The sequence below is a fragment of the Lichenostomus cassidix genome, chromosome 1Aa (assembly GCF_008360975.1).
Source record: "Lichenostomus cassidix isolate B80296 chromosome 1Aa, HeHo_3.0, whole genome shotgun sequence".
NCBI lineage: Eukaryota > Metazoa > Chordata > Aves > Passeriformes > Meliphagidae > Lichenostomus > Lichenostomus cassidix.
The window spans coordinates 39942910-40064379 of record NC_139480.1 but is presented as its reverse complement, the minus strand read 5'-3'; the positions used below and the strand labels follow the sequence as shown (position 1 = coordinate 40064379).

General features: G+C 34.3%; 1 protein-coding gene and 1 long non-coding RNA gene across 8 annotated transcripts; one reads left to right on the top strand and one right to left on the bottom strand.

Annotated features, from left to right (window-relative positions):
• Nucleotides 1-2302: 2302 nt before the first annotated feature.
• LRRIQ1 (leucine rich repeats and IQ motif containing 1) lies at nt 2303-104774 on the bottom strand. 7 transcript variants are annotated; one of them, XM_085045998.1, is made up of 27 exons: nt 104635-104774; nt 104259-104409; nt 102989-103091; nt 101968-102038; nt 100770-100872; nt 99889-100094; nt 97946-98020; nt 96575-97768; nt 95590-95742; nt 94256-94406; nt 90216-90409; nt 89188-89315; nt 83059-83132; nt 82666-82759; nt 79754-79930; nt 72455-72931; nt 70519-70654; nt 67984-68103; nt 52536-52625; nt 51696-51820; nt 51003-51092; nt 50573-50658; nt 42566-42667; nt 22362-22485; nt 20734-20794; nt 15862-15982; nt 2303-3661 (listed from the first exon to the last, which is right to left on the bottom strand). In XM_085045998.1, exons 2-27 carry the CDS (start codon nt 104385-104387, stop codon nt 3522-3524), a joined length of 4524 nt encoding a protein of 1507 aa, XP_084902124.1. In that variant the 5' UTR covers nt 104388-104409; nt 104635-104774; the 3' UTR covers nt 2303-3521. The 7 variants fall into 7 exon arrangements, with proteins under 7 accessions (XP_084902124.1, XP_084902115.1, XP_084902129.1 ...); XM_085045989.1 differs by having other exon boundaries at nt 104259-104421; nt 104635-104773; XM_085046003.1 differs by lacking the exon at nt 52536-52625 and having other exon boundaries at nt 104259-104421; nt 104635-104773.
• Nucleotides 104591-107417, top strand: LOC146443502 (uncharacterized). Its single transcript, XR_014848055.1, has 3 exons — nt 104591-104886; nt 106303-106411; nt 106506-107417. It is a non-coding gene; the product is annotated as an uncharacterized LOC146443502 (long non-coding RNA).
• Nucleotides 107418-121470: the final 14053 nt, after the last annotated feature.

Here is a 121470-nt window from a genome sequence, read left to right as displayed (position 1 = left end):
ATGCCACCTGTGGCAAGTTTTTGGAAAATGTAAACAGTATGGGCAGTGGACACACATTTAATGATTACATGTTTGAATAATAGGATTATTAATAATTAATGATTTCCTAAGTCAAAATGTAACACCAACTTACCCTGCACCGAATCAATGTCTGTGCTATATACATTGGCTATTTACATACCTGTTAAAACACGAAATGCATTTGAGCAACAATCTTTTGAATCAGCATGGTTACCGTGAGAGTAGTAGGTAAGTAGGTAAATCTGCCCGTTATTCAGTGAGAAACATTTCCTCAGTCTTTTGTCATTCAGGTGTTGGTGATTTGACAACCATTAGCACCTCGTTAACATACACATTATGCATTTTGGGAAGGATTTTTTTTCCCTCTGTTGCTGCAGGTGTTTTTCCTGATGCCCCAGTTCCAGCAACAGAGGGTTTAAAGAACTACTGTGCATACCTTCAGGTAAGTTGCACAGGAAAAGACAGTCCAGGGATCTGTTCAGGAGAGCTCCTAGAAAGCTCATCAACTTTCTTTGGTGAGTGGCATCCATCAAAGGCTCAGTGCATAAATGCACCTTGTTATTTACTTCTTTATTTCAAATGAATGTTTTTCTACATTTCTGCATCTCAAACTTCATACATACAAGGAAGGTTTTTTAAAAGAGCTTATTCATATGAAGTTCCTCCTCCTTCATATTCTTCCATGAACAGAAAAAGGATGGAGGGGATGATGCTAGTGAGCCTGGAAGAAGTCTGAAGCACTGCAAAGGCAGTACTGCATCTAGGAATGCAGGTTCAGGGTTCTGTGATGTAAGATTTGCTGGACTGTCACTGACTCACAGCCACTCCAACATCAGAACAGATTGCCAGAGAAACTTACTTTTAAGAATATGTTCTTGTCCTAAATGGGAAGTACTGCATCAGGGAGTGGGTGTGGAAGGGACAAAGAAAAGTGGGGGGAAAAAAGGAAAAAAACCCGGAAAATGAAAAAGAGAGAACTAAAAGAAAATCCCCAAAAGTCACAAAAGAAGTGTGAAACTGCTTGCAGAAAAGGGTTTGAAAAATTCATGTCATAAATATCCACCACGTGCATCATTGGTGTTATGTGACCTTATGTACTATAAGATGCGACTATGACCACCAAGGCATGTTGGTGGCTTCACCTTATTCCTGAATGTAATGAAGTCTTTCTGCTTGCTTGAACAGAAGTTGCGCCTTGCACATTTACCTGTATTTGGTCAGACACACTGTACTTTAAACATTGCAATTCTGAGGAAAAATAGATTGCATACAATAAAAAGACCTCATCCTATTAAAAACTGCAATGTTATGAAAACAGCAACATGTTTTGGCATAATTTGTACCTTAATTTCTACTGGCTACATTACTTAATTTATGCATGACAATATCAACAAATTGAATAGTAGACTAAGCATATTATGAACCCCAAAAGGCTTGTCAGTGAATATTGTCACTCCAATTTGTAATTTAGTACACTGTATATTAAAAATCTACCATTTAACTTTGCAGAATAAAATGCCTTAAAAAATGTTGCCAAAGCATTTTATTTAGGCTGGGAGGTATTTCTCATTCAGAAACACCTTGAAAGCAAAAGAGACTAAGTATGATAACTTTTATATAGCAGATTTTTTTTTAATATAAATGTAGATACAGATGATACAGATATAGAAAGAAGCATAAAATCATAAAATCTGAAATATCCCTTGTTTACAGCTCTGGTGATGTGCAGTATATTTACTCTACACAAACAGAGGGGACAATCTGCTTGAAGTGTTGAACTATGAACTGCTTGGTTTTCTATTTTGATTTCCAGTTAACACCTGTAACAGTGGCTACACACACTGCCAGGTGTAGTGGCAGACATTTTGAAATAACTAAGTTCTTCCTATAAAACTTATAATCTCAATATTAAAAGCAAAATCACAAAAGCTCCAGTATTTGTTGGTGACATTTAAAAGCTATTATATTGCAGATCCTGAAATCAAGCTGAACACTAATTTCATCCACTGGGAAACCAACTAGGTAAGATTAACATCTACTGACATTTTTATACTCTGTTGGCATCTCCAGCATTTCTATAGTCAGGTCAAGCTACCTTCACTGAGCATAATTCCCCAGAAAAACAAAGAAATCTTTTCTGAAATAGATTGCACTGACTTTTCAAAAGCAAAGTGATAATACAAACAGGACAGTGGTTCAAACAAGCAAAATTATTTACTGGAGGTTCTCCATGAGATCAGCCATCTTTTTATCTGAAAATGAATGTGAGTATTCACAAAAATGGAGATAAATAATTTTAATCCATAGTTAGATGTGTGTGTTGGCATAGAAAGCATGTTACAAAATAACATCACATGTTAATTTAAGTACATCTTAAGAACAGCCACAATGCAAGAATTTATGTTCTCTACTGACTGAAGTTTCAAGCCCCATTACTCTCTCCATCTCTTTCCCCATCTATAGGGGACTGAGGCTTACAAAAACAGACATGGGAATACTAAAGACAGCCTTCTCCAGATCCAATTAACAACTTGCACCCTCAAAGTAGAAAACATTAAAATAATGTTACACTTTGAAACCAAGGAACATTTTCTGTCCTGTATACTAATGGACAAAACATTGACTAGAAGCAATGAGTTAGGTATCCATGAACAGCTGAAGTAGTATTCCTTCTCTTTCTCTAGATCTCCTTGCACCACAAAACATTTACACATGGGTCTGAAGGAGCCTGTCTATGTGAAAAAATTAAGTTGGGCTAACAGTGACATGTAGATCTAATTTTATATTGTCCCAGATCAAAATGGGAATAATTTAATTTTTTTAATCCGCTAGGAAACAATTAGAAGTATTTGAAAGTATGTAAGAGGTTGCTTTATCATATTTTGATAATAATTTATGATGAAAGATCTAGGACTACTATACTTTGAGTAGGAGGACTGCTCATATTCCTAAAAAAAGAAAAGTTAATGTCCAACAGTTGCAGGTTGTTGAGAACTTTTACTGCTTCAGTAAAATGTTTTAAACAGACTTCTCTAAGAATGGCATTGCTGGCTGTTAAAGCTCACAACACCATTTGTAAGCATGTATTTTATTTTGTGAGAAAATGAGAATTCAGTGTTTCAATATGTGACATAGATCACGCGAACCCTTATTACATTTGGACTTCTCATCCAGTTCTTACATGCAAGCCTAAACTTAGTCACTGTACAACAAACCTTGTAGAGTTAATCAGTTCTGCATTCTATACCACATGAACATATAAGCAATTGAAAATACAAACAGTGATAACTTACTGACAGGTATAAAATACTTTGACCAGAAAATCCCACAAAACTCAAACCACTGTAACCTTATACAATAAAAGAAGTCAAAAGCAGTTAACTGGAACTGGTTTATTTGTAATAAATGAAAATCCAACAATGGATATTCAGAAGTTTAAAAAGAAACAGCTCTCCATATGCTCTCCATATTTGATTAAATTAACTATTTATCTCCAATATTCAGCTACTATTTTTAAGCTTTTGTCTTTTTTTGCCTGCTCCCCATCCTCCACTTAGCTGCACTGGATGGTCTCGAAATGATATCCGTTCTCTATGAGATGGACCCAAACGTGATTTTTCTGGAGTAGAAATATTCTTTTCTAAACAATAAAACAGATGTGAAATTAAAAACCAGCCAACGAAAACTCCCTAAATTTCATTGTACCATAATCTATTTAAGAAAATAATATTTTTATGTCTAATTTGACAGCACACTATTCTTACAGTTATGTATTGCTCACCTTTTAAAAATAATACAAGTATTTTTACAAGGTAGTACTTTCAAAAACAACCCAAAAAACTAAACAACTCCTTATCCAATAGGACAGTAAAATTACTACACAAAATTATTGTATTTTGAAAGTGCCATTATCTGTTCACTCTGAACTTAAACACTTATAGAGATACTCAATGTTTTTGACACAGAAACTCATCCTTCAAGTGGATGAAGAACTAGTTCAGAAGATATATCTAATTAACAAGTTGTTGTGTTACTATATTAGACCAAATAAAAGGGAGATTTCTTTTGTTCAAAGCTCAGGAATACTAAGACTCTGTATGGTGCCACAGAAAAATTTAAGAACACATAGGAATATGTGAAAGAATCACTTTCATTGTCATGCATACAGATGCTTGAGTAATTTAGACAACAGTTTCTACAAAACTCTTAAGACAATTATTTAAATAAAATAACAAGTAGGCATGAACAAAGGTATGATATTTATTTAACATAAATGAACACCTTACACCTGGAAATATCTTTCTTTGGGATCTGTAAGAAAGAAAGCATCTATGGAAGACAACACAAACTTTGCAAGAGAATGGTATGATGTTCACAAAACAGCAGTTTATATGTGTGTATATATGTGTGTGTGTATATGTATAATTAATGTGCCAGCTTATCAAATACATATTTTATGAACAACTTTTTGCTGCTTATGAAAAGAAAATATTATTAACTACGTGGTTTTGGTATTTTTGATATTTTAAATTTTTAGTACTTCTCAATAGCAAAATTAAATTTCTCACGATACATAGTGCCAAAAAAGCAGAAAAAAGTTTAAATCATATGACTGAATATCATTCTATGTACCAATATATACAACACAGCCAGAAATTTTAAAGAGTAAGAGTTTCCATGTTTTCTCATGGATGCTTTTCTGTAGCCTGCTCGATCTAAATGTCAGGAGGTTTTCCCAACCTGCAGTTCCCTTTCTTATGAATTCTTAAATTATTGCTGATGTATCTTACTAAATAGTTCTCTCTTTCGGCAGTCAAGAACTTTGAAGTATTTTTTAAAGTTATCTCCATTCATGTTCTTATAGCTCTACAGATACAGTAAATAGTTTTTTTATTAAAATATATAATTTACTCTAGATGTATCTCCTAAAGATTTAAAATTCTGATGTCTTGCCTTGACAGCATTCCCAGTTTCCTTGGCTTTAGATTATTTTATATAACACCTCAAATGGTAGCAGATCTCTCTGGTATAGAAAGGCTCTTGTTAAAGAGCAAAGAAAATATTTAATCAAGCAGTAAACTTTCCATTTATTATTTTGCCTGGGAACCATAACATATTCACTGAAGGCTGAAACCCTCAAATTAGTAAATTAAGTGGTTAATTAGTGAAACTTCAAAATAAATCTAACATGGTAATAATATTTTTTAAATTGCATGCCTTTAATTCAAAGAAATATTTTCTGAAATTGAAAACATTGTTAAACAACAAAAATAATTAAGACTGGAGTATGTTCTTTGTTAAAAACAAAAAGGAAATAGCCATTGCAGATTTAAAGTGGAAAACAAAACTGGAGCTAACTTATGCTTTTCCTATGCACTCTTCTTCAAGATGATATCAATAATATAGATAAGACATACCAGCTATTTTTTCCTATATTTTGACAAAAATGACATTTTATTACATTATTTTTAAAACAGAATAAAACCAAATGCCAGAAAGAGACTATCATTAATTAATTTGAAAACTAGTCTTGCAGCGACAGAGTCAATATAGCGAGACAGTCAATCAACCTCATCCTAACTGCCTGATCTGGATTATTTCTGGACTAACCACCTCACTTGTTTATGAACATATATGCACTGCTAAATATTATTTTCATGATGGACTTTAGAAATCTGTACATGCAGGGTTTTTGGCTCTCCACTTACAACTATATGCAATGCATTGAAAGGGATATATTGTCCTGGCATGAGTATGAAATACGTATTATTATTCCATTAAAAATTCCTAAAGACCTACTGTAATTTGCTGCAAAAAACTTGTGAAAAGTCTTTATAAATTACTAACACATCCTTTTACTTTGGCAGAATAACAGCTGCATCTATCATAGCATGAATTCTGCTTGTCTAAACATCAGAGTCAAAAGTTCACAAATTAATTTTTTTAACTAATTTGCACATTGTTTAGAGGGTAGAACAGTCAAATACCTTGATCAAGGAATGTAATAAATTATTAATTGTGAGTGCATACAGGCTGTCTGTCAAAACAACATTTTAGATGTTTGTGAGAACCATTGCTCAGGATTTGCAGTAATAGTGCAAGATAACTTCATCAGCCAGAAGGTATTTTCACTAAATCCCAGATACTCTAAAGGTGTCGATTCTCTACTCACTTGAATGCAGGTTTAACAAATCAGAGGGTCTCCCAAAGTCTGACAGTCTTGTGTCTCTTTGTCTAGTCTCATTAAACTTTGTAGGATCTGTTTTAAATTTATTTTACAATTGTGACCTAGAAAAACTGAATTGAAGCACAGACTAACTCTATTCTTTCTTTCCATCCTTTACACAGTTCTCAGCACTTTCAGCCAAAGAAAATAAAACCATTGTAGAGACTGATCAACTAATTTGCAATGAAATATCTACAGACAGGTTGGTTGTAAGTCACTGTAAATCATTCCTTTTGTATGTCCCACCTTTCCATCTTTGAAATGGGCATAATTATGTTTGCAGTTCTGATAAAGCTCTTTTGATATCTACTAACCAGTACTAAGAGATGGATATTATTATCAATGCTGCTGTTCCAGTTATTGGTCTAAGTGGAGCAATGAAAGACAGAGCTGGCATGCAGAACCAGCAGCCTAATCTGTGAAGAAGAATTCTCAAGCTCTGTTAAGTCATACCAGCACAGTGCAGTTTGCTTACTCCTATTCATATCACAGCTACTTCTCAGATGTTACACTTACAGACTGCTAGTGGCTTAAATATTATTTATTATTTAGAAATTGTGTCATAAAGCAAAGAAACCTCATTTACAATGAAGGAAATAGTCAAATATGAGAGGTTTTTGCTGCAGCTCTTTCTCCTAGAGTTTAATGCAAGACAAAGCAGAAAGAAAAATTAAAACATAAGAATCGAATCATAAAAGGTTGGAAAGGACCTCTAAGGTCATGGAGTCCAACCATTAACTCAGCAGTGCCAAGTCCACCACTAAACCATTTCTCTCAGCACCACGTTCACATGTTTATTGAACATTTTCAGGGACAGTGATTCCACCGCTTCTCTGGTCAGCCTGTTCTAATGATTGACCACCTCTTCAGTGAAAAAATTTCTCCTAATATCTAATCCAATAATGATAATCCAATAACGAATGGAATGCGTTACAAATCTAGAACTCACCTGAATGATCATACATATGCCCACAAATTACTATGCTGACTTTTACTTCACGTCTTTTGCCATTCCAGTGAAAATCTAGGTATGACTATTTCACATGTGCTCAAGTAAGAGCAGCTTTGCACTTAAGTGTAAAGTAAGCATCTAGATAGAATCTTGCAAGAAGTAAAAAAAAAAATCATATAAATAAAAAACCTCAATGACTTTGTTGTCAATAACAGTGTTTACAACAGATCTTCTGATTCTAATTTTCAAACTGGCAAATTTCTTTTTCCTTCAGAGATATTCAATAAGGACACCTCCATTAGCAAACAGTTAGAATTTTGTCAAGATCAAGGGGATGAGAGAAGACAAGAGAGTCTGGTAAGGGATGACAATGGCAATTTCAATTAGTAGACTGAACCTAGAAACATTCCTTAAAAACACAGTCTTGTTTCTCAAAAAAACCCCAAAAAACCAACAAAACCCCCCAACTTTCCAAAACCCTCCAAAACATATCAAAATTAATAGGCAGCTTAATCGTTACCATATTTGTTTCACTTATATTTGTTGTTTTGGGGTTTTTTTGAGGCACATGACAGATATCTTTTACAGCATTTCCAATGATGTGAATGGTTTTTACAGCAAGCTTGGGTTTGCAATATCTCCATTTTCCCTTAAATTGCAGTGTCCTGCAAATTATTGGCTCATATGCTAGAATACAAGTGAATCAAATTATTACTATCATGATTTTTAAACTGGTAAAATAAAAGTGACATTTACTGTCATATTTTGCTATAAAGAGATCTGTAAGGCTTGTGTTTCGTTAATATGCATACAAACACATACGTATGCACATGTGCATTTGTGATTCATGAATAATTGTAAGCATAATCACAATACTTTTATTTCATGTTATGTTCCTTAAGTGTATTTGTAGTTGGCCTTACCCAAGGGCATCAACAGAAAGATTCACATTGTTTCAAGTTCTATCTTTAATATCTTTACTAAATAGAAATGAGATATATATTAAATATAAACTAATATGTTTATGAAACATAAATTAGAACAATTACATTTGGTGTGGTATATACAGTACTGATATTTTTGACAACAAAAATAACTATTATTATTATTAACATTACTTGTACTAGAATTAAATAGAACCTGGCAAGTATATTAAGTATAATTTAACACGGTACATGGTTATTCTAATGCCCACTGATGTGGGAACAAATCTTAGCCAAGAAAAGCAATTTAATTTCTCCTATCCCAAAGCAGGCTTTGGAAGGCAGGCTGTAGCAGTTATTTACTGTACATTCATTTACTTGTAACAATTTACTATATGAAGCTCCAGTATGGTCTGAGACACTGTCAGATGCCTGTATATGTCAGAAAGCTATTTCTTTTGAATATGTGATAAAAGCTTGTCTTGGGGTAACTTCACATGCTTCTATTTCTAAGCAGTCACTTTTTGGTTGTTTAATCTGTTTTCTGCTATTGATTTGTTCTGGTCTTTTTTTTGTTAAAGCCTGGGTCTTTTAACAAATGTCAAGGTTTACATATCCTCTGTTTTGATAAGTAATGCAATATGTAAAATGCTTTGAATCAAATTCCTAGTGTCCAAGAAGAAAAGCTTTGTTAAAAAGGTTATGATAGAAATTTTATGATGCCTAGTAGACGTCATAGGACATTTATCGATCTACCTAAAATGGTGTGTCTGGAGATATAATTTATTTCAAAGTCCTTACCATACTGTATTACTTAAAAGCAAATACAGCATAAGAAGGCATGGAGAAAAAAACCTCAACATTTTAATGAAAGTGACCAGAACGAATCCTTAGCAGCAAAGCATTAACATCAATTTAAGCTCTGGAAAGAAGGTAGGTTCAGCAGGTCTGTGAAAAAGGTAAATGCTGCAATATCACAAAAATTAACTTTTTAATAATGTTGAAGTTGGATTTTTTTTTTTTAAGTTGCATTGTTTGAATTAAAAGTATTTACTGTGTTGAGATTTTACATTATATTTTTAATTTCAAAATTATAGATAAATAGCATTGAATATGGTGAGCATATAATGTGGTGAGCAACTTATATGAAATCCCACGTGATATGTAATGACATATCTCCTTTTTGTATGGAGATTTGAAGAAAGAATATACTAATGATTAATATTTTTTGTAAGTAAATGGTCAATTTTATTTGTAAATATGCTTGACTTCATGTTGGTAGGACAAGAGACAAGCTGTAAAATTTCATAGAAACAAGCAACTTAAATTTCTTTGTTTGTCAGACATTAACGTTCTTCTGACTAGATCATGCTGATAATGACATACTTTAACAATCCGAACTCTAAAATGTGACAGTCACATGGAGTTGAGAGAGATAACCATTTACAAAAATAATTTTTAAACATTTGTTAACTGTCATTCCACACAGTTAAAATTAACAATATAAACATAGTGTTGCAAATACATTCCTGTAAAATACAACTCTTTTCTAACTACAGATAAGACTTTCAGCACCACTGATTCTTAAAGCTCAGTATTTATTTTGTGTTTCAGCTCCTTATCTATTTCCCCAATTTTGACCATTTACGATGAATTTGAGTGTCTCCCTGAAGCTTTCTGAAAGGTTGGTCACTTCTGAGAAAAGACGTTAAATACTTATGTTGTCCTTTGCAGAGGAGACCTGAAATCCACCAAATAACAGAGCCTTCCTTTTAGGATATGTCCAGATTTGGATCAAGTATATACAAATTGAAGTTTTCCCATGTTTGGAAAATTCTGGATCTTTTGGGCTATATGCACTAATTCACCAGTCAGTATGGAAACATGCTTCACCATGATATTACATGGAGCTAAGCAAGACTATTCCTAAAGATAATGTTGAAGATCATGCTAAGTCAGGGAACTTAAAAGCCTGCTTTTTTCTTGCTGTCTGTGGCAAATGGAGAATAACTATAGGAACCACAAAGAGGGTAAGAATCAAAGTTCCTACAGGAATAAGACAGAGAAGAGGCAAAGAGCCAGAACCAAAATCCAAGAGAGAAATGAGACTGACTTGGAATTGAGGTGAGAGACACTAAAGCTTACTTGGTATACTGTGCCCTGGCACAGCCGGCACAAGAGACTAGAATAGCTTGACAAAAAGACTGACACAGAGCAGAGACAAAAACATGGGGAAGAAGAAAATTGTGAATTGGAAAAGGGGAAGTGAGTAAGAAAAAAAACCAGATTGATTACAGGGCACTAGATGGTTCCTAACTCTCAGAATTTATATAATTAAAGAAGTGAAAATACAGGTAATGATAAGAAATAGAGTAAGATACACAAAGAATAAGTACATTAAGAGACTGGACTCAAGATCTGCCTAAACAGTACACCAAACCCAGTCAGATTTGGAGGAGGTATAAACTAGAAGATTTGGATCTGTAGAATCAAACAGATGAGTTGATGGAGTATTTGCGAAGGAAGAGTGGATAGGAGAGGAAGCTTATGCCACAATAAATTAGAGGACAGTAACAAGAATTGTTCATAGTAAAATAAAGGATTACAGAACGCAGGTATAGAAAAAACAGCAACTAAAAAGAGACAAATTGAAGGAAAAAAATAAGGAAAGAAAGACTGCCTTGGGCAAGAAGATCTTATAGACACATCTTTACCATTCAGTGCAACAATCTGAAGTAGCCCAACATAAATTACTGGACCTTTCAGTGCACTGACTTGAGAAATATTTTTGAACGTACTTAACACCCATCCCACAGCAAAGAAAACATAGATTTGTTATTATTTACTCAAATCATAAGAAGGAAATCCTTATCGTTGGTCTAGTGGTTCCATGGTTCTAAGTGAATATCTCAGTGTACTATAAGCCAATGTCTCAAAATGGATTTTTGTCTCTTTTTTTTTTTTTTTTTTTTTTTAAATCTAGTTTCTCTTTTAAAAAACCCAAAACACTGCCACAGTGAGGAACTCCCAAACTCTCGTAGAAGACTATCAGGCTGTAAAATTAGGCACTTAGAATTTAGAAAATGCCTCTGCGTATCTGTTCTTGAATTATTTTCATAATTGAAAACACAGATGATGAAATGACATGAGATCATGTATCATTTTTTTCTCCCCAGCCTGTTAAACTCAATGAAAGCAAGTTCTACATGCCTTTAAAAATCTGCATTTAGGTAATCTTTTAATATGCAACCTCAAAGTGAATTAAGCAGCATCTTGTAAAATGTCATTCTGTAGTCTGTTCAAAAAGCTTAGGTATATGTTGTTTGATAGTTACACATTTTTCTAAGTATTAGTTATCTCCACCAAAAAAAAAAAAAAAAAGAAAAAAAGAAAGGAGAAAAGAAATATGCACAAGAAACCCCTTGGTAAAACATAAGTAAATTCATAGAGAGCTCAAAAATGAGATGCTTGCTACACAGAAAGAGTTTACAAATCCTAAATGAAAGACAGCAGTTCTTGAACAAGAATATATGGACAATAGTGATACTAAGAAGAAAGGCAAAGGAAAGCAGGACCTTTTTAAAGTGAAGGTGTACCATACACTGCTTATAAAAAAAGTTGAAGACTTTCTAAGAACTCTCCTTATGAAAGAAAGGAAGACAAAAATAATTAAGGTGGGGGTTCTGTCAAGAGCAAAAAGAACTAAGTAAGATCTAAAAAGAAAGAGAAATAAAGTTACTGTGGTTTTTGTGCTGAGTTGGAAGACTTTTCACTGTAAGAACAGCACAACTAAACTTCATTACTTTAATTTCACTGACTAAAAGAATAGTAACGTTTGAATTTATTTGAGAAATAGAACTGATAAATGTTTTTTAGTGGAGATATACATGTATCCATTTTTTGAAATAAGGGTGATAAAGGACTTACAAGGTTCAGGTCCTAATTTATTTAATTTTTTTTTTTCCTGGAAAGCAGTGTTTTACTGATATCAGAGGTTCCCTGAAAAGCTAGAATTAAGGGAGGAGAAGAATTAAGAATTCCGGGCAGTATTTTAAATAACAGCTAGAGGCACAGCTCCAATTGCATTTCACTTTCAAATTCTGGACAGAAGATTGCAGTTCCCAAGGCAAATATAATGAAAATAAAGTTTAAATTTGCAGAGAAAAGAAAACCATGGAATTGTAATGACAGTTAGACAATGTAAATATGTAGGAGACTCATCTAAAAGTCCAACACTGGTTGGCCAGGTAGGTACACATTAGGATGATAGAAGGTAGGTGATGATTGTCATAGCCTACTCACAAATTTTAGGATATACAAAATATCAGGATATCAGGATATTTAAAAGTCCATACTGTCTAGCTAGGTATTAAAAAATGCTTAACTTCTCGTTCTTCCAAATTATTTCTATGCTCATCTTGCAACTTAATCCTGACTACAGAACCAGAGTTCAGGCAAGTATTAAAACAAAAAATACAACCAGAAATTCACACCAATGTTTATGGAGTTAATAAAAATGATAAAGAATGGTCAGATAAGAACAGAAACACACCACACCACAGCCCCAGTGCTCCCCCACCACCAGCCCCACCCAAAAAAATAACCTCAAGAGATAGAAAAGAAAAAATAGTAACTAGGGAGCATAAAACACTAACTATTGATTTCTAGAACATAACGTACTGGCCATTAACAGAAGCAAGGTCCTAAATTAGACAGACAACTAATTAGTCCAACTGAACAATGGCTACTCTATCTTTAGGTTATATGTATTTTTTAAGCTTTATTTTTTTAATATTGGGTCAATTTAATGAACAGTTAGTTTTCCCTTTGAACATGTAACAGGGAACCAAATCAAATACTTTCTGTAAACAAATGTTTTCCTTAAACTGAGATATACTATGTAAAAAGCATTTCTTTTATGACTTAATTAATTTTGCTTTGTCAAGGAACAGAATTAATTTAGTTTAGGATTAATCTATCCCATCCCAGTTTTTCAGAAAAAATAATAAATTTGGCTTATAAAAAACTTAAAATTGTTTAATCCAGAATTCAAAGAACCTGCCTTTGGAAAAAAAGATCTATAGAAAGAACATAGAAGTTGGGAAGTCCTCAAAAATATTTCTTAAAATCTCAGCCTTTCTAAAATCCCCTGTGAATTACAGGATAATAACTTTGAAGTGTTGCATGTTTTGTCTTTACAAAGACATGATCATTCACACATTTCCCTGTAGTTTATGTAAAAGGCATTTTATTTCAGTATCACATAAATTTGAGAGGGGTTTTTAGTAAATATACTTAAGAATCCATTGTCTTGCACTTCAAGACTTTTCAGCTTGTAAAATCTCAACAATTTATTGATACAACTTCTAAATTACAATTCATATACAAGGAACATGTATGATACTACCAAATAATAGCTCTTGATTCCTAACAATAACTGAATTCCATGCAACAATCAAAACAATGGATGCTGGATAGTGAACTCAGTACCATTTTATTAATAAAAGCTCATCAAACCATTGAGGTGGAATCTCCTGAAAAAATGGTACAAGAACTTGATTTAATAATTTATTGAAATGAAAGCACCTCTAAGGTCACAGCATCTTTATAATAACCTGTAGTACAATTGCAGGTTAACTCAAAGGGAACATACCTACTGAATCACTGAAAAACTTCCTAGGCATCTTCATTTAATATTTCAGAAGGCAAAACCAAGAGATACTATACAACAGGAAAGCATTTTATAACAAATACATTCTCAGTAAAGCAAATTTATAATGTCTTCAGATTAAGGATACCATGAGGCTAATAATATATTTTTCATCAATGAAAAGCAACAGTCTTTGGCAAACAGAACTAATGTAATAACCATGTTTCTGTACAGCACACGAAAAGGTGACAGTAATGTCTGGTTTGATATATCATAAGCGATACATTTGAATGTATTATCACTGTTTAATTTCTTAAATCCATTATGATAAAAATTTATATAGACCTGGGCTTTTTTTTTTTTTCCCCTTAGTTCCTGGACTACTTAAAGGAGAATGAATTTGTAGGTATGGTGTAATAGAAGTATATTTTATGAAAGTATATCTATATTAGCAGACACTGTAAACTCGCTCCACCACCGCCCCCCCCCATTTATGACTCTGCTAGTTAGTTGTTCTTTCCTGCTCCTTTCCTAATCTCTCCTTATTGAAGGTATAATGCAATGACACTTTTTTTCTTTTCAAAAGGAAAAAACCTGTTCCCAAGCTCCACGCAGGCAAGTTCTACATGTTGAAAGAGATCACTTTAATTTATTTTTTGATGGAGTTATAATCTAGGTTACAGTCTAAACAGCAGTTATACACTAATATGAATGCGATGTATACTATTGAACTCAATTATTCAAGATATGCACACATTCTATTCTGGATATATGAATATAATGAAAATTTTGCCATTGACATCAGCAGTTTAGAGTTATCTCACCCAGATTCAGGATTTTAGCAGTTAGGAATCTCATCTAATTTAAATGATGTGGCTTCATTGCTAACCAATGGAGAGAAACAAGAAAACTAAGGAGACTATTTGTTCTTTTCTAAGATGGCACGCACAAAGGCAGAATTATGTTCTTTCTCCATTGGTACAATTAACTTAGACTATGATGATAGATTTTATCTAATCTAATTTTAGGAATGTAAATCAAATGAATAAGCACAAACATATTGAATCACTATTATTTTTTGCTTGCGGTGAACGGATATAAATAAATCTGTATCCTAAAGCCTTTACAAAGTATGTCAGAAAAATAGAGACTTCAAGTATTTTTACATGTTTTGCTAGAATTTTTATTTATTTCTCATTGAAAGTGAAAATTCAGCATATATAAAAACATAATCAAAAACTAAATCCAGCAATTTATATATATAAATTATATAAAATACCTGATTTCTATTTTGACAACATTTCAAGAAACTTCACTACTTGAAAAGTTTTAGGAATTTTGATAATTTCGCCAAAGTTATTTAATACAGTTTATATTTTCTGTAATGTGCTTTTTAGGGGTTTATAGCTTTATTTAGTTGAAAAAGACATTTTACATAAATAGGAAAATATAGTATGCCATATTGTCAGAACTATATTAACATTTCTTCATTTATATTACACAAAATAAGACATGAAATTTAAAATTCTATAATTTTATGACATTCAATAATTATTTTTTCGTTTTTTATATACATAGATTTTTTTGGTTGCCTTTTATGGTATTAGAGAGGTAAAAATACAAGGCTTTAAAAGGATCCTCTACTATTGAGCTATAATAAGTTCAGTGGGATCATATACGATAGCATAACTGGTAATCAACATGACAGAAATCTGTGCCTTGATTTGTGATATGTGTTCTGGTATTCAGGTAACAAAACATGCGTTTTTCAAATCTCTCTTGGAAAAAAAAATTAAGAGGAAGATTAAAAAAAAAAATTCATAATTTAGGGAAAAGAAAATCTTCTAAGGACTCAGAGTTGAGAAGACCTAGAATACATCACAGGGAACTTCTCATTAAAATCACAAGGGGAAAGTCTCTTGATGTTAAAGTATTTAAACAGACCTGTAGTAAATGTATGGAAAGGCTTTAGATAAAAAAGAAAGAGAAAGATAAGCAGCATGGGTTACTAAGGATTTGAAGCATGCTCAGTTGTACGTAGAGTTTTAAAGTGATCTTTAATACTGATATTGAAAAAAACATTACTTACTTGAGGATCTTGCTGGGTGTCTGTGTGGCGGCTTATTTTTTTCTCTGTTCTCAGTCAAAGCACTTCCACTGGTCATGGAAACAAGGTCTAAATCCATGTCTTCTCTGCTTACAGGGCTTGCCTGGAAGCAGTGGGAGAGAATGTACACAATCATGAAACAAAATATAACATTTTCTGAATGTAGCTCACATTACTCCAAATAAACAAACAGGGTCTGTCAAACAACCTTCTTTAAAATGATACCACAATCCTTTTTTGTTGCCTAGGCTGAACAAATGCACTATGTCAAAGCATTTTTGTAAATAAGAGCCGATCTTAAAATTGTGGTTTGTGATCTGAGTCAATGCAACAACAAAAGAAAACATTTTAGTACAGTAATTTTGAAGAAAATCAATCTTGCAGAGGGCTGATGAAACCTTAAACAGCTTAAGATCATTTACTGACCAGTCTATAATTTCAGTTATAGTTGAATGTCAGAGATGTCATATTGGATTATTTCCTGCAATATTTATGCTTTATCCAGGACATGTATCACTTCAATCAGTCACGGGCCCACTAAGTAATTTAATCTTTTAGTTGTTTGCTAATTAACCATAACCATCAGACAGCATTTTAATTATACGTTAGGTAGGGGTATTATATTAATTATAAACTTCTAACTTCCAGTCATGGTATGTTTTGGCATGAGGCATGTTACCTGCACACAAATATGAAAAAATAAAAATAACAATCATATTTCATTCTATCAGTGCTGTTTTGGGAACATGTAGGGAAAAGGTAAAAAACAGATGTGGAAGATACCACCCATTGTAAATAGCATATTGTTATTTTTGCAGAAACAACTTTACATTTACCAAAGAAGGTAAGGAAAAACTATTGTGCACCAAAAGCAGCCTCTACCAATAACTAGATACTGAGGGCTAGTAACAAAGACGGGGAAAACCCAGACACTGCTGATGAAGAGTCTACAAAATCCCCCAGTGCAGTCATACTTTTCTAGTCTCTGCTCCTTCAGAAGTGAAGTGGAGAAAAGCAGATGAAGTCTTTCCTCTCTCTGGGCTGAAGAGCTAGGTATCTTTCAGAAGCTAGGTGTCTAACTGAGTAGAAGTTTTTGGGTTTTTTTAATATAAAGACAAACAAGCTACAGAAAAGGAAAGACTCTGCTAGTGGTAACGTCACTAAACTTTTAACATTGTAGTAGCAAGAGTGCTCAACCAGGTATCGAGAGACTGGGTCTCAACTCCTTCCTCAGGGGGCTAAAGCCCACAGCTCCCTTTTTCTCAGGAAAGTGCCATTACCATGAAGTTGTGGGCTATTCTGGAGGAGACGATTTCCAGACTTCCTGTTCAAACTAGCTCACTGTACCAAAAGCAGCACTGCACCAATGCAGACAGGCTTTGTAGTCCAGTCTAACTTAGAGAACTCAGATGAAATGGAGACCTGTTTCATTTCCTTGTCTTTACTCAGTCACTGTTTAATGTAAAATTCATTAAAAAGTCCATGCATTTTCAAACCAACAACTCCTAAGATACAGAGATTTTACACTCTTCCTTAGTGATTGAATACCCTTTGTGTCCCCACAGAAAGTTTATCCCTTATTTTCTGATGATTGCCTTTTGTAAGTTTAATGACCAGGAATTTAAAGTTTTGCTTTGTTATTATTGCTGTTAACTTGAACATTTTATTTTCTCTTGCGTAGCAGTGTCAAGAAACTTTGAAAAAAATAACGTTTTACCCTGCCAATTATTTATATTTTTTTCCTTAATATTTACAGATGCTTAAAGCTTGTGAGAGCTTCCTATGCTCAAAATCTTTAAATTGAAAGCTTTTAGTCTTTCATTATTAGATATAATGCAATGACTGAGATGTGCAAAGAGATTCAAACCAATGGAACTAATCATTCTTATTTCTATCTCACCTATTTCAACACACAGCAGAAGTTTTCTAATGTTCCAATTGGCAAAGACCCAGGAGACCACAGAATTTTATACAGCTAACCTTTCCATAGTATTATTATCCAGCCCCTACCATCTTAGAAACTAAGGCTTCATCATCTTGTAGACAACAATATTCTGAGTTATATGCTAGATTTTAATAGGGCTGTCTTGATCTCTGATGTAAAATATTTGTTATTTTATTTCAAATAAAGATAATTGTTTTCACCCAATTACAGTCAGAGTAATATTTAAGCTTGTATTAATCACTGGAGCAAACCTAATTTTGGCTTTTAAATGAAACTGATTAAAAGTCCTCTGAAGCTAATTAAAACCTTCCCTTTTTCATTTACGGCTTAGAACCAAAATTTGGAAGAAATTTAAGATACTGGTACAGCATTTTGCAGACTGCAGTATTGGACTTTCATCTGTAGTGATCATCATAGTTAACTCTTCAGATTTTATGCTGTTGGTTTAATTACCACAAACCCTTTTTTACTAATTAATTGGAAATTAATTTAAATCTGGAGGCATCTTTGCCTTGAACACAGCTCTGCATCTGTATATTTGTGTATTTCTATGTAAAATTATCAAGATATTCTGTAACCTTCAGAGACAAAAGGTGCTTTTAAATTCGAGTTACTTCTACATGATTTGGAGATAATGATAATAGTGAAGTGCTTAACCCTGTAGGCAACTTACACTTCATACAAAAAGAATCAGGAAGTCTACTCTACTTGCTAGTCCACAAAATCATATTAACTTAAAACAGTTTAACCTGCAAGCTAGCATGCCTTCCTAAGCACTTCTATGGCACTACTAGTGAGAAAAACCATCAAAATGACCAAGACTGACATAATAAGGTCTTAGATTTACTGCAGGTTACTACATGGCAATAATCCCCGGTGAGAAGACTTTATTGTTAACATGCAACCATTGAAATGCCATTTTGTATCCACAAAAAAGCAAGTCTTAAATTACTGGAATGTGCACAAATATCATTTAGAAAACTATATGAATCCAGTACTTTCAGAATGCAGGCTTATGAAACACATAAAAAGCAGGAATTGTCTAAGACATCAGAAATTTCACGATTGAGCATATGACATAGCTATAAACTACTGGAAATGCCCAGGAATGCTTTCCTCTTCTAATGCCTTCTCTCTCTCTTTTGTTTTATTTTAATACATATTTTCCACTTTCTATCAGTTTACAAATTTTTTTTTATAATAATTGCAGCTGTTAACTTGATTTTTATCATGATTTCATACCTTTTAACTAAACTAATATGCAAAAGCAGTAGGAGTGTGTTCACATTTCAACCTTTAAAAGAGAACCTATATGTATTTTAAAACCAAAATTCTCCAGCCATCTGTGTGTACAAACCACATAATTATTTCACTGCCTATATAATGCTTTCTGCTTTAGAGATACATTTTATTGCATTTTCTATTTTTTGAACCCTGTATTGCATTTTTCGCTGTATTTCATTCATGTGGAACAGCTATGTTGTTATGTGGCACAGGCTGTGACAATTCCATAACTTTACCAGTTATGTGGGCACACCACATAATACTATTGTGGGATTGCAGCAGTATTTTGTGGACAGAACCGCTTAGTGTAAATAACATACAATCTACCTATGTGCACATATGCTTACCAATAACTACATAATATGTAATTTAGATAACATTATTAAATTATGATTTGCTCAAATTAGATAAATTACTGTTTTAGACACGATCTAACAAATAACTATTGGTACTGCTGCAATGAAACCTCACCACAGTCATTTGGTTCATTATTTCATCCCCTTTAAATTTTAGAAGAACCTAAGAATTGGACACACTTGCCAGAGAAAAATGTTTGACAAAATCTGTCTAAAAAGCACTTTTTTTAAAAGAGGAATTTATGGAATCATTTCCAAGACATGAAAATTGCATGGGTTGTGAAGCTAGAGAAGAAAGAGGCGAGAAAGGAGCAAGGTTGCTCAAAGAAGAAAATGAGGCATATGACACATCATCTAACTGGGAAATACTTTTTATGCAACGTATTACATCATGTATATGAGTATAAAACACTAATTCTGTATAGCTTCTAAATTTTTGCCCCATTTTTTTAAACGGTACAAAATTATATCAAGAACAACATTGCTAATTTGGCATTAAAATATAAAGTGTGAAATGGAGCAAGTATAAATTGTTCTGTAGGCATCAGAACTGCTTGCTACTAAAGGAACTTTTGGGTATCTCTGACATAGTCTTTCAATTGTGTAAATCTTTAAATTGTTACATTTCTCATATTTCCATTCCTGCCAACTAACATAACTACTTATTTCAGAAAATACAATTTTTTAAAAAATGCTGCAAAATGAGTGAATAATGAAAAGAGCGGAGAGCATTTTAAGATGTAAAAAAATAGAAAAATGAAATTGTAGGAATAAGTCTGATTTCATGCAATGTTTTTAATAATGTCACCATATTAATATACAATTCCAATTTACTGTATTTCAATAAGTGATATTGAAGGCATATCAGAATGATTTAGGTATGTGATATACAGAATTAGAGAATATGTAAAGTTGTTCAGTTGACAAGAGTACATGATTTCAGTAAATAACACAGTTGGCACTGAACCATATTTATTTTTTTTTCATTTTTTTTTGAATGAGGATTTAGAAGCTTTGAAAAAACACACAGTGGCATTTGATGTCTTAAAAACAAACTCAGTGTCAGATCATGAAGCTAGAATCCTATGTACACACATGGGGTTTTGTACTAAAATATTTTCTTCTGATCTCCATCAGGGGATGACTTGGCTGCCAAATAGGAATAACACTACAGAATTATATTAATCGAAAAATTCCCCTGTTTTCTCACCAGGTATGGATGGAAAATACCTGAATTCTGCACAATTCCGCAAAGAAACAAGTTCTTACCTCAAGTTGTCCTTGTCTATTGTCACATATCGCAGGAACTAACTCAGGCAAAGAATGACAGCTGGGAAAAATGTAGAATAGAAATTTCAGTAACTCCCACTGTATTAGGCTCACCAAAATACCTGCACAGAATCTTTTCAGGAAACAATCCTGCTTAATTATTTAAAATAATTCCATCATTAAGATGCATCAGAGAAATTAATATTAACTGATAAAGTATTGGAGCAATTAGTATTAAACTTTTTGTATGTAACGTAAAAAACAATTGTTTATTCAAATGATAGAATATTAAGTTAAAATATAAATTTCAAGAAATATAACCATGCATGACTTTTTGTATGTGTTGACATAAATTGTTGAAAAGCCATTTTTCATATTACTTTCTGTAGGAATAAAATTATTTTCAGCTGAATAAATATATCAGCTGTTCTAAACTGTCTACCAGAGTTCGAGTGGAGATCAGTTGGACTTTTGGCACATTAAAAAATGATATCATGATCTTCAAAAAAGTCTGTACAAATACTACGGCATAGCATACAACTGCGGAGGCAGCACAATAATATTTAAGAAAATTCTTTTATAAGTGTCTCTGTCTTCTTACTTTCAAACATCATTACATGTTTTATTGCAGTGTTTTCATTCAAATTAAAAGTCATGGAAGTTATCTTAAACAAACACTTTGAGTATTTCTCTATTATGGATCATGACTGAAAGATAAATATTTCTGCAAAGCCAGATAAATATATCCTAAGGAACATGTTTTTCATGTAGTTTCTACAATAATTGATACAAGCCAGATTTGTGGCGTATTTTTCTACACAAGGCAGAACTATTTGCAGCCCATTTAATTATAAATTAAATAAATTTTTAACTTCAATAATGGTAAAATTAATGTACTAAACCCACTTCTTGCCTACTGACACTTTGTTTGGTTTTATTAGAGGTGCTTGGCATTGTGTCTACTAATGACTTCATTAAGATTCAAATGCCTTATACTGAATTTATGATCAAAATATACTTACTATGTCTTCATGTTAGTTTAGGGAATATTAACCTTTCCCTTAATTGTATTGACATTTTACCTGTTTAATAACCATAATTGAATATAAAAGGAAGATATTTACAACATTTTAGTACAGGGTAGTATAAAGATGTAAATGTTGGATTTATGTTTTGAAGACAAAATATAAATACATACTATCTAGTTAAAAAACGGGGTTTTTTTTAACTTCCTTAATCAAATCTAACAATATAGCTAATGTTACAGTTGATTTAATTATATAAAACCATAATGTCTAAAAATAATTTTTAAAATATATGATGAATAAGGACTTCTTTCCTACACTCTTCACAGTCTAAAAACCCTGGCATTGCTAAAGTAAAACTATGTAGTCATTTATGATGAGATTTTGAACATTTTTCAATTCCACTTTCAATGTGGAAGAAGTATCTGTGCAATGACTACTCAACCAGTTCTAAAGGGTGCCATATTTGGGACCTGGATATATGGTGTACTGCCAGCTAGCTGCAAAGTCATGTTTGTTTTAGAACTATTAACTTAGGTTTCACTTTACAAGACAAATGTAAAACAAACAAACAAAAAAAGTAATTAAAGGCGAGGATCTCACCCCTTCGTACTTCTGGAAGTGGCTGCTTCCTGATCCAAAACCTGTGCACGAACCCATTGGTATGTGAAGTCTTTTCTCTGTAATTTCTCATCTAAAGTAGTATCCAGCTGAGAAAAGTTTTTACCTGAGGAGGAAGAGAGATACTCCTGTCTTTCATCATTATTTTAAAATATATTTTCTTTAAGATTCCCTAGATAAATTTGGATCCTATAGCTTTTTGGAAAAGAAAAAAGGCAATTCATTTTCATGCAAACAGTCCAACTATTTTAAAGTTCTTCAGATATATTTAAGAAATATTTTTATACTAGTACTAATTTTATGGTTTATTTTCTCTTTTGGGATGCAATACTGGCCTTCTGAATGAATTCATTTTACTGGGAAATAAATCTATCCTTTATTATGAAATTCATATAGAAGTATATATTATACATAATTTGCTTGTCATAGGTGGCATGAATATTGCTTATTGTGCTATTTACATAATTTAAAATATACAATCATTTCTACCTAAAATTCTACTCAGCAATCTGTAAGGTTAAAAAAAATCACCATTATATGCAAGAGTGGACACACGGCAATCTTATTACTCTGATCTCTCTTTTACTGATGCGATCTATTAAGATGTTTAAGACATTTCATGGCAATTTCTGATTTGGATTCCAAAGCAATTGCATCTATGATATTATTTTTCAGAAACTACTACCTACTTTTGGATCGCAAAAGACATCTAAAGATAGAGAATAAAATAGTGACACTATGAAAAAACAAGTACAATTCTTGAGATCCTTCAGTTTTTGGACCATTCTGCTGAATAACAGACACGTTTAGAGGCATAAGGAAGTGGAGGCCTGAACTGGAAGGTCCTGCAGAGGTGGCATCACTGTTGCATGGTGACATTCATGGACTAGAATAATTTTTTATTCTCTATCCTGACACATCAACTTCATAGATTATATCTTTATAGCACCTTCAACTCAGGGCTTTAATGAGACATTTGAATATTTTTTTTAAACAAGTTTTTTGTTTTTCTCTTTGATGTAATTTCAGATTACACTGAGTTATCATCCCTGCTGCTAATTCTTCCTTTTTTCTTTTTCTTTCAAAGGTTCTTCTTTCCTCACTAATAGGTGAATTCAACAGCTACTAGAATATTTTTAGTAAACTGTAGGAGCACTTGAACCAGCAAAGACCACTCATTTAACATCAAGTCCATTTGCTCACTATGGGTGATTTAACTTTCAATAACTGCAAAGGGGAGGTGGGGTGGCAGGGAAGGGAAATATCAGAAGTGCCATAGTTAACATTCATGTTTTGACAACATAAACTAAAGTTATAGGGTATTTACCAATTCACCTTTTAAGAGGTTTGGTATATTACCAGTAGTATTTTTTAACTTATAATTTGCTTTGCATAGGCTGCAAAATATAGTTCCTCACTAGTATTTTACCTGGCTTTGCAGTGAGCTCATTGCTTTCCACTTTTAGCTCTAAGTTAAAGTATCATAGCTGCTTACTTCACTGTCTGAAATACAAACCTCTTTTGCTTATTTGTTGTAGTATAAAGAATCTCTATTCCAACCAAATCCATTCCTTAGGCTGAATGTGCTCAAGGCAAGGTCCTGGTCCAGAATATGAAGTCATATAGGTCTTGCTACTATGTCATTCACAGACTAGAACTTTGGCAGAGGAATTCAGCCTTAATTGACGTAAAGAACTCTGATTTACTTCCTTAGGAAGACAGAAGATGAGTATCTTGCACAGACAGACAGTCACTGTATCTGTGCAAATGAGGATGAGGTCTGACTAAAAATGTCAAGCAGTGAATTACTTAATCAGTGCCAAATATTAAAAGACTCATAATTACACTGTTTATCAGTTTCCTTTATTAAAGTGGGAATTACTTCTTTTTTTTTCTAAATTTATGATACAGCCTTCCTTGTTAAGGAGTACAGCTTTCTAACCTTTACATTTTGAAAGTTTATACACTGGTATTCTTACAGCTCTTCATTTGAAGACAGATGCTGATTTGTAACAAGAGTAAGACACATTGTGAGTGACTTCAAAAGAGCACTTAATCTGGAGATTAAGCCTTCTACACATCCTCTACAATGAGGAATAGTCACCCAAGAAATTATATTTAATCTTTTTCTCATCTGTTTTTACAGAAAATTTGGCCCAGTGGTGCCATCTTTCTCAGAATAAATACTTCTTGCTATTAGAATGATTGGCACTATTTATGCATTGACTAAAGTGTTTTTATCTTTTTCTTGATTGAAAAGGAAATCAACAGCAGGGATAAACCAGTATTAGAAGTTCATGTCTGAGTCTGTGTGTCAGCAGCGGTTGAAAGAAGATGAATGTACAATAAGCTATAATAAAGCTTGCGAAAAAAATGAGTACTTTTAACTTGGGAATTTATTTTCCAAAATTATTTTTAATAATTTTCCTTAGTTGTAGTTTCAGTTTTTGATTGAATTATGTTTGAAACACAACTGGGTTTATTTAATACTATTTTATTTTAATTTATTTTTATTTTTGCATGTTAATTATTGAAACATGATTGAAACAATAATGACCAAGAAAAAAGTGCATGCAATAGGGGCTTCTTCCTTAAAATTTTATATGCTGTTAGACAGAGTATTCTTGTTCCATGTTAGTGTTAATAGTGGCTTTTTTTCTCAAATGGGCAGATGCTCTTCAATTTGTTTATGATGTTGCAGAAAACTGTATTCTATTTTCTTATTTGGAACCCACCCACATTCTTACTTTTTAAAAGTAGTATCTCGCTTTTTAATTTTTACAAATATATCTATGTTATTAATTAAAACACGGCAGTATTACTTTTCTATTCCACTTATGAACATCATGTGTTCAAGAATCTGGTGTATCAGTATCATTAACATGTTTTTGCTTGATAGCTTTCTTAAATTAGGGCTATGTGTTTTTTAAAAACCTGGACCTGATTTTGTAGAAGTATTAACACTCATAGAAGTTCCAAAGAGCTGTAAGCTTTCTACATCTTTGAAATGGATCAGACCCATAATCTTTAATTGTTAAACGCGGAGAACTCTAAGGCCATCAAAGAAAATAGAAATACATCAAAGAAAGCATCAAAACCAAATTAATTTCAGAGGTATTTAAAGTATCATATCCTCATTAGATTATTGCTTCTAAGACTTCAATCTTCTTGACCTTTTTTTTTTTTTACATGACACACAATAAATTAACATTGGAATTGTCTTACACTTGGCATTAATACAGTAATGGTTTTTAGGCATTGCCAAATAATCATCCGCACAGATACTGTGCACTTAGGCCAGATACAATGCAGCAGTCAGGGCCAGCTACTGGCAATTTCCTACAGAATTTGAGCATCTAAATAGAGAGAACTTAGAAAGCCAGGGCAACTGAAATATCTTTGGAACTGAGTTATTACAGGAAAGTAACAAATTCTTTTCTGGGTCACCAAATCCACATGCAAACCTGTAAGAACCTGAACTTTGGGATTCAGAAAAATGTCATCCTTCATCTATCAGATCTCTTTGCTAGGCATGCTCTGAGACAGTATGACCCGCATACGCTGTCAAATATGGCTGCTATTTATGTACTTTAAATTAGAATATCTCTTTATAATCTGTTAAGTGAGCTAAAAGAGAAGGGCAAAGAATCTACTTCATGTGAAGTGTCCCAAGTTCTACATGTAGTCTGTTTTATTCTTACAGGTTTTCCTTCAAGATAGATACATCTTGTGCCCTCAGCTGTAGCTGTTACTGTTAAAGGGGACTAAAACGCAACCAAAGGAATAGCTTGGCATGTGGAAGCTGGAGATTCAAATCTCATCAGGATAAGGGGTACCTGAAACCCATGCTCCCCAGTGCTAGGACAAGTGTTGCTAACAATCCAGCATACAAAAGGAAGGAGGATGGTTACACAATGTCTACAGTCAGGGTGAACTCAAGCTCTGTGCCCGGAAAACACCAATCCTAGTTGTTGTAAAAGACAGTTAGTTTCTCCTCATCAATTTATATGCAAGGGGATGCTAAAGAACCTGATTCAACAAAGAATTTTTTTTTCAACTCTCCTTGTTGATGACGGGAAGATAAAAGGTCTAACTTTAATATATCATGCTTCTTGATAAAGAAATTTATGGGTAAGTCTGTACTGTATTGAACCTTTCAGATCTTATGTTTGGAAGGTGATTTAAATCACTTCAAACCTTGCGTTATACAGAGTACAATACAAATAAAAGCCTAAGAAACCTAAGACCTACAGTGTGAAAGAAGAGCTTGGAAATTCTTCAGCATTCTAAGTTTTCCTCCCTTAATAAAAAAAACCTGTGAGCAGAGTTAATTTTCTCAATATGTATTCTGGAAATGGTGCTCTTAATACAGGAATTAAGTAGCAGAGCTTGGGTATAAAACTAATGTCTACACTATTAATATATTCAATTTTTCTTCTCTGTCAGTATTCTGGCATAAATTACTGATCAGCAATATATATTATGAGGATATGTGTGTAAGTATGTGTATGAATGCACAAAATCTAAAAAAAAAATCTTATGGAAAATTAAAATTATATATACTCTGTGAGGATTTATAATTTCTACTGTCTTCTATACAATTATGTTATGTGCATAATATACATTTACAAATTACCTTGAAATCTCAAATCTAAAATCCAACTGTTTATCTCATTTTTCCATGTTTCAACAACAAAAAGCCTTATTTCTGTCACAGTTCATATAATACATACAGAACACAAAGTAAGAATGACATATGTTGTTCTTGTTACAAAGGAAAAAAGTGAAGTATTTGGAAACAGGAAAACAACAATAATTAAAAAACTGCAACCACCATTGCCCTTTACCCCAGAGCCCACCCTTATTCTAGAATGTAAGAGAAATGACACTAATTTCTTTTCTTCCCCAGAAAGTTTAACACATTTGTCAGCAGAGTACTTAGTCAGGAGTCACTAAATACTCCCATCCATTACATAGCAATCACATCAGGCCCAAAACATTTTGGAAAAAGAATGGTATTTAGAGTGGTCTTTAGCATGCTTACAGGTATTCTGCGAATACATTTATAATAGCAGTATATATATGACTTCCAGAATGTTGGCACATAATATGTCAATAATGGATACAGAGTTCTTAGGGAAAATTAAAGCACCTCCAGAAAACATCTATCTAAAATTCAGGTCTGGAATTTTCATATAATGGGGTACATTCATTTCAACGTTAAAGATTTTTTTTTTGGTGGCATATTAGTTAGTTTTAGAAGGTTTTCTTTTTTATCTGTGTGACTTTTGACTAAATCAACTTCCATCTTTAGGATCAAAATGAGTGAAATAGAAGTACTTACAGTAGTGTCTGTGTGAGTTCATAGTTGAATAAAGTATGAAATAGAATTTCATCGCAAGAATACCACATCAGGTCATGACCTACAACACTTCTTGATGCTTAAAAATCAATTCATCAATTATCAATCAATAAGGAGCTTTGAACATGGGAGCACTGATCAAAGTACAAGAGAATGTCTTTCAAAAATTATAAAAGTAGCTAGTGAAAGGGAAAAAAAAGTTTTTTTCCCAAAACGTATGCCCTTTTTCTCTTCTTACCAGGTATTTTGTATTTTTTCAAACTACAAATAAGGTCTACTATATTATTATTCCATTGACAAACCTCCTTTTCTTCTCTAATGTCTTCACCAACCAGTTAATTCTGTTTCAGCGGTTATCATATTTCAGACTGTGCTTTCTGTGTTCTCTCTTTGATGTCTTATTATTAGATTATACAAAAACTGAATCCTTTAGTTGAGATTCCTAAACAGCTGAAAAATACAAATTTCACCTCAGAATTCAAGGGAAACAGGATTTCATACTTGTACCTTCTCATTATTTTCTATTTTGCTACTTGCTCCTGCCCCTGTAGAATACACCACTATTATTCATCAGTCCCTAGCTTAGTGTTTATACTCAATTTGTTCCTTTTCCCCCACTGACGCAAACCTAAGTCTTATTTAATCCTTAGTGGTATACTTAAAAAAACTACATTTAAAGTTATTTCTCTCTATTCATATCACAATAGTGTCAAAGAAGTTCTTCCAATATCTCCTGATTACTTAACCTCTTCTATTACAACCCTCTGATCACAGAAATACATTGCAAAATACCACTCCATATTGAAACGCTCATGTCTTTTACTCTTCTTGTAACATGGTACGTTTCCATTTGAATTGTTTCATAAGGTTCATCTTTCTAGCACTGACATCAAGACATCATTAAACACTGTTCCTTCCAATTTGACCAACTTTTGCAACTTTCATGGGTTGTTATCACTTCCTGTAATCCTCCATTTACATTAAATACAATTTCTTATTTATCTTCTACAATTTCCTTCATAACAATAGCCGTTTCACACTGTGATATTTCCTAAGACATATGACACTTTTCTGAGTTGATGCATAAACCTTAAAAACAATTTCACATGGTGTGTACAGGATGCTGCCGCACAGGCAATTGTTCATTTCACTTTTTTTTGCTAATTTATGACTGCTTGAATATGGATTTTCTTCATGTTTGACAAACTAAGCTGGTTCTTAAAAAAAAAAAAAAAAAACAAAACCATCCTTGCCAAAACCAAAGCTCAACTCTAAAATTAGAAGAAACTACAGAAGTGATAGTCTACCCACATGGAGAGAAAAAGAGTTCCTGAAGTAAACTACTTCTACCTGCAATCAGCATGCTTCAGGATCCACTCAGGCATTTACAGATTCAAAAAGAACACAAAAGACTTCACAGTGCTATGCCACACTTTCACATTATTCTTTTGCGTAGTCTTCTATGAACAGAGTGCTCTGTAGTCTATAGAGCATCTGCTTCAGCCACTCTGCACGGGCAAATTTCATCAACAGCACTGCTGAGAAGTAAAGCTGGAGTACAGCCAAGAGTTACCACGAGTTCTTTGGATAGTCAAGGCTCTTGAAGAATCAAAGAAATCAAGCAGAGTAAAAGAATATTTTGAAATAATATGTTCAGCATTTCAATGCTTAGTTATCTGTCAGTAAATGTAAGGTATAAGTAATATGGAAGTAGATTGAGCCTATTTTGTTCATCTTTATTGCCTACACTCTCACATAATTTCTGTCTCAAATTCCAAATCTGCCTAGTACAGGCCCTACCTCTAGTTTTTCTCATAAACTCTGGAAATTAATAAACCCCCTAATGATGCATATTCTCTACGGAAAAGCGGATTTTATACTGTTGAGGAGAAAAGTAAGAGATGCCTAACATAAACTCCCCTTTTTTTCAGAATATTTTGATAGATTTCATTTCTATTCATTCCCACTTCTCAAATGACAGAAGCAATCAAGAACTTCAACACAAGTGTTTAGTTGCTTAGCAATGAAACAGTATTTGCAAGAAAGAAGAGATTATCACTTAATATGTAGTCCAAAAGAGAGGAAAACCTTTCTCTAAATTCAATAAACCAAGTAAAATTATTTATGACATAAGATCTTCCAAAGGAATTCTCAAAATAACAAGTACAAAGGAACACTTTCTAAGAGTGCAGGAGGTCTAACTACTATGTTGTTCACTATAAAGAGGGCAAAATCTACACAATACAATCAATTTTATTGAGTGTGACAACCACTGAGGTAGGTATTGTTTGTACTGAAGAACTTTAAAGTACGAGAAGGGACTGAAAAATTCAAACCCAAGAAAACTTTTGCTCAAAATAAAAATTTGAGGCTTCTATGTGACAAGAGGATACATATGGCAAGTATTAAAAAGAAACAAAAATTCCACCATCACTCGGGAGAAGCACAAATTTACTCAATAAAGCTGACTTACATCACATTAATAATTGTCTTCTACTTTCCATGGACAAGTAATTAAAACACGTAATTTTGTGTCACAGCTTCAGAATTTTAATTTTAAAAAGTCTTTCTTATGTTTACTCTTGAGAATAAACATTTTATTCTGGAAAGCTATCTGAATAATAGAGGAACTTGTTTGAAGAACTTGTTCATCAACACACATGATGTGCACAAGTACTTTGCATGATTGATACTTAATGCATAGTAACACTGAAAGTGAAATAATTAAATTATTGTACTAATGTCAGTACTTAGTTTAGTTATGAATGCCTCTGGATTATCTATTCTATCTGTATAATATATTTAATATTGTATATAAGATAGATCAAAATATTATGTATTTTTCAATTTAAAAGGGTTTTATTTTGTTTGAGTAAAACTATTTCAGGCTTTATTTCTGATGTTGCTTCGAAATACCTGTTGGTATTTGGTGAACATACTGTGAAAACAATTCACAGCTCTGTCAGCACAGTAATATGTAACAGCAGAACTATTCCACCTTGTCATATACACACAAAAAGTCTACACTGAATGCAAGGCTGCTATTTAATTTACTTCATAGCAAAACCAAGAGGTAACACTGAAGATCAGGCCTATCATTAGGCCAAACATTGTATAAACAAGACTTGATTTAATGTTCATTGAATTAAATGGAAAAAATGTCTCAGACTGAGTATTTTTTCTTTCTTAAGACTCTACATCTAAAATGAGTTAATCCCCAATTGTGTGCAATACTTATATATTTATATCCAGCTTAAAAACAACCATAAACACTAAACTTATGAGTGTCTATAAATAAATATAGACATAAAAATACTAATTCTTCTTAATAAGTTATACTTAATTGGTTGATACATATTGCAAAACAATAAACAATATGAAATTCCAGTGTCTTATAGATCTACTAAAAAAATAACTTCCATTTTTAATGAAGGTCAGGTAAAAAAAACAAGAGAAAACCACAATTTGCCTAGGAGTTGCCCCAGGTTAATTCTCAATACATATGTCTCAAAGAGCGTAGTATTTTTATAGATTTTTTCATTAATTGAACTGCAATTTTCAGCTGGTAAATACATGAGAAACCAACACATATTCAAGTGTATTCCCAGGCATGGGACTGACTTAATTATATCAATTTTGGATCAGTTGTAGTTGTAATGGCACAGGGTTTTTTTTATCCAGGCAGAGAAAGTTTGAACTATTTACCTGACCTGAATGAAGAAATCAATTGAAAAAGGAATAAATTAATAAATAATAATTGAGTTTAAACAGTTTATGCTTATTGTAGGTGTATTTAAATTAGTTTATTTTTACTAAAATTTTTATCTGAACTTGCTACCAAACACTCCAATCCACTCCCTTTACATATATATTTCTAAATACATATAAAATACATAAAATAAGTTTGAAAAGGAGGGAACAATTTAAATACCATGATGATTCCAAATAAGTGAATTTGCCTCATGTGCATTCTGTTTATATTTGCAATAGCTTTTAAGACAGCCATAACTAATTAATTTAAAAGTGTAATTTGTTTTACCAGTTGTCTAACAACAGGTTAAAACAGTTGTTCACTTGTAACTTTGCTTGTTTGCAGCTGATGATCTAATCTCCTGCAAACAGCACAGGAATTTACAGAGCATTAAGGTCTGATCCAGAGAGAAGTGAAATCCCAGAAATTTCAATTAGGTAGGCAAACTCTCACTTGAGATTAAGGAAATTCATTAGCTAATCTTATACTATTTACTTCAGATGAAGGAAACAGATGATTATAGTATGACTTTTAAAATCTTATGGACTAAATGGAGTTATTAAAATGGTATAATCCTACACGAGAATTTGTCGGAAAAAAACCCACAAACAAACAAGAAATAAAAAAACCTGACCAAACCAAGATTCTACTTGTTTTTGCTTCTACTGTAACAGTCACTGTCATGGAGAAGAAGGAATAGTATTTCATTGCCAAGTCTGAGTGTAACAAAAAAATACCTACTTTCTACCTTACATAAAACTTGTTTCATAAGGAAGATCCTAATGCAGTTTTCATGCAAAATAAACAATTTTAATAAAAAGTAATGATTGAAAAGGTTAACAGAATTATTTAAAGCAGTTGAAGAAATAAGTATTAAATGATAATGTTTTCAGAAAAAAAATTTAAGGTAATTACAAAAGTAAACAGAAAGCATTTTTTTTGTTTAGCAAGATTTTTCTGCTCTTCCGAAAAGAAAAATAAATTGTTTAGAAGCACTAAGTAAGGGGTAATGATACAGAGGCTAGAATAATGGGTATGTATCTGCAATGACAATACAGATAAAGCATGTAAGTAAATACAGAAACTAGTCTGTAACTTGTAGCAGCTCTTGAAACTTTTTTCAATCTTTGGACTTCTCCATATTCTGGTTCAGTGAATGCATCAAGGGGTACTAAAACTGGCGAAATATCTGAATAGCAGCATCAGCCTCAAGGCATCCAGGTCTCAGAACAGACTCTTCTTCAGCATTCTGGCTAGAGGAAGAGGAAAACAGGAGAAAAGAATGCAATGATATAGCAAAATTATCACTAAACGCAAGAGAACTTATTTTGAATGGTATTTTTAGAAGTCTTAATTCTACTCACCTTCTCCTGGATTCCAAAAAGATTCTTCAGCTTTCACCTGACTGCTCCTGGGTAGCTAGATCTTACAGTGCCCTGGGTGCTCATGAGTACTGTCTCGTTGTGTGACTGCACTAATTATAAAATGAGAAAAAGGGATTTCCCCCTGATATTTCTATAATGAACAAACATATGGGATGGGAAGTCATAAAAATATATAACACTTTTACAGGGGAAATACAATTTGGAAGCAAGAAATTAGTATGATGCATGGATAACACACATGCTTAGTAATTTGATGAAATAGTGGTATTTGTACAAAGGTTTAAAACCCAAAAATATCAAGCAGCCATAAATGTGAAAGGAGCAACTTCTAAAATTTATTCCAAGAAGGATTTTATAGATATTTCCATTTGCAATAAATGAAAGACATTTGAAAGAGAATTTTGAATACAATGCACACAACTCACATAGTAGGATGACAGCCTATGCAGTGTTTTAGCATATGTAGACCAGACTACAAGAAGAGTCTGACAAAACCTAAGAAGGCAGACCTGGCTAAGAGTCAGGAGTCACGCTTATTAAATTGAACTCTCAGGGGTATCATGCAATCAGAGGTCACAATCGAGGCAACAGAAGCAATGTCACGATATCAGAGAAAGGGCCAATTCAGACCTGCTCTCCGACAGGCAGTGAGGTCACGGCTTGCGGCAAATAACTGTATTAAAAGGGAATATTCTCTGCACACTTTTAGAACTGTCATCTGAACAAACAAAGCCAGGTCATTGGTAGGTTAAATCAGAACTTTCTGGCTTACTAGCACATAGCTTCCTTTCTTTTTACATTCACTGCTAATTTCTCAATTACAAAATATACAGCAGGTACTAAAGGAAATACTCAGTAAATTTAACTTAAAAATACACAGTAGAATTTAAATTCCTCCTTTCTAAATGTCAGGTTCTATCTTTGACAGGAGATATCACTGGTCTCTTCACAAAGTGAAAACTGCTGAGCTTGCGTCTTATCAGAAAACAAAAAGCATGCATGTGGTTTAGGGGAAATGTCTTTCCACAGTCAGGGTCTCAGTAAGCCTGATACTCAATGTGCATTTAGAAAGTGTTTTAAAAAATTACAGTTATCCATAATGTACTTGTTTAACGATAATGGTGAAAATGAAGTTCTTTTGTCTGGGTACTTGGATTTCTACAAGATTCTACATATGTGGTAATTTATGAAACTACAACCATGTTGGATTAATAACCTGATAATCAACCTGCAAAGAAAGAACTATGCTAGAAAGTCATGTAAACAAAACTTTATTCAAAAATATTACCTCTAAATGCAGCCTTTCCTACCACTATCAGAAAAAGATATACAACTGCAAAATTCAGTATTTCTACCTTTTTAAAACTCACAAGCCAGATAAAGTATCTGCAGTGCATACATCAAACCAATATAAACCTATGAATTTCAAGCAATTGCTAACATGTTTTGATAAGAATTGAAATGCAAAGTTATGAAGTTGGAAAATGTACATTGCAGAAATAACACACCATAAAAGTTACAGAGATATCACTGCACAATTGTACATTTTCATCAAAATACTTGAGTTACTTGCAATTCCTTGTAAAATCATGTAGATCCATCAATATTCAATTCTGGATTACATGAAATCTGTAAAAGGTATAGAACTTTGCTATAAGAGTATTGAACAGTATAAAATTTTAAATACCTGTATTTCTATCTTAGAGTATTGTTTTGATATTTTGCTTGAAAAATGTTACACACTACCAAAACATATGATGTATCTGAATAACAACATTATTAGTTATAAAAACAGAAAGATAATTCAATGTGTGTTTAATATTAAATTTGTGAAAATGGTCTCTTTGGAATGCTGTAGATCTCTGACCTCACTGATAATACTAATTCTCTATAACACCATAGTTCCCATTATACGATAGGAAAAAAAGAAATTTCTTTAAAGCAAACTTTAATAAATTACATTTTCAAATTAATTAAAAGCTCTGGTGTGAAGGCCTTCCTTTACTTCATCTCTGAAAGTGCTTAGAATAATGTAATTATTAAAATCTATAGCTACAGGAAACATTCCTTTATTTGTGATTTAAAATGTTCATGGATTCCAACTGAAGCAAGATTTGTGTCTATAAAATATTTCTAAGACTACACTATATTCCTTATTCATAGCATCATACTAAATGTAAATTCTTTTGCAAGAGGAATATTTGTGCAACGCAACATTCATGACACTTTTACAGACACAGAGTCTGTGGCCTATGTTAAAAACCCATTTGTATAGCAATATTATTTTAGTGCTTGAAACGCTTTGGAAAACATATAGTTTTTTATATATGAATGAGCATATCTAAATATGTACTTTTAATGACCATTAGCAATTGTTTTTTGGAAGTGTAAAAAAATGTATTGGGTACTGTTCAGTAAAAACAAAGAAAATAAACAAATCACCCAATACCGACCACAGTCCCCAGGCATCCAAACAAGACAGCAACAAATTCAACAATTACTTTTAAAAGGACATACTAAATCCAAGTTTTGTAACATATTATTTTAAAGGAATTTAGCCAAACCTATTCTTCCTTAGCCCCTCCAACCAAATCCATTTGGATTTAACTTGTTGCTAAAATTATCTGTCTTTTGCACTCTAAGACCTGGGTCATGACCTTACTTAGGGACAGGAAATAGTTATCAGGTCACTGAATGGTCAAATGAAAAAGGATTTGAAATGCTTCGGTACTCAGAGATCTATTCATCTAAAATGATTGCCTTATGCAGTATTAAAAGCTGTGGATCTGAATGTGGAATCAACTTGTTTGCATATACATTGGCTGAGATTCAGATGTCACACTACAAAGATTTTGGACATAAAATATCAAGAAAATGAGAAAAAAGAAAGAATCGCAGGAGAGGCAAATAAAACTATGCGAACTATTATATCATCGTATTCAACAATGAGAAAAAATAGTTTTCAACCTCTGATGATATTCTGGGTGACAACTCCTTCCTACTGAAGTCATCACTGGGTAGTTATTAGCAAAAGAGCGGAAAGATTTTTTTCCCCTTGTGTGCACCTCCTTTTAGATTATTATTATTGGTAAATTATTATGTTATGAAAGCTCAGGTAACCGGCCATACATTGTATAAAATCCTAGTTTTGAACGTTTGTTGGAACAAACAAACATCCTCTCTAACTTAAAAACCACATTTAAATCCGATGCAATAACAAAATCCTTATGCCCCCACAAATTACAACAATCTACAAAAGAGCAGAGTCAGGAACAAAGAGATAGTAAACGGGCAGGTGAAATATGTGGTCAGAAGCCTTGAACGTATGAATATGGGAATTCTGAAGACTAGAACCACAATGAGAATTCATAATATTAATTTGTATGTGCCTATGGCAAGTACCTCCTGTTCAGGAACTTCAGGCAAATAGAATTTTTTTTTTTTTGTAATTTAATGTAAAAAACAAGAATATTAATAAAAATGTCATATGTCTAGATCAGACACTGAAGTGCACTGCATAAACACATATAAATTATGTTTTACTTATTTATTTTTAAACATTATTTCAGGATTGCTTCATTCCATGAATATTGAAAAAATCCTACACTATCATTGACAGACAGGAGGCTAGAAAATTAGGCACAGGTTTTATTTTTAAGTTTTATTTTATAATAAGAAACTGGACCACTAGAACTATGTAACTAAAGCTTGAGTGCGTGCACTGTAAGGCCCCTGCAGTCCTTTACAAGTTTTCAGCGTGCCGCTGTTGTGAACTGGGTTTGCACTCTGCCAGCAGAGCAGCTCTGACCCATGGAGAGCACTCCTTCAGATCAACACTGCCTCAGGCTTTACTGCTTTCTCCAAGAAGTCTTACATTTCAGGCATCAAGTTGAATTTCTTCTGGAGATGATTAACCCAAACCCATGACAGATTTTTTCCAAGATATCCAACTCCTTATGTTTATTTTATCCTGGCTCTTTTTGGATGTACTGGACACAAGTAACCTACTCATTTTACATGTTGAAGGGCTGGTGGAGAGCCATTAATTCCTTAAAATGAGAAAATATTTCAATGCGAAAGTTCTGTTGTGTGAGCTCAAACTAAATAATAAGAAACAAAGCCATAGAATTATGGTTTTAAAAGACAGACCCCCTTCTGCACTACAAGTTTCTGTAATGCATTTTCATTACATTTCAGGACAGATCTTACATTCTCTGAAAATGCATTATTTTGTCATTTTTGTCAGTGCTGTATGGATTAGAAACTGCTTTCCTAATGTGGCATACAAATTTAGAGCCTGGGAGGTATGTAATAGTTGCATTCTACTGTAAACATGGCAATTCAACTAATAGAATTGCAGCAAGGCCTGATTTCAAATGTGATTATTAATCCTTTTGAGACAGCAGATCAATAAAAGATTACTTACTTTAGAAATGGATGTTTACAAACAATGTGATTCCTGGAGTTGATGTCATCAATATTTCTCCATTGAAAATAGCTAATTTCTAAAAGGTGAAAACAGCTAACACAAATTATCAGTTATAGTTCAATGTCTTTTAAAATGCTCTTAAATAACAAACAACAATACAGTTAAAGCCCATATAAAGATTAGTATTAGCATTCCAGCCTTGGTACCTTCTCTGAACTGTTACGCAGATGTGATTTGTCAAGCATCAGTGATTTGCACCAGTATAAATTCTATTAAATATCACATACTTTTTTTTCAATGAATTCATATTTTATAATACAGAAAATATAAGAAACTATGTTGGTGATTATGCAACAATATTTCAATGAACTCACCGAATAAGCTAATAGCGAACCTTAAATTCCAACTTTCCAAAGTCTCACATGAGCACTTTCAATTATCACTAGTAATAATAATCTGTAAGAATGTTTAGCAATATTTTTCACTTGAGACTACAAGGAGGTTCATAATTATGAACTATTAGAAAGCTGGAAAACAGATGACTAAGTGGATTCCTTGATATTTATCTTCCAGTCATATGACATAATCACAAGCTCATTTTACTCCTTATTCTTGAAAAATAAATGTTATTTCTACTGACAGTTTCAACAAGAATAAAGAAATATTGCCACAATTAAAAGTCACCTGAGAAAGCATAATCTATTCATTAGCAAATTTGTATTGGTGAAATTGGTCTTAACATTATACCTGTTCCATTTTCTTTAGTCACCGTAAGCATAAAATGCAGGCAATACAATGCTGCCAATTGGAACTACACATTCCCAAACTACAGCAAACATATCTTGTTAACACAGCCCAGTGCACTTTTAATATAGTTAAACTTCCAGGCATAAATCATTGTGCACACTTTTAGATGAAGTCATATTGCACTGTTTTCACTTTGAAGTATATGTGTTACTGATGGATATGTATATGACTAAAAATAAATATACTATATATGCCAATAAATCACCTAACCTACAAAATTAAACAGCACAGTCTTTGAAATTCTATGAAATAAAGTGAATAATATCCAAACAATACTTGGATAGTTTGAATGGATTTTCAGCTGATCTACTGAATCCTTCCAACTTGCTCTACAGATTGGAATTCAGCTTCCCATTCCACTGAACAAAAATTATTTGAATAACCCACTAAAACTATTGAGGTAACTGGATGAAAGAGGACCCAAAAAGACACAAAGTGTTTGCAAAGCTCATAGCAAAACAATGTGCTAGCCTTAGGGATCATTCTTTAGTTTTCAGCTGCTGTACTGGGACTACTGGGACTAAGCATTCACACTGTTGGCTAGAAAAGTATCCTTCCTCTGTGTAAATGAAATTACAGATCCTGTAATTGCAGACCCACAGATGGCAGAGATGCTATGTTACATGTTCAGCCAGGACTAATTGGAACTTCCCAAGAGGAGTCAAGGATAGATTCTTCCTTCAATTCCTGATGTACTTTACCCAAAACAGTCAAGACTATTTTACATTAAATTAACAACTGAAATAGCCTCCAGACAAAAAGAGGACAAGCAGCCATAAAGCTTTCTAAAAAATATGCTTTGATGGAAAATACAGAATTATGACAATTATCTGTGTTCCTTTATAAAGTTTCAAAAATTTTGAGATCTTTGAAATGTCACCATCTACAAACCACAAAAATATCTCCAAGAATATTCATTGAACCAGAATATTCATTAAAGAAGGCATATTTTGTTTGTCAGCTACCTGACACTAAATGAAACTCAACGGCCATGACAGAAGCATAACCTTATCAGACCAAATAAAGGAATTTAATATACACAATCCCAGGAAATGTCCAGCAAATTATCAGGAGTACATCAAATCAGGCTTTCATCTGCCTTCAGGTTTTTGATCAGGGTATAGTTTGTTATGAGAAACAGTAAATACATATTAACACTTGCATATTCTGTGACTTACTTTACAACCTACTCAAGATAATGTCAAAATATATAATAAAGATTCAAATATATTATTTATTTAAATAATAGTTTTAATGAATCTGTATTATACAAAGACCATATGCACTAAATTAATTTTAAAGAAACTGGAACTGCATCTGACAGAAAGTGTTAGGATTACAAAATGCATGTTGATACTAGCAATTACACCAGAGAGTAATTGTTCATACATTACTTTCCTTTAAAAACATACAAACAAAAAGTCCTAAGTGCTATGCTTATTGAATTATTATACCTACTTATGGTATATGCTTATATATTTGTGTGAGTATAGACACATCTATTGTATGTAAATGTACTGACACACACACATACATATACAGTAATGCATTGAATTACATTCCCATGGTTTGTGCCTTCACATGCTTCCTGTATTTTTAAATGCTAAGCTCTTCTCTGTCAGAACAACATTTCCTCGTGCTGTTGGCATGATGTGTGTATTACAAAGGGATTTATTTCTGACTAACTTTGTGTGCTATTGTGATACAAATATGAAATAATGGCCCCTGGTGGGGATTTGTCTAACCTTAGTGAGTAAAGCATGGTAACTCATCCAAAATTTAAAAAAATTTATTAATAAAATTTGAATATTTAGGAATAAATAACTCAAGTTTGGAAAATGTATTTTCCTACAATGTGTATGTCAACTTAGAGACCTGTGCATTATTCTATGAGATTGAAGTTACGCATAAGTTTTCAAAATTTGTTTTCAACATATTGTGTATCAGTTTATCAAAACTTTTGTAGCAGGAAAATAAGAAGGAAAATTATGAGAGAGTAATCAAAAGCACCAGATGTTGAACTCATTCCTTTTCACTCTTTATTTTTACACCTCTTATGCTTTTATTCCTTTTTGTCTTATTTGTACTCTTACACACAAAAACATGATGAAGACATAAGACATTCATCCTACATTTCAACTAGATTTCTTCCTAAATATTCATTACCATGATATGTTCCAGTTTGAAAATCCAAAACTGTTCTAATTGTTTCACTTCCTAGGGCATCCCCTTTCAAAAGTAGTGATTCTGTTATTTAACAGATAACACATGTGTACTTACTGTTTTGTTGCTGATGCTATGACTTCTCCCCTCCATTTCTCAATTTAAAGAAATAAAGAAGGAATATATAGGATGTGCTTTTTTTTTTAATTTTAATTTAGTTGTTCATGAAGAAAGTGGTTTGGACTTCAAATTTTCTACCCAAGGACTCACTATAAGTCTGTGAAGGTAAAAGGACTTGAATAGAGGAAGTTTATTTCCACCATGCAAGGGACAGATCTATGTTCTCTCGACTTAAAATACAGTGACCATGAGATTTATGGATACAGAGTGAAAACATTCCACCTTCTTGTTACAGAAAGACCTCGAATAAGAGAACGGACCCAAAGAAATTGATTCCAGGCAAAAGAGGAAGAAAACACTCAAAAGGTGAGAGGGGAAATGGGAAACAAGGGAAGACACCACTGATAACTCAACTCTGTGAAGTTATTATGCAGGTGCAAAGTCTTATTAATTCTAAATTTGGAAATTTTTAGTTCTTTCTGGTGATATCTCACATACATATAAATAAATGCTCTGTGTTGCACTCTGCTTCAAATTTACAATCTAGAATTTTCTGGACATAACATTTGAAGTAGCAATGCTTCTGGCAGAAGGACAATTTTAAGTTCTGGTCAAGCAGAGAAGTATTGCTTATCTTCTTGAAGGCTCAGCAGCCTGCATATGAGCACCCACAACTGGTGAAAAAGTCTCTGTTTGTTAGCTGGACAGAGGAGTACAATGGTCCTTAAAATGAAAGATAATTAAGAGCGCCACCAGTATTCTTGCCTTTTGATATCTAATCTGCCTCAGTGCCTTCTATCCATGAATTAAAAAAGTAATTTCAGTAACATTTAGAATAAATACATTGGCTTTTCAAAACAAAGGGAAATGTTTCCAGGCAGGAATAGATAAACTGGTGGCAGGAAAGCTAGGCTAAACCTACACTGACTTTAGGGTACTGAACCTGTAATCAGGCTTATCCCTGACATGGTTTTGAACATTTCTACCATTGTTTCTAGTCTTGGACATTCACTTTTTCACAGGCAGCCTGCACCCTGTTTCCTCAGCATATGATGCATTCTGACATATATAAGCATATGCCACAGAAAAATGTATGAGATACTGGGAATGCTCAGTCAGGTGCAGTATATACAGACTCTCTACAGTCAAGGTAAAGTCACGTTTGGATCCAAGGCAAATAATAGTTCAAAAATATTTCCAATATTTCCTCTCAGAATTCACCAAGAATTGTTTCCCAACAAATTTGAGCATGGACTCATGAATGTGAGGCAAATCTAAGCTTCCATACAGCTAGGTTAATTGACTGAATTGCAGTTCAAATATACTCAGATTCATTTCACATCTCTCTCAGACATGTTCTAATTTTTATCCTCATACAGTAAATGTTAACACAGTATAATTTGTAATTTTACTTTGTGAAATTTGGAATAGATCAGATAGCATACGACTTTGTCTTTGAAAATTATAAAAAGATAAAGGCGAGAACTTTCTGAGTACACCACTGAATTGCAAAAGGAATAAAAACAATTTCTCTGGAGATGTTTATCTTCTTACAACAAGGGCATTTTAAATAGACTCGGCCTTATGCTAATTGTATGGAAACCAAGAGGAGTTTTAACATGAATTTCAACAGTAAAACAGCTCTATCAGTATTTAAATATTTGTGGGAAATGAATTTTATATTTACAAGCTGAATCTTCTTTCCCTGCCTTCTGTCAAATGGCAGATTTTTGGGAAATATTTATGAAAGTACCTTCCAAAAATATGCTATGGATTTTTAGGATTTTAGCTTCAAAAAAGGTGACAATTAAATTAAGAACTTGAAGTGATACTTCATTTCTAAAGTTTTATTCTAGTACTTTGTATTTTACATCTCTGTGACATGCTTTGACATTTTATATGATGAAGATTTAATAATAAAACAATAAACAAGTAAGTTAGGCTCCATCTCCGTATGAATTAAGCTCTAGGAGCACCTCCTGCTCTCCACAATAAATTGAAATAGAAATATTTCACTTCTGTAACTTGAGATATTCAGAAAGAGATAAGGTCCTTAAACTTCTGCCTTCTTCTATTTGTGCATATAGTTTTATATTTCAAGCAGGCCTGTTTAAAAGACACTGCAAGATATATATGCTTATATGCACAGAATGAAATACTTGTTCATACCTTCAAAGTATCCAGCATTTATAGGCTGTGTCCTCCTTGGTGGTTTCACAGAGAGATGTTTATTTTCATTGTTTTTGAACAACGCCAGGCGCACAGCTGGGTCTAGATGACAAGGACAAGTTAAAATCAAAGGTCAGACCTGGCTCATTCATTCCTTCAAGCAGTTTTTCACCTTTTAGCCACTTAATAAATGAAAATACCTTTAAAAGTGGGTTTTATATTCACAAAGGATTACACTTTCTAAAATAAAGCCATATAAATACACATGAAACTGAGAATCAAAGTCATTGTTTTGCAGGACTTTAACACTGTTGATCTTTTCCCTCACTCATTTCCAAATTTAAAATAAACTCTGAAGCATATATTTGCAGAAAATATTTTTTAAGAATCTGGTTTTAAACCTTGATGTTAAAGCAGAAATACTAACAGGATACATGTCAAGCAATGTTTCTAAAACCTTTGGTCTACCATTATTCAGCAGTCTAAATCAAGACATTTACACCTAAAAAATGTTAACAGGAGGCAGCTTATTTTTTGAGGTTACACTTTTAGATAAGAAGCTAGTCTTCCTTCATGTCCTATCCTAATTGAAATAAAAGAATACTCCAGAAGTCTACAGACTCATCTATATGCTGAAGTATGAAATCTTGATTAGTTTCTTATCTGTTACTTTTAGAAGTTTGCAAAGAAGCAAAGATGAGCAAGAATTGTATACATATAGGTAAGACGCATTCCTAGACTGGTAAAAAAAAAACTAACAAAAGCTAAATTGATGCAAAAACCACACATGTCAGGACAGGTGATTTTTACATGTTATTTCTGATATGTAGGAAGAATTTTTTGCTTGGCATAGAAGGAAAGTAAGAGTTTAAGGGAAACAGTGTGTTAGAAGGAATGTGAAAATTCTGGGCACAATAATTCTGGGCGCTGCAGAATAAACCAGCGATATATTTTAAAAAAAGAAATAGGGACTGAAATGAATGTAGAAACAAAAGCAGATACACAATAATGAGCTTAAATATATAGAGTTTTGTAGGTAAGCCACTGAGAAAGGTAACATGAGTAACAGAATGCCAAAGAGAAGATAAAAGTTACATATTTAACACGGTTAAAAGAAGACAGTAGCCCAAGCAGTTATATCCACTTTCAGGAATATCCGAGAAGAGATAAGGCAGAAGAAGTTTGTCTACAAAGGTGTCCAAAAACTGTCTACAAAGGGTAGAAATTAGTAACAAGGAGAAAAAACCAATGGAGCTTATCAAGAAAGTGGAAATGGCAAGGGAAGGATCTAAATTTTCAGAAAGAATGCACGTGCAGCAAAAATGAATATGTGAGACACTGCCAGAACAGAGAGAGCAGGAAAACTGGTTATGGAAAGACTCAAAGAGCATTCAGACAGAATACATTGAAATTGCTAGTTACGTATGGTGCTTTATTTTGAGTTTGTTACCATATCCTTCTTAGTGTTTATTGAGAGAGTTTATAAGACCACGTCAATACTGCAGCAAAGTAAATAGCTTTTTTGTTTGTTGCTTTTCCTATTCATAGAAATAAAATACCAGAATTTTTGGTGAAGTCACACAAAGTTATTTGTCCCAAGTTAGATTTCTCAAACGTTCATTTGTGCACAAATGTATCAGCAGTAAAGTCTTCCCTGAACTAGGAAGAATGGTAAACAATTTAAATTGTTCCTCTAAGAGATTTCTATCAGAAAATGTATCTTTGAAACTGCAAAATAACTTAAAAGAATCTACATGGATTTAACACAGTGCCAGACTACTTGAATTTGTACCTACCTGGATCACCTCAACCATTGCCTACAGCTCTTTTGTTATTAAAAATGAGTCCTTGTCTTTATGTAGTCCCAAATGTAGGCAATATTACATAGATTACTTCATAATACTAGTGCTTTTCAGTCTCTGAGTGAGCTAGGGAAATGAACTGCATGTATGCTTTGATGACAAGCAATCATGTTTTAGATTTCACACAGTGAACTGTGAAAGAATCCAATAGTTCAAAATCATACAAATATCTTCCTGGATTCTGGCATACTCATTTAAATGTGGCTTATTAGATGATGATCTGTGCTCACAATCTAGAAACCAGGGAGGTAATTTAATGCACATTCCTTGGCTGCCTCCAAATACAGAAGTTAAGTTGGACAAACACAAGATATGTTATGGAAACAATATGGAAGGAACAGTTATTGCCTGACCTGGAACCACATTTCCAAAGTTCTCATTAATACGTGAAACTGAGAAATTAAAATGTTAGCTTTTAATTTTTGTTGTGCAACATCAATAATTAGGAAAACATAAACATAAAGCAACAACTTTAAAGAGATAAGACAAAGTAGCACACAGTGACAGATGCCTATCTATAAAGTAAATTCATTTGGAAGAAAGACCAGATTTTGTTCCATAATGGCACAGCATTAGAACTCCAACTCATCCATGGCTGGAGTTCCCAGATGATACTGCTACATGGAACTCACAATCACAAAAGAAGTAGCTTTTTTACGAAGAAAATATAGATCAGTGGTCATTTATGTAATGTGCAACAATGAAAAATAATATGCTCCAAATTTTATTCTGACTGTTAACTCATATAATCTGTTTTGAGGCTGTGGTTTTGAGGAAGGTAGATTGAGGGTTTTTTTTGTTTTTATTTCATTTTAAAATTAGTATTGCATCGCAGTCTAAAATTCTAAATTTGAACTGAAAATATTTGCTGACCTCTACAAAATGTCTTTATGATTGTGTTCTGGTTCTAGTGATCAAGGTCCATTTCAGCTGCTTTTTACCGTTTTTTTCCCCCTACCTATGTGGTATGAAGTATTACCATAGAATCACAGAATCATTAAGGTTGGAAAACACCTCCAAGATCATCAAGTCCAATCTTCGACCAAGCACCACCGTGTCAACTAAAGTGTAGCAGTAAGTGCCACATCCAGTCATTTCTTGAATGTTTGCAGGGATGGTGACTCCACCATCTCCTTGGGCTGCCTGTTCCAATGCTTAATTACACTTTCAGTGAAAAAATTCAGCCTGAATGTCCCCTGGCATTACTTGAGGCCATTTCCTCCTGTCCTGTTGCTGGTTGCCTGGGAGAAGACACCAACCCTCACCCGGCTACGGCCTCCTTTCAGGGAGTTGTGCAGAGTGATAAGATCTCCCCTAAGGCTCCTCTCCTCCAGATTAAACCACCCCAGCTCCCTCAGCCACTCCTCATAGGACTTGTGCTCCAGACCCATCACAAGCCTTGTTGCCTTTCTCTGGACATGCTCCAGCACCTCAATGTCTTTTTTTGTAGTGAGAGGCCCAGAACTGGACACAGGATTTGAGGTGTGGCCTCACCAGTGCTGAATACAGGGCAATGATCCCTGCACTGGCCCTGCTGGCCACACTGTTGCTGATCCAGGCCAGGACGTCATTGGCCTTCTTGGCCACCTGGGCACAGCTGGATCATGTTCAGCTGCTGTCAACCAGCATCCAAAGTAATTTTCCCTTTTTCCTCACTGTTTCCTAAACCTGAAACCTGCAGCACTGCCTGGTGGTGTTGTGATCCAAGGCCAGGACCTGGCACTTCACCTCATTGAATCTCATGTAATTGGCTTTGGCCCATCAATCCAGCCTGCTTATATCCCTCTGCAACAGAATTCCTGCCCTCCAGCAGATCAATTTAGTGTCATCTGCAAATTTAATGAGGCTGCCTTCAACCCCCTCGTCCAGATCATCGATTAATATATTGAACAGTGCAGCCCCAATACTGAGCTCTGGGGAACCCCACAAGGGACCAGTTGCCAACTGGATGGAGCACCATTCAATGCCCACAGGGGCCTGGCCATCCAGCCAGTTTTTAATTCAGCAAGAGTGCATCTGTCTAAGCCAGCTTCTCCAGGAGAATTCTGTGGGAGGAAGTATCAAAGGTTTTACTGAATTCCAGGCAGACAACATCCACAGCCTTTCCCTCATCCAACAGGTGAGTCACCTGGTCATAAAATGAGCTCAGGCTGGTCAAAGCAGGACCTGCTTTTTCTATACCCATGCTAGCTGAGCCTGATCCACTGACAAGAGAACTTATTTTGAAGAGGAAAAGGTTAAATAAGAAATAATACACCAGTATAGGAGAGACAAGCTTTCAACCATCTTAAGAGAAAAAGAAGTTAACTATGAAAGGCTAATATAAAATCCATAGAACCAAGGAAATTCCAAATTAAGCAAGAAATTTGGTACTATTGTGCCAAGACATCTTTAGGAAGCTAGGAATGTTATGAGTCACAGTCACTTAATATTTAAGCACAGTGAGGCACAATAATGTCTGCTGTATTTAGATTTTGAATTAAAATTTGTATAGAATGTTATGCATCCAGGTAAACAGGAATATTTCTGACATTATGCCAGTTTTACTTGGCTGCAAATTTTCTGGTTTCTTGCCCAAGCTTTTTGTATTATCTTACTGTATAGTAAAAATAGTTGAAGCAGACACAGCATACATTTGGTATCATTAAAATACAGGCCACAGTTTTCTTTAACTACACAAACAAGCCTACATAACAATAGTGGGTTAGGGCATACAGGCCTTAAGGGCATTAGCTGGTGGGACTGGTCTGCCTCAATATAAACCTTGCCTGAATCACTCCCTTTTATAAGGCTATGCTACTTTAAGCTCTCCCTTGTAATACAAACCACAGGATTCAGTGCACTTGCTAGTATTTTCCATAGTTTTTTCTTTACTGAGAAGGTATGTGGCCAGACATATGAGGTAAGATACTCCTCAGTTACTTCTACAGATCTAACATTTAACTCTGTACTTCAGCAAGTCAGTCTAGGTTTTGTGTCTAGGCAATGGAGAACTATAAATGCTTTTACAGTGAGACTCAAGTAACCTGTTTTTGAATTATGTTTTAAGAGGAAATTTCTTTCCATAAAACAACGCAGATGACTAACTCAGATGTGGACTTCTATAATTTTCAAATGAATACCATCACTCTTGCACTAGTAGAAGATATGTTTTGGACAGAAAATAAAAAGGAATAAATTTCCACACCTGAATATGTTAAGAATCAAATCTGTTCAGGGTTGTCCGGTCCAGCTTCCAATCTAGCAGACTGACAATATTAAAGAGCAACTGTAAAACTCTCTGAACGTAAGCTGAATTAACGCTTTTTATTGGTGAATCTCAGGTCTAAGGCACAGGAGTTTGATAGCATATGGAAGCAGAAAACATACTCTGACAGCTAATTTGTTCCTAGAAGATCCATTAGTACATTATCATTACCTTAAAGTAATGAGATTCTTACACAGAATGATCAATAGCATATAAAAAACGTTTGGGATTATACTGTAATCTCAACATAAAAGCTATCAGTTTAATTTGTTTAGCTAACAATTTGTTTGTATATAGAACCATTATAGTTGTTGCTTTGTGTTTTCTCAGAACTTAAAGTTTTGGTTCTAAGTCAGGTGTCTAAGTAGATATAACACCAAAATTGCTTTTTTTTGTCATATAATTCCCACTTCTAAATGGATGCTCATTACTTACTTTCAGTGGGTATGAATTTTTATCACAAACAAAACTAATTTCCTGTAGTTCACATACATTTAAGTATTTTTAATTGGAAAGCTAAAAAGGAAACAGTTGTAATTATAACACTGAAGACCTGGAAATTCAAAAGAACAGAAACAGTATTGTTAAACTAAATCCTACAACCTTCCATATGCAGCATCAGTAAGTACAAGATAAATGAACCTCTTTCCACTGCTGGTGAAGGCAATAGGATGGTAACTTCTATGGAAACATTAAAAGATAAAAATCTACTTATTCAGATGAATTTAATTCTGCTTTTAAATATTGGAAAGGATAAAGTCTCTTTTGGGATTCCTGCCTCAGTAGGGTTAAATTCAAAGCAATTGCCTAAGACTGTGAACCCTCTCTCCCTAGTTACACTGAAATTTCTAAAAGTAACCTAGCATGAGCTGTACCACACAGAGATCCAAGAAAGATACTGGCAGCCTAATGGGTCTGGTTACAGTTTCCTGATCTGGAGCTGACTAGCCTCAGGATAAGGTGTATCTACTCTAATTTAAATGCTGAAAAGTCCCTCTGTTCTACCAGACCCTCAAAAAGACCCTCATTTACTCTCACCACTTTCAGATGACATTGCTGATGGAAAACATAATTATCTATGTGGAGATTCTTCTCACATGGAGAATGTTTGATCTTGATAATTTTTTTTAGTAAAGGACCTGAGCTTTATGATCAGTTTAATGTAAAAGTACCTGTTTTGATTGATAATATCCATTTCATCCTTACTGACCAAGGAACGACTGACTGTCAGTGTGCTGTATGAGAAAGAATAGTTGGCTTGATAACTACTTTACTGAAAAGGGATGAAGTGAAATATTTTCAGTCACATTTTTTGGTTCTGTAAACTATGCTTTCTGCTCATATGAAAAAAATCATGTGATTTTAATGACTGACAGAGAACTCCACACAGGCAAGTTATAGACACAGGTTATTTTTGTGCTTGATGTAATAGTCAGAAAGACAAAAAAACCCCTATATGAGGTAGTGTCAAGATGAAAAAATTTGAAACTATAAAAACATTGGGCAAAAGTTTTTTCAATTTTTTTAGATCTAGCAATATACTTTGAGAATATTCCAAGTGTTACATTAAAAAGCTCAACACCCATACATCATATTGAATGATCTGAACAAAGTGAACATAAACATACCCAAGAAATCCATTAGAACTACCACAAAAATAGGACAGCAAATTTGATATGCTCAATCAGACATTTATGACTGGATTAATTACTAACATAAGACAGACAGCATTTGGAGAAAAGAAGATATAACCTAATAAGTTTTATTCATTGAAAAATTATACAGAGGCCACAAACTGGAATATACATAAAAAACCTCAGCTGCACACCAGATACTTGTTACTTTTTGTTTTTCTTTCTTTCTTTTTTTTTTATTAACAAGGTAACATGGTAGGGCACCATGGAAAGCTATGACTTCAATATACTAACTTCAACCTCTTATCCATATACTCTCTTTTCTACAAAGTATGGTTTGCTGATTACTGTCTTTTTGTCTCCTCCCCTTTTTATAATTTTTTTTAAACTACAGATAATTTTTGTCATATTTAGTCTTAGTCATAGGCATGGTATTTAAAGTAGAAAAAATTATACAGAGAAACACTTTGCTTAAATATATCTGTAGGCTGATTTTTTTCCCTTCAAAATCCAAAACATCTCTCAGTATTTTCAACACTTAACACTGAAGAGTTTTGCAAAGTTATGCAGAAGAGTGTAGCCTGTAATACAAAATATATGTAAATAAGGGTGCATTTTCTGAAGACCATTTAGTGTAAAGTCCTATTGTCAACTAGGCTCTTAAATGTTTAAATGTTTCTTATACTATCAGTATTTGACTAATACGTTTATTAATATATTCCAGCAACATTTCTATTAGCATATCATATTAACAATTACTGATTCTAAGAAAGGTTCGTTTACATTAGAAGTATGTGAGAAGAACCAGAAGAGAATTGGATGAGAAGATGGATAAGCTTTATCTATTTCCACAGCAAGTATATAATTAAAAAAATATTGATTTAATTTCATATATATCACACTGTTGTTTGCATAAATAGTTCTTGCATAAGTCAATAATTTTAACCTAAGATTTTCCCAAGAAGAAAATATAAATACCACAAAATGCAGAAATATAAATTCCACATCTAGAAAAGGAGATACTTGAACAGGAAGAAATAAAATTTCTGTTTACTATAGCTGTCAAATATTCAACTTCAAAAACCAGTAGAATGGTTTTTAAAATCTAAATATATTGATTTAAACTGAGTTGTTTTTACTGAATCACAGTCCACGTTTATTCAAATCAATGTTTAATGGAGTAGAAGCAAAGTTTTAAAAGAGACACTATTTTAAGAATGGAACAATTACATCAATATATCCATTATTTTAACTGTTAACTTACCTAAACCTGTATTACTGTATTTTTTAGGTTTCATTTTATGGGCCCTCTTCAGCATCAGCTGTGCAGTAGAAACATCCTTAAAGCCCCTAAGGGAAGAAAAGAACTTAATAAATATTTTACATGTATTATGTTACACCAGCTGCATATTATTTTATAACACACTTTTCGGAAAGAATACTGACGTGCAGTACTGATCCATGGTATAAAACTTTCTGAATTACAGAGACAGCTGCAATTCTTATCTTAACATTACATTATTGCAACTTATTAAGATAGTTTCCCAGACATTACAAAAATAATGACAATAATTTTTACTTTGGTAGAAAACAGGCATTCTTCAAAGGTGGAACTTAAAAAAGCAAGCAACAACAGCCAACTGTACTATACCTATTCCTGGAAGTCACCGTGTAAGCAAAAGAGCTTAACATACCATTCTTCTGATATTTTCTCCTCTTTTTCAGACATAAATTGCTTTTTTTCCTTCCAGCTAGAAAGCTGCGACATTGTTTCCTTCCCTGACCTGGAAACAAAGTATAAGAGCAGTACTGAAAGGTAAGTAAATGAGAACTGGGTCTGGGGTGACTATTTTGCAGCCTTTGTTATTCTGCAACTTGTTTGTGCCTTTTAAAGGCACTTTTGAAGCTTGGAAATGATACAAAAAAAAATCTGTTTTAATACTCCATGAAGGTTTTATCTTGGAGAGTAATAAAAGTCTGCCATCAATTTGAAATGTTTACATTTCAATTACTTGAAGCATATTTCAGTCTTTTCACAGAATGCAGCTGTGTAAGAAATCTCTTTTAATCTTTATCTAGGCTTAAAAATCTCTATTTCAATATCTATTTCATAACATATATGAAAAAATTGAAGTTTTATGATTCATAGTCAAACCTAAAGAAATAAAACTACACCTATATATTCTTATATTGTTAATTACGGCAGTCAATTAAAAATAACAACCAAATTTAATATATTTGGTTTTAGCAACTAAATACATTTTAACTCCAGTAACATCACATTAACCAAAAGTAGCAAAAGCATCAGAAAATAGCCTCTTCTTCTTATAATTTTTGTCAAATCCAAATGAATTAAATATATTTTTAAAAAATAGAATTTAACTTACCTGCTATGAAAACGGATATTTTCTGCTGAGTATGAATGTGGTCTGTTAGCACGCTGCCAAACTTCTTGTGGTGAGAATGGCAAACTATTTGAATTTTCACTGGAATCTGAAGGCCTAGAAAACTCCTAAGAGAAAGAAAAGGAATGCAGCTGACGGTCCCTCTAAGTCTGAGTTTAAAACGTGCAGGAAAACCTGCACCAGGGTTTGCAGAGTTCATCACTGTAACTGAAAGGATTCTTAATGGTGATATGCCCATTACAGACCTTATTTTAAGCTAACTAAATAGGACAAAAAGGTGACTTTAGTTACATTTAACATCCCCAAAGATAATAAATTATACATTTATAAGACTCCTTTCTCTTAATTGTAGGAAACAAAACATTAGTAATATTATGCTTGTAATAAGAATAGAAAACCCTACAAAAACAAAAAGGCAAACTTCAAAGTTTATCAAATATCTAGCAGACATTACAGTTCGATGACCTTTAGCTGCTCTGAAAACATTCAGCTGTTGTCATATAATGCAGATCTTAGTATTTTTTAAGTAGTTTGTCAACTAGCAATTTTTAATCCACTGCCAAATGTGCAGACGAAGCACATCATCTTTTTTTCTGCTACTGTGAAGTAAAGTGTTGAAATAAATCCAAAATAAAGAAAAAATTAAGCGAATGAAAGAAAATCAAAAAGAAAAATTGCATCTGGAGATGAGGAGGAAGTCTGAGACTTCTAAAAGTAATTGTGTTTTTAAGTCACTAAATTGTCATATTAATCATCCCAGAATAGCATATCCTTAAGGAATGAATAAAGACTGAAGACTAAGTTGTTTCTGTGACATGTTACCTTTGGCCAGTGCAGCTGGTTTGAGAGCAGGAGTGTTTTTGAAGGGAAACGGGTGGAATCTAGAGTTAGCCATTCCTCCTCTAATGCAGCCTGCATGAATGAGCAAAGTCAAATAGTGCACTGATAAAATCAGTTTTGATAACTTTTGCGAAGTCTCTTTTAAATTGTCTTACATACTTTGTACATGTTTTCAAGTCATATATCAGAACTGCCACCTGCAGAGCAATCACACTCAAAGCACCTTTGGAGATGCTATGCTGTACTGTTTTATTTTAAACAAATCAGATCCACAGTATTTGTGGGTTGTGGGAGTCCTTTTTGGGTTTTGGTTTTGTTCTGTAAATAAGATGCATCCCCTCCTTCTCAAATTCCTGTAATTTTACTCCAACATAGTTAGTAAACCCAAGTTATTATAAAAGACTGCCAAGCTTTGAAAAAATACAGACCTACAATACTTAAAGGCATAAGGAACATGAAGAGCTTTGTGTGCTGTTTTTTACTAATTGAATATTTTATGTCCAGATGTAGGTGCCTAATTCTGTCAAGCATGCTTTTGTTGAAATGAACTGGTGAATAATTTTCATCGAAATTTGGGGTTTAAAAAGTGAATGATATATGTACTTATTGCTTCAATTGAGCACTTTTTTTTTCATGTAATGGAATAAATGGGAAACTAAAATAATGGTTGGAATGAAGAAGCATGACAGAATTAGTTGCTGACTGGTGTCTCTAGCACTTTAAGGCAGAATTCAGTTTTCTTTCACAAAAACAAAATCTAGGCTTTGTTTCAAACCTAACCTGTATATGACTTGCTTTTCTTATAGGTCCTTGAGGTTTTTTACTACATATTCTTTCAATATATTCTGGTAAGTGAGAGAAGCAAATCACTCCCACAAAGTAAGTAAATACCGCTGAAGAATTTGGCTTGACTTACAGGGCTCAGTCATGCAGGTTCTTCTTATTTCAACAGCAAAGAGCCTGGGGTTCATTCTTTTGAAAATGTCTGATTTATAAAACTGGACTACCTTTCTACTGTTGATAAAATATTTCAGATTGTTCTGATTTCTGACCTTGAGGAATTCTCCTAGGTTTGGATACCTTACTGTGTAGTTTGTGTAAACAGGACTTTATACAGCCTTAGATTGGTAAACAAGAAGATCTTCCAAGCCCTTTGAAATTCTGAGAGACAAAACAATCATATTCCAGGTTTTTTGAAAGGTTACTTTTGTAACTCCAGGTTACTTCAGGTACTGGTCACACAATGTGGTGTCTCTAAGATCACTATTTCTGCTTCCATTCTGACCAAGCCTTGAAATACAATGATTCTCTATTTTATTTTCATGTCTTAAAAGGGATGAATTCCTACATCTGATTTATTCCCTGCTTCTGGAATTCTCTATTATTTGATTACAGTATGTTTTGGGTTTCATTCCTTCATTCGATAAAACTCTATGCTTTTGTTATTAACAGGTAATGTCTCTTTACCACTCCTCCTCTCCTCAACATTTCAATTCATGATAAATATATAACATTATCCACTTCATCACACCTCCTCTCTCAAGTAGTTGTATATATTAAGAAAACTATGTAAGTAAACTGCAAAGGTGAGCAACAAATAAAATATATCACATTCTTTAACTTTCACAGTAATCGACAACCCACTAATTTATCTCTCCTCAGTGATGTGATTACTAATGATGATAACCACTGAGGGGTTAATTCACACAATCTTCGTTAAAAAAAAAAAATCTATTCCAGAAAGCAGACTGCAGTAAATCAAATCCCTAAGGTGATCAATTAAATATGTGAAATTGGTACCATTTGAACATAGAAGACTGACAAGTTAGTCAGTTTCTCAGTTAGTCAGTTTGTCTCTCAGCAGAGACAAAGCCACAAAACCTCTAGTTTTACAACTGCATGGGGGCTATGGGCAGAATGGTCAAAAAGAAAAGCTATGAAAAGGTGTAACACCTGATTAAAAACTTTCAGTGAAAAGAAAGACTATTCCTCCTTGTGCTCTTTAAATTCACTTCTTAATCGCACTATGAAAATCATATTTTTAGCTTTTTAGATGAGAATTTTTCACTTATTTTCCAAGTCTAGGCATACAATCCAGTCAACAGTGCTGGTAGATACAGGTATATGAAAATAGCAAATTTTGGACATAATTTTTTCCCCCTCTATTTGCAAAAGAATCAATACAGGTAGGAGAGAGGTAGCTTTCCAATTCTTGTACAATTTAAATGTCAATCAACTTAAATGGTGTATACAATGATGTGTCCATTATTTACCTGAGTACTTAAATGTCTTACAGTAGCAGTGAATATTAGCCAAGCTCTAATGTCAGATTTCAGGCCAAGCCTGCATGCTAGCTATTTGAATTTATACCTCTCTGATGAAATAGTATGTAACAGAAAAAAACCAAACCAAGCCAAACCAAACCAAACACAAAAACCAAAAAACAATCCCTCCCCCCCCACTTAACAAACAAACAAAGAGCCAAACCGAAACAAAAATCCCCATGAAAAATAACACTCCAAAGGTGTAGCCAATTTTTTGGGACAAGAATCACTTAGCAGTACACTGATTGAATCCTTTTGCTTTATAGTTGTACCATAATCCAATTAAAGTTCTTTACTCTTAATATCTATGTTGAAACTTTTCTCACTAATATTTTCCTAGCCCAGTGTTTGCCATTAATTAACTTAATATTACTAGTGTTTTTATTTCTTCTGTAGGCTATAAAATGTATTTCAGTGTCCTATGAGTTGAAAAAAAATATCAATAAAAATACAAAAGTATGAATCTAAGGTATAAATACACAAGACAATTAAAAAAGTGATTTATCATTAAGCACATCTGGTACTCCTCTGAATTTACAGCATACAATAAAAATATACCACAATGATGTTTGCTTTGTCCACAAAAATAAACACCTAATTGATTTTCAAATATGCCTTTCCACTATGTTTTTCCTGGACATTTTCACAGCACTAAGCTCAAGAAACTTCTGTCCATACCCTCCCTATAAGCAGTCCTAATGAAAAGTTTATGACAGATTTACCAACACCTAAGAGTAAAATCTAGATCTGTTTGTGCTGATATTGTTCAGTAAAAGAAAAAACCAACAATCTGAGATGAATTACAAAGCAAATAAAATGACAGTTTTTGATTCAATGGTCTACATAAACAGCTACAGGCATACTATATTTCTATTAATTTCTAAAGCAAAATAAAGGAATTTCCTAAATACTAGTGTATACAGTGTGGTTTTATACATATGTGTAAATCACATTCAGTTGATTTAACACATATTAGTTCATCTGAAGATATCTTTTATGCTTTTTTAATCCTCCATGCTTTATTTCTAGTGTTTGTTTCAAAAAGATCATATTAATTACTCTAAGTTTCAAGCTTCACCAGCACACAAAACATACATAGACCTTTCTATTTTTTGTTACATCTATTTTTTTTGTTAACCTGTTTGAAATTGATTTTTTAATTTTTAACCAAATACAATTATCCATGATATCACTCTCCAAGAAGGAGGTATGAATCTGTTTCAGGTTGGGGTTTTCTTTCTGAATTTTTATAATAAAACTTTCATCTTATTAGCTGTTTCCATTTATCCATTAGGATCAAGAACTTTTTATACTAATTCATAATGCATTTTTTATGCTTTGAGAGACTACTTCTACTCAAAGAGTCCCTCCTTTGATTTTTCAGCTCATTAATAAACTCTGGAGGCTTGGGGATTATTTTTCCTGGCATATTATATGTAGCCTTTTTAATTTTGTCATTGCTTAATTTTTCAAGTATTTACTCTATTGCTTCCTTTGCAAAATATAATGACTACAACAAGCATTAAACTTCTGTAGTATCAGAAACAGAATTCAATCCTAAAAGCAGCAAAGTGAGTGAGAATGGTTCTGCTAACTTTAATTGGGTCTGAATAAGCTGCTGAAAAGTCAAGTTTAAGTGCAAACATTATTTACACAACCTAATCCTAGGCATCTTTTATATACTCTGGATTACATTCTGGAGCTAAACAATCTTTCATAATATATCATGACAATACATGTAATTAGGGCTGTTCTGAGTCATATTTATACCATGAACAAAAAAATAGTTCTCAGGACAGTGTCAAACCTACAGTCAGCTTTGAAGCACTTCTACAAGTAACTGTCCAAACTGTGAATAATGCCATCACTTATTGCCTTTCATCTCTCTGAGATCAAGGAGGATCACAAGAGTATAATAGAAACCAAACCAATTCCTGAAACTGTACGATGGATTGAAGCAGAGGATGCAAAAAGACATTAATGATACAGACTGAAAAGAAAGACCAGCGTTTGACATCCAGCAACCCTGTTCTGGTCAGACCAAATATCCACCTACAACAGTACTCTGCTTCCAGAAGAGCTCAGCATTGGTTGCTTATGGAAAGGATGAAAAACACCAGACATGATGAGGACAATCCTTCCTTTAGCATATTCTTTCAGACCTTGGAAACTGGTGGTTTAAGGACTTTCTGCTAAAATCTAGGGAAACATTCGTCACCTTAAAACAGTAATCTAATTTCTAATGACAAATATAGGTATCTAGTCAGTGTGTTTGCCATGTCATCTCTATGTCAAACTAGAAAGAATGCAAATCATGTACACCACTCATAGGACGTAACTGCTGAAGCAGTGCAGATTAACTTCAAAAGGGCAGCATGTTGGATGCCATGGGAGCTGAAGCTAACCCAGGTTTCCAAACATGCTGGACCTCAGAATCACCCAAGAAAACTGTGGAACTATCTATGAAAATTAGGGAAAACAAACTCTTTATGCCTCTTTCATTACTTCTCTGAGTTCCTCATCAACTCATTCACTGTTTTCAGGACAGTAATTGTTTAGTCAGAAATTTTTTAAAATTTCTCTTTATGTAGTACATTTATTTATATGATATTTTAAGATAAAAACAAGTAAATTACCCATCAGAATATAGACAAGCAGAAAAAAACTAACATCCAAAACACACTGTGAACTCATAGTAATGACTGGCTCCTGATCATTACAGCATAACAGGAAGAATGGCAGGGGAATAATGAAAAGGATCTTCTACTAGAAACAGTATTTCCACATTACAATTTCATAGAAATAGTGGGTGGAATTCTCTGCTTTTAAAAAAAGATTCACCCTTCATCCAGTTCACCTGCCTGGTTTTATCCATGTTTTACTGTATTTCTGTACTTCTGCTCCCCTCTGTGAGGCAGGCCATTAGTGTCATCCTTAGGCGGAATGATCCTTTTTCAACCAGATTTTACAAAGTGTCTGCCCTCTCCACATGCCAATTTGTTTTCAATAAGAATAATACATAATTAGAATAAATAAACAAATCAGAATGGATCTTTCCATTAGTCTTCTCTATAGAATACAAATTTGAATGAAGTTCTTCAGGCTGTTGATATCCTTGACTTCAGTTTTCAGTGAGTATATTTGAAAAGTGCAGTTAAAATCTTGTTCACTAAAAGACAATAAAAAATTTCAAAACTAAGACAAATGAAAAGCAGAACCTTCAACATCATTCTGTAACTATTTCAAATAAGCTGACAAAAATTCTTTTGGGGCAATACATTCTACATGAACTACTTTTCCTGGTGCTAAATATCCTGTAGGTTGAATACCTGGGGGAGGGGGGGCATGGTGAGGCACAAGAATCATATGCTGAAGCTTCACCATCTGAATACTCACAGCCAGCCCACTGAACTGTCTTTCATCTGGCAGAAAGCTGTAACTTTCTCGGTTCCTGGCAAACATATTTCACTCTGTAAGATATTTTATTTAAATATCATGCTAGTCCAGGACAACATATTTAATTTCTTTTTAAACTTAACTTCATGTCTGCCAAGGCCTGAGAAGTTGCTGGGAATTTGTTCTCTAAAATCCTAAATAAATTTTAACAAATTTCTTAAGAAATCACAAAATTTTAGCTCTTATAGCTGAAACCTATGGAAGAACCAGATCACTTTTCTATGCTCCTTTGTATATTGTTGATAGACTGTGATTGAAAACTTCCTTTGAAATTAAAGATCTGAATATATTTGTGTATTTAGCCTTTTCTTTCATCCAGTCCTTTGAGGAATCAGATTACTCTATGGACTAGCTTTTCTGTGAAACTCAAGTTCATGTGTAAAGCTTAGTTCAATGTTAGGAAGTTGAACATCAGTTCAAACCCAGACTTTATAAATAACTTCCAAAGTGAAGAAAATTTCAGATATGAACATCCCTAACTGAATCTTCTATCAGCTGCATTATTATTCCACTTCCAGTACTACAAAAATTCAGTCTAAACTCTGCCATTTTAAATTTATATGTAAATGAATTGAACAATATTATTAAAAAAAAAATCTTTCTTATTAGATAGTTTAGTGGATACACACTTTACAGAAAATATATCTCTGAACTGCAAGGAGTAGGAGAAACAGTCCTTTTCTCTGAGTTTGTCTTCCAGTATTTTTCACGTATTTTATGTGCTGAAGATAAATAGGTTAGCACCCTAATAAAGGTTATTTTAACCTTTGGCAATGCTTCTTTTTCAACCCTGTTTTTATATAAGACAATATATATACATTAGAAAAGAAATCTGGGTACAGCTGCATTCTTATGACTGCTAAAACCAAACAAAGTTTCAAGCCAAAAAAAAGCAGTGAGTATCACACGAATTCCAGAGAAACGTTGCAATGATTAATTGATCCCAAGAGATTTTACAGACTTACAAAAACTGGTTAATTATTAGGGCACATTCTTGTAGGAAAATTAGAAGACAAGGACAGTTGTCCATTTTTAAGAAGGAGATACTGATGATTACCGGAAAAATCACATTCTGTTAATAAAAACATCTAAGAAAATTTTATTACGGAATGTCACCTGCAAATGTAGTTTTTCCTAACTGTTTAATAGGCTTAGAAAACTAGCTATTCTCTAAAATTCTAATGCATATACTTATATTTGTATTTAATACATGTACCTATGATGTGTTTGCTCTACACAAATGTGAATAAAATTATGAAAAGAATTTATTGTGGAAAAGTAAATGAACAATGAAAATTTCAAGGACCACAAAAGCTTTCATCCAAGAAGTTGAATGTCTACATACATAATTAATTATCCAAAAGTCTGAATCTTATTGTACTTCATGTCAGTCATCCATGACCTATGTGACCTAAACTTTTCTAAAAATGCATTTTTGTCTTAAGCCTGGCAATGCTCAAAGGGAGCTTTTTGTCCTTTCTTTGAATATAGGAATCAAAAATACAGATGGGTAAATGGCAACCTCAACTTCAGAGGTTAGACATGGTTCAAGTAAGCATCAGAAATACATACTTCAAAAATCTTTTGAGATATAAACCTCCTCCCATCTCAATAAATATCAAGCTCCTGGAACCTTCAGGCCACCCCTCAAAATGGGTCTAAGACCCCAGATACAGTCTTTCCCCATTAAAATGACAAGAACCTTCAGAACTTCCCCTCTCTGACTCTGGCACATGACACAAGTTTTTGCTGTTATATCTCTATGAACCTTTTCCCAAATTTTTCTACTTCCATGGAAAAAAATAAACAAAACTTTCAAGGGGAAATTAATTGAAAACTTAACCAAAACAGACATGGAACCCCTCAACCCTACTCCTTAAGTACTGTGCATTCAAAGAATACACCACTTTGAAGGCTCATAACTTAAAATGTTCTATTAAGCTTAGGTAATGAATATTAAAACACAGTAGAAAAGGCAGCTGTGCTTCAGCTTGCAATTTTGTGCAAAGAAGAGAAGTCATGCAGAAGCACAGGGTAATAAAAAATAGACTAGTTACAAGTTTACAGTCATTTAACCTTTAACATGTTTCAAAGTTCATGTTACATGAGAGATTTCATTCAATTTCAAGGCAACTTTTCCTTTTTGCTTAAAAGTCCTTATTCTAGAAGCAAGAACACAAAGGGATTTGGAAGCTGAAGAGCAAAGAAGGGCTAAGTTACAAACACAGATTTTTTTGAAATTTATGTTAGCAGACCTCTAATTACACTACAAAATGCCTAATTCTAAAGAAGTATGTCTAAATCATCTCTCAGCTTTACTTATCCTATCCTCCTTATATGTCTCTAGTAGTGTCTCTTCTATATGAAATAAATTATCCACAAATGAATCTCCAAGTTTAAATTTGATCATTCATACCTGTATTCTCAACACCTTAAATCTTTTGGGACATGTAATGATACTCGTTGGAAAGTTCAAGAGCTTCAGAAGCTGATTCTTTGGGAAGTTTTCCTGATTTATGAAATTATCAATAGCTACTGCTATTTCCATATAAAAATTAGGTTTTTAAGTATTTTTAATGCAAAAAAAAAAAAAAAAGAGTGAGTACTAGGACAGTATTTAGCATTTAGGATTTCTTAGGCCACTCTATTCAAGGGCAAACTAGACAATGTTAAAAGGTTTTTAGCTAAACTAAGATAGTATTATAGCATATGAGGTGTTTGAGTTATTTTTACCATTCTTTGTTTACACTGTTAGAAACTAAACAATTGCATGTGAAGTCCATTATGACCGCAGATCCTTTTCTGTGGGACTGCTTCCTACAAAGCCAGACCCTAGCCAACAGTATTGCCCATACATTGGACTTTGAACTTGCTGTTGTTGAGCATTCTAAGGCTCTGGTCAGCCTGTTTATCTAGCCTGCACAGGCTGCTCTAAAGAACACCCTGATCCTCCAGCACAGCAACCAGTGCCCTCAATACAGTGCCATCTGCACACTTGAGATTGCATTCTGTTCCATCATACAGGCTGCTAATTGCATGTTTTACTAGTTTGGTCCCCCTACCATGCATGATGGGTGCCATGAATTACTGTCCACAGGTTGGATTTTGCAACACAAAACTATTTGAGCCTGGCAGTGCAGTCAATTTGCCAGTGACCTTACTGTCTACTTTTCCAGCCTGTACCTAAATAAATTTTGGAAATAAGACTGGAGACAGTCAACAGCCTTGTTAAAATAAAGGCATGCAATATGCATTGCACTCCCCTTATTCATAGTGCCAGTCACCTCAGGACAGAAAACAAGGAAGGTGACCAGCCCTGGGTAAACCTGTGCTGGATTCCCACAATCACCTTCTTTAATGGGTGTAGAAACGGCTTCTGAATGCACTTACTCCAAGCATTCCCAGAAAGTGAGATAATGTTGATAGCTTCTAGTTCCCAGGCTTTTCCTGAATTTTCTGAAGATGGGTGTGATGCCTTCTCTTTTCCAGTCACCAGTAACCTCCCCAGTTGCTCTGATCTTTGAAAGATGATAGAGAATGACCTCAAAATGACATCAGGCAGCTTGTTGAACCCCCTTGGATGCATCCTATCTGTTCCCTTGGACTTGCATATGTTCAAGGGAGTTGAGCTGTGCTGCAATTGGATAACATCTGCCTTATTCTAAACCAAAAGGATTTCAAGCTCCAGGCAAAAAGAGACATGTAGAGATTTAAATGTGGATGAGGAGAGAAGCTGACATCTCATGTTCCTCTTTGGTTCCTCCATTAAGAACTGCAATTTAACTCAATAACAATATTCACTGCATCAATGGTTGTTTCTCACAGAGCACATATTCTCACAAATCAAATAGTTAGCTCCTGGAATTTGTACACAGAGAGTACTAAAAAATCTTTTTTAATGGAAGTCAATGTATCTGGACATACTAAATATTAGACATTTAACTAGATATTTTAAGCACAACCTATATCAATACCAAAACATCCATTTCAAGATCACACAAAAATAAAGAACTTAGGGAAGATATATTCAATTATTAGAGAGCCTTAGCTCAGCTTTCAAGAGACTCCAGAGACAGATGTACTCATTGAGAACTTAGGACTGTATTATTGCTTCCATTTATAATGATGCTTTTGGCTTAGAACAGCTTTCTTTTGAGGCTACAGCAGTGAGTAGACACATCAAAGAACTAAAGCTTTTTTCACTTTGATACATTTTTCCATTGCATGCCTTGCTTATTCAATTTTGTTGCTTGACTTTGTCTTTAAAGAATAAGACTAGGAAGTATAATTCATGATATCACTGTACTTTGGTATGACATAGAAGCTAAATGTAATTTAGAAAAATACTGTACCATTTGCTACATACAGGCTCCAAATTATATCAGTAGGGCCATGTATCACTAGAAGGCTTTCCTTTGGGAAGCATTTGTTTGAATCTGGCTATTTAACCAAGAACTGGATAGAAACAAGCCATGAAGATAGGTTCTGTTTAAAAATTAACACCATTTCAGATGGTAGGAAGAACTCAGATCTCATGGTAGAAGGCCAGAAAGCAACCAGAGCACGTTCTGCATGAGCTGTGAAGCTGGAGTGTTAGTGACAGGCTTTAGTACCCGTGGTAGTGTTTATTTTTTCAGCTACTGGCTGCAACAATCTCCTTCTATGACCAGAATATGTATGAGACAACTAGAAAATGAGATGAGCAGCAGTGCTGAAAGGGGCAGTTTTATGCATCTGCTGACGCGACAGACTGTGAATAGCACACAATTCACTAACACAGCAGCTGAAGTAACAGGAACATATCAAGAGATTATTGATAAATACTCATGGAAAAAAGATTGGTCCTCTAATACATTGCTTAGGAGAGAGGTTTTTTCTCCTTTGTAAAAGAAGGGCATGGATCTTAGGAAATTTTCAACTTTTTTGCTTTTCTACAACACTGTAACTTCAATGAAATTTGATGAAAAAAGGATCATATTCTTTGCAGCATACAATACAGAAAAGCTGGATGCTGACCTGACATTTACAAGCAATTACAGGAGCTAGACATATATAAGAGTGTCAAGATATAAGAAATGTTATGGGGACCTTCTAATCCACGGGCTACACTTATTTCCTGGCGCTAGTGAGAAAACAGCAATCACTGTCATGAGCTCACAATCATAAGCTCCCAGTCTGAGACAAACCACATTATGAAGGATTATCAGAAAAGAAAACAAAACACATCATATGGGTCTAGTTAAGACATGTGATAAGAATACTAAAGATGGGAGACAGGAGGAAATTGTTGTTCCAATTACTGTTTACTTATTAAGAGTTAGCATACATGAGGTAGTTCTTGTTCTTCCCACCCCCCAGAAAAGAAAAAATGAGAAAAAAAGGAAACCGCTACCTACCTGCTGTGGAAGGCAAGAAAAAATTAGGAATGACCATGTGTCTGAGTGTGGATATGCAAAAAAAATGAGAAGGAAACTCCTGGACAATTATTTCAAAAGCTGTCAAAATAACTGGAATTAAAAAAATCTGCATCATCAAGCTCAGAAAAAAACCCAACACTGTCTCAGGGCAACAGTGTTATCTCCTTTGATGAACAAAGCTGTGACTAATTTCTTTTTAACTTGGTTGCAACTTACAAAGTGAGTTTCTTTTTGAAAAAGTATGATTAGAGTGATTTAAATTAAATTAAAAATGAAGTTTTTAAAAAAAGAGTACTTTGTGTGCCATGTAATCATCAATATTAATTCTTCTCTTGATGAGAATAAGTTGTGTCCATATGTTTATTCAGTGTTGGAAAAAATAATTTATTCAGTGGTCATTGCTCACGGTAAAGAATTGTCTAAAACTCATCATATTCAATTTATTCAGCTTTCTGACAACTTGGCAAGTTTAAACCTCTTGCATTTCGCTCACATCATACTTACATCAAGAAAATAACAATACTGATATTTAGATGGTACAGAAAGTAAGAGCTGTGTCAAACAAATGTGCTGTCAGATTTCATCCACCAGAGGTAAAGTGAGCTCTGCCTTGTAGATCGTTTGCTACATGGAAGGACTGCTGATGAAAGGTTGCCTTAAGATCAGCCTTTTGGAGCATGTAGGCTGGAATTCTCCAAAGTCCACATGAAAGATGTGAAGATATCACTAAATACCAGGCTCATACTTTCTGGAACATCTGTTGGCCAGATCTTTCATGTCATCTGGGACAGCCTGTTTGACATTGCACAATCAAACAGACACAAAACACTACTGCCTCTCAATGTCTTAGGCAAGGTATGGGAGCTGATATGAATAAAAGAAGGTATCAGCAATGGTTCAGGTGAAATGATTACTATTCATGCTATTGTTAGAAAGATAAAGGCAATTTCTCTAGCCCAATCCCATACAATCAATTTTCCATGTTAAACTTGTAGTAAAAATATACTATTGTTCAATGGGCATAAATGAAGATCTTTGTCAGAGATTAGCATTTTCCTCCATGCTGTTTCACAGCCTCACCTTCCATGGAACACTGGGTACACTGAGTTTATAATGAAGATATTAAACATTTTTTTTTCATGAGGACTGATGCCTAATGACTTAGTGCACTGCGATAAGTGGTTTAAATAAGTGCTTGCACAGTAGTGATTTTGTAGAATGTTAGATAATAGTGAATAAAATAATAGTGACTGAAATCTACATAACAGTATAAGAAAAACCTAAACAATGACCACAACACAAAGTAGGGAACTATTAAAAAATCTTTTAGACAAGATTTAATACATTTGTACCAGTCTGCAATAAGGGAAGGTTTTTCTGCCCTTCTCTCTCATTTCACTCACCCTATGCAACAGTGAAATCTGCAGTACAAAATGGTGTCCAAATATTTTTCTCTTCCTTCAAACCCTAGCATATGGAATCTCTTAGCCCAGCAATACGTACTCCTCCCTACACACTTGTTTGAGACACAACAGATAGCCACTGATACCATGTGTCATTATTTGGCTCTGCTTCAGCACTTTGCTATGAAACACTGAGACCAGAAAGGAAGGAATAGGAAGTATAGACTGTTCCAAGATTCTGCTGCTTCTTTCTCCAGAAGTAGGAAGTCCACATGATTTGGTATTACCCAACTGCAGAGAATGAAATAGCTACAGACACATGGAAAGAGGCAACCTAGCACTGAGTAGCTAGTCTGTGCTAGAAACAGCAGAGTGCATGACCAGTATAGCTACACCACACATCTCCACAATCAAACTCTTCAGCACAGGCAAGATATACACTTGAAAATAAAGAAAAAGAAAAGAAAAAAGTATAACAAATATTGCAGGGTATAATTCTAGCTACGGTCACCCATGTTGAACATTGAAATAATCACTCACTGAAAAAAGAATATCCTTCATACACATATACATTGTAAATTTGTCATATACACTGCTCTGTAGAAAAGAGATGTTATATTTTTCATCACAAGAAGCTAAGGGCTTGAGTAACTTATTTGAAATCAGTCTGTAGCTCAGCCTTTGAGCTTGCTGCACAAATTAAAATGTCAGCTCATGGTTCACCTGTCATCATCTGAATCTAAATACTTCCTGAGAAATTCTCCCTAAACCCATGTTTTATTTCATTCCTGACAAAAATAATAATTTGGAGTGAAAAAAAAAAAAAAGAAAAGAAATGTGTGGCAACACCAGAGGGTGATACAGTACAAATCCCTCTGAAATGAGCAGGGTTTCTTTTTCCTGCCTTCTCCACCTCTTCCTTTTCTCCCTGGCCTCAGTAACACCTGCCCAAATGTGATTGTCCTGTTGACAGACAGATGGAACAAAATTGTCTATGTAGTTTTCAGTTAAGCAATTAAAAGAACCCAAAACCCAAACATGACAGGGGTATTTAGGCCAGACAGAAAGAAACAAGAATGGCTCAACTGAATTACAGTATGCAAGACTCTGGCCTACTGGCTGAGTAATTCAAAACAGGATATTTTCCTTTTTTAATATATGAACAGATACTTCCTTCCTGTGTGAAGAAATAAAATCTTCAACGTTCTGCTTTTTATTATTTTAGAAAGAAGCCAGGGATCAGAGAACATCAACTAATGAAACTGTTTTGTATATGTATTTCAAATTAAAATGGAAAAACTCCTAAAATTTAAGCCAGATCTCTATGTTTACACACACACGTTTCCCGTCTACCAAATGATTCTTGGGACTTCTGCCTCAAACCTTTTGCATGCTATTTACCAAAGCAGTAATTCTGGAAGTGTACCTTAAAATAGCTGCTGAAAAGGAGACGAAAAAAATACAATTACTCTAAGTCATCAACTCATTGGTAATAATTTCATTGAAAGCCCAGCGATTTTCGGTGGGGAGGAACTGGCAAAAGAAGCCTGATATCAGATGACCAAAGACTGATCAACTGCAAACTGCACTGCACCAACCAACATTGATTTCATAACTCTCTACAATCTGTACAAACATCTGATTATAAATGGGACCCAGTTCTACCAGTAGCAGGGCTATTGCATCAATCTCCTTTGCAAAATTACAGTGGAATATTGATAAATGGCTCTTGCAAAGACACAGCAGCTGAATAAGCACATTCAGAAACAAGAGTTCATGAAAAAAAATCTTAGTCACATCCTCTTAGGTCTCAAATGGCCACATTGCTGTCAGTTTTCTTTGCCTTACCTGAAGGCATTAAAAAAAAAAAAGGCAGAAAGCAGTTCTCCAGACAAATACATAGTTCAGTCATCAACAGCTGCCTTACTACTTACTATGCATACTGGGTCTAGAACTTCTCATGTAGACTGTCTTTTGAGTCTAAAAAGACAAAATTTCTTTAAAGATTCTTTTTCTTGTTTACTGAACGGCAATATTGATCCAACAGACATTTTTATTTTTTGCCTAAGTACAGCTAAATTCAGTTTTGAATGTGATGTTATTCCTCAAATTCTTCTGGAGCCTACTTTTATTTCTTAGAATGGAAACTTCTGATCCAATTTCAATCATTTTGAAATGGAAAGAGCATCTTTAACTCTGTATAGCTTGTAAAAATAAGTAGGAATAATTTCTGGTTATTGTGTGTTACAGAGCTGCTAAGTGTGGGGTTTGGGGTTTTTTTTCTGATTTAACTGTACTTCATAAATTACTACTGTATTTAGACCTGTGATCTTTTTAGCACTCTACATATAAGACTGCTTCACGTCTTGCTTTGGGGATATGTTCTTCTTACTGGAATATAGCTGACATTCAGTGTTGAGGTATTTTCTCTATTGTTCTCATTCTATCATGAAAATGAACAAAATACACATTACAATATTACTGACACTGTAACTTGTTGCTAAAATACTAAAATGATAAAAATTTTGAAACAAAAGAAACTGTTTCCTTATTCTCACTTGACTGCCCATTAGCTGTAAAAATATATGGGGTTCTACAATAGGTGTGACACTAATAGCACAGTAACTACCAGAGCATCTCCAAGAGCAGGAAGCAGTTAATCCAATATAAATACATTTAAATCAGCTATATATAATAAATACTTCTTTATTTCTGGACATCCAACATGTTAATTTTAGCCTTGGTAGTACTTTCAATTTCTTTTATTTCCAACACCTACATGATTGCTTAAGAAGGATAGTGAAGATTTAATGCTAATTACTGTGCTTACTTCAGAAAACGTGAAAGCATCCACATTTATTTCTTCATATTCATCCTCCACTGCATCACCTTTAGCATGTGCAAGAGCACTGGCCAGTTTCTTTCGCAAAAGAAAACCCTTCCAAAATGCCTAAACAAAAAATTTAAAGCATGTTATACATAGCCATAGATCAACCCAAAATCCAGATTCTCCAAGTTATCCCATTAGGAAGATAAAACATCTTGGGCCTTTGTTTAATAGCTCAATGATCTGTTTTTTGAACTTTATGTGACATTTAAAACTACAAGACAAATTAAATGCCAGCATATGTCTAAAGCTTAGAGTACTCAAGAGGCTCTCCACAAGTAAGCAGAAAGGAATCCTGCAACTCCCTCAACTACAAACCTGGGTCAACTAATTAATTATTTGACAATTCCTTCAGGGACTATTATAAACTGAAAGGAAAGGCTACATAAGAAAAACCTGAGTGTCAACTTTCAAATTACTAAGAATAAAAATACAGTTGTACTAAATGTCTTATAGTTTGCAAGTAGCTATTCTTGGAGACATCTCATGTAATTGACCTAGGTCAGTCACTCTTTCTTAACTGTCTAAGATCTTTAAAAAAAAAAATATTACCAGCAAGCATAATCATCTCTAAGAAAAAGGAGCACATGAGGAATTAAAATACTGGAAAATGAGCAAGGGTATTAGGAACACATGCCAAGCATAGAATCATATCCAGCAAAAACATTTCAGAGATCAAAATGAGATAGATGGAATTAGGAAAACTACATTCAGGACAGGAATTTTCCTCCAAGTCAGTATTTGACATCATCAGAATTCAAGATGCCCCAAGTGTTTAAAACACCATGCAAAAAATTCTCACTGTCGTGAAAGAAGTGGTTTTGTACATCTTTAATGACTCTGCAACGAAAGCACTAAAATAGCAAAGGTAAATCTCATATTCTGGCTTAACATTTAGACTACTAATTTTTAGAAAAAGTTTGTCTAACCACAAACACTATTAAAATGTTGCTATTTTACACACATAATTCCTGATTATGATAAAATGATTAAATGTTTTAGAGCTGCTTTCTTATAATTTCATTGTTGTTTTTTCCTACAGGCCTTCATAAGCATCCAGATAAAATATCCTGGTATTACTGAGTGATCAAATGATAAATACATTTCATTCAACAAAGACAGTTTTTACAGATTCAAAGGAGAAAAGCAATCCTAATTATAAATGCAGAAGGCTAAAATGTAAGGCAGCTGCTAACACAGATCTATGAAAACACCAGGTCAGTGCTTAGCCATGATCAAAAAGAAAAATCACATTTTTGTAGGTTTTAAGAAACAAGATAAAAATTTTCTTACTGCACAAACTCATTCTATATCTGCCTATGGAATTCAGCTCTTGTTGCTTCTTTAAAAAAGGATGTAACATATCATGGCAAAGTTCAGAGAGGGACAAAAAATAATTACAGAGTAATGAGAAAAGAGGATAAACAGACTAAAATTTTATTTAGAAAAAGTGGATGTAATGATGGATGTATGAGAGATCTGAAAATCTTTAATATGCACAGAAGATAAATAATAAAAGACTTTTATTTTCATACTCACTTCGGGAATTATCATGCTTGAAACAAATAAAAGGAAGCATATATTAATTACTATATACATTTGTTAAACTCACCACTTTAATATACAGTAGAGGTCAAATACATAAGTAAGTAAAAAGCTGATTAAATAAGTTTATGGGAATCAATTGTTAATATGCTAGCTACATATTATACTCCAATAACAAATTTTTGCCTCGAAATCACTTTGTCACTTTTGAAATTTTTGTATAAGACTTCCACTATGGAAAGTTTCCAAGTTAACTTGAAATATGGAAACAACAGGGTTGATTTGCTTCAAAATGTAGAAGAAAACCCCATGAACCATGGCAGCTTGGCAGGCAAATACTATATCTGGTTACCAAACTAAAGAGAGTCAAGGTATGGACTTCAACTCTTGCAGGTAGTAATCCATTCTGTTAATGTTTTTAGCTCAGTATCTACCACCGGTCAGCCTAGGCCATGGTCCATTCCCAAGGACAATACACATAAAGCAGTCCTGGGTTTTGGAGATGGGAAGAGAAGGAAAGACATGGATAGGTAGGATAGAAAAGACAGGAAGATTAGTTAGTCGCAGAGATACCAGACATGACATATTAGTTACACGGCATCTATCAGTTTCATAGCATAGACATATCCCTGTAAGAACACAGGCACAGTATCTCTTAAGCACAATATTAGAATTAAATCAAGTAAAAATATTTCAGGGAAATACTTGGTGAAAAAAGGGAAAATGCTTTTATGTTTCTATAAAACTTTGTTAAGATGTGTCTCTTTTAGAAACATAAAGCTTATGCTGAATAAATGCAACAAAGATGTTTTATTATGAAACTATTAATAAAATAATAACAAAAATACATAGAAGATTACAAGTACACAAAATCAGTAAGATTTTTTTCTTATTAGACTTACAAAATAAATAAAGAGAACACCATAAACCAACCTGGATTACTGTGGCAGCTTCATGTTTCTGTCTCAAAGGTTCTATGAAGTGATGAATCTGTGTGCTGCAGCCATTTTTCCTCTGAGCATGGCACCGTCGCCAAAAGGACTGGATCAAGGATGCTGCCATATGTAGTCTCATGGAGAAATAAATACTTTTATGACTCACAGAGCCTCACCAATACAACTGGATTATCATATCTGCCAAACTTCAGCCATAAAACATAGCACTGTGCTTTGAGACAAATTAAAAGCTTGCCACTAAACAAGCAATTACAATCCAGATGTGACATGTATGTTCAGAAACACTGGAGGATATTCATATCACTTAACCTCTGGAACCCAATTATCTAAGGACTAATCTCTGCTGAGCTGTTCCATATATAATCACTGTAGAGGAAGAATCCTCAAGGGAAGGATTAGGAGCAGAAGTCATTAAACAATGATTGAACAAACTACTGGAGGGGTCTACTTATTTCCACAGACCATATAAAAAAATTGAAAGAAAACTCAATAAAAAACCCCAAAGAAACAAACAGCAAGCACTAAAGAGGGATAAATACTGAAAACTGCATGAGACTGATATTTCCAATGGAGCAGGCAGAAAAAACAAAGAAAGTGCAATTTCACCTTTTGCCTGCTTTTACTCTTTAAAGTACTGACCATTGGTTGTATGTGTACATTTTCTAATTTGCTCATTTTTTAACAAGCATTATATACAGCCTATTTAGATCTGTTCAGTTATTCAGACTTCTAAATATATGTTCAACTAATTTATATTGATTGAGAAAAAGTATAACATCAGCTCTGCATTATGACTTTACTATCTATACCTCAGAGGTCAAGACAACACAAAAAATGGTTTGCATTCTATTTTGAAGAGTACTTTCCAAAAACACACTGACAGAAGTCATTTAAAAGATTAACTAAAAACTAAATGAACTATTTCAAAATTTTTTTGAAGTATTTGTCTTCTGCAATAGATTATTTTATTCTTGCTTTCAATTTGCTGAGAGGTGATCATGAATTGCATGGTCTTCCTTAATCATAAATTTTATGACAAATTATTAGTTTTTTTAAGTACCTACTAAGCCCTGTTTCCTTTTTACTGCAAGTCTAAACAGCTCAAAGAAGCACATATACCATGCTTGCATTTCACAGTGTTCTCAAGATATCTGTTTTTGAAACTGAATTCTTATGAAATTTTAACTCAATTCTTGACGATGTAGCGCAAAAAATTCAGCTTCTGTTTCCCCTGACTGTACATCCAGAACCATACAAATCAGCAGCAAGTACATTCCAAAGAGGTAAAAAACCAGTCTGTTTCAAGCAGGAGAAAATTTGGGGCCACAGAACAAGGTGAACTGGCCTCTCACCCCTGCCTCTACATTTTAATAAGCAGGTTAAAGCATGTTGGAGGAGTACCAAAAGCAGGGCAGGCCATTAGCTCTTCAGTCATCACAACAGCAAGAGGCTGGCCTAAATCAAGGGAGTAGGATGGTGGATTTAACCAATTTTTCCTCTTGCCTTCTAACAGTACTGACTGTAAAAGTCTACATAGATGAATCTTGAATATTTAATGAATAATTTGGCAAAAAAGCCTTACACTTACAGTTTTTAGTTAATCTCCTCCGAAGTTTCTGCAAAACATTCAGCATTTGCATTCCTAACTCTGTATATGTCATTGAATTGGTGTCTTAACATTATTTGAAGTAAATAAATATATACATCCTAATATACCAACTGGGAGAATACTACAAAGGATTCTTAATTGTTAATATGGAAGCCTAGTGTGCAAAACCTTAATATAACTCTTCGCTGTCTAATAAGCTTAAAAATTTTATCTTAAAAGTTCTGTGCCTGTTTTAAACACGAAATCCTTACTACTATTGTATATCTGTACAATCTATTTGAAAGCAACCTGACATCCGTCTTACCTTTCTGTATCATTCCCCAAGTGCTGGAGATTTCTTCCCAAATCACTTGGTACTATCACTGACTGCTGCAGTGTGAGTTGGCCTGACATGTTATTGGTGCCTTTGCTCTCCCCACTGTAATTAATACAAGATTCAGTGCTCTTCTGCTTCACTCTCTGATCTCCTCTGTTTTCCTTTTGGTGCACAGGTACGGAGGAGTTAATGAATGTGGCCTGAATATCGGCTGTAGTAATCCATCTTTTGGAAGGATCCAACAAGACCTGTTTATTTTCTGTCACACCCATGATAAAGAGGTTATTTTCCTGTAGGCAGCCAGTGGATGTTTGCCTTAAATGATTTTGAAGTGCTTCTGGTCCATCTCTGTCAGTAATGTTTAGTTCACCATACTCATGTGCATATCGATGTTTAATACTAAGTTTCATCAACTGATTAAAATACCAGCATTGTGCCAGTGCAGAATCAATAAAAGAGGTAATTCTGAAAAAAAAATTAAAAAAAAGACAAAAATGTTTTTACATGTTTGACTGTTAGAATGCTTTGAAAAGAACCCACAAACCCTCTATTATTTTCTAAAATAGCTTCTATTTTCAGGTACTCTTACATGTTTCCATACTCTTACAGAAATTATTGTGATTGGAAATCCAGTTTCAGTACTTACAAATCTTAACAGAATTTGTCATTTTTGGACATATTTAAAATATAATCCTACAGATTTCTTATTTTACTCTGACTTTTTCTAAAAAACGTTTCCAGTCTTTTTTGAATAGGCATTGGGGCACGCATTTCACTATTAATTTTCTGTGTGATTAGTGGCAGGTGAACCCAAAACTTTTAGAGGATTTGAGGAAATTTTGCCTTAATAATCTAATTTCACATGGGAACTATGAAAGCTAATATGAAAATAACAGTCATTTTATAATTTAGATAAGAATTAAAGCAACAAAACCCAAACTTAGATTCAAACCAACAAACCACGATATCTAAAGAAAATTCAGGAAAACATAAACATTTAAGTACAGATATTTTTATCAACATAAGGGAAAGTGCTAGACTGAAGCAATGATAATCTGTGAAGTCTGGCTCTCATTAGTTCTTTGTGTTACACTGTCTAAATGATGAGGATAAGTAAGGGTAAATATGAACTAATTGTTACAGATTCAGACAGCTGTCTGTACTTTGGATGATGTTTGTCCATTTTATTAGGCAGCAGGTACTTCTGGAATCCTGAAAACATTTTCCTTTAATAATATGGAAAGACGCAAAGATCTGTATTCTGGTGCTAATTTCAGAGCAGTACAAAGTCAATTCTAGGTCAGAAATCCAAGACAAAAAGTAGAAAGAAGATCAATTTTCTTGTTAGTCTGGTCCTAAAATTATAGTTAGAATAATGGAGTTTTCCTTCCTGTTCATCATTCTCAAAAGGTGAAGGTTATAAAAGGTTTTACTGGGGACTCTTTACCATTATAATTATATCCTCTAGTGAAGTTGAACTAAGAACATCTTAGATTTTTAAGAATACAATCAATCAGCTTTTACAAGAGTGGAAAAGATTCCAACTCTTCCTGTGCTACTGCAACTTCAGTGCTACTGGATAACTGTGAATGGCCAAATTGATCCACACAGCTTAAGCACAAAACTCCCTGTGCAATAGCTGTACATTTGATTGTCACCACACAACATTACTCCTACTGCTGTTAATTCCACACACATGACAAGCCCTAAAAATATCTAAAGCAATCTGTGTATTTGTTTAAGAATCTAACATACTACATAGTAAGAATAGCAATTTCTTTAACAGAAAATACTTATAGTATTAGTTAAATATTTTAGTTAAATACATTGAATTAGTTCAAGTATTTAAAAAAGTAAATTTGGTACATTTCAACAAAAAATAATACGGTGAGAAGACAAAAAAAAAAACCCCAAAAACCAGAAATAAAAAATCCATTACTACCTTTTTTTTCCCTTTGCTTTATTTTGTTTATGAAAATTAAAATACGGCAGAAACCCCCAAAATTTTTTTATATTGGGCAAAATAAACTTTTGCATGAAAAGCATATCCTGACTATACTTGTTCATTGTAAAAGAAAAACAGAAAGAATGAAAAATAAACCACCATAACAGTGAATCCTCTCCTTTAATAGGTGCAGGGGTACCTCAAGCAGCTGTTTCATCCTTCCAGTGGCTATGAATATGTCAAGCAGAAATGGGTGGGGAGGTTGATGGGATGTGAAAATTCAGGCAGAGAGTAACTTTGTGGCTGCCAGGGATCATGTCTTAGTTTTTTCATAGAGGTTGCTTTTGGGGCAGTTTTTCCAAGCACTGGCTGCTAAATACCATCTTGTCATTGTGGGCATGAACCCTCTCCCATGCGTTCCCTGGCAATCAATATCTACACTTTGATTTTGTAGGATTTTTAGGCTGCCCTCTGTACCAGTAGCTTTTCGGTTTAGACAGTCAGATTGGCTTAAGTTGAAAGAAACTAAAAAGGAAGCTGAAGTGATATCTCAGAGACTTATGTGCAATGAAGTGGCATGGTAACTGTGTTTGAGGTTCTCTGTGAAGGTAAAGCTCCAACACACAGACAACCACTGTTATGATGGGGCCTGAGTACTAGGGGGCAGTCAGCTTGGTGGCTCCCTTAAATGAACAGGGATATCAGGCATCCTATCAATGCACTGCAGCTTTCTCAGTGTCTCAACAGCACTGCATTCTTGACACCAGAAACATGCTCCAGAAGATGGCTAACTTAAATCCCAGAAAGGAAGCTCCTGTAATGGAAAATATGCAGGACTAGTTTGCTTCTTTAATGGTAAAAAAACATACAAGGAAAGAGAGAAGACAAAGAAATAGGACAATATTAAGACTTTTGATACCACAATATTTCATTTTCAATAATGTAAATTCATTGTTTGCCTTTCAGACCTTTTCCAGTATTATTAGTCAATGGGTCTGATTACACTAAATCTGGAATTACTTCTTGGTTATGATACGACCAAGGTTTTAAGCATAAACTGGCATCTAGACAAAACAAGAAATGGAATTATCCTATAGAAGCACCACCATCCATAGTATCTGGCTGCTTAGTATGTAATGAAATGTACACTAATATGATGGCCTCACTACAGAAAAATTTTTATGGCTTCCAGCTTTGACCAGCACATTTCTTCATGTTCAGTCACTGCCTGGCTATCCACGGCTTTATTTTGATCATAACAAGTGAAAGTGATTTATGCCACATGCAAATTTTAGCATAACCACACAGGATGCACAGCTTTTGCAGTGGGAGAAAGGGGTAATAAGCCAGAAGAACATGGGATGAGTCTTGTAGTACTGTACAAATGTGCTAGACTAGCAGCCCTAAACCTGAAGACCAAGTTATTATTTTCACAAAAAAAATACTAAGAGCAAAAAGCTAACTGTAGGTTTTTTTGTTTTTTTTTTTTACCAGATACTTCTCAATTTTTGCTAACATTTTCCAGGGACTTTGAAGAAAGATAAGAGCATTAGAATCGGATTTTAATCTATCTAGAAATTTAAGCCAGGCATTTATTAATTTATTTATGACTGTTACCACTTCAGTGCTCACATCAATCCACGAAGTGTATCCATCGCTGTCCTGGTGTAATTTAGACTAAACCCTACTTGATTCCCATGCAGTGTTTGGCAAGGGAGCAGTAGAAGTGGGGAGGAGTAAACCCCACTGGCAGCACCTAGGAAGCGTAAGGATCAATGCACAGGCTGACTTAACAGATATAGGAAAGGAAAATTATTCATGTTTAAAGGCCCTCCGTGGCATTTAAATCTGCAAAAATGTTGCTACTTAAGACATTTAAAGTGGCAGCAGAGGCCTGCTTGTAGAGCTGACACATTTTGTATAGAATTTTCTACTGCAATCACACACACAATGGCTGCCTGGTTATTCAAAGAGCATTATTTTGTCAGAAGGGACCAGTAAATCTGGAAAAGTCAGCACAGCAAATCTCTCAGAGGCAAAAGTGACAGGTTTGTAAAAAACAAGCCAGTTCTGATCAGGAATGGCAGTTTTCTCTCACCCCTTGCAGCTAAATCATAATCAATATTTGACCCCTTCGTTTTAACTAGTTTGTGTGCCAGTTAAAACCTTGCTTAATATTATGTTTTTCCCTTTGTGGCTCTACTGTGATTTTCATAATTACAATACGTGGAATATTCAAATAATACACCTCAATTTATGAGGTGTACTATTTGAATTTATTGCTTTTGTTTGCATTAGTGTGGAGTGAAATCTAATGACTTCAGAGACACTTGAATAAGCTCTGATCCACTACTGATGCTCAACTGCTGCTTACCCAAGTCCCTTACAACTACATGAAACAGATCACTGTAGACATATTCTCTCCTTGCAATACCATTTATGAAATTCCTGTAATTTTCACTGTAATATGCACACAGTATTTATAAAGTTCAAGTTCCACTAGCCAGACAACTGCACATCTGGTGGCTGAAAATAAATTGCTGCAGCCCAGGTGTCATATTATTTTTTTACATGATTATTCATTACAAGTCATCTGAAGATCATGTGACAGAAAACATTTATGAGAATAGAGAAATTCAGTTTTAAATGGCAACAGCAGAGAAGTTTTGGGAAGAAACAGCACAGAGAATTTACATACACTGGGCAGCAGTGGTGTATGAAACAGATTAGGGAAGCAAGCAGTGATTACTTTTGGCAGCTTACATACTTGAGGTCGCACCTACAGGGGCTCATAACTTAGTGAGATGTGAAACAGATAGAAGTTTGCTCTATTGTTGGCCTGTTCTTTAGCAATGTCACATTAATTCAAAGTATTGCAATATGTACATATGATAGCTATGCTGCAAAGGCTTATGTACAAACAAGTTGTTTAGAGTTCCTTTTATGAATTGCAGTTTTCAACCATTTTCAAGTCATCCATAAATTTTACTTCAGTCAAAATAAAAGATAGATGGCCTCAACACACAAGAAATTAATTTTAAGACTAAATTTGCCACAAGACACTTCAATCATGTCAAAGTTACCAATTTAAAAGATCATGAATGAATTCTCAAAATCTTAAAAAATCCATAACCCTCCCTCCTCCACACTCCCTGCGCTCCTTCCACCCAAACCATACATTCAGGAAACAAGAGATGTTTACATAATCACCTCTTTCCACTACTGTTCTTCTCAAAAATCTGCAGGTTCTTTCAAACAAAATTTACATAGAATCATAGAAAAGTTCTCAGTTGAAGGAAACTCAGGAGGTCTCTAGTCCAACCTTCTGCTTCAAAGCTGGGTTAACTCTCAGACCAGACCAGGCTGCTCATGGCTTTATCTAGTCAGGTCTTGAAAACCTCCAAAAGCAAGACTGAACAACTACTCTGGGCAGCCTACTGCAATTCATCACTGTCCCACCCTGAAAAGGATTTTCCTTATGTCCAGTTGTACTATCTCTGGCTGGAATGAATTAATTCTCATTACAGTTCCCCATATAGCGCTGTGGTTTAGATTTGTGATTTAAACTGTATTGATAAATCACTGATGTTCTGCTGAGCAGTGCTTGGACAGAGTCAAAGGCCTTCTCTCTTCCACTCAGCAATTAGCCTGGGAGTGGGCAGAAGGCCTCCTTTCTTTACCTCCTTCCTAGGTAGAGAACTTTGCACTTGTCCTTGTTGAATTTACAGGTTCCTGTTGACCTCTCCTCCCTTCTTGCCTATGTCTGACTGACAGCCCTCCCCTCAGACATGTAAACAATTGCCTTTGAATATTTGTGATCTGCAAGCACAGTAAGTGTGTGTTCCAAGTCCTGCTCCCAGTCTTTGATAAAACATGCTAGAAGTACAAGTCAGCTTCCAGAAAGTAGCATGAGACACTAACTATTCACAACTAACAGATGATCTGAGCCTGACTGACCAACAAATTTCTTATTTATCTTTCTTACATCCATTCATGCAGAATTAAAAAAAAACTGTTAAGTTTTAGGAATATCATCTTTCCTTTCCATTTTATATTATTCTGCAGAAGTTAATATGAAAGTTAGGTCCTTAGATTCTACTACAGTTTCCTCACAGGTCACATCCTAAGTATAAATTAGCACTTTTTCTGGAAAAGGGTAGTGATGAAACAGGTCCTAAATATCAGACACAGAAAAATTTTCCCAACCATAAAAGAGGAGAGCTTTATTTTCTTTTACAAAAAAGGAAAGAAAGAACACCATTTCAGGATGGCAAATAAAATAGGAAGTATCAGCTTCCCACCTGCAAACCAGAAGACAAAAATCACAGAAGTGGAGAAGACCTATCTTGATGGTTTAATGGAGAAAAATAACTTCTAGGAGCCACCTAGACATTATATCTGTCATAGAAAACAGCACTGCAAACACAGTGCAAACACAAAATAGATAGATTCTGAAAAAAATGTGCATACTTTTCCTGAACTAACAAAGTATGCAAGGCAAAGTTCTGACTAAAACACTGTAAAACACCACATACTTCAGCTGAACTGGGATAATGTTCAGTACTTGGCAGAATCAAGAAAACTACCTTTTCAAAAATGAAAACATAATTTGGATATTCAAAGGACTATAAGGATATTGTGAATCTGTTAGGAAATGAAAAGGAACTACGAAAGAAAAAAACATGCAATATTACCAAGTTCAGAAATGAGAAATTTGAGATATTTAGATATTACAAAACAATTAAAACATAGCATGTGTAAGTGATAAATTACCACTTGCATGGTCTAAGCTGAAGTTAATGGACAAATACCACGGTAATAGTGATAAAGGTAGCAAGTACGACAAAATAAAGACCTGTAAACAGATCCATCTGATTCTCTACCTTAAGAGAAAAGAGGTCAAATCTTTTGCAGTTATTTGAATGTGAATAACATACACGTAGGAAAAAATGCAGAAAGAAAAACAGAGCATATTGCACCAACAGCCAAATTAGATTTGATTAAGTTAAAGTTAGAAATCATGACAATATGATTATTCAGCTTTCAGGATTTAAGCTACTATTACTGCATAGCACTGTACTATGGTTATGTATATGAATTTATTCAACTACTACTAACTGAACCACCTGTTTTCTCAAACTTAAAGAAACAAAACTCAAGGCACTCATAACTTAACACCTGTAAAATAGACTTTGCACTGAAGTCAACGATTCTAATCTCTTTCTTATCCTAATACATTTCCAGATAAAAAAAACTAAGTAAAATTAGTAAGTCAACAAGAACTTCAGTAACAATATATAAAAAAAATTCTGAATGCAATTTATATTCACATAAATACATACTCCAATTCAGCAGCCTTCTTTTTCAGTTGAATATTTTCTTCAATTTGAACTTGACAAAGTTCCAGGAAAGTTCCTAATTCTGATGCTTTGATTCTTTCAGTTGTGGGTAAAGTATGAGGGATTAAGATTTCATCATCAAGAAACTGTAAACTAGGAAGGACCTCCAACAAGGAAGACCTCAGGAAAAAAAAAAAGTCAGAATTAGTTCTTTAAAAAAATCCTTATACTAAAACACCCATTTTATTGATACAATCATATAATAATACAGAACATGAAGACAGTTCTCTAAATATTTGTATGCATTTATCCTTATTTCATATGTTAAAATATTAACTAAATATTAACTAAAAATTTATACTTAAAGTAAAAAATAAAATAAAGAATTACACATAATAAGAACATAATAAGACTTCTTAGCACTTTGTTGGTACTAAGAGCACTGCTGAAATACTGAAACCAAGAAAATCAACCTCAACAGCCTCAAAGCACTAGACCCAGAATTTTTCCTGCACAAACCTTAACAGGGAAATTTGACACATTTGTGCATAGGCACCTGTAATGTATTTGATTAGTAGGGAACATAGCAAACTAAGTCACAGGATTAAGATACAGCACTGATTTTGTTGACACATAAAAAAATTTTAAAATTTAAAACTACACAAAATACTAAACCTTGCCAATTCTATTCCATTTGCTATTTGCATACACCACATATACTGACATGCTATTCAGTATGACTGACAGGAAAAAAATCTACTTTTGAAATACTGAATTCACATCAGTGAAAGGAATGACAGTAAAGATGACATTTCCTTGCTATAAAAAGGACAGCTGGGGCTACTCATGTAAGAAAAAATATGTATGAGAAACCTACCTACCAAAAAAAAAAAAAAAAAAGGTATCATCAATGTGGTCTGGTTAATTTTACTGTGAGGTGGAAGCTGGGGAAACTCGTACTGCAACCTTGTTTCACGTATTTCTTGTACCAGACCAAACTTGTTCAAAGTTTGAAGACTGCAAAATTATTTACAACAATATATCAACACTCAGTGTTTTCATTAACAGTTTTAAGTAACACTTCTTTTGGAAGAATACTAACTGTAGGCTGCAAATCTTCCTAATATCAAAAAAGATAGTTTTGTTTTCAAAATTTTGGAACTCCCTGACTATTCCCTGCTAAGGTAAAAGACTATTACTCAGCTCAGACAACCTACACTAAGTTTAAAATCAAAGAAAGTTTCTATGACTATGTTATAATATTCCAAATAACAGAATAGAATATCAGTTTTTGCAAATAGAAAACTTTCCTTCTCTACTGCCCATTAATGAAGGCTAAGACTGTCTGAAGTACATTTGGAATAAAATGATGGGTTTAGATCGACAGTTCCGAAACACATATAGAGAAATTAGCAAAGCTGATGTTGAATAGCAATACACCAAAACAGTGACATATCAGACATGATCAGTGATGGAAGCACTGTGTCTTAGAGCTATGGGATCTCAACACTCATTTTTCCAGCTGGGTTTCTCGTGGTGAAGGGCTGAGTCAATATTTCATTTAGTGAAAACTTCCTGGTGAATATTCTGTCACTTAAGAGGCTCTATTAATCATTATAGCATTGAAACATATTCCCCTAGGAGTGCTCAGACTGATCCTAGGGTTTAATTTTTAGAAAGAGATTTCTTACTACTTCACTTTTGTTGGTGTTATCGCTGGCTGGACATGAAAGTACAAAACCGATTGGGAAATTTTACAGCTAATTCCTTTGTTGGTATCAAGGGGTTATGTAAAGTTCATTGGAACATATTGTCTGAAGTTACAGTCAATGCTGTATTCAGCAAATCCATATTTCATAGTATCCTATGCTTTAAATCCTTTAGACAAATGAATCTCTTGTCTAATCATAAAAGCTCTATTGGTTTAAGCAATCTAAAATGTCAGTTCTCATAGTTAAATTGAAATACAGAAAGCTTTTCCCTCCAGGTTACAAGTGAAATAACAGTTAGTATTGCAAAATAGTGAAAATAGAAATCTAAAACATTTTCACAGTCACAGAATTTTATGAATGAAATTACCTGCAGGAACCATAGGAGTGCAAATAAGTTGCTCGTGAAAAAATCAAACCAATCAAGAATGTACTTGTACAGCTTTCTTTTGAACTACTCAAACACTTCTAATTAAAAGTTTGAAATAGTTGGGTTTTTTATTCGTTTGATTACTAATCATAAATTTGTGCAAAAATCTTCAGATGGAAGATATAAATGTAAGGGTGGATTTGGTTTTTGAGGCTATAGTGTGGCCAGCAGGACTAGGGCAGTGATCATCCCCCTGTACTTGGCACTAGTGAGGCCAAACCACATGTATTATACCTCATGTGCAAAAAATGATACAAAAAATCTATTAATGTACAATTTTACTCCAATGATTTACAAATCTATATAACTACTCATTTCAGGGATTATGGTCAACGTGTATCATTTCATATGTCAAGTTTATTTTCTATCCTAATCATTTATCATATAGAGACACATCAGAGTCTCTAGGACTAGCTCTTTGATTTTTCAGATCATTATTTCAGTATGATATGCCACTGAAGTGCAAATGGCAGCATGACTCTTACATCTCTTTCATAATTATAAGAGCTATTAATTTTTGATGTAAAGTTAAGGAATTTGAAGAACCATAAAAAAGGCTAATTTCCACCTACTAAGGAAAAATCAACCATTAATTCCGATGTTTTCTTCTAATAGACACTACCCCTTCTCTAGCTATGTGCCATGTGAACCTGTCAAAGCAGCAAGACTGTTCATACTATATGTGGAAGTGTTTCTACTATTTAACTAAGATACCTACAACAATCTGTTGCCTGATTTTGATTTTTTGATTTAGCAAAATAAATTACTTTTCTTACCTCCAGTTATTTTCTTGGAGAAGAGGATTTCCACTCAATGACAACTCCTTTAGTTTATGGCAGCCACTTAACCATGTGAGGACATCTTTAAGGTCTGTAGTATAGCAGAAGAACACTAAATGTAAGTCTGAATGCAGAACCATCTTATTTCTCATTAATTCTTTCTTGAAAGTAAAATGTACCAACATCATGAAGTCCTACAGGCAATACTGCTATCTATACAGTATAGTTTTAATTAATATCTATAACATGCATGTTTGGAAAATATTTTTCTATTTTCCTTATAAATGTCACTTATAAACACATGGGAACAGTCTCATTCAAATCAGTTTATAACTTAACTAAGTTCTTACTTGAATGGGATTTTGCTTTTTTTTTTTTAACACAACTCACCTGACAAGCAGTTATTTTTGATATCTAGTTTTTCCAAAGATACAAATGAATTTAAAGGCACAAGCTCGGTTAATCTAAGAACAAAACAGAAAACATTTGTTTAAAATTAAATAAAACAGCAGTTCATAAACAGAAATGCACCCGAATCTTTTCCAGTTATGACAATTTACTGATTTTACATAAGAAAATGCCCATTTATCTATCCAAAGAGTTAGAACTAAATACTGAAATTTTACCTTGAAAGTATTTCTTAGTTTCCTCAGCAGCTCAGTTTTTAGTATTTTCTCATTAATGTTTTTTTACCTGGTAAATATTTCATTCTATTCCCTGCATTTAGTGTTGAAGACTTGAAGTCTTGTAAAATTTACACAACTCATCTGGCTTTTCTTTAGGCATAATAACTAGAATGGGACTAATAGAAGGTCCTGATTCCGAAGACAAATTTATATAATCTGCTTGGCTTCTTCAGTCTTCCCTCATTTTTCATTGCTCAAACTTCTTAGCAGGTTGTTTCTCTTATCCAATTAGCACATTGCTTCCCACATCCTAAAACTAGCATAATTGTTGTCATGGATGTGTTTTTCAACAGCTCAAGGCTGCACTGTCCTGTAATACATTTTTAGTGTTTCCTCTGTGTTACTGCTTCGGTGACATGGTGTCAAATAGGTGCTGATTACTGAGCAATTATGGAATTGGTTATGGAATTGCTCTTCTTGCATTATCAGAGATTTGCCTGAGCAATAAAGCAACAAAGCCTTACTAAAGACAGGACAAAATATTGCAGTATTGAAGAGTAAATGTAAAGAAACTGAGCTGACATTCATCTATACAAAGGGTTTGGGACTGTAAGATGTGTGTTATTGCTACTACTAAAGGTGTTATTCACGTTCCTTTACTTACAGCTTTGCATTGATGCAAGAATGAATGTTGAATGGTTCATTCAGCAACCTAACTATTGCCAAATATCAACTTTCAGATCAAAGTTTATCTTGGTTTATGTTAAATATGAAAGAGGCAAAAAAGGGTAAAAATCAAGATGCAAAGAATCCCAGTTATGAACTAAATCTAGAATGTTTATGTATAAGCACATACTATATTGACTATACCCTTTTGAAAGAAATACATGTTTAGGTAACATGTTTCATCCCTGTAAGGGATGCAAGGCCCTAGCATAACAAGAGAATGATATGAGAAATGTCTGCTAATTATCACAGAAATTAGTATTTTCTGAGCGTAGAGTGCCTTTGAAAAGTATTAATCAGAATTCTTTTTGTCAGAAACATGACCCTACAAAAAAATGAAACATACTTAAAATTGTTCAGAGGCAAAAATGCTTCTTTGTTGCTGAAATGTCATGTTTCCAGCACAGGCTTTACAACTAAAAGGCAGAGCTGAATTTTACTTTGGTACACTAAATATGGGCTAAACATTGGTTGTAGACTATTTAGTCTTATGGAAAATATGACCAAATTCAACACAGAAAAAGAAAATAATTTCTACATTCAGTTGACAAGTATTTCTATATGACAATATAACATTTTGAGAGTAAATTCAGAGAAAAAGATATAAAGTCGACTTTGTATGTGCCACTATACTTTCAATTCTTTTTTGAACTACATTGTAAAGTTGTCCTAGTTCTAGTCCTACTTAGCTCTATTATCTTCCTGCCATGGAAGTTTTCCATGGAATCAAACAAATATGAACGAATATCGACTCTAAAAAGCAGTAAGCTTTATATGTAGATCTGTATATAGTACTACAATTTCAGAATTTTAGTTTCTCATCATCAGTCAATAGTACATAAATATATTTAACGTTCTTAGAAAATATCATCATAGGTATTATTGGCTATGGTATGGCTGCAAAAACTGAAAAACCATGCCTTGGACTATATATTCATATATTCAGAAATATCTAGGAAAACAAATGTCAAATTTTGCATAAGGGACAAAAGATAATGCAGGGGTTTTATTTATAGTGAGTTCTCTGGATCTTTATCAGCATATGCTGTGGTGAATTAGAAATTGTCTACTGGACTGTCCTTGCCTGCCGTTGGCATTATGAGAGTTAAAACATTTCTCCGTCATTCTATAGCTTTCCCTTTACCGACATTCTTTGTTAATTTTTTTCCTGAGAAAATTCAAACCAGAAAGACAAAGGACATTACTGAAAACTTAATACTACTTGACCTTGTCACATTAGCCCTGGGCATAAGAGAGATATAAATTACAAAGAAGACACAAAAGTAAAAGATATTCACAAAAAAGCAAGCTATAGCTTCCTTTTTCTGCTCCCATTTAAAGCTCTAGCAGAACAGGTCAGAGATAGAGTTTATGTAGTTTATGTGGCTATGTCAGAAAAGATTTAAGAATAGTAGCAAGTATGCATCAGAGAAAATAACAACTGTGTCTCTGAACATGAATACCAGTTACTGCTCAAGACAGTTTAAATCCTGCTGTGCAACTGCTTTTCTCCAGAAAAATTATCACTGATGTTAATGGCCGGTTAGCCGGTAAGAGGGCAAAGTAACTAAAATAAATTTATCTTAATCTAGATCTTTTACTAAAGCCTATGTTTCTTTTTCATTCCTTAAAGACAGTTTAGTTGGCAATAATCATCGTATTTATGAGCAGCAATAACATAGATTATAGGAAATCTGTCAGTTAGTCACTTTGCTTCTTGAATACTCTAGCAGGCAGTACTTCAAGTACATTACCCATAGTGCCACACACTTAAGAGATAAACTTATCCCAGGCAAAGAATTACTGAAAATGATTAAAAAAATCTAGAATGGTAAGGATAGGATTGGAGAAAACCACTATACATAGGTATAGCTTTTTTAATTACTGACTTATTTCAACATCCAAGGACATTTAGATTTATCATGACAATTCTGGAAAAATGGTCAACTTCTCAAAACATCATGGCTTGCAATGAGCTCAACACTTATATCTGAGAAATTCAGTTACAAACACAGATACCATATATATTTAAGTAGAGAGAACAATGCATGCTAAGAAAGAACTGAACGAACTTTTTACCATTTCTAATGTAAGCCTTTTAGGAATAGTATACACCTAGATGCAAAAACATGACAGCAACATGTCCACCACATATTTGATTCTGGCCAAACCAGTTTCCCAGAAGAAAAAGCAATTTTTGCAGATGACTGCATTTTTTTAAATATTATTTTTTACTCATCTCACACAGGCTATCTTAGTGAAAAGCAAGAGATAGCAAAAAAAAGAACTGTGTCATATTAATACACAGTAAAAAAGAAATGTTAGGAGAGATTTTGTCTATTTTGAAGTTGAAAAAAATTGGCTACCTGAACAGCACATTGGTTTAGTGTCGCACTGTAAAACTTTCAAATTAAAAAGACATTAACACGTTACATAATTAAATGGGATAACATGTAAATACAAATGCCACATGAACTCTTCACATATATTAAAAATTTATTAATTTTACGTAGGGACAAGGTTTTACCCTCCTATACTTAAATCTTTATCCACAACAGAAGAAAAGAGAAAATGTCCCTTTTTATAACTAACTTGACAGTTGTGCCCTCAGCTGCTATAAAACAGAGCAAGAATCTGCGTAGTCCCAATACTGCAGGAACCAAGTCAAGAAGATACTCATCATTGTCTTTGGTCACTTTCACATTGACCAAGAATATGCTTTGTATGTGAAAGCCACAATAAAACACATCATAAAAAAACAGTGCTGGAATAGCTGTCATTCTTCTATTTGAAGGAGTTAATCACCACCTGTTTTAATTCCTTGTTAGACTGTAGGTTTAAAGCAATTTAAAACAATTAATTTGTGGAGTTTTATCTTTGACAATTTCTGGTTTATGATGCAGACAAAGCATCTCAGGAATAAAAGTGTCCTGTAAATGAGTGTAAGAATTTTCTTTTCACAGTACTTCACTTTCAGAAAGAATACAGATTCATAGCATTATCATTATATTGGCTTCCTGCAATCAGTAAAAAGGAAATGGCACTCAGTGCACGCTTGGAAAAAATTCACAAAATTGCACTGGCTGTAGGATAAAAGTAAAGAAACAGCTTTTCTTTCAACAGCTTACTCCATTACATTTACTGTTTCTATAGAACATCGAATTACTTATGCTATAGCACACACATATGGAGCTGCTTATAAGTGTACATAAAATGGGTGTAACAGAGCAGGCTACTGAAATGCCAGGAATTTTGAGGCTTTTAATATGAATTTAGGGCTATCTTGTCCTGTTTGTCACCAAGATTTGACATAAGCTATAGATACATCAAGGAAAGACGGGGAATTGTTTGGGGGGAAGGTGTATGTTTATTTTCAGCACATCCAGTCTGCTGAAGCAAAAACAGTGCTTTCTCACAACCCAGCAAAAGAAACTCAGCAGACCAAACACTGTATCTCAGCTTTGCTACTGGAAAACCAGAGCAAGCAATACAATGGACATTAAAAGCTGTAAGACGATGGGACAGGCATGTGACTTAAGGTACATCCACGTGGCCAGTCCAGCACAACCTAAATCCAGAGGCTGCATCCAAGATATGCCTGCGACTGTGCTCACAAGTACCCAGCAGACACATGAGGTCTTCAAGGAGTTTTGCAAACACTTTACTACACACAGCATAGCTACACTGGAGGAAGAAGAGGAAACTACAAGAATATAAAGTCACATTCTTGTGTGTGTTCCACAAAAAAGCTAAATGGGACAAGGAAAAAAATAGCAAACAACATGAATTAAATCAAGTGTGACTATAAAACTAACACTTAACAAATAATGTGCTTGTTTAATCACAGGCAGGAAGCAATTTTTCTAAACTTCAGAAGAATTAATAAGAGAAGGAAAAATCCCAAACCCTAGAAGCCCAGGCCTGAGCTTGAAGATTAGATTCTGCAGGTATTATATTTACATCCAAGAGTCTCCATGAATAGTACTTCACTAGAGATGATACAAAAACAATCTGAAAAGTTATATAAAAATTTAGGTTGTATATGCTTAAATTTCCATGAAGAACATTGCTTATAGTAACAGGACTTCATCAACCTTTTTGCCACAGGCTCCCTGACACAACTGGCTCTGCTGCACTAAATGTCACATGGGATGGGATTCTTCTGTTGAGATGCAGACATACACATGAGATGGTCATTTTGATTTTTTCCTAGTCAATGAAGATTAACAGGCACTTGTAGGCTATGATTAGTCTCAAAGCAAACAGCTAAAAATGGCAGATGAATCACCCTTTAAAAACATCTCTTCACTAACAGGAAAGTAATTAGTTCACAGTGTATTTCTATATATGGAATGTAGTATTATGTTTGTTTAGCTGAGATCAGTATTTTTCAGAACAGAATTATTACATTGTAAAAAAAAATTTCAGATGAATTTAAAGTAAATTTTTCTACTAATATACGGTAACTCCTAATAAATGTTTCATATCTTTTTTAGCAGAACTTAAATTCAGTAAAAGGGGGGTGGGGAAAAAGACTTTTAATCCAGGATATCTGGTCATTCTACCTCTAAAGATGTACAGATTAACTTAAGAAAGACACAGAAAACTAATTAGAGAGTACTTGAGTGCATGACCCAGTTTTGTGCTGCTTGTCTTGATCCTTCTTTATTTTATACCTTTTAAACAGAACCATAAGAGTGAAAAATTAAAGCAAATGTACTTGTTTTGGAGGGTATTAAAAATGTATGTAAAATAAAAAACATTCTTATTTGTCCATTCTAACTCTAGTATTTGCACTTAACTTAGCCTTCAAAGTCTGTTTTGAATAAGCTAGCTGTGAAATACGAAGTTTGACAGACATACTCTAGAAACAATTGCAAAAGAAAGAAAAAAACCCACCATGGTTTTAATAATGCCACAATGCTCAAGAATTATTTTCACATAACATCTAAAAGAAAAAAAATTAATTTACATAGTTAATGCTGTTTCAAATTTTCTTAGCTAGAGATAGCCAATGCAATTACATGCAAACCACATACTTTTTTTTAAAAGAATATCCCAAAAAGATAGTGAAATTTCAACCATACTGGGAATTGTACTTTTCAGACAAGTATTATGTTAGTAAATTCCTCTGTATCAGTTCTGCAAGTGGAAGAATGTTTCTTACCTATTTTGAGACAGTGAAAAAATCTGCAATAGAGGTAACCAATACAAAGAAAGCACTCTCATAGCAGAAATGCTATTGTCATCCAAATATAGTTCTCTTAGGAGAACATGATTTTCCAGTCTTGGAAGCTAAATAGAAAAGAGATGGTTATTGAAGATTAATATAAATTAGAGAAATAACAATGGAATGTTTACCAGATGCTTTTCATAAATCATTACTAAATACAAGCAAAACTCACATTTTGGATATATGTATCATTTCCTTATATATATAGAAGTTGTCACACATAATCTCTACATTTCAGGTGGTAAATACTTTTTAATGTCCTCTACCACACCTGAATAGTCAAGATAAATAATTAAAGAGGAAAAAAGGTCAAGAGCCCAAGAGACACAGTCATACTATTTTATTCATGCAGTTATTTGCTGCTTATTGACAATGCTTTTCATCTCTTGAATTCATAAGAAAATAATTGTCAGTAAGTATGATTAAGCATACAGTTAGCAAGCAACTTTCCCATTTTAAATGCTGCAGCACAAATTTCAAGTTTTGGAGAATCAACACACATCAAATAAGTATGATTATCATCAGAGTGATAGTAATGATATTATCATTACATACAAGGAACAGTAATAAATACTTACTAACATGTAATGACAATTAGATCATTATTACTAGCCTGATATAATTATCTTACTATTATAGCATTACCTATAAGTAATAATAATATTTTGTTTCATTTCAAACAAAATCAGACTCATATAATACAAACTGAAGATTAGATGCTATAAATGAAGGAGGAACCATAATCACTGAGAGACCAATTTTTCAAGGACTTAGGAGTAAGAAAATAATTAACTGCTAGCCATTTGTATCTTTGAAAAATCTCCTTCTGATAAGGGCAAAAAAAGCTTACATAAGAGCATGAAACATCCCACACCAATCAAAAAGCACATGCTGAGAATGCTGAAAAATATGACCGTTAGCAAAGACGTATGCACAAGAGCCACTACATTCAAAGCTTTTACCTCCTGGAGATTATTGCCTTGCAACTTCAGAACTTGAAGTAGGCCACAATTCTCAATGTCTTCAACTCGTGTGAGATGATTGAAAGAGCAGTCTAGGTGAATGAGGGCTGGTGCCTCACAAAGACCTTTTGTGCTGATTAATTGATTATGGTCCACAATTAATTGTTGAAGGTTTTTCAGTGACTCCAGACCACCTGAAAATTCAAGATTTAAGACACAATGATACAAAAACCTCTTGTCTTTCAAGTACTAAGAAGACTCTGAACTTTCTGGATATTACCTGTAGTAATAATTAATATGAGTTCTGTAGTAGGTTTAAAAATAATTACTGAATTTTTACCGTCACATATACAGTGCATATGGTTCACAAATTTCTGATCCTGTTAATCAAGCAATAATAACAGTTCACAATCTCTTTGGTAGTCTTGTTGGAAGAAAACATTCTTTTAATGATAAACTGTACTTATTACGTTTTAACTACTTTACAACTGCCTTGAACTCTGTGAAATGCTAACAGCCCTCAAAATCATCCATCAGAATGAAAACACTAAGTTTAAAAGCTAATTTTTATTATTTCATTTTTTAAAGTTTTTTTTGTTGATGTATCAGCAAGGTCAGAAAAAACTGTTAAAACTTAGGCCAGTATCACCTCTATTATTTAAATTAGTCTTGCTTAAGGAATTACATCAAAATATTTTTAATGAAGAAATTTATAAAGAAAATTTACTGCCTTTAAGTATAAAGCTATACTACTATACCCATTACATTCCCAACAAATTTACCCCTGCCATCTACTTTAAAGAGTATGCGATCTCTACAAACAAAAAAAATGCAAAGGTAAAGGTTCCCATCAGCATCTGTTTCTTTCACAGAATGTTACCAAATCATACTCTTAGAACAGAAAAATTCACATTGTCTTCCCATGGTCTTTCACACACAATGGCATTGATACATCTAAAACTACAGGTGTAAGTAGCTTTTCTGTATCTCTAGTAAAAAACTGCTTTGAAGGGATGCCCTACACAAAACACATCTAAAATGCGGAATTTCTGATTTTACTTCTGTTTCACATATTCTCAGATAATTTAGGATTATTTGAGGGAACACTTTGTCTCATCTTTATCTCACCTAAAATTTCACAAGTTCCCCAAAGGAAGCTGGATGAGCTTTACAATAGTGAATCTCTTTGTAACTGTCCTCTGAAAACAAACTAGATTATGAAACCAGAGATCAGTTTGCACCACAGAGTATTGAGAATACAGAAGAGGACTTGAAAACAAATGATGAGGAGAAAATTGAAGCAAAAAGTTAAATACAAAAATTAGCAGTACATTCAAAAAAATCCCCAATATAGGTTTTCAAATAATTCCAGTTTAAAAATGAAAAGTACCTAGTGAAAAGAAAGCAATTGTCTGACATTAAAGTGATTTCACCTTAAATATAACACATACCCCATAATGTAACTTCAAAACTGTGCTTTAGCAAATAAATATACAAACCTTTAATTATTCTGAAAAATTTCAAACATGCCCACGACATACTACCCTGCAAGATCCTGGTCTGTACTTTTTTTTGGTGCTTGGATAAAAATTAAAAAGGAACCAGCACCATCTACTGGTCTCAAGAACAATTTCATGTTTTCACGTGTTGGCTTCCAAGGCTTCCTCATAAGAACAGCTCTTAAATCTCCACTTTTCAGTTACCAGCATAGCTGTCCTGGAAACTTTAAAAGCACCATATGAGTCTGGAGTGAGACTGAGAGGAGACACTGCACACACGGAAAGAAAATGCAAGGAGGTAATACAGAATCTGGAAATTTCCTATTCTGCATGCTGCACAAAACACCTTCTTTACTCCACCCGAATGTTATTCAGAACATTCAAGGCTACATACAACAGGATCACAATCTATCTGGAGTTATCAAATGCAGTCCAACAGAAACACACACGAGAAAATAATGTAATACAAACAGATGGTATTTTAATGTTTCTTCTTCCCACACTCAAAATTAAATATAAGCATGAAAGTCTTCTGCATATTTACAGAAGATACTGTTTGTTTTACGTATGATACAATGAACAAAAGTTACAGCAGCCATGGGAAAAGCATTTCGTTGACAAATACATGGTTTCAGCAAGGTTCAAGGAGAACCTTCATATAACTACTCAGCAATTTGCAAAGCGCAGCTGGAGTCTGCTGGCTAGGGACTCTCTCTTAGCTGTAGACACAGTTCTGAAATCAATGTGTGACAAAGACAACAGCAGAGCGAAAGCTGACAGTGAACATAAAGATGAAAAAAACCACAAAACCCTCAAACAAAACCAAAACTAAAATGTATCTGATGAAAATCATCTCTGTGCTGTCTTAAAAAGAGCAGATGGAAAGCAGCATTTATGGCCATCCATGGTTGTGCATTGCTATTCTTCAAGCTACCAGGATTTTAGTGAGCATTCTATGGCAATATAGACACCCTACAGTAGTGTATTCAAAGACTAAAATCAAAATTATACTTTTGGGGTAGGAAAATTTTTAAACAAAGCATTCATCCTCAAAATACAAACATATGCACTGAACTTCGGTGTATTACTGTCAGAATTACTTATTTTGTGATCATGTGCTCTTAAGAGGAGGAGCATAATTGAGACTATTTCTCTTACTGCTATTTTAAGGGGTTTTTGGCAACTAATTTTTCCCCACTAATGCTATATTTCAATGAGAGGAGAAAAGAATAAAAACAGAAACCATAACATTTTAAAAATTTTCTACAATAAGTCAATAAAACTTAATTATTACAAACATAAATAAGCTTTACTGCACAGTACTGCAGCTTCCAAAATTGCTAAGGGACATCCTGCAGGATTTACAGATGCGAGGAATATGCTAACTTTTTAAAACTCACAAATCCATTTTTATGTATTCTGTGCAACAACTCACTACCAATATGTTATGATATGAAATAAATCCTGTATTATGCATCTGTTTTTGCCAAACATCCTCAAAGCAATTATGGAGAGGGAAAAACAACACATTTGAAGATGTTTTTTGTAAATATTTATTTACCTGCTTAAATTCATTAGAGACTTAGTAACTGTAGCAGCACACTGCACAGAAGTAGGAGAGGATTTTACCCCACTTTGTACAAGTTCCTACTACTCAGAGATGCTACATTCTTTAATGTCATCCACTAATACAATGTCATTCTTACAGTAATCTTCCAGACATTTTTATCAAATGAGATCAACCTCAATAAGAATTTTACCAAGCATTACTTGCCACAGTGGTACAGATGAAACTTTTTAACCATTTTATTTTACTGTTCCTCATTAGGGTACTGATATGCTTTTATAGTAAACATTGATTTCCTAGCACTTTTATTCTCACGTATTAAAACTTTTCTTCATGCATAATAACATTTGCACAGATTAGCAAAAAATTGATGTTGATAATATCAACATAAAAGTCTCTACATCTACAGGTTTTAAGCTTTCCCATTTTCTGTTTGCTACACCCTTGCTGTTTATCACAGAACTGCATTATTATCCATGTTCATTCTGCTATTTAACAGTGGAAACTATTTCATATATAAAAGTCATTTGTGAATGTGTTTCTTCTGTGAGCTTAATAATTGTTTTAAATTATTTTCCTATTGTCCAGCAGACTCAAGACAGACAATACAATTTCTATATAACTACTTACTGTGTCAGTCAGGAACACACTGGAATTCTCTGCAGTTGCATGGCTAGGCTTTACTTTCATTATGTCTGTAAATTGAACTCAGGCTACTCACATACTCCAGATGACTTAGTGCAGATAATACTAGTGGCTCTTCCAGAAAGATTTTAATTCTCTTTGGCTGACAATAGTTATATGACCTGCTAGCTGGAATACATGGCAGTAGCTAAGCCGTGCTTTAAGATACAGGTTTTTTCTAAGTCTCTCTCCTTGAGCTTAGCAGCCAACTGGCTCTAAATCCAGGGGGTGTATAATTCTGAATATAAACTGCATAAATATTGTTCTACAAATTGGAATAATTTTCTTACCAATTCGAGTGATTCTATTGTAGGAAAGTTCAAGATTTTGGAGGTTTTTGCATCCGTCTAAGCCGCAAACTGATGAAAGATGGTTCTTACTCAGAATGAGAATACAGAGCTTTTCCAGATTTTCACAGTCAATTACCTGAATGTTGTTCTCCTGCAATAAAAGAAAATGAGAATATTAAATGACATCTGAAGTGAAACAGCAGAACTAAGTTAAAACATGACAGATTGCCTTCATTGCTTATTTTTATCCTAAACTCTTAGCTAGGAGTAAGGCCATCTCTATTTTTCCATTAGGAAAAACAAAGATGAGTCCTAGAAATGGCTTTTTGTGTCCTGCTGAAACAGAACAAGAATGTATCTTGAACTTCATTTTGGCTCTGAAAATGCCCAAAGTTGAAACAAAAAAGTGTAAAAAAAAGTTAAGAACCAGAAAGCCTTCCATATAGGCTTTCCTACCTCCCCAAACTCTGGATGACTGAACTAAAAACTGCATAAAAAACATCATGTTTATTAGATGCTAATGAAGGCAGTTGTAATTTCGCTGGAATCCTATTTACTAATAGTAAAAGTCTGCATTTAGATGTACTTTGGTCACAAACATTAACACTGTCTAAGCTAATATTCTTCCTCCAAGGGATCCTGGTTTTTTACCATTTCCTTCCCCAGGCCATTTTATAATGTTTCCTCAGATTTCTATTTCACTACTTGCTGTGCTTGGTCTTTTGTTCTTGAAAACGATTTTGTTAAAACCATAAAATTAAAAATGTGAACCAAGCTGTTTCATGTAAATTGTCAAGTTCCAGAACAAAGATGCATTGCAGAGCAAAAGTTTTCTTTAGTCATTAAACAGGGCCATGTAAGATATGGAGCAGAAGCAAATACCTAAACATTAGGCCTCTAGTGTAACTCACTGTACTATTCCTTGAGCATATACATTACTAATTTTAATTAATATTCAAGCTGTATGTTGCAGAGGACTCTTCCTTCTCCTTATTCTTGCTCAAGCTAAGCACCTGCTATGGTGAACAGCATCTGCCCACTCATCAATCAGAGACTGAGGTAAAGAAGATACATCACTGTGCCACAGTAATGCTAGTGTTAGACTGATACTTTCTTAGTACAGGCTCAATCATTTGCAGCACATTGTTTTTTGTTATTTGCACTGTAAATCTGCTGGTATAACTTTGCTCATATTTGGGAGTATTTTGTTGCTATTCCTATGCACTTAAGGGTAAGAAGTTACATATTCAGCTGGACACAACTACCTAATCAACTAAGCAGCCAAACTGGCAGTTCTCCCCATGTTATAACAAAGAATCAAATATGCTTGGTACCTCCACATTGATATACTTCAGGTCTTTGCAGCTACTTAGTCCTTCCAGTGCAACCAGTCCACAGCGCCTCAGAGTCAAAACTTGAAGATTTGAACACTCCGATAAGGTTGAGAGGCTGCAAGCTGGTAAATCTTCGAGCGTAAGTGTTGTGACCTATATCCATTTATTGATAAATAAAAATGATGTTTTGTATATTGAACATTCATTGTACATCATTATGGTAATTTTAAAATGAAAAAGAGAACAAAACTACAATCTGCTAATGCTTTAGAAAATGCAAGCAACTAATGGTAATCTTTTCACATAGAAAAGAATGGCAATGATGGGTTTGATCTGTTGAATGGGAGATGTCAGCTTAAGATCAATAGTCACAGTTATCATAAACAATGAGCGTAGAAGACCAGACAAAATTAGATCAGACTGGAAGTGTGCAGAGTCTAGTATGTCATTTTGGAATGGATACCAAGATGATAGCACAGAGTGAGCATACAGTGGTAAGTTAGTAAGTGGTAAGAAAAATTAGTCCTGGCAACCTGGAGATGTCCTTTATAGAACATTTTTATAGTGCAAAACACTATCTATAAGCTGATCAGTAATGTCTTGCTTCTAGAGGAGACTACTCATGTCAAAACACTGAAGAGGCTGGTTGATCAGGAGCGGAAATGTAAGCCTCTATGCACAGGCAAAACCTTGTTAATTAAGCAGAAAATAAGAGCTCTTGCCTTTTAAAAGGTTAATACTATCAAACATCTGAAGACTAATACCACACCAGACTGCTCCACAACACACACAGGAATTCAAAAGTCATTATCATTGCCCTTATTCTGCAACTGGGCATAGGAACTAAGACGAGATCTATATCCTGCTCAACAATAACCTACTTCTCTTCCGAAACAGCATTCTGCCGACACACCAAAACAGAAACAAAAAAAAAAAGGAAAACGTGATATCTTCCCATTTCATTCTCAAACTTTCATACAGTTACCTGTTGCAGGGTACTCCAAGGGCCACTATGAATTATCTTTTCCACACTCAGTGGAGGCATCTTGTTAACTGAATTTTTCCTTAGTTGTTTTCTTACAGTTGCTTGCTTTCTTTGGTTTTCTTCATATATTTTAGACCAACATTTACATGTGTTCATCCAATTTATTCTCTTCCTTTCAATATCATCAGGTAAAATTAGTTTACTAGAAGAATATGATACATCTTGAATACTATCCCAGGTGTCTCTGACTTCTTCATTAGCATTTTCCACAAGAAATACAGTTTTCTTCACTGTTTCATACTGAGAAAATTGATCTGTATCTTCTCTATTACTAGCATTTGCCTGCATGTTTGGTGGACTGCTGCATATGCTGTTTGCCTTATTTTCTACCCTGTCAGCAGCATCAAAGTTAAGAGATTCATCCTTTGAAATGTAACTGTTTGGAGCTTTATCAAGATAACTAGCTTGTGAGTAATTTTCTTCCCCCTGTTTTACTGAATTCATGTGTAAGTTCTCATTATCCACTTGAGAAGTGTGTTCCTTCTCAGAGCCTAGCACACTTGGTGTCAAATTTCTTTCTGCTGGAATCATCCAATTATTTGTTTCATCCATCATTTCAGCATGTTTTTCTTTTTGTTCCTCTACTTGTTTATTTAGTTCCTCCTTCTCTTCTCTTATTACTTTCATATTTTCTGTCTTATTATCCTTTTTTATGTTTTCTGTGTTATTTTCTACATTTTTGCTCATCACAGATGTTGCTCTTTTTTGTTCTAATTTTCTTTGTTCTTCTCTTCTTATTTGGAGTTGTTTTTGTCTTTCCAGTCGCAAGCTTTCTTTCTTTTTCTCATATTCCTCATGCCTCCTCACCTGTTTCAAATATTCTTGTCTTTCAAGTTCTTCTTGTCTCTTTCTTTCCTCTTCTCTCTTTAACCTATGTTCTTCCATTTGCCTCTTCAGTTTTTCCTCCCTTTCTTTCATTTCTCTCTCTTGTATTTTCTGCTTCTTTCTCATTTCATATTTCATTTTTAAGATGGGAGCATATTTTTTACAGACTAAAAATGATCTAAATCTAGCTTGGATTTTCACAGCTGCTATATTCTGTAGTTCAGCCAGTTCTCGTCTTTCTTTTGCTTTCTGCTCTTCCAAGGCCTTTTTCTCCTCTTTCATTTGCAACTGTAGCTTCATGATCAATTCCTAGACCAAAACAATTAGGACAGACTTCAATCACTTTCACAATGGGACAGGTATTGGCACATATTTATCATTAATAAACAGAATCTAGTATATTAACCGTTACAGGATAACATTTATTCTTAAACATATAATAGTAATTTCACAGTCTTCTGACAAAAGCTTATTGTACAACCTTACCTCATGTTGCCTCATTTTGTCTCTCCAAGCTTTCTCTTCTTTCTGTAACTCATCTTCTATTGCAGCCTGGCGTTTCTGCATGACAAATTAATTTAAATGAATATTGAACAAAAACTGGAACAACACAAAACACCCTCTCTCCAATCTCACCCATCTTCTTGTCTTTCCAACAATCCAATTTTGTGAGTGCCTGAATTAAAATGAGAAACTGAGCTGTGTGTGGACCAAAACAAACAACAGGACACTTGTATCAGTACTGTAGATTTGGTCATGTACTGAGATGCATAACTTCAGAAAGTCAGCATCTTAGTACTGACCAAAACAACTGCCACCTTCCTCTCCAAGATCTGTACTAATATTGCAGATGAAAACTAGTCACAAAAAACCATTTAAAATACAGGCAGAAAACAGAAATATATCTGAACAGTGCATGAACAATCTCCCTAAAATTGCACTGGTATGTACTGATAATATTAACACCTTTCAATGGGGAATTTTGTTCAGTAAAGCTAAAGAAATTTTTCTGACTGAAATTCCTTCTCAATGGAAAATGAAAGTTCAAGTGTACTTTCTCACTATTTGCAAATAAATAGCATTTCCCTCCTTGCCCAACATAACCTCAGTCAGAAAAAATATCTCAATCAGACTGAAACTAAGACAGTAACTAAAGCAGACAGTAATTAAAAAACAGGCTGATCCAGAAACACCTAAGTGGAACCAAGACATATCAGCCAAATCAAATACGGAGGATATGAAGGAAGTAGAATAAACAAAGTAGCACTTTCAACTTGGAGCACAGAGTCTCCCACGTGTCTCATCACCGCTTTTCATGGACATTCAGAAGCATGCAGTTCAGACAACACACTAGGCATCTAGATGCTTCTGCAATGGGGGAAGTTAGATTCTACCACCTCCAAAAAAAGCACTCCAGCAACAGCAGTATCAAAGTGCCTAAATGCGGCCACACCCCTCATTCTCTAGAGAAAGACATTCTACATCCAAAAATGATTTGTGACAGCAAAGAGCCAAGAAGGCCTATCAGGTTTCTGACCTATCAGAAGGAGCTATAGCAGTCACCAAACTGGCCTTCAGAGATCAAAGGTATTTTCATTTACTAAGCCCTTCTATACTTTTTATGCCTTTAATTACCTTCCTGGTGCCAATGTGCCCATCTTTTCAGAAAGCCACAAACTAATTAATTGAAAATCTAGTGTTAATGCACCTCTCAAAATGCATTTATTCAGGCTAAATAATAAAATTCTGTGGCCTCACAAGTATAGTATCTGAAAGGTACATTTCTTCATTTTCTCACACTCTTTTATGCTTCATTATGCACCCCACACTAAAGCAAAACATGACTAGATAGTCTGAGTGTGCAACCAGTGAAAGTGTTGAGTCATGCTCTGTCGTGACAGAACTCAGTAGATGAAGCCTGAGCAAGTTTCCCAGATAAAGATAAGGAAAGGAAGTATTGTAATTTTTACCCAGATGAAAAACAGCATCAGCATCGCTGAACTGAATGATTTTGGTTCTGATTACTTCCATTAAGATTTTAACATCAAAATGTGAAATTGGGGTGGGAGGTTCAAACTAGATAATTTTTTTCTGTTGTGGCACAGTGACCAGTTTTTCATTTGTGATTAACTCAACACAACTCTCATTTCCAGTACTTTGGATGTTGTCATAATATAAAAACTTCATAGAGGCAAAGCTTAAAGAATAATTTAACATTTAGCATAGCAAATTCATTCACTATTGATTAAAGTAGTAAACACATAAAAAACAATGGGTTATACTTAAATATGTTTTGCAACTCACTAGTAACACAAGCAGACAGGGTTTAGGACAGTCAAACGGTTTGAGATAGCAGTCTCTCTTGCACATTAGAGCTTGAATTCAGATAGCCTAGATGGGAACAGATTGGCTTCAAGATCATTCATTACCTTATTAAAAAGATCTAGCTGTATTCTTTCAGCCTCAAAATGCTCCAGATGCTGCACCCTTCTTGCATGTTCCTCTTCATTCTGTTTTTCCCTTGATTCTCTCTCAGCTTTCCACTTTTGCCTCTTCTCATCTTCAAGCTCAACTGCTGGTCTGCACTGCTCCTCAACTTCACGATGGGCAAGGCTTATGCGCATTTCAAGACCAGCTATTAATCGACCAAGAAAATGTTTTATTTAACATCTTATTAAGCACTGGGGAACATTAGACAGTCTTAAGGTATTTGACAAGAAAAAGATCCTACGCTAGTACAGCCAGCAATATATATCCCCAAGGAAATCAGAATTACAGCACAAGTCCTTTCCATCAGAGATGCCTTATTATTTTGCACGCTTATTGACTCTGCAACCACTATGCTTATTCTAACAAGGTATATTGCAGTATTATAGAGTATGTCTTCTGTGGCTATTAGTGGGGCTTTTAGTCACTGATATGCTCCAGCCCAACTCAGCGAAAGGCCGTGGCAAAGGAAACACTACCAGCCAATATGACTACCAAAAAAACCAAAAAAAAACCAAAAAGAAGCTGTGGCCAAAGCACAACCTGCTTTGCGCCTCCGAGCTGGCTTTCATTTGTATTCATAATTACTGAAATCACTTTTGGATGGTATTTTTTGATACTAATTTCTATGATGATTTGTGATCTTGAAATGAGATAAAAACAGGTGTTTCTTCATGTCCAATTCATCAAGTATCAAGCCCTGTTGTATACTGTAATTCGAAATTCTTTAAAAAGAATGCTATGATAATTATGACAACACAAAAGCAGGATATAGTTAAAGATATGTTAAAGATCAACTCAACCAAATGAATAATGTTCTTACCTGTAAGGAAGTGGTCATCAGTGACCACTTCACCACTGATGGACTGCCTATAGCCAGGTGTTGTAGTGATCTGCAAGTCTTTATTGTCAATTTCATGCAGTATCTAACGTAGTTTAAAATTGTTATTAAAAAACAAGAAAAAAAATTTAAAAGTGGAACATGATAAAAATTTTCCAGAACAAGGACAAACTTTTTATCATATGACAAGTACAACAATATGAAACCTACTACTGACTGGAATCCTTACATATTGAATAATTCAAACACATCAGTCAAAATATTGTTCTCTAGAGTAACAAATATTGTAGTATTTCTCAAAATACATCATATTTCTATGTGTTTTTTAAATATATTTAATGTTTTGACTTGGACAAATGAATGTTTTGCATTTGGGATTTATTTTACTTTCTGTGACACCAAGCACTACATGCATTAATACTGTTATGCACACCAGGGAACAGAGTAAATTTTTAAGAAGTCTATTTCAAAATAATACTATGGGCACAAGGATTGCTATATTTATTTCATTGTTCTTTACTGGCAAGTAATCTGTTCCTGCTCATTTATCATCTGTTCATCACATGCTTCAGGCATATATTAATATCTGTAATGCAGCTGAAGTCTCATGAAGTAATTGTGCTGTTCTAAACAATGGTCTTCTGAGAACAAAAAATCATGTTTGCAAGAGTGCTCACTAATAAAAGCCAGGCAACAAATTAAAAGTGATTAAATACAATACAGTTTTATGTTTTTCTATGAACTTCAGCAAGCTATTCAGTCAAATCCTATGAAAATATAGAAGCATTCATGTTCATAACTCTTGATTTGTCTTTGAAAGGCACAGAGATTACTATGTTTTTATTTTTAAGAAAATAATGGAATATATTAGGAGCAAGATTAATAGCTGCACATCTCCCTGATCATCATAAAAAATTAAGATTAGAGAAGTTTAAAAGTGCTCAAGTACTGATACAGAGAATTTATTTCAAATTTGAAAGCTTGTAGCCATGGTATATTACAGTTGATGTCCTAATTCTAAAGAATTCTATATCCAAACTCATCTTAATACCTTATGTCTAGTCTGACAGAAATTAAACTGAACACGTTTATAGGTCTCCTTAGAAGCCCACGAAAGCAAGTTATCTATATTATTTAATAGAATTTTGTCCACTATAAATATTGTATAAATAAAAAATACCTTTTCTTTAAATTGTTCTGGATCTTCATTTGATTCAGAAGTATGGGAAGAAACTACTTCATAAATGTTACCTAAAGAAAAAATAAATATATAATTTAGTTCACAGAGAGAAGATCCCTTACCAGTGCTCTGTTTTGGTCTACACTTCTTATCTACTCAATTTGTTTAAACTACAATAAAGGGGTTTTTTTTTCCCTTTCCTTCTCCCCCAGTTTTACTTAAATATGTATGGGAATCCTTTATCTACATTAAAAGCAGAAAATATGTGTAACAGAAACACACACAATGATACTGTAAGAATACAGTGATAGCAAATATGAAAGAGAATTCCACATCATGGAACACAGCAGAACATTTTCTGTGCAGAAAAATGCAGTAGAACTTGTATCAGATAGGTCAAAAATTGACAAGGAACTATAAAAACAATGAAAAAGAGTAAGTTTGCATTGCAAAAAAAGGATAAAAAGGAATGTTCCTCAGCTATCAAAATCCATAGTCAGTATTTAACTTCTATTCAGCAAGACTACTGTGTTAATGCAACAGACAGTGCCAGCTCTCTGGCATATAAACTAGGAGCTTGGCTCCAGTCACACAGCTGACAGCAATATTTTTTTTTGCCAATTAAAGGTAATTTGATCCAATGCTAGCTGGGGCATCTCTCAAGACAGACTTAAAACATATCCTGTGGGAGTCAGTTGTAGCTGAGCTCTGCATGTCAGTTCCTGCTGACTTCATTTTAGAGTTTGATGAAGAGTCTGGCCTGGGCCCTGTCTCAGAGAATGGTCTCGCAACTTGCCTCCTTTAGCATTAGATGAGTTTTTAGAAAAGTTTAATTTCTTCTCAGATGTTAATCCTAGAAGATAGCACAGCATGGTTTAATTCCTAGAGATTTTCAGCATGCATTCAGAAGCTGATGGAATAGGTTTCATTACTTACTCTACTAAGAAGTTTGCATTATTTCACTAATGCTTGTTAGTTTAATAACAGGCATACAAACATTTCAACTGTGATTGCTGCTTACTTGTACTTTGCTCATCTTGCAGTATAAGCTTTTCAGCATCTTGATTGCTGCTCTTGATAAAATTTAAATAGGAGAGAACAGCTTCTGGTAAGTCATCTGAAATCTAGAAAGAAAACAACCTTTTACAAATAGTCTACATTCTCATCTCACAAGCTTGAAAAGAGGAAAATACATTACATATAAGAACAAAGACTTGTTTTGACTATAAAGCATTGATGGAGATCTAGTAGCAACTCCCACCAAATTTTTTCCAAATTCCTACCCTGTTCTCATTGTCTTACCACTCACTGAACAATTAACAATTCTATTTTTAATAAAATTCTAATCAAATTTTAGTAATGTATCTTGCACTATCTCCAGAAATACATTTCAATAAACTATTGTGTTTATAACTGTGTTGGACCAAGAAATAAAAGAAAAAGGATATGACAAAAATGAGCAAATACCTGTGATGCACAAGATCTTTTTCTTTAAAATGTTTAGATTCCTTAAAAAATAAATTTATTTTAAATTTCCTAATGTTTAAAGTATGCATGTAAAACCAATGCTTCAATTTTCTTTATTACATAGAAACTTTCTATGCAAAGAATGTCTTTATTATCAAGATTTTGGGAAAACGGTCTGCCTTCTCTCAGATGTGCAAATTGTGATGGACATTGCTGATATTCAGTATGTGAGTGCATACATACTTATCATTGATGCCTTTGTCTATGTCATAACAAACACGATTTATGGCCACATATGATCAATATTATCTACCCTAATATCCCACAAACCAACCCTCTGCTATGAGTCTGAAAGATTAAAATAGCAGAAAAGGACCCAAATAACTGTTTTTATTTCAGAGGAAAATCACTCCCCAAAATAAGAATTCATCCAAGACAGAGGACTTGAAGCACCTATTTATATGAAATTAGTGTCTGGAAATCTTATAAGGAATCTCATAAGTCAGTCTCTTGTAAGATTTAAATACAGATTTCAGTGAAAAATCATCGGTTTATTCATCCAGATTTAATCTACCTCATCAAATCTTCCAGCTTCAGAGCATTCTATAACAAAATCTCCAGATCGGATCTTCTCAAGCAGCATGCTGGTATTTATCTGTCTTGTCACCACTGGAGTTTACATTTTACATTAAGTAATACTACCAAGACTACTTTTCCGGAGAAATCCTCAGGTCAGGAAAATGCTCGCTCATCAAATGGGCTTTCCAATGCCCATACCACTTTGAGGCAGCAATAGAAGCAGTCTGGGCTCACGGAATACTCACTGTCTCACTGTCACTCCAGGGCTCGTCTGACACCTCCGTGTCACCATCATCTGCTTCCAAGGAAGAAACACTGATTCTGCCCAGTTCGAGTTCTATTTCTCTTTCAATTCCGTCAGTGTCTTCTGACATTCTGCTTCCAAGAGCGTCTTATCTGTTTTGAAAACTATAAAAAAAAAAAAAAACCAAAAAAACAAAAACCAAAAAAACCCTTTAAACACAGCAGGAACCAAAACTACACCTCCCGAGAGGCATCACGGCCAGGGGCAGCCCCTGACATGCCCGCGGCGCTGCCCCTTTGCATGCTGGGAGCTGTAGTCCACCGCTCAGAGCACCCGCTGCGCTCCGCTCCCCCCGGCTGCTCCATGGACCCACTCACCTGCCGTTCACTCGAGCTCCTCACGGACCCCCGCTTTGCTGGCCGCCTCTGCACGCCGGCCGCCCTGCGCCCTGGAATTCCGCATCCGCCAGCAGCGGGCGGCCAGGAGCTCGGTGAGGAGGACGAGAGCCCCGCGCCGCGCCGCTGCACCGGGAGGGTCACCGTGGCAACGCGAAACAGCGGCTGCACGGGCAGCGGGAGGAGCCAAACTTGGCCGCGAGCTGTGGGTTCGCGTCCCGCCGGCGTCAGGCGGTGCGGCCCAGCGTGCGGCGGAGCGCCTCGCAGCGCCTTGGTCGGGCTTTGCGTGTTTTGCTGCTTCTGCTTTCTTTTTTGGTTTTTTTTTTTAATTTTTTTTTTTTTTAATATTGGTGTTTTATTTTGTTTTTTTTAATATTGGTGGTTTGTGGTTTGGGTGTTTCTGTTGGTTTTGTTGGTTTGGTTTGGGTTTTTTTGTTGGGGTTTTTTGGCTGGTTGGTTGGTTTTTTGGGTTTTTTGGTTTTGTTTTTGGGGTTTTTCCCCCTTTGTTTTTGGGGAAGTTTTATTTTGGTTTTGGCTTCTATTTTTGGTTTTGTTTTTGGTACTTGCTTGGGGTTTTTTGAAGTCATAGACTGGAATTTAGTGTTCACAATAAATTGCAACAGGTGATTAACCAGAAAAAAAAAAAAAAAAAAAAAGCAGCATACAAAAACACAGTAAAGGTGGATTAGAACACCTTTACTGCAGGCAGGGTGCACATGATATCATTTTAGTGTGTTTTTAGGAAGCACCTCTAACCCTGAGTGTGATGAATACCAAGATGCCAAAACAATAAGAGCTAAAAGGTAAAGTCAGATTTTACATGGAAAATGTACATTTTAGGAGCCATGGTAAGAATCTGCCATGAATGGTAGGGTTTTTTTTCTATCTAATGTCCTTAGAACAAGCTGAGTACCTTTTTGGAAGATTTAGGGATGTTAAGCACAAAATATTCACTTCAGGGGCAACTGCTTACAGTTTTCTCACCAGTGTTATGGATAAGCATGATATTTAAATATTAAAACAATGGAAACTCATCCATTTGAAATCCACCATTTTACAGAATCATATCACTGGTGAACTTTTCAATGTGTTTGAGTCTTTATTCACTGATTGAATGTGCACTTAATATTTGTTTTGTGACGGAGTTACACTGTTCTCATGGGGAATAAAGACCATGTCCTGTGTTCAGCAAAAAAAATTGCCAATAAAGAGACATTTCATATAAATTGCAAGATTTCATTTCCTTTCACGAAAGGAAGAATTTTCATTTTGTGAAAAAAATGAAATGAAAAATCAAGGAATGAAGTGAAATGAAAGCTCATTGGAGCATTTGAGCAACCTGGTTGAGTGGCAGGTGATCCTGCCCATGGCAAGAGTATTGGAAGTAGATGATCTCTAATGTTCCTTCCAACCCAAACTATTTTATGGTTGTATGGGTCTATGTAATCGACAGAGGCAGTAATAGATTTTCTTTTTCACAAGGTGGCAGCATTGGATTGAACTGCATGGTTGTAAAGTTTTTTCTTTTGATTATGTTTTCCATCATTAGATGGTATGATTATCAAAATAGGATAAAAATACTACTGTATCTGGAATTTATATATTAATATAATTTATGCAATTGATTTATTTCTTTCTCTTGGTATGCAGCTTATAGATGAATCACTGAAAAGAGAAAAATCAGCTCTATTCATCTCTTGTTTATATAATTTATCAGATTGCATTTAACCTGCATTTGACAAGATGATAGGTCCTTTAGGTGAATATTTGGGTGTAATGAATGAGTGTGGGACCCTCCATATGGATTTTTCTTTTTCCCAAAGTGTCTATAATTTTTTTTTTTTTCCCCACAGAAGTGTAAGTTTTTGGTCATATAACAACAGATGTGCTCCTTAAGAGAAGAGTGTCTTGGCTATGTTAAGAAGCATCAGTTCCAAGTTAATTGCAGAGGAACCATCCAGTGCAGTAATTCTGGGAGAAAACGTTTGGGCTGGAAGTAATGAAAACCACTGCTGCTTTCCATATCTTTGCACAAATGGTTGAAATGGAAAGGAGAAAGCGACCAGTCACAAAAAAGGAGGACAGCACTCAATCTTTAATTTATTGAGAAATATATATCTATCTCCCTGTAGCACATGTTAATAATTCTTGGCAAACAGAAAAAAAAAAATCTGTAAACCTTAACTGTAATTGTTCACTGATTTCATTGTGGGTGGCCCACGTTGTTCAATTGAGAATGTTCTGTTTACATCTCATATGTTATTACCACCATCTAAATTTATAAAAAGATTTCTTTCTGTGAATATAGGTATATAATAATAATAATAATAATAATAATAATAATAATGCTCTTTTGTCATTCTAATAAATCCATCCTTTCAGTAATGACATTGCAAAGATATAATTGTTTTTTCTGGAATAAGTTTGGTATGTGGAAGTCTCATAAAAATAAAAGGAAAATATGTAGTAGAACAAATGCACTGTGTTACAGTTTCTTCAGATGAGAACCAGCTAGAGACATATCTTTCTTGTATAATATTTGGCATTATATCTGTTATTACTTTGACATGAGCCATGGTATTCCTTGGAAGTGTTGTGGAAATCAAATGTCTACTAGTTACAGTAAGTGGAAATCAGCCTCCAACTTTCTTGTAAAATGAAAGGGAATTTTGCGTCCCTGAAGGATGTGATCCTTTCTTGATGTGATTTTCACATACACATTTGCTCGTAGAAAGATACTTAGATAATATCCTGGCTCAAATGAAATCTTGTCACAATTGAAGATCTTTCTATATCACTGCATGAAAATTTTTAATGACAAAATACTTGCAGTTTTATGCAGCAAAGATTTTAACCACTGTATTTATTAACATAGATATTTTTAAATACTTAGTATGTGCTGAAGAAATTAAGAAAAGCCTCCTCCAGAATACATAGTCTCCAAGGCACAGGTAGCTACAGTATGGCTACAATATTGAAATATCAAAGTACGATTAAGAAACTGTTACCGAATTAGACTAAACTGAAGACTCTGTATTAATATACAATTCCTGCTTTTTAAGAGAAAATCACCTTAATTTCTGAAAAATTGCACTGTAATTATGTACTCTTATGATAATTTTGATACTTTTCTTCCTTCATCTTTTGTTTATTGTCACCCTTTCCAAGATATCTGTTGTAGATTGTGTGAGGGCTGAAGAAGAGACCTTTGCTAGTGATTCATTTGTTAAGCACTATAAATATAAATTTTTACAGCAGAGTGGAGCCCAGGTGCTACAAACAGGAACCTTGTTCCTTCTTTCTCCCTGCTACTGCCTAAGCATGTTGTGTTTGCCTCATAATTTGTTAGGTGTTGAATTAAAAAGAAATGTCTCATTTCCAACTTCCATGGAATCATCTAGTATCACAGTATCTAGATGCTGTGGGTGAAAGTTTGTTTTTTTCAGTGAAATAAATGGGAGTGGATGGAAATATGCTTCCAATTTCTCCCCTGCGAAAAACTATACCCTTCTTATTCAGGAATGTGGAATCAGCAGTGGAAGGGACATCTTCATTCCTCACTGAGGGATTACTCGGGAAGTGCAACTTTCCTGGGTGTCAGCAGGGGTGGGAGGAAGCATTACGTGCTTAGCTGTGTCTGTCAGCAGGTGACAGCAGTAGCCCCCTGTGCGATTTGTAGCAGGAGTTATTGGTATCAGGGCATGCAAAGTATGCCAAGGAATTACTAACTTTATTGCTTGAACCTGTAGTTTAGGGACAAGCAGAGATCTGATCTAAGGAACATGTGTCTTTGATTTGAACAACTGCAAGCAACAATAAATACCAACATAGCTGTTGTCTCTCTAACTGTTCAACTTTGAAGCTTTACTCAGTCATTTATTTTTCTACATATAGCAACTGCAATAGCTTAAGAAGTTCTCACAGTGTTATGTGGGAAGTAATCTGTGCTGAATCAATACCAGCCTGGCCACTTCTCTATTCCATAATTTCAAAATCTGTGGTTTAAGCAAACCTCCAGTGACAATGTTCTCATAAGGTTCATAGAGTTCTCCAAAGCCTGCTGCTATTCAGGCAGAGTACATAACAAATAAATTGGTTTTAGTCCTTCAAAATGCATTGGTATCATCAAATTTCTTCATTAAATATTGATTTATAATGATGGAGTCATCCCTGTTTTATATGATGATTTTTCATATTGAAAGATTTAAATTGTCAGGAATAATGCATTCTGTAGTCAGCTCTTTGTGCTAGAAAATTGATTGAAAACTTGAAGGTAAATTTATTTTATATCAACTGTAATTGCACTTGATCTCAACTTAATTAAGTGTTGCTGAAGTATAATAAATAATGGTTACATCATCATTTACTATGCAAGCTTTTGAATTTTTTCTTTAGGATGGCTATAGCAAGGGAAATGAGTTGGAGAAGCCTAATTTTTTTATTGCTTTGTAATGAAAGCTTTCAGTGGCCTAGGATTTCTCCTCTGAATACATTCCCTGCTACACTCTCTCTAATCATACTCTTTGTGATCAGCTTGTCCACTTCAATTACTGTTGAAGATGTACTTTAACAGTCTCAGCAAAGATGCCTAATCTAGGGCCAATATGAGCTGTTTATTCCCCTGACCATAGGGGTTACAGCAATACATGTCCTTGCCAGATTCTGTGGTACTCAAAAAAGTTTGTATCACATTAGGTCTATAATCAATTTTTGGTTTTGGCTTATTATTATATGGTGCTGTGCTTATACAAAGTATGAGAAGTAGGATTTAGTATTTCAAGACAGATCAGGTGGAACTAAAGTGTTCTGGCTCTTCTGTCTCCAGTTGGGCTAATCACCTTGTGCCTGCCTGTGCTATGTACGTGATTTGGGTCACTTCATTTATCATTCCCTTCAGCTTTCAGCTTTCCTATTGCAATGGCTGTGATGTGTCTTAGATCTTATTTATCGCATTGATTAGAATGCTGCTGCTTGCAAGTAATCTTTGAAGAAGCCAGAATATCAATAAAAGATCGAGGATTGTGTTATCCATCCACTCTCTTACAAATATGCATATATCAAGCACTGTAAATATTTATTAACAGATCCACAATCAATGGAACAGAATTGATTTTTTTATTTCTGAATATAGGAATGAGAATCTGGATGAGCAGGAACCTGTGTGGAACATTTCAAATGCTATGCTGCACAACATAAGGAAAAAACCCACAAAATATTACCTGTAAAAATACTGCATAAACCAGAAATGTGTATACCAGTCTGAACTCATTAAAAAAAATCCCATTTAGTAAAGGATTAATTTTTCGAGATCTGCTGCTATTATCTGATGTGGGTTGGCATATTCCTTGCTGTCACATGGGTCATTATTGATGAGGTTCAACTTTTGAAGAACTTCTCATTTCACGTAGGAGCAGAGGGTTCTGGCCACTGAAAGCTGGAAAACTACCTGCAGCTGAAAATATTGATTGGAGTCCTGGTATTTTTTACAGTGCTAGATACCATAAAACACTTGGTCTGCTTAGCTCTCAAGGCTGATGTGAACCAATAAGAGATGATAATTATGAGGTCCAACTAGAGCTCCCACTGTGAGAACATTTGAATAAGTTTTGGACTGAGACTCTCAGAAATAGTGCTTAAAGTCTAAAATGAGCTTCCAAATTAGTACTTTCAATACATATATTTAATTATTAATCAAAATAATTTCTGTGGCCTGGCAGCAGGTAATTAATTTACTTTTTTTAGAGAAGTCCTTTAAAGCGTTTGGATGGTGTCAATTATTTTGGAAGTTGTTAGCAATATTTTTGACCAGTGATCTGCTATCCACTTTTCAAATTAATTCTTCGTGATGAGCTTTTAATTACAAACACTGCAGTTTAACAACTTAATATGTTTTAGTATGCTAATCAGCATATTATCAGCATATCAGAGTCCCTTAATATGACTTCTTACGGAAGTGAGTTACTGTTGTATTCGTTTGCTGGCTGTGGTGCTAATGAGCAATGCAGAGACCCCAGGCAGGTGCAAAGGAGAGCCCTTTATTGAAAAAAAGCTGGTCTTTTTAAGCAGTTAACTGGTTATCAGTTGACATAGTTTTAAGGCACAACAAGCCCAAGTCACCCAACCACCAAACTTCTCCAGGTGAACGCACAAATGTCACGCAGCAGTCTCTCAGGTTCTTGCAATCAGCCTCTAAGGTTCTCTCAGCAATCTCTCAGGTTCTCACATCCCTCTATTCCAGCTGAATTTTCTCCCACAGCTCCCTTCTACTTAGCCTAAGTAACAGGCCAGAGCCATGTTACAAGGTGTTTTCCTTTACAAATCCTTACCTATTGGTAACAAGTTATGTTCTGTCTAATGAGTGCTGAAGATAATTTATGATTCCAGATACCTCACAAAGCATATGTGTCTAGTCTCAGGATTACAAATTCATTTGTAATGTATTTTTAAAATCTGTTCTTTGAAAATCCATTCAGTGTATTCATGATTTCTCAAGTGATTAATGGTGACCCCATTATGTCCATGGTGCAGCTAGACTATGTGCTAGTATACTTGACTGCAGTTTTATTGAACTTTTGTAGGAGCACAGACTCAGCAATCACTCAGCTGCTGGAATCATTGGCATCAACCATGAGAAAAACAAAAACCTGGAGATCATTAATAGTATTTTATGTATTCTTGGTGTTATTTAATGTATGGCTTAAAGCTGGTGAATAGTTTAACTAAACCCATGGAGTCATTGAAATGGAATATTTATACTGGGAAAGGACAGCTTTTGTCAAGTTATTTAATTTTCAAAATTTAGAAGTATATCTTTAATTGACTCTTCAGAACATGAAAATTACCTGGTTTTGTTTAGCATTTCTGAACTAAAATATGGAAGATTTTCATCCCAAAAACCAATTCAAATATTTCTGAAGATTCATCCTGATTCAGAATGAAAATCTCCTAGAATTTTCTGCATGAAAAGAATTTCATTCTCCAAGCTGTTTGCTAGTTTAGTTTGCTTTTGTTTTACTGGTATTGAAGTAGGTTATTGAGAAGAGCTATCTGATAATCCATTTGAACAGGGAGTTGCTTTGTCCTCCAAATTTGATCTGTCTGTTCAAGGAAGATCAATTGCAACTAAAACAAGTTGGAAGAGGGAGAGTTGCTAAAGTTCGCTCATTAAAAAGGGAGAATTTTTGCCAGTATGATGTTAAAAGGAACAAGTGAATAAATAAATGTTTTCAAAATTTGGTCCTGATTGAAGTTTCTACATCCAAGTAAAACAGTTTCTCTGTTTTTATTTTTATTTCTTATGTGTTTTATAAAATTTGTCCCCCTGTGCATTCATTATGAAACCACATTCACTGTGCTTTTTCCAATAATATTTAGCCTTAGTCTAGCTTACTGCTTACACTCAATTTCTACACTGAAAATACTTTGTAAGACTAAGGGTTATAGTAAAAATGTTTTACTTTAATCTGGATTTGTAATTATTTTCTTTTTCTATTTAGATGTGTTCTAGAGAGCATAAAAGAATGTTCATAGAACCAAGAAGAGCTTGAGTTGCAAGAAACTTTCAATACCACTGAGTTCCAACTCTTCTGCCGTGTGCAGAAACACTTTCCGCTAGACCAGGTTGCTCAGAGCTCCATCCAACCTGGCCTTGAGCATTTCCAAGGATGGGGCATCCAGGACTTCTCTGGACAATCTGTTTCACTGCCTCAACAGCCTCTAAGTAAAGGAGTTTTTTCCTAATCTAATCTAATCTAATCTAAACCTACACACTTTCAGTTTGAAGTCATTCCCCCATATCCTGTCACAACATGTTCTTGTGAAAAGCTCTGTTGGTCTTGTAGGCTCCCTTCAGGTACTGGGAGGCCACAATTAGGTCACCCCAAAGCCTTCTGTTCTCCAGCCTGAACAACCCCAGTTGTCTCAGCCCTTCCTTGTAGGAGAGGTGATCCATCCCTCTGATCATCTGGGTGGCCTCCTCTGGACTCACTCTAGCAGCTCCATGTTCTTCCTGTGCTGGGGACCCCAGAGCTGGGTGCAGTTCCTTTCAAAAGTATATTATAAGATCATATTGTTGTCTGTACTATCCAGTGCATATCATGAGAAATGATACACACATAAGGGTGAATCATCACCTGCAGAAACATTTCTGTTTCTGAATGCAGAGGGAAAATATCCAACTAATTGGATCAACAAACTGATAGCTAGCACTCATTTGGGTGAAAATTCCTGTGTGCCTACAGTCTTTATGGTGCAGGAGTTACATGATTTTGATTTCTATTGTAGATGGAATGCTGTGGAAGATACAATGCCACACAATGGGAAAGAAACAAACTGAAGAAAAATAGTACTCAGTTCCCATGTTCATGCAAAAAATGCAATCTGAAGAAATGGTTTTGTGATGCTCCAAGGGATTCAACATACAGTATGGTAAAAAATAAATTTAAAAAAAAATTGTTGAAGAATGTAACTTTTGCTACTAAATAGACTTTAGAAAAAGATGTACAAAATATATTTGCCTTCAAGATGTGGTTTACAAATTCCAAAGTTTTAATAATATTCATTGTTTTGTCTCTGGTCACTCTGAAGCCTTGGCTTTTACTTGTTAGCTGTCAGTCACGTAGGCAGTTCTAAATTAAGGATACCTCAATAAAACAGGATCTGTGCCTGATCAATATCACAAGGAAGTTTAGAAGTGGTTTAAGAAGCATCTTGGCATAAACCCATGCTGTGCAAATCAATGATGACAATGGAAAGCGGAAGTACATAAAAAGTATCCAGTAGGTTTTCCACTAGTAATTGTAAGCAATGTCTCCACCTGTTTGTATTGTCTGTTTCAAGAGCATCTCCAATACCTTACAGGATAAGTGGAATTAGCAAGACACTGAAATATGACATTTTTTGTGAGACCAGTTCATGTTAGAGTTTATGTGTCTTAATATCAAGGGACCAGTTTGCATAGGACCACCTGATATCAACACCTGAGCTGGAGCAAAGTGATCCATATTATCTTCTATAAACTCTGCAGTGTTACTAGCACCACCCAATGAGGACAAATATACCATGGGCAAAGGTTGTTTCTTGGCATTGTGGAGCAGTAAATAATGGGAAGTTGTCTAGTCACATCTGCAATTGTCTTTTTTGCTCATCGGTTTGGAATTTCTCCCTGTTTCTACAAACCCTTGTCATTATTAAAAAATCCCTTCAAAGTATAGAAAACATTTATGTATATGTTTTATTGTATTTGTACCTATTTTATTCTACATAATAATTTGACATTTATTTTAAAAAGCAGTATAATAAGCATAGATTGTAACCTGGAAAATATGCACATTTATTTCATGATTCATAGTTCATAAGAATAAATGAAAACTTGAAAATATTCTTTGGAGCTTTTACTTGAAAGTTAATCTCTCAGTTCAACTCACATGAAAGCAAATTCCAATCCGATTAAGTCAGAAACTCTGGACAATTTCCATACAAAAATATCAGATTTCCTTGAGAACAATCTGTTTAGTTCAGTAATTTAAAAAATGCTATAGCTAACATTCCACAGTAGACATTACTGCTGTATTTGCTTTCTGGCAAGTAAATACCAGAACCTATCAAACCATGCAGAAAGTTCTATTATATGTATTTTAAAAGCATGTTCTTATAAAGATGCTATATAAGTTCCAAAGGTGACATGGTATTCTTGACATCTCTTCATATGTACTTGCTTAGAGATGTGAAGAAAATTTAAATACATGGTTTGAAAACAATGTTCTTACCTTAATTGTAACAATCAGCCTACTAACAACACAGGTAAGACTACTTCTAAGCAAAAAAATCACAAAATGCTGATATTTTTACTGGGAGTAAAAATCAATCCACTGTCTTTTGGCTTTGGCATGCTCTCCAAAATTTTTAAAGATTTCCAACAATTTTAATTAGAAGTAAGAACAAGCACTGTTTACCAAAAATCTCCCATATATTCAAACACCGTCTGAGATTATGTTGTCCAAAATCTGTAGAATGAAGTGATTGACCAGGCTTCTGAAAATAAACAGCATTTCAAGATCAGAAAGTGGTTAAGTAGCATGTAAAGTCTCTGGAACAAAAGAGCTCTTTTGTCCTCTGTTTGTACAGAACCCACTCCATGAGTGTGCTAAATCAAAAAACAAAAAACCAATGAAATCTCTCCTTCCACATATCTATGAGAAAAATTTATTTGGCAAAAAGGAATTGAGCTTTCAGTATTAAAACAAAATCATATGAATAATGGCAAACAGAATTGATTGTTCAGTCCACAGATCCCCTGAAGGTAGGGAGAAAGAAGGCAGAAGGATTTTTAATAACACCTAGAATTGCAAGGTTGAATATGAAATTAGTGCATTTTTACTCAGAGAATTAAAAGCATGGCCTGTTTTACCTCTTCCATATGTATTACTTTCCCATAGATGTATGTAATAAATATATTCTGGCTATGGAGTGAGCCAGTTCAATAATGAAAAGGTTTCTTTTTCATACTCATCTAATTCTCACTAGCACAGAACATGACTGTCTCATGATCCTCAGTGTTCTATCACTGACACATTCTTGTCAGATGGCAAACTATAATCCCTATTCAAGAGCAAAGACCAAGATTCATAGAATAATTTAGTTTGGAAAAGACCTTTAAGATCATTGAATCCACATTTGGACTCATAGAGTATTGAAACATTTAAGACTTAACTGAATATGTGTCACTTGGAATAGATTTCAGGATACTTCTGTGAATGTGGACCCAAGTGACTTGCTGGAGGTCACACAGCAAGTCTGTACCAAGGCAGAAACTTCACCTTGTGTCTTCAGACACATCCTGATCATTCTCTTTTATATCCTCTGGATTGTCACTCATAGGAGCTCAGTTAGCAGTCAGACTGGCTCAGTAATGAGTGAGTTTGAGCAATTTCTTTGTTGTTTTTAACTCACTCTTTCTCCTTTCTCAGATTTTTGTGATCACACTTACTCATCAGCAATTTCTGAAAGTCAGGAAGATTAATATTTGGCCAAATGAATCATGAGCTCTCCAGAGTATTGTTGTGGTGCAACAATTCTCTGATCCATTCTTGTGACAGTCTACGAAATTACTTCTACTAAAATTTGGATCAGGCTCTACTTTCTGTAATCATGACAACATTAACATTTAGGCTTTAATATGTTTGAGTTTTGTTCTTGACTATGATTATGATAGTATGCTGCAAAAGTTTGTGTATTGAAGTTTGAAATACAGTGCTATTTACTAGCTGGTTAACAAATCTTCCTGATAAGCTGAATATTAGTTTCCCGAGTGTCTGCATCAACTTTTTCAAAGTGGTGTAAATAGTACTGTATACCACACTACACTTTGAAACAAAAGGAGGTCTTTGTCAGATTTGGTCAAGAAAAAATTTATTAATTGTTGCTTCTTTAGGCCTTTGCTTTTCCTTCCAGTCCTTCTCTATTTTGTCCTTGTCTGTTGTGTAATTTAATCTCATGAAATTTCACGGAGTCTTATAAATGTTGGATGACTCAGCTCATTTCCGAGGAGTGCTGTAGTTGACATCTTTTGCTCTCACCCAATGTCTCTTAACATTAATTTAATCAAATGACTTTAGTGGTTTAGAGTGGAGTGATCTTGAAATCTTAAAACATTCTTTATCCTCTGATCAGTGAGGTGACCTGAAACATCTTGAGAACTGAGGAAGGTGTAGTATTACAAGCATACATGGCAACATTGTTTATTTTTCCTCTAAAACTTCCCTTTCAGAAATCAGTTTTCTGACACTTATACATTTGGTATCTTCTTTTATTTATGATTAAAATAATTCCACTTCAAGTGCCTGCCACAGGCTGAATTTTTTTCTTTAGAGAACCTCAAATAGAGGGGAGTCCCTCCTTCCCTCCAAGAGCTACATTTTGGGAAGTATAGAATACTTCAGTCATTAGCTTCTGCAAATATACAGATACTTCTATTCAGTCCACATGGGAGGGTTCTTCACTATTCTAGCACAGTAAATTACATCCAAAGCTAATAAATACCTATTCATATCTCACAGGTTTGTTACACTTAAAGTAATTGATCATTTCCCCAGTTTTAAAAGAGGATTAGGGGTGAGATTATCTGGGTAAGTGCAGCCATGTAAAGTTGGAAAAGTATTCCAGTGCATGTGAAGTGTAAGGTACTTCTGTAGAATAGCAATTCATCCTTTTTCCTAGGTAAGTGTTATAGAATGACAACCTCTTAGAAGTACCATTATTCTTCTGGTTTGAGTGGGAGCCTAGGTGCACTAATGTATAGTTTTTGCAACTTGAAATGGTTACCACTAAATGAACTGGATCCCACTTTAATACTATACAGTTAAGAATTTAGAAAGCCCCAAGTACAGTTACATGTGAAATTTGCATTTGTTCCTAATATATCTTTATAGTAGAACGATTGTCAGTTATGTGCTCGCATATTGGCTTTTCACTGCAGGCTAAAATCCAAATTCTTAAAAAATGTACTTGGCTTTGTACACAAATAATGTTTTAGGATGGTCAAAAGCAACTTCTAATATCCTAAGCAACAATTTGGCATGCCCAAGTGAGAGAAGAATGTAACTCTGTATGTAAGGAAATGCTCCACAATACCTGCCAAGACATGTATCACCATTCACAGTTCATAATGGCTGCTAAAATCTCCAGCAAGCATACAGATAACAAGAGAATAGATAAATGTGCATGTGCAAGGAGAGCATATACAAAATGGTCAATACTGCCACATATGCTGCTGATGCTTACCCCGAATAACTATAAAAATATCACTATTATTATAAAATTGACTAAAAAATGAATAAGATGAATGCAGGACAAAATTTATAGGATGGAAAGCTAATTATTTTTAATGTTTTGAGATACAAAGATGGAAAGTATTTGTTTGCAATTATCAAAAGCAGCCACTAGAGGACACAGGGAGCTTAAGAATAATACAGGGCATAGAAGAAATGTGCATCAGATTTCCAGAATGATATACACACTTTATACATAGCCCACACTTGAAAAATATTTAATAAGTCTGAAGCTAATAGCCACATGGCCTAACAGAGAATATTATGTTGGGAGAGCATGCTTCAAAGGAATGGTAGGGGAAACAACTCTCAGTCGCTGAGTTAAAGCTCTGTAAATTAATGAGTGGATCCAGTTCAGCTAATTTAGAAGTTGTGACGCCAAAATTAGAAGATGTCCTTAAAGGAATTATTAGTGCAAGTGTGCAGGTGAAAATCATAACTGCATAAATTCTCTATACAAAGTAAAGAGAGAAAACAGAGGCTGTGGTTACACAGCATTTTCATTTGGCTTAAAAGCACTCTTCTGCTGCAGAGTGGTCCCACTGCCTTCATGTCCTTAGGCTTACTCCAATACCTGTCTGGGCACTGGCACTGGTAACCAGGCAGCTCTGTGAGGAGCTGATTCAAGGCTCTGACAGGTCCAAAGAGTAATCCTGCAATAAAATAGTGATTTGCTTAGGTTTTTGTTCATTTGTTTTGGTTGTTTATTTTGGTTTAGGATTCTGTAGATTGTTTGTTTGTTGGGTTGTTTTGTTCAACACTTGTCCAGTGTAAAATATATATATGTATATGTTGGAATTTCTGTTCTTCCTCTCTGGACAAAAGGGGCTCTAAACCCTATGTTAAAATAAGGCCCCCTCTTGCTTTCTTAATATCTGCCCCACCTTGTTATATGCCTGGGTGCACAATGGTTGGATGCCCAATGTTTAATCTTCAGTAAAAAGATGCTGAATCTTACCCTCAGGGCATTCTCACTGTCTCGTGACTTGAAATTTTTAAATGGCTTCAGCCTTTTGAGGAGAATGAGACTGAAAAGACATTGCCTACCTATCTCTGTAATTGGTTCTCCAGCTATTGTAACGCTAAGATAATATAAGGGAATGGGATCAGTGTTAGTATTACATCAAATAAATAATCATGGTGTTCACTGTGACTAATGTTTGGAGAATTCTCCAGGGGTCTTAGGAAGGCTTCAGGTGGCTCTGAATAAATCCAACAGTGCTCAGTTTAGACTTGAATTTTTATGGAGCTACAGGTACAAGCTAGCTGACATGTAGCAATGTAGCAGGCACTTTGAAACTGCGTAGTCACTGAAGCTCCCAGAAAATTTTTGGACAAGTTAGTCACAGATTAACTATATGCCTGTCTACGTGGCTTGGCAGCCCTAGAAAAACAGTGGTGTGAATGCCACCTGGTTATTTTGTTTTCATATTCTGAAAGAAATAAAAATTATAGTTATTTGGTTTGCAATTACATCCCTCATACTGCTCAGTTCCTGGGGGAACAGAATGTTCAGCTCCCACAGGACATTTGTAATTTCTGTTTGGTACCTATCCAAAGCTAATGTAATCAATGTCAGTTCTGTGAATGTCATGTGTATGTTCTGAATGGGAAGCTCCCATAACATTATCAATAGAGCAGCTTCAGTATAGAAGTCATGGGGAAGAGGTGAAGAGGTTTACATGTTTGAAATACTGGTTTGGGCATATTGGATAATTTCAGGTATGATGTCCAAGAATTTGAGGACCCAAACTGAAAAAAACAGGACAGATCAAAGAGATAATTTGTCTAGGATGACTCTTTGCAATGAAAATTTCAAACCACTTTATATTAGAAGGATACTACCATGAAACTATCATGCAATTAAAAAAAAGCCAAAACAAAATACCAAAAATCAAAAACATAACAAAACAAACAAACAAACAAAAAAACCCCAAACAAACAAAACCAAACCACAACCAACCAAAAAAACCCCAAAAAAGAATCCCTAGCATAAAAATATAAAGGAGAAAAGTAAGATGAGAATAGCTTTTTTTTTAAGTAACTCAAGCTTGCTAGATCTTTTAAGAATCACTAGCCAAGCTCCTATTCTCCATTCTTATAAAAATATCTAGACTTCCAAAAGGAGTACAGTAAATAATACCCTTTTTGCTTTTGCAGATGTAGTGACATTAACATATGATCCCAGTCATCTAATGATGTTTCAAAATAAAAGGTGACCTTTCTTCCTTTAGTGAACATTCTTAAGCCTCAGTTATGCTAAATACAAATGCAGACAGTCTTATATAAATGCTTTGATCACAGATCTTATGGTATTTATCCCTTATGACAATAATGTGATTAGAATGACCTGGATATTTCATGTTTCCAAAAAAATCTTTCCAGCTAGATTCTCATCATGTAGTGGTGGGAACAGTACATGTTTACAATTCAGTTTTTCCCAGCCTGAACTATTTTTAATTACATTAAATTTTTTAAATATTGAATTAAATAATTTCCAAAGATTTAATGTCAATATTTCTAGATCAACCACATAAAGCATTTCAATATTGTGAAAAGAAATTATTTTTTCCCCCCCAAAACTTACTGGAATTTGAGGCTCCAAAAATGACCTTTTAAAATATTTTTGTGTGCAAATAAAAATCAGTGTTCTTATGCATTGGCAATGTCAAAATCTTGAACTATTGAAAAGTAACTATAAAATTGATATAATTTTACCCAAATGCAATTCCATTCCAGTGTGCCCAGAGATCATGAAGTTTAGGGTGAATGAAAAGGGCCTCTCAAGGTAGGCAAAGGGAGGAACATTTTGCTAATATTAGGCATTTATGATGTCTGTGGGGAGTGAGGGAAATGTATTTCTCCCCTTTTTGTTGAATGTAGAATAAAGAATATAATGATGTCCCAAATGGCTGGAGGGTGCACCCCCTATCCCCTTCACTCTACAAAATAAATATTAATGGTTTACACTTTTTTGAGACTTAGAATCACAGTGTAATTGAATTTTTTATGTTGGAAAAAACCTTTGGATCCTTGAGTCATGTCATTAACTGAGCACTGACAAGTCCACCTCTAAACCTTATCCCCAAGAGCAACATCTACATGTATTTTAAATTACTCTAGGGTTGGTGACTCAGCCACTTCCCTGGGCAGCCTACCTAGTCCTACATAGATCTCTGCCTGTAATTCCCCACTTTCCCAGTGCTGTGGAAGTCACAAGTTTACTATCTGGCTCCCTGTCCTATTTTAATACAGATTGCAGATGTTAACATAAAGTATTGAAGTCTAGTACAACACATGATTCTTAGTCACTACATTATTTGTAAACACCATGAACTGAGAATGAGTGAATGATCTTGGACATCATTCCAGTCGGACTGTCAATGACTATTTGAATGGCTGCATTGAAACTGACTCTGGTTCTCCAAAGTCTGCAGCACAGCTTGGCAAAGCATTGCTTCATTTAATAGGTACTGTTTCAGGGAAAAAAAGATTGTTGCAGAATGTAAACAAATAATATCTTAATGGTTCTTGAGTCTGAACAAGATTCAGTGCTGAATTATTTGATCAGCATGACTGTTACAACCTACACTACCTCCAATATCCCTGGGCTGGTACCTTTTCTCGTGTCACATCCATCATGCTCTTACTTATAATTAATTCCATTCATCAGTCATAATCAGAGCAATGTTTCATATGTTTAGGTGGGTTAGATACACTTTTAATGTTTCTGTGACACCATCTTACTTCCTTTGCTAATTCAGACACAGGTGCATATCAATAATTGAGGAGCTCAGAGGAATGGAATAAAAGGTTTTGTTAATATCCCTACATTCACTGCATGAAGTAAAAGTAACAAGAAGTAAAACTTCAATGTGCCTAGCCTCAATCTTGCAAGCATTTTGCTAGTCCTAAGCAAGCCATTTGGATCTTGTGATTAGGCATTCTGACTATTTGTTTCCTGGATGAAATCTTGTTTCTAATCAAGGGT

Excerpts from the sequence above, each read along its gene's own strand:
- LRRIQ1 (XM_085045998.1), bottom strand. The coding sequence starts at position 104,387 with ATGTCAGAAGACACTGACGGAATTGAAAGAGAAATAGAACTCGAACTG. Across the intron at positions 100,873-101,967 it reads CAGAACAATTTAAAGAAAAG|ATACTGCATGAAATTGACAA; the intron begins GTATTTTTTATT and ends AAACTACGTTAG. Across the intron at positions 51,821-52,535 it reads ACCAGCTGCACTGGCCAAAG|GAGTTTTCTAGGCCTTCAGA; the intron begins GTAACATGTCAC and ends TCTTTCTCTTAG.